The sequence below is a fragment of the Alnus glutinosa genome, chromosome 7, assembly GCF_958979055.1.
Source record: "Alnus glutinosa chromosome 7, dhAlnGlut1.1, whole genome shotgun sequence".
NCBI classification, from domain to species: Eukaryota; Viridiplantae; Streptophyta; class Magnoliopsida; order Fagales; family Betulaceae; genus Alnus; species Alnus glutinosa.
The window spans coordinates 29,853,630-29,967,679 of record NC_084892.1 but is presented as its reverse complement, the minus strand read 5'-3'; the positions used below and the strand labels follow the sequence as shown (position 1 = coordinate 29,967,679).

General features: G+C 35.6%; 14 protein-coding genes across 25 annotated transcripts; 5 read left to right on the top strand and 9 right to left on the bottom strand.

Moving 5' to 3' along the window:
• The first annotated feature begins 12,021 nt into the window (after window positions 1–12,021).
• LOC133873914 (leucine-rich repeat receptor-like protein kinase PXC2) lies at window positions 12,022–16,463 on the top strand. Its single transcript, XM_062311717.1, has 2 exons — window positions 12,022–14,184; window positions 14,759–16,463. The coding sequence occupies exons 1-2, from the start codon at window positions 12,731–12,733 to the stop codon at window positions 16,197–16,199; spliced, it is 2,895 nt and encodes a 964-aa protein (XP_062167701.1). The 5' UTR covers window positions 12,022–12,730; the 3' UTR covers window positions 16,200–16,463.
• Window positions 16,464–19,873: 3,410 nt separating this feature from the next.
• On the bottom strand, window positions 19,874–25,142 carry LOC133872203 (uncharacterized). 2 transcript variants are annotated; one of them, XM_062309648.1, is made up of 4 exons: window positions 24,686–25,142; window positions 24,322–24,577; window positions 21,283–21,407; window positions 19,874–20,636 (listed from the first exon to the last, which is right to left on the bottom strand). In XM_062309648.1, the coding sequence occupies exons 1-4, from the start codon at window positions 24,803–24,805 to the stop codon at window positions 20,190–20,192; spliced, it is 948 nt and encodes a 315-aa protein (XP_062165632.1). In that variant the 5' UTR covers window positions 24,806–25,142; the 3' UTR covers window positions 19,874–20,189. The 2 variants fall into 2 exon arrangements, with proteins under 2 accessions (XP_062165632.1, XP_062165633.1); XM_062309649.1 differs by having other exon boundaries at window positions 21,283–21,404; window positions 24,686–25,140.
• Window positions 25,143–31,650: 6,508 nt separating this feature from the next.
• Window positions 31,651–33,353, top strand: LOC133873629 (pentatricopeptide repeat-containing protein At1g62670, mitochondrial-like). Its single transcript, XM_062311357.1, has one exon. It carries the CDS (start codon window positions 31,753–31,755, stop codon window positions 33,301–33,303), a length of 1,551 nt encoding a protein of 516 aa, XP_062167341.1. The 5' UTR covers window positions 31,651–31,752; the 3' UTR covers window positions 33,304–33,353.
• Window positions 33,354–33,879: 526 nt separating this feature from the next.
• Window positions 33,880–38,102, bottom strand: LOC133873785 (uncharacterized). Its single transcript, XM_062311545.1, has 7 exons — window positions 37,801–38,102; window positions 37,592–37,669; window positions 36,794–36,900; window positions 35,582–35,659; window positions 35,178–35,279; window positions 34,756–34,837; window positions 33,880–34,219 (listed from the first exon to the last, which is right to left on the bottom strand). The coding sequence occupies exons 1-7, from the start codon at window positions 37,946–37,948 to the stop codon at window positions 34,101–34,103; spliced, it is 714 nt and encodes a 237-aa protein (XP_062167529.1). The 5' UTR covers window positions 37,949–38,102; the 3' UTR covers window positions 33,880–34,100.
• Window positions 38,103–43,346: 5,244 nt separating this feature from the next.
• Window positions 43,347–50,816, top strand: LOC133872612 (B3 domain-containing transcription repressor VAL2-like). 4 transcript variants are annotated; one of them, XM_062310182.1, is made up of 12 exons: window positions 43,347–44,047; window positions 44,381–44,462; window positions 44,577–44,678; window positions 45,433–46,073; window positions 46,215–46,311; window positions 46,410–46,584; window positions 47,242–47,318; window positions 47,501–47,818; window positions 48,269–48,318; window positions 48,598–48,723; window positions 48,813–48,880; window positions 49,655–50,816. In XM_062310182.1, exons 1-12 carry the CDS (start codon window positions 43,935–43,937, stop codon window positions 50,422–50,424), a joined length of 2,619 nt encoding a protein of 872 aa, XP_062166166.1. In that variant the 5' UTR covers window positions 43,347–43,934; the 3' UTR covers window positions 50,425–50,816. The 4 variants fall into 4 exon arrangements, with proteins under 4 accessions (XP_062166166.1, XP_062166167.1, XP_062166164.1 ...); XM_062310183.1 differs by having other exon boundaries at window positions 43,348–44,047; window positions 48,610–48,723; XM_062310180.1 differs by having other exon boundaries at window positions 43,349–44,047; window positions 47,393–47,818.
• Window positions 50,817–51,602: 786 nt separating this feature from the next.
• Window positions 51,603–53,270, bottom strand: LOC133872613 (uncharacterized). Of its 3 annotated transcripts, XM_062310185.1 has the most exons (4): window positions 52,991–53,270; window positions 52,781–52,858; window positions 52,305–52,398; window positions 51,603–52,116 (listed from the first exon to the last, which is right to left on the bottom strand). In XM_062310185.1, coding segments are annotated over exons 1-4 (321 nt in total). In that variant the 5' UTR covers window positions 53,139–53,270; the 3' UTR covers window positions 51,603–52,115. The 3 variants fall into 3 exon arrangements, with proteins under 3 accessions (XP_062166169.1, XP_062166170.1, XP_062166171.1); XM_062310186.1 differs by lacking the exon at window positions 52,305–52,398 and having other exon boundaries at window positions 51,603–52,142; XM_062310187.1 differs by lacking the exon at window positions 52,305–52,398.
• Window positions 53,271–56,138: 2,868 nt separating this feature from the next.
• On the top strand, window positions 56,139–63,478 carry LOC133872736 (B3 domain-containing transcription repressor VAL2-like). 5 transcript variants are annotated; one of them, XM_062310328.1, is made up of 12 exons: window positions 56,139–56,778; window positions 57,114–57,195; window positions 57,310–57,411; window positions 58,172–58,812; window positions 58,952–59,048; window positions 59,147–59,321; window positions 59,978–60,054; window positions 60,239–60,556; window positions 61,047–61,096; window positions 61,385–61,498; window positions 61,582–61,649; window positions 62,421–63,478. In XM_062310328.1, exons 1-12 carry the CDS (start codon window positions 56,666–56,668, stop codon window positions 63,188–63,190), a joined length of 2,607 nt encoding a protein of 868 aa, XP_062166312.1. In that variant the 5' UTR covers window positions 56,139–56,665; the 3' UTR covers window positions 63,191–63,478. The 5 variants fall into 5 exon arrangements, with proteins under 5 accessions (XP_062166312.1, XP_062166311.1, XP_062166309.1 ...); XM_062310327.1 differs by having other exon boundaries at window positions 61,373–61,498; XM_062310325.1 differs by having other exon boundaries at window positions 60,131–60,556; window positions 61,373–61,498.
• Window positions 63,479–64,968: 1,490 nt separating this feature from the next.
• LOC133873054 (probable serine/threonine-protein kinase PBL18) lies at window positions 64,969–69,551 on the bottom strand. Of its 2 annotated transcripts, none has more exons than XM_062310768.1 (5): window positions 69,342–69,551; window positions 67,610–68,284; window positions 66,627–66,881; window positions 66,144–66,263; window positions 64,969–65,940 (listed from the first exon to the last, which is right to left on the bottom strand). In XM_062310768.1, exons 1-5 carry the CDS (start codon window positions 69,357–69,359, stop codon window positions 65,308–65,310), a joined length of 1,701 nt encoding a protein of 566 aa, XP_062166752.1. In that variant the 5' UTR covers window positions 69,360–69,551; the 3' UTR covers window positions 64,969–65,307. The 2 variants fall into 2 exon arrangements, with proteins under 2 accessions (XP_062166752.1, XP_062166753.1); XM_062310769.1 differs by having other exon boundaries at window positions 67,610–68,243.
• Window positions 69,552–72,336: 2,785 nt separating this feature from the next.
• Window positions 72,337–73,943, bottom strand: LOC133872228 (uncharacterized). Its single transcript, XM_062309676.1, has 3 exons — window positions 73,495–73,943; window positions 73,030–73,309; window positions 72,337–72,942 (listed from the first exon to the last, which is right to left on the bottom strand). The coding sequence occupies exons 1-3, from the start codon at window positions 73,834–73,836 to the stop codon at window positions 72,893–72,895; spliced, it is 672 nt and encodes a 223-aa protein (XP_062165660.1). The 5' UTR covers window positions 73,837–73,943; the 3' UTR covers window positions 72,337–72,892.
• Window positions 73,944–77,933: 3,990 nt separating this feature from the next.
• Window positions 77,934–79,303, bottom strand: LOC133872229 (RING-H2 finger protein ATL74-like). The gene is made up of 2 exons (XM_062309677.1): window positions 79,128–79,303; window positions 77,934–79,017 (listed from the first exon to the last, which is right to left on the bottom strand). The coding sequence occupies exon 2, from the start codon at window positions 78,701–78,703 to the stop codon at window positions 78,128–78,130; it is 576 nt and encodes a 191-aa protein (XP_062165661.1). The 5' UTR covers window positions 78,704–79,017; window positions 79,128–79,303; the 3' UTR covers window positions 77,934–78,127.
• Window positions 79,304–83,930: 4,627 nt separating this feature from the next.
• Window positions 83,931–87,361, top strand: LOC133873457 (uncharacterized). Its single transcript, XM_062311156.1, has 6 exons — window positions 83,931–84,132; window positions 84,745–85,359; window positions 85,787–85,933; window positions 86,404–86,535; window positions 86,710–87,003; window positions 87,092–87,361. The coding sequence occupies exons 1-6, from the start codon at window positions 84,079–84,081 to the stop codon at window positions 87,359–87,361; spliced, it is 1,512 nt and encodes a 503-aa protein (XP_062167140.1). The 5' UTR covers window positions 83,931–84,078.
• A 7,427-nt stretch (window positions 87,362–94,788) lies between these two features.
• Window positions 94,789–95,612, bottom strand: LOC133874114 (non-specific lipid-transfer protein 1-like). Its single transcript, XM_062311950.1, has 2 exons — window positions 95,245–95,612; window positions 94,789–95,026 (listed from the first exon to the last, which is right to left on the bottom strand). Exons 1-2 carry the CDS (start codon window positions 95,601–95,603, stop codon window positions 95,017–95,019), a joined length of 369 nt encoding a protein of 122 aa, XP_062167934.1. The 5' UTR covers window positions 95,604–95,612; the 3' UTR covers window positions 94,789–95,016.
• Window positions 95,613–102,175: 6,563 nt separating this feature from the next.
• LOC133874115 (non-specific lipid-transfer protein 1-like) lies at window positions 102,176–102,954 on the bottom strand. The gene is made up of 2 exons (XM_062311951.1): window positions 102,587–102,954; window positions 102,176–102,410 (listed from the first exon to the last, which is right to left on the bottom strand). The coding sequence occupies exons 1-2, from the start codon at window positions 102,943–102,945 to the stop codon at window positions 102,401–102,403; spliced, it is 369 nt and encodes a 122-aa protein (XP_062167935.1). The 5' UTR covers window positions 102,946–102,954; the 3' UTR covers window positions 102,176–102,400.
• An 8,641-nt stretch (window positions 102,955–111,595) lies between these two features.
• LOC133873061 (non-specific lipid-transfer protein 1-like) lies at window positions 111,596–112,434 on the bottom strand. The gene is made up of 2 exons (XM_062310777.1): window positions 111,982–112,434; window positions 111,596–111,788 (listed from the first exon to the last, which is right to left on the bottom strand). Exons 1-2 carry the CDS (start codon window positions 112,338–112,340, stop codon window positions 111,779–111,781), a joined length of 369 nt encoding a protein of 122 aa, XP_062166761.1. The 5' UTR covers window positions 112,341–112,434; the 3' UTR covers window positions 111,596–111,778.
• Window positions 112,435–114,050: the final 1,616 nt, after the last annotated feature.

Here is a 114,050-nt window from a genome sequence, read left to right as displayed (position 1 = left end):
TAGTTTTAGCCTCGGGTATATGAATACAAAGCATCTCTGACCGTTTGATCTTGTCTAGTTGACCGTACCGACGGAGAAATCTCTTCAAGCTCTATGAAAATGAAAGTAGGTTGAACAATTACGAAAACAATAGTTAGTTGATCTGTGGAGTAATACAACTCTTCCTCTCTCTCTCTTTTTTTTTTTTCTTTTTTTTTTTTTTTTTTTTAATTTGGACATGTCCACACAAGCTAGAGGGCATGGGAGTTTCGAACTAGTGATCTCCGCTTCATGAGACGTAGTCCCTAAAGCCGATTGAGCTACCCCTTGGGGACTAATACAACTCTTTTTTCTTATTTTATTGTGTGTTTTAAATATTTATTTTTCATTTTTTAAATGACTAATAAAAAAAAAGTCAATTAAAACATGTTATATAAACCTGTGTATAAATGAGTGTAATAAAAAAAAATTGTAAAGCGTAACTCTTTTTATGCATATTTGTAAAGTGTTATTATTAGGGTATTACAATTTTTACTATAAACTTTTTATAAATTAACGTGACAATTTATATAATACTTACTACGTCAACTATTAAAGTAGGATTTAGCACGTAATACTTCGGATGACAGTTACAATATTTACAAATTGACATGAGTTAACACGGTACTTATTTTTATGAAATATGAATGATAAATTTATCAATAATTATAATAAAAGTTGGAAGTCCGTTAAACATTTTTCCTTATTTGTACCCTTACAAATGATTAAATAATTTTTTTTTTTTATAGTGATTAATGATTCATTGCCACCTAAAGATACAACTTTTCACCGCCTTGCCTATGTGGCAAGATGATCCCCCACTACTTTTTGAATTTTTTTATTTTTTAAAAATAAATTAAGGTAGGGGACCACCTTTTCACATAGACAAGATGGTGAAAAATTATATATTTAGGTGGTAGTGAATCGTTACTCTTAAAATAATTATTAATATTTCAACCTCCACACCTAACACAAGCCTTCCGTCTGCCCAACTTTCAACATCTTGGTAGGAATTGGCCTTTTTACTTCTAGTTCTTTACAACTTCAATACCCTCTAGCAATAAATTAGACTTTTTTGCATATGTTTGATTCCTTCTTAATCACTCAAAAATGTTTCCTAAATTGTCTTAAAATTTATTTGAATTTACAGTTTCAAAACGTGTTATTTCAAAAAAAAAAAAAAAAAAAAAATCAAAATCAAAATGTACGATTTTAAAATACAGTTAAGCGTTTGATAAAATCACGATTTAACATTTAAAATCACGTAAATTCATGCAAAAAAAAATTAATATGCTTCAATTTAAAGTATAAAAAAAATTCGATTCCACTCCATGGGATTACGAATAGGTTCATGAAGAAGCAAAGAAAGGGATAGATGCAACCATTAACTAAAAAGAAAGGCATCTAGGCAGCTTTTTTCTGTAGCAGAGGACAGGAAGCCAAGCCATTTGGGCAAATTTCATCACCAAATGCAAACTTGTCATATGGCAATGATCAAATTCAATTTGTCTACCAAATGGGATAGCTTCTGCTGTACATTCACCATCTACAAATAGAATTGAGTTATTATAGTATTCAACCTAATGAAAATATTTGGGATATTACAATTTTTGTTAGTACGGAAACTTAAAACCGAAAAATAAATATTCTTCAAATGCGATACAAAGTCGTTCTCCTTATAAATTTGTTTGCCTCGCCTTCACCAATCCTGATCGATTGGGTACATTTGGTTATAGCAAACACTTCTTCAATATACAATGACGCCTAAAAAATTTCTATGTTTGATTACATCTTGCATAAAATAAAATTAAACCAGAACACTCTCAAAGTTTATATTATAGCAAAGAGAGATACACAAATTCTAAAATGCAAAAGAATATTTTGATAGAGACATAAGAATAAAAAATTTCAGTGTTTAAAACTGGTTGGCTGTGAGATGTATAGTGTTACTTTAGCAGTTTCAATGTTAGTTCACTAAGAGACGTAATTTCGAAATTAATAGAAAATAATTGTTACTTCAGCGGTAATTAAAATTATAACTATTCGATACTAACATACACTTAATCTTGATATCTAGATTAAATGTATAATCAGCAGTTATTTAATATAACAATTAAATCATAATTGTTAGTAACGATTAATTAATTTTAACTATTAAAATTTAATTTAATTTAATTTTACAGTTGAGTTTACTAACGTTCAAGTAAATCCATTCATTGAATTCACTTTAAAAGCATCTTACAATTCATATCAAATCACCATATCATATGATCATGATCGTCAAAAAATTAATTGTTTGGAGCGGCATGAGCTTTTATTGTCTTTTTCCTCTCTTTTTTTGTCGTGATATGATCGGAAAATGCCGTAGGTGTAATGAGCATGTCTTATTACATTTAGGAAAATGTTTGGGTCTTACAATTTTAACTACGAAGTCATTTGTAATACTTTATAATAGTCTATAATTGGTCAAATAATTAAAAATATATAAATTTTAAGATTTTAGACTTAATTATATTATTAATTATAAATTGCCACGTCAGTTTGTAAATTATAAGCTAGTTTTCCATTTGCTTTGGTTGTGGCAGAGCATTTAACGCGCTCAACCAAATTCCACCAAACACATTAATTAAACCAAAACATGTGCATTACATAAACAAAAACAAAAACAAATTTGGGTCTTTGAACAAAATTAACAACAAAACACAAACAAAAAACAGTAAAACACCATGTGCATTATTACATAAACATCGGCGGTGTCGATCGTAGGAGCTCTGATCCATTATGATAGATCGTATTCTTCATGGCGACCTTTGATCTTGTCGGCCTTCTTAAGCTCATGACTTGCTTGGTGCTTGTGTGCATGGCGGTAATTTGTGTACCCAAGGCCAAGGCCAAAGCAGATTCCATAGATTGCCGATTAGTAGTCAATAGCCTGCTCCCATGTGGTGATTATGTAATTCATGGTGGGTCTGTGTCCAGTGAATGCTGCAGCGGGACCCAGAACCTCTACCGTCTCTCTACAACCACGGCGGATCGCCGCACCATTTGTGTCACACCCCCGTTTTGGGATATAAGGGGAAACGCGAACTTGAGTGCTAAAAACAAACATTTTAAATGGAAGCGTGCATTTACAACATATAAATTTTAACTTTAATGTTTAATAAATTCTGTCTATTAATAATTCTTTACAACACCTTGAACTTTGAAGAAACTTACTATACAAAATAAACATCTAGTCAGTCCACAATGATCTATTGCTCTTAGCGAGGTTTACGCCAATATCAAGAAATGACATCGTCTCATTGGGTCATCTGAAAGGGTTAGGGGAAAAAGGAGTGAGTTCGACAACTCAGTAAAGAAAATACAACACCAGGGAAAATAAAACATGCTATAAACCTTTATGCCATAATCTTTTGTCATGCATAATGACAGATTTATTTTACTCACTGATAAGAATTAATTTCACATATGATGAATTGCATAATGTATATTGTTTTACAACCTGAACCAATTGTATGTTGATTTTAATTTATTATGGATGATTTGAGTATTTTTGAGTATATTAAAAATTATGATGATGTTTAGAAGTATGAATATGATATGTGATTTTAGTATGAATATAAGTTAGAAATTAAAGTTTTGCATATTGTTTAAGAAATGATATGCTAGACTGTTTATGTTTTATAAGAAAGCATGTGTTAAAGCACGATTCGTGATATGAAATGTATTGTTTTAAGGCAGGAGGCAAAATCATATGAACAATTAACAGAATTTATGAACAAGTGAATGTGGAATATGAATAATGGCATATGATATTATTAATGATCCAATAAATTCTTTTTATATGTTTTCTCTTTAATCCTTTCTCTGTGGTTTATCCTTTTATAGACTCTACACCACCAGTTCCCGTGAGCGACGCACGTTGGCTTTGTCCAAAGGACCTATAGACTCAGCCTGTCGTCACATAGAAGAGTCGCTAGGTTGGGGATCTTCCATAGGTGAAGGCCAACCCCGGCCGGTAGTACACACCATATTTTGGTATGCTTGCCATGCTACCCTATATGGTACCGATCTTAACTGTAGTAGTGCATCAGGGTTAAACAATTACTGCACATAAACGTTTTTGTAATACTGTAGGCTCTGCTATAACCGTACACTTTATTTTAAAACTGTAAGAACCGCTTTAATAACGGTAGTCATGTGCAGATTTTTAAATTTTAGATTCTCTTTTCTTTCAAAACTATATTCATGAATAGAGTCATATACTTTGGAATGCTCTATAATCATAACTTTGAAATGCTCTTACTCATAACTGTAATTTATGCATAAAATTCTTGAATAATAACATATGAGTAATAAAAGTCTGGCATTAAAAATCACATAAGTAAATGCTTTGTAAAATTTCCCAACACTTTCTCAAAAGATTTGTAATAAAATCTTGTTGAGAGTTTTTCGGTGTTGTATCCCCTTACCTGGACTTGTCCTTAGCATCAGGGTCGAGTTTTTACCTAATAAATTGAAAGAATAAGCTTAGAAGAATATTCTAAAATTTGAAGCCTACAACTTAAGTAAAATAACACGTAACAAGAGGTCTCCAAATTGTATTACCCAAAACAACTCCCTTAAATTTACTAATCCTTAGTCCGAAACTTCATATCCAAACAAACCAATTTTTAAGTTGAACTCATTAAAGTTTATGGCATTAAAATAGACTTTATCCAAAACATAAATACCATCCAATCATTAAGAGAAAACTCAATTCTCATCAATTTGTCCAAAACATGATAAGTCCTCAAGCCTTTAAGCAAAAACTCAATGTACTAAAATTCATTCAATAATAAATCGTAATTTTACTAATTTCGGAAACAACCTCACTTTCATCCGAAGTCAGTAAATCCAAAATATTTTACATGGTCAAAACTCATCAAAATAATATTTAGTCCTTTAACCAAAAGCTCCTACTCAATTACATACTCAATCAGCTACTCCAAATAAAACATCTCAACCGGAAATTGCACCCCAAATTATCAATACTCCAAAATTACCCATAATTAACACACAGGAAATCACAAATCCTTTCTAACCAGAATCAGTACACACGTACAACCAACCCAACAACACTAAAATCCCTACCAAGCTTCAATCGGCCAGCAGCAAAAACTCACCAAAAGTCTCCACCACATCACTGACCGATATAAACCAAAACACAACTCAATTCAACACAATCGAATAAAACTCATAAACTCAAGATATCACAGCACCAAGACCAATCAGTCACTAAAATAATTCACAACAATTACATACTCACAACTCAATAATCAAACAACACAAGAATACTCAAGAAATTACCCCTTTGAGAGTTTCTGTTTAGGCTAAGGGAAACCACCGGAAATTCCCCCTAGGTTTCGTCGAAAATCAGCCTTCAAGCCACCGGGTCTTGGGTCAACGGGTCACTGAGTCACGGGTTCACCAAAAAAATCGCGCCTCCGATGACCCATGGAGGCACGGCCTCCTCTGGTTTCACGGCCCGCCGAACCTCTCCCTGCCTCGCCGGATTTTGGTTCTGGCCACCGGAATCGCACCACTTGGGTTGACAGGTCACGGCCTCTTCCCGCTTCGCCTCTCTTCCACTCAATCTCTCTTGGGTTCTCTCTCCCGTCTGCATCTCTCCCTCAACAAATCTCTCTCTATCTCCATTTCTCCTTCTCTCCCAATCTCTGACTCTCCCTCTCCCGATCTCTCGGTCTCATCTCTCTGTCTCCCTCGAGTCTCTCTCTCTCTCTCTCTCTCTTTCTCTGTTTCTCTCCTCTCTCAATCTCTCGGTGGGTCTGGCGAGAAGAATAACAGAAGAGGAAGGAAGAAAGAAGAAGAAAGAACTAAAAGAAGAAAGAAGATAACGAGAAAAGAAAGAGAAGAAGAAAATAAAGAGAGAAAACAACTTGCCATGCAAGTTGTTGTTTCCCATTTTTTTTTTTAATTTTTTTCCTACAACTTACTTATTAAGTTAACTTACTTAATAAGTTTTTTTTTTTTGTTTTTTTTTTTTTTAAAAAAAAAGGGTAATTACCTTTTCCACCCATGAACTACCAAAAAATGCGCGATGCCCCAATGAACTACCAACTCGACCAAAATAGAGCATCCAACTACCAACTTTACACATTTTGCCCCCTTCTATCAGTCAGACCTGTTTACATGGACGGAATATGCCGATTTTGGACGTTAATTTTGATTAAAAGACAAAAATGCCCTCAATTGATAAAAAAAAATAAAAATAAAATGCTGTTTTATTTTCATTTTTTTCCTATTTTTCCCCATGAACTACCACCATTTTCCATCATGCCCCCATGTAAAACGGCACGTGACGGTCACGTGACTCGTCGACTAACGGAAGAGGGGAAAATGGTTGTCTTTGGTAGTTGAATGCTCTATTTTGGTCGAGTTGGTAGTTCATAGGGGCATCGCGCATTTTTTGGTAATTCATAGGGGAAAAAGGTAATTACTCCTAAAAAAAAAAATATGGGATATTACAATTTGCAAGTGTATAATCATGACTACTGGATACATTAGAGTTAATGGATCCTCTCAAGTGAAATTCAAAGGATCCTTGTCCCAACAGAATAATAGATGCTCTACATATGTTCCAATCACTCTGGACCAAATTATTGGTGCAAATCAATTTTCTATGAAATGCTGCGTCCACATTTCTTTTTGGATGTACTCCGGTTATATAAACTGCGACGACATGCTTCCATCCAAACGTTAAAGCCTCTCTCTTCTCTTTTGTACGTGTGCAGGGGTGGAACCATAATTTTTGGTGCGGGGGACAAATTTTTTTTGATAAGTTAGGGGAGATGGATATACAAATACACAATAGCATAAACAACTAGCAAATAAACTATATACAATCTATAGGATCTACGAAAACCAATACTTTTGAGCGTAGATTAATCTTTTTCCAAATAAGATTTCCTGAAGCTTCAAATAATAACAATGCTGAGAGTCAAAGCCAAAACATTAATGATGCAACAATAGATAGGACAAAAAAATATTATTTTGGGGGGAGAAGTCACGTATGCTATACTCTATTCTCACTAATAAACTTCAAACCCATTAGGAGAAAGAAGATTAATTTTTGGGATATATACCTGCTAGTGAATTTCAGTGTTCATGTGATTATGGCCACATGAAGCTATATCCACTTCCAGAATCGTTCATGATCCTCCATATTAACAAGCTTAAAATTGGCTTAAGTAGCGGAGGGGGCAGCAACAAGCTCTTTGACAACTGCATAACTTGATTAGATATGATTTTGAAGGAGCGTCCATGGATTGAGTAGCCAAAGTCAACGACGCCAATGCCAGCCAAAAAATTCTATCCGTGTATTTGAATAACAACTCGCATTCAACCCGAAAAATAACCCATTTCTCATATGATTTCAAAAACAAACCGAACTCCAAGATAGGGACCCATGTATGTCTGATGCACGGAAAAAATGGGTTGCCTTTGCTCAACTTGGTACAAGTTATCAATTATATTACAGAAATTAATATTTAAATAATACATTTTCATATTTATTTATATTAAATAATTATTATTTCAATCATTATTCCACATTAATTTTCCTAATACTTATCATTTGTTAAAACAGATTCTGGTATGGTAGTTGATGAACCGGATGAGCCTATCTCCTCTGTCCTGTAAGAGAGAAAGCTACGTCGGGGGGAGTCCGACAATCCCACTCCGATGCTTTTGTCAATATAATCTCAAGTGTATGTTATTCTTAATCGCAGTTGAGCAATCTAAATTATACATGTCTAGTTGTGAGGTATTTATAAAGGGAGTGTCGAGAGCGGTCCAGCTTTTCCATTGGACCACGTGTCAAATCCAAAGTACTTGTCGACTAGTCGGATTGTGGGATTGAGGTGTACTCTCCACGATCACTGCCGAGTCGGTCTTTAACCGACTTGAGGTCGTGGCATCGTGGTTCGGACTCCGCAAAGATTGTAGAGTCAACTCTCAATCGGCTTTAGATCGTGGGGGCACCTCCATTTTGTGCGGATCATGGGATTGAGATATATTCTCCATGATCGTTGCCAAGTCGGTCTTTAACCGCCTTGAGATCGTGGAGTCGTGGGATTTCCTTCATGGTCGTTATAAGCTGCCAAGTCGGTCTTTAACCGACTTGAGATCGAAGAGTCGTGAGACTTCCTTCATGGTCGTCATAAGTTGCCAAGTCGGTTTTTATGTAGTCTCGGCATATTACTGAATCCGTTGGATATGATAGTCTTGGCAAGTCTTGATAGGCCACGGTCCTGTCCCATTTGGGCAGAATCGGATTTCTTCCCTAACATCATTATACACAACTTTTTATACCTCCAATCATTTATACATTGGTTATCTGTAAAAAAACAATCTCATACAACTTTTACCCAAACACAATTTTAAATATAATTTAAATTATACTCATCACTCAAACACCTTTTATTTGCCTCGAAATTCGCAAACCAAATAAGAATTTAATTCAGATTTCAAAAATCGAACACCAAAACGAACCATTAACAATCCCACCCCAAAAAGAACACAAGAAAAAAAACATGCAATTTGAAGAACCATTTGATTGTACGCCAAACCCTGGCTCAATGGAGAGCACAAGATAAGAAGGGTAAGCTAAAAGTATCCCGTTAGACTTAAGCGTCACTCTAATCCTTAAGTCAATATTTAATTCCGAGAAGAAAAGTAAATTGATGAAGAAGAAGTGTTTGGCTAGAATTTGACGTAACTCTCAATGACCTACTTTTCTTCTTCTTTTTTTATTTATTTTTTTAAGGATGTTTTTCCACACCTAGTTGGTCGAGGGAGAAGTTCGAGGGCTAACAAAATCCCGATTATATGGCATCCACTCCCTTGGACACTATTTCTTCATTCCTGGATAATAACATGATGTCAACAACGTAGTTGGCAAGGGCTAAGGTACAATATGCACAATCTCTCCTTATGCCATGCACACTCGTTTTTGTGAATCAAAATGGGTCTGACCGGCATAATTAAGATAGGTACGGCCGGCCTAGATCATGTTGGGTTAGGTTGATTTGAAATGGGTAATGTTCGACCGGCTTATAGGTTTCACTGTCAGTAGGCCAATTTTTTGGACTGTATTGGAAATGGGCCGGTTTAGGCTGTTTTAATAGCAGGAAGAGACCCGACTCCAAGAGGTTTATTCTGTGGTACACCACGAATGAATATGCTATGTTTCTTCTGCAGCATTCACATCCTGATCCAATAAAACTCTGTCTAGTCTAACATTTGGGCCTTTTTCTTTTTTTAATCTTTATTTCTTTTCATTATGAGTCAAGGTTGTGAGATCAGTACCAGACTTTTTGCTCCATAATGAAAGCACCAGAAATTGGTTTGGGCAAATGGGCCAAGTACTCAAGTTCTTCAACAGGCAAAGGTTGGTTCCATCAGCCCATTAGGTAGATATGCAATTTTTTTTTTTTTTTCCTTGAGCAAAAAGAGTAGATCGGGGCGACTAACTGTGACTATTTTACTTGAACGTGATACAGCATATTAGTTGAAAATTAAAGACAAGAGAGGCCTAAACGGTGAGAAACCGCATACGCTCCGTCTTTCAAAAACTATTTTTCTTCAAATTTTAAAAAACCAACACCTTAAAATTGTCTTACATCTGATTCTTTTTCATCTTTCATTTTATAGAAAACATTACGGTGATTATTCATATTTTAATGATAAAGAATGAAGTACAGGAAAAGAAAGAAAGAAAGAATGAGATGTAAAATGTCTTTCAAAAGTAAGAATTAAATAATTAAACTCAGTATCCTACCTCGTCCTCTCAACATTTCAATACGGACAAAGTATTCAATCCAATTTTTAAAAATGATATTTATATATAGAATACGTAATTTTTAAACATATTTTTAATATAATTAACATAATAAGAACATGTAAACGTAAAGAATCAAATTCTTTAAAGAATAAATAATATATGGAATAAATACTTTTAATAGGAGAAGCTCAAACAGATTTTCTTCGTTGTCTCCACATAAAAGCCCACGATGGCCTCACAAACAAACACATGTTTGACCATTTGAGGACCTCAAAAGTCAAAAGAGTCAGCTCCTAGATCACGTGGTTATTACAGACTTTGGTCAATACATTGAACGTTTAGGAAAAAACAAATGCAAAATTAATTATTGGGATTGTACTAATTTACAATTAGCTCGGTATAAAAATTGACTAAAAATTGTTTTTGACTAAAAATTCTTATTTTCGACTTCCGTCCAACATCTTGACAAACGGAATTTGTTAAAATATCTCATGTCAGACTCAATTATATTATGACTCTTATTACTTATAATATAAAAATATAAATATGAAGAAAAAAAAAAAGAGAAGGATGGTTAAATTACCCCTTAGCCAAACGATCTTGATAATTTCAGCCATCTTTTTAATATATTTAGGTGTTGACAGAACCAATTTCATTTGGTCAAAAGGTTAGAGTGTAAAGTCGGTCAGTTATAATTGATCGGTAATCGGTAATTAGGTAATAGGCCATTTAATTTGGTACTTGATTGGAAATAACCGATAATTATATATATATATATATATAAAACTAAAAAAAAAAAATTTAGAGTTTTACATTTTAATTTTCATTCAACTTAGATCAACATATTGGGTAAAAAAAGGTTGAAATGTTTTATTTTTTTTAAATGGCTAAAAAAGTCTAAATTAAGCCCAAAGAGTAGGCTCAATACCTAAATTAAGCACCCAATTTTTTAAAATGTTAGTTACCAGTCCGAATAATCGGATACTAACCGCTAACCGCCAGTTATTAAATAACCGGTTAATCGGCTACCTGGTTGGCGGTTTTGACGAATCGGCTACCCTAGTTACGGTTACCAATTTTAGTCAATAACCAATAATCATAATCAAGTTTTCACCCGAATCAAAAGTACTTCAATCAAACATTAAGATAAAGATTTTTATTTTTTATTTTTTTTTCTTGTTCCTTAACAAATGAGCCAATTTTTATATCCGAATACAAATAAATAAAACTACTCATATAAAATGATTTTGCATTATTATCTTTTTTTTTTTTTTTTTGTTGATGATAGAATTTGGAGGGAGGAAGTTATTGTAGTCAAGATAAATAATGAATGAAGCGCCATTTACGCCACTAATAGGCTGTCTTATGAGAGCCCCGAGAAACGTAATTAAGACGGAGACATAATTCTGTAAGTAACATCGATTAGAGAGCTGAGGTGTTGTGGAAGCTGTGTAAAATTAATTAATACGATTTTCTTTTTTTTATTCACTGCAAATTGTCAATTTTTTTATGCCAGCAACGTAAAAGCCAAAATAAGTACGTTGACCAGTACAACGTAACTGAATATTATAAGCTAGAATAGCTCAGGAAAAAAATTAACAACAGTTTTCTACTATCAAAAGTTTATAAATACTACATATTGTAATAAAAATAATTATTTCATAATTCTCTTAGATGAGTTCAAAAAGATGATTTAAATCCAATAAGAAATGGATATAAATTTAAGGATAATATGATTAAATAAATATTAACAATTTCATTTTTGTGACTAAAAGTATTATAATTTTTATTTTAAATTTTTTATAAATTAATGTGTAAATTTACGTGACACTTATTAGATGACATATAAATTAACAAGTGTGTTTATAAGAATATAATAATATAAAACTAATAAATAAATGTACAATGTGGCACCCGTATGTATTGTTAGATAGATTAAAATTTAATCTTTCATAATTTATCTAAAAACTTCACTTAAAAATGGAAAACATTTTATTGCTAATTTTAGTTATTTATTGCAGAAATTTATGGCTGAAGTGCCAGCGAGGATGACACATAGGACTCTTGTTTGACCGAATGCGGTCCCCACGGCAACCAAGAAAGGCAAAGTGAAAAGGCTGGCACTCCCTGCACTCTGCGTTATCGCTGTTAGAGAAGCTTTTAAATGCTTTACTCTCTCTGCAGCTCTCAGAAGAGACTTATTTTGTTCTTCGTTTCTTTTTATCTCTCAGACCAAACTCTGTCACCCCGTCTTTAATGGCCCTTTAGCTCTCTCTCTCTCTCTTTCTCTCCCATCCCTTTCGGCGCTTGCCCGGCGAACTTTTCGGGTCGAGTCCCACACCGAACTTCTCGGTTACGGCGACGCGTGTCAGGTTCCGCCACCGTTTCCGGCGCTACCTCAGTAGTCTAGTAACTCAAAAACACAACCTTGTACTCAAATCTTCGATTCTTCGCCAAGATTTATTTATTTATTTTTTTGGTGTGTGTGTGTGTGTTTTAAGGTCTTGCACAGTAATGGGTTACAGTGTTTATACAGTGAATTTTGCTGAAGACTAATAACTAGTCTTTTGGTTTTTGAGTACTTTTTTTCGTAGCTTTGTGAAAATTTGTACGGAGAGAACGAGGAAGGTGGGTTTTCTGTTGCTTGGGATTCCTTTACTTTTGAGTTTTGTATTTGTTCCTTCTGTTTTTGTCCGACGTAGCTAATGCAAGTGCATTCTCCGTTTTGTTCTTTCTAAGCTTTTCATATTCTGTAATCTATCACTCTGTTCGTTGTCCTTTTTGGCCTCTCTTCACCACACAGAGCTTCACTGTGGTCTCTGTTCGTATAGAAACTGTGTGTGAGAGTGAGGTCGAACTGAACTGAGAATGCTATACACGCTAGTCCTTTTTCTTCTATGTGCTCCTGCCCTTGTGTATGCTCCAGACCCAGTTTTCAATGATGATGTTTTAGGCTTGATTGTGTTCAAGGCCGGTCTGCAAGACCCAAAGGCCAAGCTCGCATCTTGGAACGAAGACGATGACAGTCCCTGCAACTGGGTCGGAGTCAAATGCGACCCGAGAACCAACAGGGTCTCTGAGCTCGTTCTCGACGGGTTCTCTCTCTCCGGTCACATCGACAGGGGCCTCCTGAGGCTGCAATTCCTTCAAACTCTGTCACTGTCCAAGAACAACTTCACGTGGACTATAAACCCTGATCTTGCTCGCCTTCGTAGCTTACAAGTTATTGACTTTAGTGAGAACAAGCTCTATGGGTCGATCCCAGATGGCCTTTTTCAACAATGTCGGTCCTTGAGAGCGGTTTCATTTGCCGGGAACAATCTCACTGGAAATATTCCCGACTCTTTGAGCTATTGCTCGACATTGGGGTCTGTAAACTTCTCGTCCAATCAGCTTTCTGGGAAATTGCCGGGTGGAATATGGTTTTTGAGAGGGCTTCAGGTGCTTGATTTGTCTGATAATTTGCTGGAGGGAGATGTTCCTGTAGGAAGTGAAGCTTTGTATGATTTGAGAGCGATAAATTTAAGCAAGAACCGGTTCTCCGGGAAGCTTCCGGTGGATATTGGAGATTGTTCTGTTCTAAAATTGGTTGATTTTAGTGAGAACTTCCTTTCAGGGAGCCTCCCAGAGTCGCTGCAGAGACTTGGTTCATGTAATTCTCTGAGTTTACGGGGAAATTCGTTCACAGGAGAAATTCCAGATTGGATTGGAGAGTTGAGAGGCCTTGAGACATTGGATCTTTCTTCGAATAGGTTTTCCGGTTGGATACCGATTTCGATAGGAAATCTTCAATTACTGAAGAATATAAACTTGTCCAGGAACCGGTTTACAGGGAGCTTGCCAGAGTCAATGACAAATTGCATTAACCTTTTGGCTATGGATGTTAGCCATAATCAGTTGGCAGGCAATCTTCCTTCCTGGATTTTTAAGCCGACTGTACGAAGTGTTTCACTTCCTGAAAACGGAATCAGTGGAAATGTGCAATATTCATCGCTCACATCAATAGCAATGTTTTATCAAGGTCTTCAGGTCTTGGATTTATCTTCGAATGCATTGTCTGGTGAAATTCCAGCTAACATTGGGGTACTTAGTTCCTTGCAGTTCTTGAATATTTCCCGGAACCAACTTTTTGGTACTATTCCGGCTGGCATAGGTGAATTGAAATCTATACACGTTCTTGATTTAAGCAACAATCGGCTAGATGGAAGCATTCCTTCTGAAATCGGAGGAGCAGTTTCACTTAAGGAGCTGAGGCTCCAGAAGAACTTTTTAACTGGGAAACTTCCTATCCAAGTTGAGAACTGCTCATCTCTAACATCTTTGTAAGCTCTCTCTTGCTCTCTTAATTTATGCTTTACTATTTTCTGTCAATTAAGCAGATTGAGAATCTTTGAAGCTATGTGAATAGTGCGAAATTTTAAGCTTACAGAGGTACTTTGTACTCCCTTAATATTCTTTATAAAAAGCCAATACACTACATTTATGGTCTAAAACAATTGAACCTGCCCACAATTTTCTCTTAAGCATTGCTCAGGTGGCACATATGATAGGAGAAAAGATTAAAAGTACTTAGATGATTTATTCGGCCTTCTGCTGATACACTGCTGGACAAATTCAGTTATTTTAGTAGTCGTAATTAGATCTTTCTGGTAGTACTAAGCATGGAGCTGATTGAGAAGGGCGTGCTAGTTTGATCATTAATTTTTTTAGTTATAAATGAAAGATCTGGTCTTTGTATTCGTGATCTTAATTTTCTTTGTTCTATAATTGTAACATTTACCTTTCTTTTTGTGGCGACATTAAGATCATTTTGTACGTTCAAATTGTAAGCTAAGGAACCTGTTTGTTCTAATAGATTCCCTTCTTTTTTTTGTTCTGTTTGGTTGAGTTGTACAGGATCCTATCTCAGAACAACCTCACTGGCCCAATTCCTGCAGCCATTTCAAACCTCACCAATCTTCAATATGTCGACTTATCTTTGAATAAACTCTCTGGAAGCTTACCCAAAGAGCTGACAAATCTTTCCCACCTAGTTTCTTTTAACGTCTCCCACAACCACCTTCAAGGTGAGCTGCCAGTGGGGGGCTTCTTCAACACTATCTCTCCCTCATCTGTCTCTGGTAATCCATCCCTATGTGGTTCTGTTGTTGGTCGCTCCTGCCCTGCTGTGCATCCTAAACCTCTTGTTCTTAATCCTAATTCTTCCAACTCCTCTCCTGCCAGTTCTTCCTCTCCGAATCATCACAGAATTGTACTCAGCATCTCCGCCCTCATTGCCATTGGTGCAGCTGTGTTCATTGCTCTCGGTGTAATATCTATTACAGTCCTGAATATCCATGCGCGGTCTTCAATGTCACGCACTGCTGATCCTCTTGCATTTCCTGGAGGGGAAGATTTCAGTTGTTCCCCCACTAATGATCCAAACTATGGCAAGCTTGTCATGTTTTCTGGTGATGCTGACTTTGTCATGGGGGCTCATGCACTGCTCAACAAGGACTGTGAACTTGGTCGAGGTGGATTTGGAGTTGTTTACCAAACAGTCCTTCGAGATGGGCGTTCAGTTGCAATCAAGAAGCTAACAATCTCGGGTTTGATCAAGTCCCAAGAAGATTTTGAGGGGGAAGTGAAGAAACTCGGAAAGATCAGGCACCATAATCTTGTGGCCCTTGAAGGGTATTACTGGACTCCATCTCTGCAACTCCTTATTTATGAATACGTCTCCTGTGGGAGTTTGTATAAGCATCTCCATGATGGACACAATGGAAACTGCCTCTCTTGGCGGCAGAGGTTCAACATTGTTCTGGGGATGGCAAAAGGTTTGGCCCATTTGCACCGATTGAACATTATTCACTACAACCTGAAATCAACAAATGTTCTAATAGACAGCTCTGGTGTGCCAAAAGTCGGAGATTCTGGCCTTGCGAGGCTGTTGCCAATGTTAGACCATTGTGTTTTGAGCAGCAAAATCCAAAGTGCTCTTGGGTACATGGCTCCTGAGTTCGCATGTCGAACTGTGAAAATCACCGAGAAATGCGATGTCTATGGGTTTGGGGTCTTGGTTTTGGAGGTGGTTACAGGAAAAAGACCTGTAGAATATATGGAGGATGATGTGGTGGTGCTCTGTGACATGGTGAGAGAGGCATTGGAGGAAGGGAAGGTGGAGGATTGTATTGATGGGAGGCTCCAGCATAATTTTCCAGCAGAGGAGGCAATTCCAGTTATAAAGCTTGGTTTAATATGTGCCTCTCAGGTTCCATCAAACAGACCAGACATGAGTGAGGTGATCAATATTTTAGAGCTCGTCCAGTGCCCTTCAGAAGGCCAGGAGGAATTTTAAGAGTAAATGTAAGTTGTAGGGATTGAGAAAAGGCAACATATAATTCAAATTCCGGTGAACATAAATCCGACTTGTTTGTTTTAGCCAATACATGAAAAAGAATAGATTGTTGAAGGTCCAGTTCTTCACAATCATTTGTTTCTTGTTTAATTTTGTTTCTTCTTTTTATTGATTTTGTTCAGTTGTATTACTGGATTGCTTTTCCCCGGTTTCATATGGAAATGGAACTGATCAAATATTTATGAAGACGATATTTCTTGAGTATGGATCACATTGATTGAATGCCTTGTTTTTGCTTCAATATTTAAGTGATAGTATTCCGTATCAAGAATAATGTTATTAGGACAAAATCTGTTAGATTTAAGTTTTTGGATTAAAATAGTATCGTAACATATTATATCTAATCCACGTATCCGAAATTGTTTGTTAATGTTTTTGTTTTGAGAAGAAAAACAAGAGATAGAAAACAACAATTTTAACAAACGGAGTTGAGCAGAATGATAACCAAGCCACAAGAATTGAATGTTTTTATGACTCGATCCGTCTTGAAAGGAGCGCCAGTCAGTCTCTCTTGGCGGTGTGCTCAACGGGTAAAGTGCTATTATGGTTAAGTTCAGAAAGAGAATTCCAACCATCTGAGTGTATGGAGTATTATGATAGAGCATGCTGTTGAAAGAAAAGTAGTCTTAAATTATCAGCAATTCAATCTTGAATTCTCATTTGGCTTGGTTTCTACGTATCCCCAACCAACTGGTGGTAATTATGTAGCCAATGCACTCTTTGAAAGTGAGCTCAGATGGTGCCTCTTTATTCTCTCATACTCATACTCTGATACTCATACTCAGTTTTTGCAGAGGTATGGTTAATAATTAAGGCTTAAATGTGAAGTTTAATTTAAATAAACCGTGTTGGGAAACCCAAAAGCGAGCCTAATGAAGTGGGCTTCGACATCATAAAAGCACATCACATGGGGGTCCTCAGCAGCACTTATGAGTTTTTTGAATGGTAATTATCTAGTGCTCGACAATCCTGCCATGTCCAACAGTGCCAACTTTTCATGTTCTTGATTGCTTATGTCTGGTTGAAACTAAAGAAAACAGTATACCAGATATAATGACTTTGTTTTTTTAATGCTTTTCTAGGAGACTTATTTTTTTTATTTTTTTATTTTTTATTAGTGTTTTCAGTTGTTTATTAATATTTTTATTTTGAAAATAAAATGAACAATAAAAAAACTTCAACAAATAAAGTAGTTACGTTGTCTGGTGCTTAGTTGTTGATTTATAATCATGTTTGTTTGCCTTTTTGTTTTTTGTTCTGGAGACAAATATATTAAGGAACTATTCAAAACACAAAAGCAATTTTTCACGTCAAAATAATTTTTCAAACTAAAAATAAAAAAACAGCATCCCAGAAACAAAATTAACAAACATTCCCTTATCAAGTTTCAAGAGAATGAAACAGGTGGAAAGTTCTAAAATGACTGAATGTCAAACGAAAAAATAAAATAAAAAAAAAAGACTTGAAAAGTGGGAAGACTTGAACCAAACCCTATGGCCTATCATAGCTTGGTTTCTTTAAAGCATCTTCAAAGCACTATTCATGATTAATGACTCCAAAATGCTTAAAATAACCAATATTGATGCCCTAAAATCAGTAGATACCAAGAGGAAAGTTGAAGGGAGAAGGAGAAAGCGGGAAAGAGGGAGAAGAAGTATGGAGAAGAGGAACCCTGGTCACACTTGCCTGACAACCCACTGAAGAAGTCTGGTAAATAACTAACATGGCAATAACAAAAAAAAATACAGAACAATAAAAGTGGTAATAATATAACAACTCTCATTTCCTTTTTTATCTTTTTCACTTTTTTCAAAATAATCAAATAAAAAATATTTTTTCTTTTTTTCACTTTTATATCACATCAATAATTTTTTATTATTATTCAAATAAAAAAAATTTATTACAAAACAAATTTTATTTTATTTTATTTTATTTTTTATAAAACAATTCTAAACTTTTTTATATTTTATATCACATCAATCACTTTTACTACTACTCAAACAAATATTTCACAATTACAACCATTTGTCAAACAGGCCCATAGGTCTTCTATTCTCAATCACCATAATAAAAGTGGCAACCACAAAGTCCTAGGTTGAACCGTCTTCCAACATGTAATCGGTTGTTACGATCCTAAGTGTTCAAAATAATTTAAGTGTAATTTTAACCACGATATAGGGGCGGAGCCCGCCTTCCAGCTTTGGGGGGCAGGATTGAAAAAAAAAATTAAGGGGGCAATTCTGAAAAAAAAAATAAATAAATAAAAAAATTGAAGGATACAATTTTAATTTTATTTTATTTTATTAGATTTATTTTATTTATTTTATTTTTTGAGAAAACCTTGGACCTTTGGGGATGGGGGGAGAGGGAGGCCCCAAGGCTCTACGTGGCTCCGCCACTGCACGTTTATATAAGTTATTTGACACCCTCCTTATAAGCCAATTTTCAAGAGTGAATTTTATTGATTTGTATCATTTGGTGAGTCAACCACTACATTAAATATGAGATCAGACACAGTAAATCAAGTACCGAATCAAATAGATTGTGACTTTGTAGTCAAGTCATGAAGTTATAGACTAAATTAAAATGTCTTAACATTATGTATGTCGTCAAAAAAGAAAAGGCTATTATCAAATCAGCGTTCAATAAAATGGCTTGTCGTAGACGTCGACTATAGAGTTCTGACAGAATGTTACTACCCACAATGCAATTTTTAACAAGTAATGATTAAAGTAACAATAATTTCATACTGGATTTTTTCTTCGGTCAAGATTTCATATTATTTTTTTTCTTCGGTCAAGATTTCATATTATTGTCATGTATGAAGGAACTAGACATCTTTAAATGCGGTTGTTGTGACAAAGTAAAACTATACCGTTTTGATCTATAAAAAAAAAAAAAAAACTACACCGTTTTTGTTTGGACGAAGAAAAAGCTTTGCAGGTGGTGTTGCATGTCTTCTAAGACGGTATTTAATTGTCGTTCTTCCTAGAAACAACGTCGTTTGCAACAGAAAGACAGCCGCTTAGAGAAGGGAAACGACATCTAAAAGATCGCTATTTTTGTCTACTAATTAAACGGACGATGCCAAAAAGGCCTTTACAGATTGCGACACCAACATACTAAAAAGTTAAGATGCACACTTGGTGTTTGTAGAAAAGTATCACCCACCTTGACGTGAGTTGTTTGCTGTGTATTTCATTTATAGTCAATGTTCAGATTACAAGATGGATACAAACATGAGCAACGATTGAGTTCCAATCAAAGACAAATACAATTGTTTCTAAGTTCCTTCGTTAATGAGTGAGTTCCTGTTGAGATAATGTTTTGTCTGTTGTGTTATCTTTATCCTTCTTCAATGACACTTGCTAGTTGCGGATGATGAGGTATTGTAAAGCAAAGCAGTAACATTGTAGTGAACTACCTTCCTAATATTGGCATAGAAAGTTATCTTTATCCTTCTTCAATGACACTTGCTGTTTAATTAAATGAGCCAAATTAAAGTTAACCTCCAAATCTTATATCCCCTCGGCATGACCCGAATGGCTAATCCTACTCCATTCCCCAACCCACTCCCCGCCTTCCAAGAAAATAAATGAAGATAAAGAGTACAATGAAATACAAAATACAAAATGCAGGAAAATATAGATGTTTACTCCTGTACTTCCAAAAAAAAAAAAACCCAACTTTTACAAACCTCATTTCTGGGCTCCAACTATTACTTGACAAGATCAACGAAGCAAGATTTTTCATCCAAAAAAAAAAAAAAAACTGTGAGACAGTTCTATATTCAATTTCTCAATGATCCTATTTGTTGACAATGTTGTACATTGAGTTTAATTTTTTTTTTTACTTCTTGTCCACCCTCTGCTACCTCACCTACCTTTTAGCAAAAATTCTCTTTTCGATCCCTTTTTGGCTGTCAAATACCTAGTCATTCCAGTCACTTTCCCATCCTTCTCTGTTTGAAGTTCTAGAAGTAAGGCCATTTGCAGAAATGCTTCCTACAAGACGTCCTGGTGACTTCACTGCATTATCTTCATCCCAGTCTTCATCCCAACCCTGATCCCAACCCTCTGCTGTTTCCACATTGGTAGCTATAACAGATTCTGGTAAACCCATTTCAAGTTCTTGATATGGGACTCCATCGGGGTGTCTCTTCTTCCGAAACTTGCAGCAAGCCCATGTCCCTCCAAAGACGAGCGCTGTAAGAATCAAGAAGTAGGCACCATTGACAGGAGTCACTAGCTTGTCATAAGGTGGGAGACCCACGTAAAAGTTTCGTTTTACAGGAGGGTCCCAATGAAGCACGCATTCACCAGTTCCAGCATATAATATGATTTTGGTGCTATTGTCATTAGATAGCGTGATACTGATCTGAAAAACAAACAAGCAACAGTGGGGCAAATCTGCTTAGTGCTTACAAGAAGCCCAGTGTAGTCTCCCATAAATTTGATTAAAAATAGAACCATGGAAAATTTTTGGGTCATCCATGGCTCCAGAATATGAATCTAATCCATTAGAAACAATTGAACATATGACAGCAAGATCTACGACCCAATAACAATCTTTTAAACCGAGGGTTTAATATTGTTTAACATTAACTCAGCTGGCCAAACAAGAGAGGGTCTTTCATTGCAGATCTCAGCCAAAAACTGCCAAAAAAGAACTATTCCCCTATTCATCCTAACTTCTCCATCCCCCTTCTCTGTATTTAGCCATAAACCAAGGAAAAAAGCTCAAAAGATAGGAATATATTACTCATAATCATGCTTTGAGAGCCATAAATACTCAGTTAAGTCTCTCATTAAGCAGAGCTTTATTTAAAATTGTTCAAGGAAAAGAAAGAGAAGAAGATATTCCTGATGGCTATAGCTTACAGCACAATCCAACCTTTCAATTGAAACATTATTTCCAAAGATACAAGTGCCATTACATTTCCAAGAAAATCGGATAAAATAACAACATAAATCAGAGAAATAATAGAGCAGAGAATAAGATATTGGCAGAGAAAGATCCATACCTTTTCAGTTTGGTTTTTGGGTACTTCCAGCTGCTCATTAGCACTTTGATTTTCCACAGTAAGATTCACTTTCAGAGTGCTCTCTCCACCATTATGGACAAGAACAACCAATTTTTTGGACCCTGCTACAAGTGAAGGAGAAAGTAAATTAAGAACTTTTCATCTCTTCAAAAAATATATGGAATAGAATTGTATGATCAACATAGAGCCCTCAATTAACTGCGTTGTAGGAAGGGAGAAGCATGAAAAAGTCTTTTTCATATCTTGACCTTTCACTTCTGAGTTGTAACTGAATATACAAACAAAAACAGAGCAGCAGAAGTTGTTTTTAACACTTGCTTTGCCTTTTTTGTTTTTAATCACATTTCCCTCTCTCTTTCTTTCTAAGGTTCGGTTGTTTCTGAGCACAAACAGTGGAAGTGAATGAATTTGTAAGAGCTCTCTTACAAAAGATAATGTAGCATGATAGCTTGTCCAATTTAAAACTGCATAGAATATATCTTTAAAATTATAGCTTTATAGAAGATATGTACAAGAAAAAAAAAATGCACACTTAAACAACCCTAACAAATCCATCAAAGGAAAAGCACTACAAATGATGTAGAGGTTATGATCTCTATTAGGTTTTAGTGTTGGCAAATTTAGTGTCAAAACACATGGTTTGGGATGTAATATTTTAGGTTCAGGTTTAGGGTTGCATAAGTATAAAATGAGATTCAAGAAAAGCTGGAATTGAAGATTTGAAGGCTTCGATCGCAAGTTTGATTGTATTTGGTTCGATCGAAGTGATGCAACAGTTTTAAACAACTACCAGAAAAGCACGATCGCAAGTTCGATCAAAGTGTGTCATACAAAAACCCGAGAGCCTCGATTGTAGTGTCATTTGAAGTTTGTTCGAAATTGAAACCCTAAAGTTCAATTGATCGAACTTAAACTTGAATCAATCGAACAAGCCGCACAAAATTAATTGTTATTCGACTTAGCTTTAAAACCTCTGTTTTCTCCCTACCTATATAAGCCTAGTGACCCACAATTTTCAGAAGATATAGAGGCTATTTTTCATTGTTATTGGAGAGAAACTTAAACAATCTTGAGCCTAAACAAATTTGATTCCTCTCCTCGTTTATCATCAATCAAACCACAAAAAAACTTTCAGCCACTAGAGTTCTAGGTTGCAACAAACAAAGATTGTTCGTAAAGGTGATTCTTGTAGAAGAAAGCCAGAGGCTCTAGGGTCATTGCGGTGGGAGATGAACGGGTCATTTGCCGAAGTTGCAAGTTGAGTCAAGGTTTAGAAAGGTTTTGTAAGTTGACTAAGTTGTAACACAAATTTTTTATAGTGGACACCTTTGCGGTTGGCTGGACCCCAGATTGGATTTACTTTTGATTAGTTCTTCAAAAGGTTTTCATTTCGTCACTAAATCCTTGTGTTACTCTATTTTATGCTTTGTTTGATTGTGGTGACTTTAACTGTGGTGGTTGGCTTGTGATGCAGGAGAAAATCAGACATAAGATTTGAAAATTATTTCTTGAATAAGATCAGTCCGAGAATGGAAGGAATCGTACAAAATATTTGAAGAATACAAATATCTACCGTCAACATCCATCAAGGGAATGAAGGAAAGAAGAGACTATCGACAAATCCCTTGATTCATCTTTTACAGAATTTCCATATGTATATTTACGTTGTCGTCAAGTAATATTATAGTTATTATATTTTCCCTAATATGGTAATTCTTTGGCACCAAGTATTTCCCATTAATTTGGAGATATTCTTTGGTACCAAGTATTTCCATAATATGCTTATTTGTATTTATTTCAAGTCTTAGGAGATTTTATTAAAGTTTTCGGGATTTTGCTATTTTTAGTAATTTTTCAGCTATATTAGCCCGGCTTGTGGGCGTTTTCCAGGAGTTGTTGTTTATTGATAATTTTATCGAATTCAGAGTCTCCCTCTGTTTTTGGGGTGAATTTCCTATTTTCTTACTTGCAAACTACTTGTTGATTAGCCTGCAGAGTAATCGCTATTCTGTCCGGCGTAAGCTTGATCATTGTTTTGTTTGGTAATCTAGTTTGTAACTTGGGGTCTAAAATGAATTTTCCAATCTCTACAGATGGGCACAAGGCTTTGGACATGACAACCCTAAAAAATAAAGGCATGCAGATAACCTTTTGTTTTTGATAACTAATTACACTGGGACATTGATATAAAAAAGAAATACAATTTGCAACCATTAAGTCTAGTGCCAGTTAAAAGAGCAAACATCTATGATACCAAAACAATGCAGTAGCACTAAAGGATTGACCATTTGCTGCCTGGATTTCATCATGCAATGAGCCAAAGCTTAGTAAGAGAGGGTAGTTTTGAGGTTTTCAAAGGATGGAAGGATAAATATAGGGTTTCTCAAATTAAAATAGGAAAATTCTCAACTTTAACCTCAAAGAAATGCTTCTTAACCATCATCATAGTATCCATGACTCTTCTGTGTGATATTCCTTTTCGTTCAGCTCTTGAAATCACATCTAGCAGTGGTTGGAACAGCTCATAAACTCCAACCACTGCACCTTCACTGCCCCCAATTGTTTCTCGTACCTCTATTGAAACAGAATGGTTTCATGTTCCTACAACCTATGCGTAGTCAGTGCTGTAGCCCCAATAATAGCTACTAATAAAATAAGACAAGCAACCAAAAACCAGACGGAATATTAGTCATAAAGTAAATTCCCCCATGTTTCCAAATTAGACCAACTTTGTACCTTTCCAGCATAACACCATATCTAAGAGAAGTCGTATTTCGTTGGGTTGGCAGAAATGGAATAAACATTCATAATCAAATTCTACACCAGTTTCTTGCGCAATGCCATTTAAATCACAAAAGCATTTGAATACACGACCAAAACATTTTTCACAATAGAGTTTGTTTCTTTGGAATTTCACCACTATCCTATTACTGCAAAAATATAACTCTTCTTTAATAAAAATCCACAACAAACACAAACGATTATCTGGGTATGGCCAAGAGCAGCATATGAATTTACCACTTTGAACGGCTTTGACGCAGGCGGTCATGGTCCCCTTGTCCTTGCAGTTCTTATCCAACGACTCATCACAATTCTCAGTGCTCGCCGCTATCAAACCACCGGTCTGATTACTATTATCACTGGGATGATCCTTGGGACCCAACTTGGTTGATTTGTTGGGCACCGGAGGCTCCGGTTCGTTGTTCTTTGACCCGTCGGTTGGCTTAGGATCCGATTTCTTGCCACCTGGAAAGGGACTCGGCGACGGAGAGCTCTAAAGAGAGAAACCATTTCTTAACCCTTGTAATAGCTTCCCAACCCAAACAAGTAATAAGGAAAAGCAATTAGAAAGAGCGAAAGAGAGAAGAGACTTTCTACTTACTGCATGGTCTTTAGGAGCCGCACCCAACAGCCTTTCGAGTATTCTATGCAACGAAGCATCGGAAACATCGGCAACAATCAGAAACACTAAAAGCACTGCGAGAAACGCATTTTTACCCATTTACAGCGCTGTTCCGGATCAGGACAATCACTTTGGCTGGAGAGCAAAGCCAAAAACCGAGGAAAGGGAATTTAATTTAGATCAAGTATCTAAAAGCTTAGAGAACACGCAGACGCAGTGCTAGTTTGAGGATAGTTTGGAAAAATGGGAAAACAATTTAGGGGATTCGAATTTCAGGGTTTGTTTCCCGATTGGGTAAAATTTGGAAAATAAGAAGCTCTAGGGATTTGGATTTGGTGTTTGCGAGACTTGTTGGATTGCAGGGATCTAATGCTATCGAAGTCCGCTTCAGCAAGACTCGGAGTCTCCGAGACTTTTCCTTCTTTTTCTTTTTTTATTTATTTATTTATTTTTTCTTGGGCTATGTCAGAGAACAAACGAAAACCCGTTTGTTGGTCAGACACAATTTCTTAATCAATCTTTTCTTCTTTAAAAAAAATAATAATAATGTTAATCTAAGTAAATATTTCATTCCGGACTGGCCTCACATATTTTTAGTGATTTTTTATGTCAATTATTTAAAAATAATAATAAAAATATTAAAACACACAACGTTAATCGCCTGAATGAACGTGATAAATGAATCTTAAGAGTAACATTGATAAAGTTTTTTCTGAGTTAAATTATTTAAATACAGTCTATTAAACATAAGTTCCAAATATATATGATTTTCGATAAGTTAAAAAATGTATATTAAAATCCTTTTTTTTTTTTATTTTTTATATAAGTAAAATCCTATGTATTTAAAGCACAAGTTAGTTTAATAAATTAAATTTAAGAAAAAAGATATGATACATTATCACTCTCAAGACATAACTTCTGACAACCTTGTGCATGTGGCAACTTTTATTTTTTTTTTAAAAAAAACCCTAAAGCTAACTGGGGAAAAAAGTTACCACGTAGACAAAGTGGTAAGGAGTTATGTCTTGAGGTGGTAAAAAATTATGAGAAATATTAGAGGTACTAAATCTGTTACTAAGATATGTATATTAAGATGATATATAGCTTATTCATTAGATATTATCAAAACAACTAATAAAAAGAAGAATAATGATTCAATGCTACCCAAATATATAATTTTTCACCACCTTGTCTATGTGGTAAGGTGGTCCCCTACTACTTTTTGAGTTTTTTTATTTTTTAAAAATAAATTAAGGTGAGGGACCACCTTGCCACATAGACAAGGTGGTAAAAAGTTGTATATTTAGGTGGTAGCAGGGGCGGTCCTACATTGGGGCTAAGGGGGGCCCTGGCCCCCCCAAGCCCCAAAATTTTCCTCTAAATTTTTTTTTTCACCAAAAAAAAATTAAAAATTAAAAATTTTACCCCCTAATTTTTTAATTTTTTCAATTTTGCCCCCTCAAATTATTATTTTTTTTTCGATTTGACCCCTCCATCTTTTAAAGCCTGGATCCGCTACTGGGTAGTAGTGAATCATTACTCTAAAAAGAAATGCGACGGGTACTAATGAATAAGCTCCACATTATCTTACTACTCATCTCTCAATAAAAGATTTAGTATCTCTAGCATTTCTCATTAATTAAAGATGATCAAAACAATTAATAAAAATAAATGATATAGGTACCAATGAATAAGCTCCATATCATCTTAGTACTCATATCTTAATAAAAGATTTAGTACCTCTAACATTTCTTTGAAATTAATGAATTAGATTGGTTGAAGAGGAAGTAATTTATACGTAGGAATTTCATTCCCCTTTTATTTTCAAAATGTAATGTAACTTTTAAAATTACCATTACATTTGATGATGATCACTCTTAAATTTTAATCCAATATTCATTTTAAAGGTCGCATGTCACATATAACATTACTCGGTTGAAGAGTAATGCTAATTATTACACTTTTATTTCATTGGACTAATGTGACAATATGCCCACGAGGCCATGAGCCTGTCATTGTACAGAATCTTGACCCTGTTGTGCATGGGCCAAGGCCCAAGTAATATTTGATATTGGGCCAGTATTTGGGCTAAGCCCACTTTTTAATGGATGAATATTTGAAAATTGTACAGAATCTTGACCCTGATGTGCATGGGCCAAGGCCTAAGTAATATTTGATATTGGGCCGGTATTTGAAAGGCAAGGCTCTGGAGATGGGCTTGAGCCTACACAATATTTTGACAAAACTGAGGCCCACAGAAGGTTCATAAGAGGCCCAAAATCTTGACCCACTATAATTGGGTTTGATTTTGGTGAACAAAAAGCTTATGGTAACACAATAAAGCGTAATTAAGTATTTTATTTTCTTTTGCAACTTTTGTCAGAAATAAGCCTCCTAAAAGAGAGCGAGAGAAAGAGTATGACATGATTCCTTTCGTGCAAGAAAGAATAAAGCGAAAAAAAAAAGAAAAAAGAAGCGTAATTAAGTTCTTACCTCTACCACTTCTTTCATGCCTTCGGCTTCCACGTTCATATGGAGAATGGGGTAAATTTTATTATTCGCAATTTTTTGTGATAAAATGATTTGAGTATCGTTAAGAAAAGTACAATTTTTACTTTGAATCGTTTATAAATTGATGTGACCTTTATGATATTTGTTATATCAATCATTAAAATATGAATTACCGTATGATAATATATATAACTAATAGCACTTATATATTTACAAATTGACGTATTATTTTATGTAGTAATTGATATTTTTATGCATATTTTATAAAATATAAACTATAACGTGAGTTTATACATAATTGTAATAAAAGATGTATTACCACAAAGAATTTTCAAATGATTTTGTCTATTTGCGAATGGGGTGCTTTAAAGAGCAAATCTAAGTAATATTTATGCATACTATATAATTAGTAGAAAGAATATAAATGAACCCAATATCCATCCTACCTCACTGGAAAATGTTGATTATCTTAAAAAAAATCATTTATTTCCCACTGGACAATTGACATGATGTGGCACAAAAGTTTAGGTAAAATAATGGGTATTAATTGAATGCAGAGAGTACTAAGTTTATAGTTCCAAAAAAAAAAAATAAAAAAAAATCTCTTAATATACATTTGAAATGACATAAATATAATTAAAGAATTACATTTATTATTTTTTAAATAGTATAAATATAATTTTTTAATAACGTTCTAAATTTATACTAAAAAAACACCAAATCCATGCCGTGAATCCTGTTTTCACTTTTCACTTTATGAGAAAGTGCAAAATTAATTGATCTTGTTACACGACTTATTATGTAATAAGTTTTGTGAGTTTTGTGAGGTATAAAAATTGATTGATAGTTTCACGTGGTAAAAAGAATAATAATAAAAAAAGTCACTACACCTACTTTTTCTCAATTTTTTCTTATTTATAAAAATCGTAAAATAATACGACAGCATTAATCATATTATAATACGTGTTACTTATATTAAAAAAAATACAAAACAATTTTTTTAAAAAAAAAAACCCACCCCCTCTAGTTTTTCTTTTAATTTATATTTATATTTATATTTTATTTTTTATTATTGTTTGTTACATATATATGTTGTAATGTGATTGGTACTAAAATAGCATTGGACCATTTTCATAAATTTGTTGAAAAAATTGGGTGCTAGAATCTATTTATTTTGAGATATGATATTTATCACTTCAAAACATAACTTTTGAACACCTTATTCATGTGGCAATGTGGTCCTCTAATTAGCTTTAAGAGTTTTTTTTTTTTTAAAAAAAAATAAAAAATAAAAAATAAAAGTAAAAGTCATTACGTGTGACAAAAGTAGCCAAAAAATTATATCTTAGTGTCTCATTTACTTTTTTATTTACCATAGAGAGGGGTCAGCCAGCCAATATCATACCTGAAAGGGCATTTTGCAAATAGATGTAGGCCTCGTTTGGTTTGCGGAATGTCTATTCCATTAGGAAAAGGAATAACTATTCCTAGGAATAGATGAAGGTGGAATGGAATAACTATTCCTATTCTTTTGTTTGGTTGTAACGGTGGAATAGAACATTGCATATGTATTCTTTTGTTTGGTACAGTGCAATATATTGGTGAATGGAATCATATTATAATCAAATTTTCTAAAACACCCTTATAATAAAAATATAATTTATATTCTTATGGACATTTTTTTTCTTTATTTTAGAAACATAAACAATCATATTATGACCTTTTTTTTGTTTTTTTTAATTTCATAGAGTTCATGGCTTTTTTTTTTTTTTTTTTTTCATATACAATTACGCTACAAAATGATTTGTAAGGAAAAAAAAAACACACACACACACACACACATATAATCATCATATCACCATCATAAAAAAATAAAAAGAAAAAAAATAGATCATCTGCAAAGTTCTTTTTATTTTATTCTTTTTTATTTGTTTTACAGCAACAAACATTCATTCTTTGCTTACAAAGTAAAATGATTTATAAGAAAAAAAAAAAAAAAAAAACATAATCATCATAAAAAATTAAATCATCTGCAAAGCCATTTTTATTTTATTATTTTTTATTTGTTTTTCAGCAACAAACATTTGTTCTTTGCTTACAAAGTTTTTCTCAAACCTCCGCCAGGCAATTGAAGTCCTCCCGATATTAAGAGGTACTCATTTTGCTACGTCTAAGTGCATTTTGTAGGCTAAATCATAGGAGGAAAAAAAGAAAAAAAAAAAGAAAAAAAAAAAAGACTAACCCACAACAAATTAAGTTGGGTTGAGAAATAGAGAGAGGGGGATGAGAATATAATTGCAGAGATGGAGAGAGATACTGATGGTGCATTTGAGTAATAAATTTTTGAAATCAGAATTAAATTCTTATTCTGTTTGCGAATTTTGAGTTTTGACTTTTTAGAAAAAAAAAATTGAATAAAATATGATTTGTTTATAAAAAGTTGAATAAAATATGATTTGTTTTTGAAAAAATTGAATAAAATATGATTTATTTTTGAAAAAAGTAGAATCAGAATTATATTTTATTTTCAACATTTCGTATCCAAATACACCATGAGTTGAGAAACAGAGAGAGAGAAGGATAAGAGACTTGGGTGTTGAGAGAGTTGGGGTTTTTGGGCAAAAGAAGAATTTTATTTATTTCCACAGGAAAGGAATAGGTATTCCACTCCTTTTTTAGTGGAATACCTATTCCTCTTCGTAAGGGAATAGCTATTCCGTGGGAATAACTATTCTCTTAAATAATATACAACCAAATAAAGGAATAGCTATTCAGTAGGAATAGTTATTCCTTTCCATGGGTCTAATCCGCAAACCAAACGAGGCCGTAATTATAAAGACTGATTTCATTTACTTTTATTACTGCCCTTTCGTTTGGGAATTGGGGGTAATTGGGTGAGTGCAACGACATTTTGACAGCCTTTTCAGTTCCCTTTTGTGTTGATACTTTGCTTGGATAAATTCTAAGCCTATCTCACTTCTAAATTCTAACAGATTATTGTATTTTGTGTATAAACAAGTGAGAGGCAATGAAATTTGCTCAGCATTTGGAGGCAATGGACGAAATAGAAGTGGTTCTGAAGAAGTTTGGAGATGAGCAGAGCACACTGTTGGATCGGTTCGAAAGGATCTCCTTCGAGGTGCAGCTGAGCCAAGCCATGCTGCGACGGAGCCTTTCAGAGCCAACAGTGGTTGGTCCCCAGGGACCAGTCCTGACGACTGCTCGGGCTACGGTTGCGCAGGTGCGTCGACGACGTGATGGGTCGGCTTTCCGCAAGGTCCTCAAGAAGTTGCTCAAGCCCATTCTTTGTAGAAAGCGTGGTGGCACTGGCGGCAGGAGGGAGAGGGAGGTCCCAGATCCAAAACATCCCTGCTCTTGGAAGGCTTTTAGTAGATCACTACGGGTTTGAAATGAATGCTTCAAGATTGCCGAGGGGACAATTTTCTTCTTTTTTTGGTGAGTATAAGCAAAGTTTCGAGATGCTATATATATATATATATATATATATATATTATATTATTTATATACACGAATCATCATGTAAAGAAGAACATGGAAAGGAATGAAAAGCCATTGTTTTCTTAAATTACGCTATGATTCAGATGGTTTTATAGGCTTATAGTCTTTCATGGGTTGTGTAAAATCACATTAATAAATAAAATTAAAATGCTAATTCGCGTAAAACACGCTACATCAATCGGTGTGATATAGGTATAATAAATTCTTGTTCCTTGTCGACGGATAGAGTTTTCTTTTCAAATTGGATTAGGGAAAGTTCTTTCAATTCAGCTTATAAAATTGTCACGTGTTTCTTAAGCATGTGAGAAGTGCATACTTTTTTAATAGAATTAAAAGAGTTGAGAGAAATTTTATTAAAAACAAAAAACGTGTTTCTTCTAATCCAATTTAAAGAAAAACTCCGTCATTATCGACTTTTGTGACAATTGTACTTAATCACTCTCCCGAGACAAATAAAATCGCAGTTTAGCCTTTAAAATCGTAAATTAACTTTTATAATTCAACGTTTTCAAAAAAGTACCATCTTAACTGCGATTTTAAAAAAGAGATTATCTGTGTTTTTAAATTACAATTTTTAAAAACGCAATTCCTAAACAATTTATGATCTGCTATTTAGTTTAAAATCACACTTATTGTCTACCAAATCACAATCTCAAACGCACTCATAAAATACATTTGGGTATATGATTTTGTAGCCAAATGCGCATTTTATAAGAAATTTGCAAAAATGTTAAGTTTGAAAAAAATAGCTATTTGAAAAAAGAAAAAGAAAAAAAAGGTGTGTGGTTTAAAAATCTAAATTTTTAAAAACATATGCACCTTTTAAAATCGCTAAACAAAATGGAAGCTCCAATTATTACATCGAAAGATACTCCTATGCCTATAAAACAAACGACGCCGCATCTTACTTTAGCCTCGGTGTTTGCTTCTATGGCAGCAATAGCATCACCCTCTAAAAATCCTTAAATCTGTAGGTTACCTTCCTCTCTCTCTCTCTCTCTCGGATCTGAATTCCGATGTCTTCTCATTATGCTGCGCCCTCCATACTCCTTGTTGCCTCTCTGGTTCAATCCGCTTCTCTCGACAGCCCTCTCTTCTTCGGCAACAGCTACAGAAGCAGCCACTATAAGAGAACACAACATGGTAAGCTAGTTGTCACTGCAACACTGTCGCTCTCTTCTACAATTCCTACAGAGCACGCGGGTGTACATAGTATCAACCTTGTAGACAGTAATGATAGATTTCAGGTAAAAGATATTATAGATTCAATTAGTGGATTACCCACAAAGGAAAGAACTGAATTCTTCAGTACCTACGTCAAAGACCGCGAGTTTCGTACCATATCTGACTTCAATGATCTGGTAATGGCGTTGTTCATTGCAGAAGAGCCTGACCTTGCTTTGAAACTTTTCTCTGATATGTCATCTTATGGGTTAGAGCCAGATTCTTGGACATTTTCCATCGTGAGCAGGTGCTACTGCAAGAAAAATCATCTGGATGAGGCCAAACGGGTCTTGGACCAGATGGTCGAAGAGAAGGGTTTTCACCCAGATGTTGCAACAGTCACCATTCTCATAAATGGGTTCTGCAAAAGAGGCAGATTGCAGAGAGCTTTTGAGATTTTTGATTTCATGGGCAGAATTGGCTGCAAACCCACTGTTCAGACTTACAATTGCTTGTTAAAGGGGCTGTGTTATGTGGGAAGGGTGGAGGAAGCATTTGAGATGCTGATTAAAATCAAGAAGGATTCCATGAAGCCAGACATTTATACATACACAGCCGTTATGGATGGTTTTTGTAAAGTGGGTCGGTCAGATGAGGCAGTGGAATTGCTTAATGAAGCTGTGGAGATGGGATTGACACCAAATGTGGTCACTTACAACACTCTGTTTAATGGGTATTGTAAGGAGGGGAGGCCATTGGAGGGTATTGGTGTTTTGAAGCAAATGAAGCAGAGAAGTTGCATGCCTGATTATATCAGTTATAGCACCTTGTTGCATGGGTTGCTGAAATGGGGTAAAATTCGTTCTGCGCTGCGAACTTATAAGGAGATGGTAGGGGATGGTTTTGAAGCGGACGAGAGAATGATGAATACTCTCCTGAGAGGGTTATGCAGGAGATCCTGGAAAGAAAAAGATCTGCTAGAAGATGCGTATCAACTGTTTGAGAAAATGAAGAATGGGTTTTACGTCATAGACCTTAGTACCTATGGCCTAATGATCAAAGCTCTATGTGTGGGAGAGAAGATTGGGGAGGCTTTGGATAACTTGCATGATTTGACACGAATGGGGCATTCTCCACATACAATCACCTTTAACAGTGTAATTCGAGCACTTTGTGCTGAAGGCAGATTAGATGAGGCCTTGTTAGTTCTGATCCTCATGGATGAAGGAAGAAGAATCCCCAACAGAATTTCTTATAACCTTTTAATTGAGGAGTGCAATAGACGGAAATGGCTGTTGGGCGCTTGCAATATATATGGCACGGCGTTGAAGCGAGGTGTGATTCCGGATAGGGAGCCCAGATCTAGTGAAGTAGATAGTTTTCCTCGTGAGTTCATGCTATAAAACATATTTTTATCTTATCTTAAGATGCAAACGTGTCAGTTCCCAACCTTACAAAATATGATTTCTAGCATCACTCTTTACTTATTACTCTTTACTTATTGAGAAATGGAACGTTTATAACTTCTATACGATTCTTGTACAATTCCAACTTTTTTTAAAAAAAAACTAAACCATTGAATCTATTTTTCTGCATGTGAATTCTACATATCTATTGATTGATTTTTAAAAAAAGCTGTTAGAGTTGTATAGAAATTGTAAACGTATTATACCCTCACTAATATATCTATGAAACTGTTCCATTACAACGTACAATGATACACATCACCAATACTCGTGATTCTAGAGATGCTACAGCTTTTACTACAGGTCCCTTATAAACTGACGTAGCAATCCAAGTAACACTTATCACGTTAGTCACTAAACAATTAAATTTTATTGTGGCTGACGTGATAAATGCCATGCATACTGTGACTCAAGTTTGTAAATTTGATTGTGATTCATATGATAAATACCACGTCGGTTTATAAGGAATTATAGTACCCCCAAGCATTTTCCTTTAGGAGAGATACTAATCCATTTGGATAACTAATAATTTTCTCTCCTAATACAAATCGAAATTACAGCCTATAAAAGTTTTCAAGTCAACGAACGAAAGCACAATTTAACATTAACAACCATTTGCTAAGCTAAGCTTGATGAACATTCCTAGCCCCAAATGAAGGTATAACTCTCGCATAATAAAATGAAAATGCAAAAATATAGCTGTTGCTGGTGACAGGAGAGCTCTGATGTAAAAATCATGCACGGCTCATGTATTGTCCTGTTCTTGTATCAACCAATATTTCATCACCTATATTTACAAACAATGGGACAGTAACAACCGCACCGGTGTCGAGAGTGGCTGGCTTCGACCCACCTGCCAACAAGATTTCATTTATCAAACAGTTAGCTAGAGAAAGGAGATGAAAAACAGAGAAAAAGGGGAGGGTAACCATGATTGGGGCACAGATGAGAACCGTCCAAATTGGTGTGCAGATATTACCTGATAGCTTTATGGTTGAAACCCCCACGCGCAAACCCAAAAAAAGGGTATAATTTTTTCTCGATTTTGTATTTCATCGATGAAAATGCAGTGAAGGAGACTCCAAATGTCTCATTGGCAAACATTAATTTATTTAGAGGAGAGTCACTTCTGAAACCTACAGAAGCCATTTAGATGCACATTCTTCCTGGTTTATATTTACAATCTTGGAGGATTATTCTGGTTATCTACGCTGACCCAACTTGTTAAGTACAATTTGATTTGTCCAGGGTAATTCTAACAAACAGTAACAGATGAACCTGCCTGCACACATCCCATTCTCTCCACAGGCCGTGAATTTGTTGGAACTTACATGTAATACATTGTAGATTTGGTCCTTGAAAATTGCAAGAGAAAGCAAATGACATTACCTTGAGTTGTGTCGCCTTTAAGTCCAGGATCTACATCAACCACAGTCAACTTGACTGTAATGGGCACTTCAAAATCAATAACCTGCAAGAATACAAATAGGAAGATTGCTAACTGATACTCATATCAACAATAATAATAAACATCTAGTTATGCCATCTATATGTATGCAAACATATGCTATGCATCTAACTTTTGAATCTAAGCGCCCTAAAACATAACGGATGGTGCTTAAATGCTGTGATTAATAGTGGAATGCTACTCCAAAACAGTATAATCCTCTATGCATAATCTTCCTTCCTAATGTTTACTAAGCACCCTCTTAAAACACTTTTCTGGGAAAATGTCATGCTCTTTGCACTCAAAACACTCATAAATGGAGTGACGAAGAGACAGCACAAAGGTTGATAGATTTCGAAGTTACTTTTCCATTCCAAAGTAGCACAATGCAGTCCATTCCCTCTTTTAGATACTTCATCCTATCCCCAACATCTGATGCATTAAGACGAACTTCTTCATATGTATTCTGTGAAAATAAAACATTGAAAAACTGAGATACGGAAATAACTAAAAAAACAGTCTTTCAATGCAGTGTGAGTTAACTTAAGACAAAATAAAAGTTTCCTTGGAAACAGGAACTCATCCCAAGTGTCCTCAAGTAAATGGCTAACTAGTCATCACACACAAAGAACATTTAATACTTAAAACGAGTTCTAAAAGAAAAAAGAAAAAGAAATCTTTATAGCATTTTCTTTCTCTTTCTCTCTTTTAAAAAGAAAAAAAAACTATGATAAAAACATACCAGAGGATTAGGATACTGAACAATACCAGGTCCATGAAGACAAACTGAGAGCCATCTTTGTATGTGAATTGTTTTGTTTCCTTGAATACATCTGCCTCATCAATCTGGGAAAACAACTATACATAAGGATGACAGAGAGAAAGAGAGAGACCTGTCTAGGCATCAAATAATGTAAACATAAGAGATTATTATGGGTACCAACCGTACCATATGTTCCAATAGAAGTTACATCAGGAAAAGAACAAAACAGTAGACCTATGTTTTGTATACTTGATACAATATACTAATATGTAAGATATTTTGTATCGCATATTACACAATGATGAGGGTCTTACCTCTGACCTCTCTTACATCCTAGAAATAGAAAAGAAGCCACTACACATCAGTTTGAAATTCAATGTAATCATACTTCATCACAAGCACAAAGTACTGGGGGTTAGGAATACTTTATAAGGGAACCTCTTTTTCCAAATGCCAAATGAAACCTTAAAAGATTTTCTGGTCTTATTGATGTTTCTCTAGCCTAAAGATGCTTTTGTCTAGAAACATGCAGACAGAGCCACCCAGAAAAATAAGGACCCTCAAGTAGAAACATACATATCTTGTGGCCCCTCCAGCGAAATGAATGTTTTAACCCTTTTATACTAGTGAATCCTTCAGTCAAGTAACAACACAATGGTTGTAAGCTGAGCTATAAAACTGAAGGATAAGGGGAAATTAAATAACTTAAGATTTGCAAAAAATGCTTTGAAACAATCCCTAGTTTAAAGCTTTCCGTAAAAATTGAAGGAATGCACCTTTATGAAGTTGCTGTAAGATATATGTGAAGGGAATTCATAACTACCATAAAATTAGCAGAAGAGCGCACATATTACAACGTAAGACAGCTAAAGCTTTGGCACATAATACGTAATACCATAAGTCAGCAACTGATCTTTCCATAGTCTATCTTATGTAAATGAAGCAGAAATGTAAGCTGCAACTGTAGAATCCCAATGGAAAATGACACTATTTTCACTCGGCCCAAGTTGAACAGATGATAGTATCAGTATTACTAAACAGAAAAAGAGTGATTCAATTGTGCCATAACAACATGCAAAACCCTGCTAAATCAATAAGAGACGCTGAAAACTTAGTTAAGATATTTAAATGTTAGCCATTGCAAACTATATTGAACTAACACATTAGTGGGACACAGAAATCAACGACAGATCTGTCTGCTGTATGAAAGGCATTACCGAAACTCCAGCTCGAAAAGTTTTCTCAACCGTGTTTCCTGTTACATAATTACGCATCTTGGTCCTCACAAATGCTGCTCCTTTTCCAGGTTTTACATGAAGAAACTCTGCAGAAGGCCAACAGGCAGTAAAGCTAAACAATTCAATCAAAACTGTAAAACAAATGCTTCCCCCTAAAGCATATAAAGATTCTGCCTATAAAAACAGAATGGTTAATAAATTTGACACCAGAGTTACAAATCTGACTATTGGAAATAAGCATATTTTAAGAATCTATATCTGACTATTGAACATTACCAAATGCGATTCTGTGGCACGTTTGGGAAAAATAACTATATACATTTCGCTTAAGGATATTCTCATTGAAAGAGCACAGACAAAGGTTGATGCCTGAAAATGATGACAAAGAACTCAGTGTTCTCAGCACTGTGTTTTGGCAACCGCACTACTAGTTTGCACAAAAGAATATTATCTATGTGCGTGTGGGTATGCGTATGTATGTATGCCCAAAAGATAAACGCGTTCATGATTATCTTGCTAAACTGTAACGCCTAAACCCAGAAAGAACACATAATACACACACACACACACACACACACACAAACAGAATGCAGCCACACCACATACCTACAAAAACACAATGTAATACTTCGAAATCGAACACCAATAAAAGCAAATGGTAGTTGTGGAGTGTCTTTGATGCTTTGGACAGTATGTTTACCACAACATAGTCAGATATAATTAACGTGTTGAATGAGAAATAGATAGTGAGGATTAAAGAACGTCAAGACTATATACCCAGAACTCTCCAAGGAGCGCCGTCTACTTCAATGTTGGAACCCACTTTGATATCGTTGCTAGACAGTGCATAAATCTCTGCACAAAAAAAAAAACACACACACACACACACACAGAGGAGCACTCACAATGCCCAAAACCCATATATCAAACACTGACCACAACCCGAAATAGCTGAAATTTAAGAACGGGAAGCGATAAGGCTTTACTCTGAAATCTGGGCTTTCCACGAAGACCCCGCATTGGAAGAACGGAAGGCTTGGATGAGAGCGAGAGTGAGGAAATCGTTGATGATGGTGATGGACGGCTGAAGATGGAAGAGGCCGAATAGAGATTGAAGGTAGCCATTCCCGCCATGGTTGGTTGGTTGTTACGTGTTTGGAGAGAAAGAAAAGAACAGAAAAACGAGGAATGTCTGGAAAGTGGAAAGCGTGGTTCTCGGAAAATTTCTCTCCCTCAGAATTTAGAGGGCCGAGGCTCAAAACGGAGTCCCCGCTTAGATAAGGAGGGGTTTCACGGACTGGGCCGAATTTACAATCTTGTTAGACCGCCTTTCCAGACGCCACAAACACAAATTATAACGGCGCACTGAGAATTCGTTACGATATGAACCTGTTAGCACGACAATGGAGATTATAATTAAAAAATAACTATTTGGCTTGAGTACAAAACTCCAAGCTATTTGATCTCGTATTCAACGAGCTGCATCCGATCTCTTACTCAACATGATAGTAGCTCTAATACAAAATGATTTCAACTTCAAGTATAAGCTATTATTGAAAAATTGGCTTGTAATGGCCCGTCAACATTAATGACGTTACCATTAACGTTAGTTTAAATTAAGTTGGCATGATGAAAAAGTGAGCATTAGATTGAATTTTTTAAAAAAAATAAAAAATACACTAGTCTAATTAATTTAAAAGAGTAAGGTCATAAACCATATTTTTACTTCACAATTTTAATGTAACAATCTCAACCAATTCTAAGATAATTCACCCGGCATTTTATTTTTTCTAGAGGACAGAAGTGCCCCTTGGTTTAAAGATTGTCGACACCCAAACACTATGCCCATTATGATTACGGAGATATCCAAGTTATCTCCAACTTCTCCCTAATGTGTCCAAACCATTCATCCGCACGCCAATAAAGAACAGTCGGTATATTCTTATCCTTCATTAGCAATGGACCTTGGATATATCTTTTCTTTTCTTTTATTTTTTTAATATGTATAAGATAAACTGGGTACAAATGTCTTATCGGTGAAGATTCAAAAGCCACACTAATTAATAATTATGAATATGAACTAGAGTGGCCGGATACAAACAACCGCTATAACAGTATTTATATGGAGAATTATGAGGTCATTAGATCACACAATCACCCTCACAAAAATAACTTAATCAAAATAGCTCTTAAAATTTTCTATTAAAAAATAATTATTGTTTCATGGTTGGACGTTTATTTGGTGTAAAGCACGGAAAGTTGAACACCAAAAGTGATTAGTTGATTCTTAGTACAGAATAATGATTACAACGCAAAGCAAGCCTATCTATTTATGCATGTGCAGGAAAGTGGAGATCTAGAAACGACTAATCGACGAGGATATGCTTCCAAGCACTACCATATCTTTTATTGGTCTGCTGACATCCACCGTACCAAATATCATTCGATATTTCCCAAAAACTAACGGCCACGATTTTCACCCAATTATCCACAAAATTTCCAACTGCCCACGAAACAGTGTTCAATACGAGAAATAATTTCTACACTCATTTTTTCATAATAGTCTCATAACAAGCTGACGTAGTTAGTAATATTTTATTATTTTTTTGTTTTATTTTCATTTCTTTTTGTAAAAAAATAATAAAATATTACCAGCTATGTCAACTTGTTGTGGGGTTGTTGTGAGAAATGAGAAATGAGTGTAGGGATTATTTCTCGTTCAATATTGAGTTGGAAGAAGTTTTGCTAACTTAATCTATTAAATTTATATTTATTTTTAACCCAATCACATAACGAGCTCGAGATCAACCCATATATTAACTCGAGAGTATTCCACATGCATAACAGGTAATTATTTCCCAAGTCATTATCACGCTACGCAGCTAGCCATCTAATTGCAATCGCCACGTTAGACACATTAATATTGTTGTGTAATTATTGTATTCAAGTTGTACAAATAACATATTTTTAATGCATAACCCAATGTAAAGTAGTTGCAAGTAAGCTAATATAAAAAGGGGATGTTACAAAAACAGTAACTACACTCTTTCTCTCACATGAGGTGAGACCCACTATCACATAGAATCTGTCTCATGTGAGAGGAAAAGTGTGTAGTAAGTGTATAACAAGTGTTTTTTTTTTTTTTTTTTTTTTTTTTTTTTTTTTTTTTATCAATACTAATAGAAGAAATAACACACAACCAGATAACAAGAACTTTTTAGTCATTTGCACGAAACTTTGTATCCAATCATTTTATTACCTACCTTATTCAAATACTTTAAGCGTCATAGATAATATCTTTTTATTAATATATAAAAGAATCATATAATAAGAATCACATGTTTTAAAAAAAATGTTTGTTTAATAGAATGAATCGAAAAATATCTCTTCAAAAAACTTTCATAACATGGTCGTTAATTCTTTAAGGTTAATAAGGTGGGTTAGCGTTTCTCTTTCCAACTCGGCAGTTAACCGTACTTTGTGGGCACCTAACATCGTCACCTACTTGTATATGACGTCATAAATAATTTAGAGCATTCCTAGTAGCTTCCCTTCCATTCCCTTTCATTTTTCCTAAATGTAGGGAATAAAACTATTTTTTACTTCCCTATCAAAAAATACCTCACAGCAGCTTCCCTTCATTTTTCCCTATATCATTAAAATATTATTTTGTTACTTTTACTTTAATTAAAAGTAAGAAAAGAAAGAGATAAAGTAAGAGAGAGGTTATATTTTTAGAATAAACAATTGAATGGGAGGTGAACAGTACTTCCCAATGCATTGGGAAGCACTGTTCACTTCATAGGGAACAGATAATTGTAGGGAAGCTGCTGTGGGATAGTTTTTTTGACTTTTTTAAAATTTTCCCTAAAATTTAAGGAACAGATCCCTTATAGGGAAGCTGCTAGTAATGCTCTGAGGAAAGCCCCATCATGGACCCGTTAGAGGAAAGCCCCCCAGAATCCGGACTCAAAATGGGCATCGTAGCAGATGTATCGTGTTTGAGAGCACTAGCAGCAGATTCCCAACCATTTTCCCTATATTTAAGGAACAAAACTACTTTTTGCTTCCCTATAAAAAAATACCACACAATAGATTCCCTTACTTTTCCCTATATCAATTAAATATTATTTTTTTACTCTTATTTTATTCTTTTTCTCTCTTCACTATATCAATTAATTATTATTCTTTTATATTAAAATAATACATAATGAATAAATAGTAGACATGTATACATTGAGAATCACTATTTATTCCCAACCCCCTCATCTAAATATAGGCATCTGCTGTGGAAGGTTTTTTGATATTTTTTATGAAATTTTTCCTAAAAATAGGGAAGGAAATCAATACAGGGTAACTGCTACTAGTGCTCTGACTCTGTCCTGCCCACTCCTATATAATCCTCCTCTTTGTCAGGCACAATCTGTCAATCTCCTCCTTGAAAGTGGGGAAGTTTGAATTCAGCGGTGGAGATGGTAGTTTCTGACAACTATCTGAGCAGTCCGTAACTCCCGTATCAACCGGAATGGTTCCCCTGTGGGAGGAAACTGCCGTCGGAGCCAGACAAAGAACCCCCACCAATCTAGCCGGCTTTCTAAAAAGTTCCACCTGGTGTGGATGCAGAGACTCCATCACATTTGGGGACGACCAAACTAGCACGACGCCTGGCCTGCGAGGTTGGGTCACCACCGGGAGGAGGACCTGGGCAACCACGTCATGTAATACCTGCAGATCCAAAAAACCCAAGCATAGCCGCCAGATCCCATGAATTCCTCGCTCATCTGGGTTCGGTGTGGGTGAAACCGTCATCTGGATTTGTTCTTCCTCTTCAGACATTTCGAGTTGCTCCGTCATTACGTTTCACTGAACATGAAGAAAAAAACCACCAACAAAACATAAAATCTACTTCTCTCTCCCATATCAGGATGAGAAAAAACCACGCACTTCCTCCTCGAAGGCGCCGACGACGTCCAAAGAGAGAAAAACCAATTTATTGAAAGCAAAAAACCTAAAACTAAAACACTACGGGAGGAGGGAAGCAAAGTCCTCAACAAACCAGGCTTTTTCCTCTTCTCTCTTTTCTCTGGAAAATAACAGCGAGAGAAAAAAAGCCGACTATCACTACAACACGGCGTGGACCGGGAAAGACGAAGACCTGCGCAACACTGTGTGGTATAAACCGTAGATAATTCTTACACGGGGAAGATTTTAGTAATTTCCAGCTCTCATTCTTTTTGCATGCCAAGGCCAATTATCCGATTGGGACTAAAAAAGCGTCTAGTGGCGCATCTTACGGTGCTGTCCTGCAGTCCAATTTCCACCCTTCCTCACTCCCGGTTGTACAAATAACAGAACTACTCGCCGTCTCTGAGCTCTTCGTGTTCATTCCAAGGCCAATTTGGCCATTTCAAAACAATAAAAAACGAAAAAGAAAAGAAAAAACGATCAAACCCCATGGATAAAGATTCGATCTCCCCAATTTGAGCAACCCTATAGGAGGAAAGTCGTGGAAACCACCTTGTTATAACTTTTTAAAGTTATTTATAAAGATCAATTTTATCTGGTAAGGAAGCGATATACCTAAGAAAAACTCTAATCATTTTTGTGTTATCATTCTAAAGAGATTAGTTAAGTTATAAATAGTGTTTCTTAAAACTACTTATAATGCATAATCTCACACAGTAAGAAATCAATGTAAAATTTAACACGCATAACACTTCCATAATCTACACACAATGTGAGAAATTTATATTTTCAACGTAGGACTAACTTTTTTTATGTCATTTTTTTTTGGGCAGGTAAGCCCCGCACCCCAAGTTACCCAAGACAACTTTTATAATCTATGTATTCAATATAGACAATTCATTTTTCTAATGTAAGACTAATTTTTTGGATGTCACACTTGCTATAGGCAAGTAGGCCTTGTAACCCCGATTTCTTAAGGCAGACAATAAAAGAAAGCAAGGACGAGGATTCCTTACAATTAGTTACCTGACTTTCATGCAATTCAGACAACCCTATAAAAAGGAAGTTGTGAAATCCACCTTGTAATTAAAGACCAGATAAAGTCATTTATCGATCCAAAACTCACATAATAAAAAAATTAAATAATGCATCTAGAAGAAGTGCTAGTCGCATCTTCAATATCACTAAAAAAGTTATTAAAGTTGCAATTGGAATTTTTTATGATCACTTTATAAAGTTTAATCTCTCATAGTAAAAAATAAAGTTTAATCTCTCATAGTAAAAAATCAACTTGAAATTTAGCATTCATATTCATAGCAGTTTTATAATCTATTTGCTCTAGAATCCTAGATGACAAATTCATCTTTCACTTGCATTGGGGAAATAGGCCCCGCACTGGAGGTTGCTCGACGTAGGTGACACCACAATTCTTACGCAAGACTAATCGAATTGCGAACAATTTTCGACAACCAAGTTAACGACGAAGCGAGTGTTGTAAATATATATACCTACAACAGCGAGTACATCATCCCGTATGTTTCGGTTATTTCCTTCTGTTCTTTTTGGTCTTTCGATTATGATTTGAATTTGACTTATTAATAGAGGAAAAAAAGAAGAAAAAGCTGAAGGGGTAAGTGTGGGAAAGCGAAGTGGGGGAGAGAGAGAGAGAGAGAGAGAGAGAGAGAGTTGGCCGTGCCTTGAAGTCTCATCATCGTGCATGCATTTTGTGCGCTTTGCTTTGCATGCACACACGCCTCCTCCTCCTCCTCCTCCGGCAAGACCTCGACTCCCCGGTTCAGCTCTCAGGTGGCCGAAATCTGAAACCTCGGATCCGGAAACCTCTCCGGATCGATTCTCTGAAATTTCATGATCGGAGCTCCACAGCTCGGGGACTCATCAGAAAAAGCAAACTCTTAGAAGAACGAAGACGCTCCGTCTCTTTGTCACAAATCATATGCGAGAGTGAAGTAGTTTTCCACGTTTACAGAGATACGCAGCAAATAAAGGCTAGCTCTATTTTAATGTGTTTCTCTTCCCGTAATCTACCAGATGTATTGGTGAAATCTTGGAAAACGAGTATTTAGGGATTTTAGTTTTGGTCTTTTTCTCCGATTGGATTGATATCGTGAAATTGACAGAATATTGTTTGGGGAAAATGGCGTCGAAGACTTGCATGAATGTACTGTGCGGGGCCTCCACGTCGGTTCAATGGGGAAAAGGGTGGGCTCTGCGATCCGCCGAATTCGCTCTTCTCTGTGATAAGTGCGGGTAATCTACATATCTATCTCCCGTAGAGTTTTACGGACCCGCTTAATTAGGAGGTGTTTGAGATTCGATATTTATTATGTACTCTCTATTTTCGGTTTTTTGTTTCCTTTCTATTTTTGGTGTTGTGTGGATTATGACTTTATTTCTATATTTTAGGACAATTTGATTGCACAACATTATGCATTTATATAATTTCATTGCGAGTGAATAAATATAAATATTATATATATATATATGTGTGTGTGTGTGCATTTCAAATTTTGAATTATTTTTTTTTTATAGTCGAACAAATTAGTATCGACTTCCTTTAATATAAAAATGATGGACTTTTAGATCTGCGTATGAGCAATCGGTTTTCTGTGACGTGTTTCACTCAAAGGAATCTGGTTGGAGAGAGTGCGCTCTATGTGGCAAGGTAAGATTTAGAACCAAAAAGTTTTTTAAGAACTTGAAATTTGGGTTTTTAAGCCCCCATATGATATATAATGCTATGGTCTACTAGCAAAGTAACAACTCTTGGTATCTGCAGCGTCTCCATTGTGGGTGCATCGCTTCCAGTTCTCTGCTCGAGCTGCTTGATTGTGGTGGTGTAAGCTGTATAAACTGTACTAAGAATTCAGGAATTGCCCCTGTAAGATTAACTTACATACGTGTTGATTTATCGGTGCTGTTGAAAACAATAGACACATGTACTTTTGGAATTGCATTGTTTGATATAGTGATTGGGTCTTTGTTGTTATACCTAATGGATTTGGCTTAGGTGGTTTAAAAAAAAAAAAAAAAAATACAGGAAATTTCTTGTAGTTGTTTTTTCAACCGTCCAAATTTAATTTAATTCCCTTTCTTTCTCATGGAAATTTAGGAATTAAATCTAGACCGTGGAAAAAACTACAGAAGATCTCTTGTAGTTGCTCCTAAGCCAAATCCACTGCTTATCATCATATCAGCGTGAAATTGCGTAGTTTAGTAAGAAATTTATAGAAATTCATACCAATGCTTTAGGGCTTATTTCCCAATTTCTGCATATGTATTACATTAGCATTTGTAGGTTGGATTTGACATACTCTATCCAAGAAATGTGGATTCAGATGGTCTTATCTTCCAAATGATCATTCCCGTAGGTGTAAATTGGTGCCTGCCCATCTGTATGCATCCTTCTGTAATAGTAATGACAAATGGATCATCAAATATAGCGTGAAGCAATTTTAAAAAATTCTTTCGAGTCAACATACTGCTGCTTTTACTGAATGAATCTGTGACACTTATGTCATAAAGTTGGTTGCTCCTTGTGTATGTTAGATTATTGAAGAGCAATGTTTGTATTTTCAAGTAAATGTTTGTAGTTTTGACTATTAATGATATGCTTATAAAACATATTCACACAGATTGCTAGCAATGAAAAGCCTAATGGATCTGATAATGTCAATGGACTGCTTTCCACTTCTGTGGACAACCAACTGGATGGAAGTAGTGTTGATAAAATGAAGCTTATGCAATTGAGCAATAATACAGAGCGTAATGGGCTTAGGCACTTGCTTCAATCTCAGAATGCTGACACAAATGGGACTTTTGGGAAATTGAAACAGGAGGAAGTTTTGCCTTCTGTTGGAGAAATTGGAAGCACATTCTCAAATTTTAGTCATGCATGCAATGGATCATCCAACACCACCAAACCAGACGTGTATAACACAAATATGGGAACAAAAGATATATATGAATCACTTCCACAAACAAATTTGAGTATGACTCTGGGTACTCCAGGACATTCAAATTCCCTTCCTACTGCTGTTGCTGATGAAAGGGAAAATTGCAAGATATCCTCTCCATTCCTACAGGGGCCCAGGTCTCGCCATCTTTTGCCAAAGCCCCCAAGGTCAGCCCTTGCTGGAGGTTTGGAAGCAAATGCTGGCGTGGTTTCTCAGATACGTGTTGCAAGGCCACCTGCTGAAGGACGGGGAAGGAATCAGTTGCTTCCTCGTTATTGGCCGAGGATTACAGACCAAGAGTTACAGCAAATATCTGGAGAGTATCCATCCTACATCATTTATATATTGAAAGTATACAATTATGTTTTCTCTGCATGACACACTGAATGTTCAATCTATTACAATATCGATAATTATTCACCAAGTCAGATAGTGATCTCCTTAATCATGATATCTTCAAGTTCGAATTCCACAATTGTGCCATTGTTTGAAAAGATGCTGAGTGCCAGTGATGCAGGTCGAATTGGTCGTTTGGTTCTCCCAAAAGCATGTGCGGAAGTAAGTTTTCTTGTTAAGTTGTCCTAGCCTTTCAGCTTTTAATGGTCCTCGTTGCTGTTATTATCATTGCTTACTTTTTACCTTTAACCATGATGCAGGCATATTTTCCGCCTATCTCTCAACCAGAGGGCCTTCCTCTAAGGATTCAAGATGTGAAGGGAAAAGAATGGGTATTTCAGTTCAGATTTTGGCCTAATAATAACAGCAGAATGTATGTTTTGGAGGGGGTAACGCCCTGCATACAGTCAATGCAGTTGCAAGCTGGAGATACAGGTATCCTTAATGCCTGCATGATTTAGATCTGGATTTATATTACTATTTAGTGGATAGATGTACCCTATAAAGTAATCTGGCAAAAACTATGTATTTCTTTACCGTTTATTGATTTTGTGCCCTTCTTTCTTGCAACCTGAATACATGTTTCCAATATCTACTACTTTAATTTAACTTTATCATGATATAGGCATTTCTTTAGTACTTTAACTTGTTCCTGTATGCTTCTTTTTGTTTTGTGGGGTCCACTTCGGAGGTCACTTAGGCCCTTGGCACTAATGGGATAGCCCTTCCCTACCCTTCCTGGTATTTGGTATCATGACCAAAGACTATGCCAGCCAAGTCAGCTGCCACCTTTCTGTAATGGTTTGCTTAATCACAAGTATAGCTAAATTCTGAAGCTTATTTCTTCTTCTCAATATTAATGCTCAAGTTGGAGTTGAGTGCAATGGAACAACCGCAGCAATATTAATTTCATTCCCAATGCTTGACAATACTTTCAATCATTTGCTCTTGCATGATAAGGACTGATTCATGCCTGCCTCCTTGCTCCCTTTTTTCTGTACCATGTAGGTTTCAATTTTTAATTTTTAGTACCTTTTTGGATTTCAAGGCATATTAGTATTTCTAATGTGGTTTTATTTCGTTTTGCTACAGTAACTTTTAGCCGTATGGATCCTGAAGGAAAACTTATTATGGGCTTTCGGAAAGCTTCAAGCTCTGTTGCAATTCAGGTAACAAACCTCTCATTTTTCAGTTAGCAACCTCAATCATATAAATATTGATACAAAAATTACTAAATAAACAGGACACCTATCCATCGGCCATTCCAAATGGCGCTCTTTCAAGTGAAACATTGTTTTCGGGTGTTTTTGAGAACCTACCTATAATAAGTGGTTACTCTGGCCTTCTTCAGTCAGTTAAGGGAAGCGCGGATCCCCACTTAAATGCACTGTCCAAACACTTGAGTTCAGCAGCTGGTGATGTTAGCTGGCACAAGTCTGAGAAGAATGAAGATAGGACAAGGGAGGGCTTTCTGCTACCCTCAGTATTAGCACCAGAGAGGAAAAGGGCACGAAATATTGGGTCCAAAAGTAAGAGGTTGCTCATTGATAGTCAAGATGCTCTGGAGCTGAAACTTACGTGGGAAGAGGCACAGGATTTGCTCTATCCACCTCCAACTCTTAAGCCAAGCACTGTGATGATTGAGGACCACGAATTTGAGGAGTATGATGTGAGTGATTTCAATGAAGTTTTTAATCAATGTATTGTTATTAATTTTGCTTCATTTTTTCATGCTAATGGCATATTCTCCTTTTCCAATTTATGCAAGTTTTAGTCCCTAGTTAATATTTAAAGAAAATTCACCTATAATCTTTGATCTTTGATCTTTGATCTTTGATGTGTGCTCATGAATATGGGTTGTCAGACAAGGGTACTGCTGTGTGTATGATGCTGTGAATTTCTATATTTAAACTTGTATACTTACAATGTTTCAACATCTCTTTGCAAGCAGGAGCATATAGCATAAAACAAATTCAAAAACGATAACAATGTATGTTGGGCAAATTAAAAAAATTTCATCTGCCTCCAACACATGGACAAAAAATAAAAAATAACAAATCCACAACATCTGTTTGTGAAACTTGAGTGGCATCTAATATATTACACGTATGTCAAACAGGAGCCTCCAGTTTTCGGAAAAAGAAGTATTTTCGTTGCCCGTTCCACTGGGTAAGGATTTAAATGATTATTCAAATGTTTTAGTACGTAAAGGTAGTGTAATAATGAATTTAGAAATCTCACTTCGACATGCTAAATGTTCTGGCACCAATTACACCAGTCTATGACGGTGCCACTTCCACTGAGGATTTAGAAGGGCACTTTTTTCCTTTTCCTTGCAACTTATCTTGTCCTGATGCAAATATGTGTCCACTGCTTGTGCTTGAAGGTATTTGAATTTCCTCCTCAGGGCTATGGTTGGATAAATCCATCTAATCTTAAATTAATAAGCTTGATGTTCAGGGGACAAGAGCAATGGGCTCAGTGTGATAGTTGCTCCAAATGGCGAAGGTTGCCCGTTGATATACTTCTTCCTTCTAAGTGGACATGTGCAGACAATGTTTGGGACCAAAGCAGGTAAATATGCCCTTTCTCTATTCTAGGCTTTATTTGATCATGACAACTAGTTAAATAAATCTTTAAGATTCTGCCTTTTTTGTCCTAAGGTGTTCATGTTCTGCACTGGATGAATTGAACCCCAGGGAGCTTGAACATCTTCTCAGACTGAACAAGGGTATGATGCCAGATTCTATGCCCCTTAATTTATTTGTAAAGATTAGAAAATCACTGCCGCCTTTTCCATTAAGAAAATGGTTTTTCCATCTATTTAATATTTTAATTTTTCTAAGGAAAAGAGGGTGATAAGGGGAGGATGAGGGGAGGATCTTTAGCATTTCCCCATCCCCTGTAGGTTCATAGTCTCACAGAATTCTAGCAATGTATCTCTTCACCCCAAAAATTAGAAAGAAAAGAAAACGAAAGTCTTTACATTGGTCCATCACTTCTATGGTCTTTAGAATAGAAAAGAGCATCAATGCTCACTGGCCTCATTTATCCCAAGATTGTACAACCTAGAAAGAATCTGAATCACACATTTTGTATAACATGCTTGTGCCGTTCCACAAAGGTCAAGCTTTAAGCTTCAATTGGTTGGGCTTCAATTAGGGAAACTTTAAGCCATGCTTTGGAAATACAGATACATGGCCACAATAGTGCGTGGAATTTGGAAGATACGAAAATCTACCATAGACAGGAATGGAATTTGGAAGATATGAAAATCTACCATAGATGGGTGTTTGCATGCATGGCACGTGCACTTACTTTTGCGTTGGTCTCATTTATTAATCAACTGATCTATGTACGGTAGTACATACATATAGAATACACAATTATTGGCTGCTCGAAAGTTGTTACATTTATATAGTCGGTCAAAGTGATTTTTAGTGCATATTCTACCTCGTTGAATTTTGAAAAACTGTTGATATGATTATACCTTACTGTTTCATAGAATTCAAGAAAAGAAGAATAGTAACAAACCAGGGGCATGAATCTTCTGGCCTGGATGCTTTGGCTAATGCTGCAATTCTAGGAGACAGTGTCGGTGAGCCAGGCACTCCATCAGTTGCTGCCACAACGAAACACCCCAGGCATCGTCCTGGCTGCACCTGCATTGTGTGCATCCAGCCCCCTAGTGGGAAGGGCAAGCACAAGCCTACATGCACTTGCAATGTGTGCATGACAGTTAAACGCCGTTTTAAAACCCTAATGATGCGGAAAAAAAAACGTCAATCAGAGCGGGAAGCAGAGATCGCCCAGAGAAATCAGCATACATTGGGTTCTAGGGATGAAGCAGAAGTAGACAGCAATTCCAGGCATGCATCATCGCACATTGATCCTTCAGAGAATGAAACTAGGTCAGGAAATGAGTTGGAATCCAAGAGCCCAAGCAAATTGGCTGAAACTGGCAAGGGACAATTAGACTTGAATTGCCATCCTCAACGAGAGGAAGAACTGCAAATGGGATCAAAACGTGTGAGCATGATGGGTCTTCTTGAAATAGCAAGCCTTCCATTGGAGACATATCTGAAGCAGAATGGCCTTACAAGCTTGATCACTGAGCAACAAGCAAGTTCAGCACCACATGTTCCGCCACAATCCACCAATGAGAATGCGGGACAATTTAATGATGATGGCTGTTTATCTGCTGTTCAAGAGCGAGAAGGTGGGGGCGAAGAGTACTGTGGACCAGATCAAAGCCAAACTGATGCTCAATCATGAAGTTTCGAGTAATGCTATGCACATCCCTTTTGTCACATTTTTATTGCACTTTATTGACGTGGCACTACCAATTAGCCATAGGATCAACCCTTGTTTATATATATATATATTAAAAAAAAATTCCAAAGGCTGATTGGCAGTGTGACATCAACAAAGTGAGACAAATGTGGTATATAACATTTTTCTGGAGTTCCTGTTTCTTTTTGAACTTGTTATTTTTTCTTGCTTGTTTATCAGATACTCTCTAATTTACAGCTCTTCCTCCTTCCATTTGCAATCTGTTTCTTTAGTTGAGAGGGTGCATGTGTATTTTCTTTTTCTTTCTTATATAATTTGTAATATATACACATAATTCTTTTTACAAAAATTTTGATGAGATGTATCTGAAAGCATATAGGCTCTCCCTCCCCCCTTCCTCCCATAATTTGAATGTTTCATGTTTTATCCAACTACTCTACTTTGGGGGCGGAGGACCAGCTCTTGGTCGCTGCCTTAACTGCCTCCAACAGATTTTTCTAAATCCAAAGCAATCATTTCTAATGTATTATGTAAATATAAACTATAGAGGATGTACTCATCAACCAATTGTTGGCAGTTGGCACTTTTAACAGTTGTTTTGTGGATTCTTTTACCCGCAAATTGGCGGCAACTTGACCCAAAATACACGTAAAGAATGATAAAGGTCTTACCTCTGGCCTCTCTTACATCCTAGAAATAGAAAAGAAGCCACTACACATCAGTTTGAAATTCAATGTAATCATACTTCATCACAAGCACAAAATACTGGGGGTTAAGAATACTTCTAAGGGAACCTCTTTTTCCAATTGCCAAATGAAACCTTGAAAGATTTTCTGGTCTTATTGATATTTTTTGGCCTAAACATACTTTTGTTTAGAAACATGCAGACAGAGCCACCCAGAAAAACAAGGACCCTCAAATAGCCATGTCATACATATCTTGTGTCACCTCCGGCGAAATAAATGTTTTAACCCTTTTATACTGGTGAATCCTCCAGTCAAGTAACAACACAATGGTTGTAAGCTGAGCTATAAGACTGAAGGATGAGAGGAAATTAAATAACTTAAGATTAGCAAAAAATGTTTGAAACAATCCCTAGTTTAAAACTATTCGTAAAAATTGAAAGAATGCACCAATAAAAAGTTGCTGTAAGATATATGTGCAGGGAATTCATAACAACCATAAAATTAGCTGAAGAGCGCACATATTACAATGTAAGACAGCTAAAGCTTTGGCACATAATAGCATAAGTCAGCAACTGATCTTTCCATAGTCTATCTTATGTAAATGAAGCAGAAATGTCAGCTGCAACGGTAGAATCCCAATGGAAAATGACACTATTTTCACTCAGCCCAAGTTGAACAGATGATAGTATCAGTATTACTAAACAGAAAAAGAGTGATTCAATTGTGCCATAACAACATGCAAAACCCTGCTAAATCAATAAGAGACGCTGAAAACACAGTTAAGATATTCAAATGTTAGCCATTGCAAACTATATTGAACTAACACATTATTGGGACACAGAAATCAACGACAGATCTGTCTGCTGTATGAAAGGCATTACCGAAACTCCAGCTCGAAAAGTTTTCTCAACCGTGTTTCCTGTTACATAATTACGCATCTTGGTCCTCACAAATGCTGTTCATTTTCCAGGTTTTACATGAAGAAACTCTGCAGAAGGCCAACAGGCAGTAAAGCTATACAATTCAATCAAAACTGTAAAACAAATGCTTCCTCCTAAAGCACAAAAAGATTCTGCCTATAAAAACAGAATGGTTAATAAATTTGACACCAGAGATACAAATCTGACTTGGAAATAAGCATATTTTAATAATCTAAATCTGACTATTGGACATTACCAAATGCGATTCTGTGGCACGTTTGGGAAAAATAAACTATGTGCATTTCGCTTAAGGATATTCTCATTGAAAGAGCACACACAAAAGCTGATGCCTGAAAATGATGACAAAGAACTCAGTGTTCTCAGCACTGCGTATTGGCAACTGCACTACTAGTTTGCACAAAAGAATATTATCTATGTGCGTATGTATGTATGCCCAAAAGATAAACGCGTTCATGATAATCTTGCTAAACTGCAACTCCTAAACCCAGAAAGAACACATAATACTCACACACACAAACAGAATGCAGCCACACCACACACCTACAAAAACACAACGTAGTACTTCGAAATCGAACACCAATAAAAGCAAATGGCAGTTGTGGAGTGTCTTTGATGCTTTGGACAGTATGTTTACCACAACATAGTCAGATATAATTAACGTATTGAATGAGAAATAGATAGTGAGGATTAAAGAACGTCAAGACTATATACCCAGAACTCTCCAAGGAGCGCCGTCTACTTCAATGTTGGAACCCACTTTGATGTCGTTGCTAGACAGTGCATAAATCTCTGCACAAAAAAAACACACACACACACACACACACACACAGGAGCACTCACAATGCCCAAAACCCATATATTAAACACTGACCACAACCCGAAATGGCTTAAATTTAAGAACGGGAAGCGATAAGGCGGTACTCTGAAATCTGGGTTTTCCACGAAGACCCCACATTGGGAGAACGGAAGGCTTGGATGAGAGCGAGAGTGAGGAAATCGTTGATGATGGTGATGGATGGCTGAAGACGGAAGAGGCCGAATAGAGATTGAAGGTAGCCATTCCCGCCATGGTTTGTTGGTTGTTTCGTGTTCGGAGAGAAAGAAAAGAACGGAAAACGAGGACTGTCTGGAAAGTGGAAAGCGTGGTTCTCGGAAAATTTCTCCCCCTCAGAATTTAGAGGGCCGAGGCTCAAAACGGAGTCCCCGCTTAGATAAGGAGGGTTTTCACGGACTGGGCCGAATTTACAATCTTGTAAGACCGCCTGTCCAGGCGCCGAAAACACAAACTATAACGGCGCACTCAGAATTCGTTACGATATGAACCTGTTAACACGACAATCGAGATTATAATTAAAAAATAGGAAATGCTAGTGATTGGTTTTTTTTTTATTTAATAAATTCATTTTCAGATTTTTGCACTTAGGGTTGGTGGGATGGGGTGAGATGCTGGTGGGAACACTAGCATTTCCCATATACATAATTAAGATAGCACTTAAGTCATGTAGGACACTTATATTTGTAACAATTTTTGAGAATGTCTCTATCGAGTTAGCTGGCACGTAATGGCCAGTCAACGTTAATGACATGTAGGACACTTATATTTGTAACAATTTTTGAGAATGTCTCTATCGAGTTAGCTGGCACGTAATGGCCAGTCAACGTTAATGACGTTACCATTAACGTTAGTTTAAATTGAGTTGGCGTGATGAAAAAGTGAGCGTTATATTGAATTTTTTTTTTCAAAAAAAAATACGGTAGTCTAATTAATTTAAAAGAGTAAGGTTATAAATCACATTTTTATTTCACAATTTTAATATGTCAATTTCAACCAACTCTAGAGGCAATTTACCCGACATTTTATTTTTTCTAGAGAGCAGAAGTGTCCTTTGGTTTAAAGATTATCTACACCCAAAACACTAAACCCGTTATGATTATGGAGATATCCAAGTTATCTCCAACTTCTCCCTAATGTGTCCAAACCAGTCATCCATACGCCAATAAAGAACGGTCGGTATGTTCTTTTCTTTTTTCAGTAAGTATAAAATTTTCTACACATCAAAACTGTTAAAAAATAAATAATTATGGTTTCATGGTTGGACGTTTGTTTGGTGTAAAGCACGGAAAGTTGATCACGAAAAGTGATTAGTTGATTCTTAGTACAGAATGATTACAACGCAAAGCAAGCCTATCTATTTATGCATGTGCAGGGAAAGTGGAGATCTAGAAACGACTAATCGACGAGGATATGCTTCCAAGCACTACCCATATCTTTTATTGGTCTGCTGACATCCACCGTACCAAATATCATTCGATATTTCCCAAAAACAATAACTTACATAAAAAATAACTCACAATTTTAGTCATTTGCACGAAACTTTGTGCATCCAATCATTTTATTACCTACCTTATTCAAATACTTTTAAGCGTCATAGATAATCTCTTCTTTATTAATATATAAAAGAATCATATGTTTAAAGAAAAAATGTTTGTTTAATAGAATAAATTATTGAAAAATATTTCTTCAAAAAACTTTCATAACATGGCCGATAATTGTTTAAGGTTAATAAGGTGGGTTAGCGTTTCTCTTTCCAACAAGGCAGTTAACCGTACTTTGTGGGCACCTAACATCGTCACCTACTTGTATATGACATCATAAATAGCTTAGATCAACGCTAACATAAGTAGTTGATTCTTGACAGAACACACTTAAATAGAATTCGGTTGGACGGTGGACAACACGGCGTGGACCGGGAAAGACGAAGACCTGCGCGCGCAACACCGTGTGGTATAAACCGTAGATAATTCTTATACTACAGGGGAGATTTTAGTAATTTCCAGCTCTCATTCTTTTTGCATGCGAACGCCAATTATCCGATTGGGACTAAAAAAGCGTCTAGTGGCACATCTTACGGTGCTGTCCTGCCGTCCAATTTCCACCCTTCCTCACTCCCGGTTGTACAAATAACAGAACTACTCGCCGTCTTTGAGCTCTTCGTGTTTATTCCAAGGCCAATTTGGCCATTTCAAAACAATAAAAAACGAAAAAAGAAAAAGAAAAAACGATCAAACCCCATGGATAAAGATTCGATCTCCCCAATTTGAGCAACCCTATAGGAGGAAAGTCGTGGAAACCACCTTGTTATAACTTTTTAAAAGGTATTTATAAAGACCAATTTTATCCTGTAAGAAAGCAATATACTTAAGAAAAACCCTAATTATTTTTGTGTTAGCTTTTCTAAAAATATTAGTTAAGTTATAAATAGTATTTTTTAAAATTACTTATAATGCATAGTCTCACACATTAAGGAACCAACGTAAAACTTAGCACGCATAACACCTTTATAATCCACTCGCAAGGTGAGAAATTTATATTTTTAATGTAAGACCAACTTTTTTGATGTCACATTTTTTTTTGGACAGGTAAGCCCCGCACTCCAAGTTAACCAAGACAACTTTTACAATCTACTTCTTCAATATAGACAATTCATTTTTCTAATGTAAGACTAATTTTTTGGATGTCACAACACTTGTTATTGGCAAATAGGCCTTGTAACCCCGATTTCTTAAGGCAAACAACAAAAGAAATCAAGGAAGAGGATTCCTAATAATTAGTTACCTAACCTTCATGCAATTCGGACAATCCCATCAAAGGGAAGTTGTGAAATCCTCCTTGTAATTAAAAACCTCATAAAGTCATTTATATATCCAAATCTCACATAGTAAAAAAATAATGTATTTAAAAAAAGTGATAGTCGCATATACAATATCACTAAAAAAAGTTATTAAAGTTGCAATTGAAATTTTTTATAATCACTTTATAAAGTTTAATCTCTCTTAGTAAGAAAATCAAAGTGAAATTTAGCATTCAATTTTTTACGCAAGACTAATCGAATTGCGAACAATTTTCGACAACGAAGTTAACGACGAAGCGAGTGTTGTAAATATATATACCTACAACAGCGAGTACATCATCCCGTATGTTTCGGTTATTTCCTTCTGTTCTTTTTGGTCTTTCGATTATGATTTGAATTTGACTTATTAATAGAGGAAAAAAAGAAGAAAAAGCTGAAGGGGTAAGTGTGGGAAAGCGAAGTGGGGGAGAGAGAGAGAGAGAGAGAGAGAGAGAGAGAGAGTTGGCCGTGCCTTGAAGTCTCATCATCGTGCATGCATTTTGTGCGCTTTGCTTTGCATGCACACACGCCTCCTCCTCCTCCGGCAAGACCTCGACTCCCCGGTTCAGCTCTCTGGTGGCCGAAATCTGAAACCTCGGATCCGGAAACCTCTCCGGATCGATTCTCTGAAATTTCACGATCGGAGCTCCACAGCTCGGGGACTCATCAAAAAAAGCAAACTCTTAGAAGAACGAAGACACTCCGTCTCTTTGTCACAAATCATATGCGAGAGTGAAGCAGTTTTGCCACGTTTACAGAGATACGCGCAAATAAAGGCTAGCTCTATTTTAATGTGTTTCCCTTCCGTAATCTACCAGCTGTATTGGTGAAATCTTGGAAAACGAGTATTTAGGGATTTTAGTTTTGGTCTTTTTCTCCGATTGGATTGATTATCGTGAAATTGACAGAATATTGTTTGGGGAAAATGGCGTCGAAGACTTGCATGAATGTACTGTGCGGGTCCTCCACGTCGGTTCAATGGGGAAAAGGGTGGGCTCTGCGATCCGGCGAATTCGCTTTTCTCTGTGATAAGTGCGGGTAATCTACATATCTATCTCCCGTAGAGTTTTACGTACCCGCTTAATTAGGAGGTGTTTGAGATTCGATATTTATTATGTACTCTCTATTTTCGGTTTTTTGTTTACTTTCTATTTTTGGTGTTGTGTGGATTATGACTTTATTTCTATATTTTAGGACAATTTGATTGCACAACATTATGCATTTATATAATTTCATTGCGAGTGAATAAATATAAATATTATATATATATATATGTGTATGTGTGTGTGCATTTCAAATTTTGATTTTTTTTTTTTTTATAGTCGAACAAATTAGTATCGACTTCCTTTAATATAAAAATGATGGACTTTTAGATCTGCGTATGAGCAATCGGTTTTCTGTGACGTGTTTCACTCAAAGGAATCTGGTTGGAGAGAGTGCGCTCTATGTGGCAAGGTAAGATTTAGAACCAAAAAGTTTTTTAAGAACTTGAAATTTGGGTTTTTAAGCCCCCATATGATATATAATGCTATGGTCTACTAGCAAAGTAACAACTCTTGGTATCCGCAGCGTCTCCATTGTGGGTGCATCGCTTCCAGTTCTCTGCTCGAGCTGCTTGATTGTGGTGGTGTAAGCTGTATAAACTGTACTAAGAATTCAGGAATTGCCCCTGTAAGATTAACTTACATACGTGTTGATTTATCGGTGCTGTTGGAAACAATAGACACATGTACTTTTGGAATTGCATTGTTTGATATAGTGATTGGGTCTTTGTTGTTATGCCTTATGGATTTGGCTTAGGTAGCGTAGAAAAAAAAAAAAAAAAAAAAAAATACAGGAAATTTCTTGTAGTGTTTTTTCAACCGTCCAAATTTAATTTAATTCCCTTTCTTTCTCATGGAAATTTAGGAATTAAATCTAGACCGTTGAAAAAACTACAGAAGATCTCTTGTAGTTGCCCCTAAGCCAAATCCACAGCTTATCATCATATCAGCGTGAAATTGCGTAGTTTAGTAAGAAATTTATAGAAATTCATACCAATGCTTTAGGTCTCATTTCCCAATTTCTGCATATGTATTAGATTAGCATTTGTAGTTTGGATTTGACATACTCTATCCAAGAAATGTGGATTCAAATGGTCTTATCTTCCAAATGATCATTCCCGTAGGTGTAAATTGGTGCCTGCCCATCTGTATGCATCCTTCTGTAATAGTAATGACAAATGGATCATTAAATATAGCATGAAGCAATTTTAAAAAATTCTTTCGAGTCAACATACTGCTTCTTTTACTGAATGAATCTGTGACACTTATGTCATAAAGTTGGTTGCTCCTTGCGTATGTTAGATTATTGAAGAGCAATGTGTGAATTTTCAAGTAAATGTTTGTAGTTTTGACTTTTAATGATATGCTTATAAAACATATTCACACAGATTTCTAGCAATGAAAAGCCTAATGGATCTGATAATGTCAATGGACTGCTTTCCACTTCTGTGGACAATCAACTGGATGGAAGTAGTGTTGATAAAATGAAGCTTACGCAATTGAGCAATAATGCAGAGCGTAATGGGCTTAGGCACTTGCTTCAATCTCAGAATGCTGACACAAATGGGTCTTTTGGGAGATTGAAACAGGAGGAAGTTTTGCCTTCTGTTGGAGAAATTGGAAGCACATTCTCAAATTTTAGTCACGCATGCAATGGATCATCCAACACCACCAAACCAGACATGTATAACACAAATATGGGAACAAAAGATATATATGAATCACTTCCACAGACAAATTTGAGTATGACTCTGGGTACTCCAGGACATTCAAATTCCCTTCCTAGTGCTGTTGTTGATGAAAGGGAAAATAGCAAGATATCCTCTCCATTCCTACAGGGGCCCAGGTCTCGCCATCTTTTGCCAAAGCCCCCAAGGTCAGCCCTTGCTGGAGGTTTGGAAGCAAATGCTGGCGTGGTTTCTCAGATACGTGTTGCAAGGCCACCTGCTGAAGGACGGGGAAGGAATCAGTTGCTTCCTCGTTATTGGCCGAGGATTACAGACCAAGAGTTACAGCAAATATCTGGAGAGTATCCATCCTACATCATTTATATATTGATAGTATACAATTATGTTTTCTCTGCATGACACTGAATGTTTAATCTATTACAATATCGATAATTATTCACCAAGTCTGATAGTGATCTCCTTAATCATGATATCTTCAAGTTCGAATTCCACAATTGTGCCATTGTTTGAAAAGATGCTGAGTGCCAGTGATGCAGGTCGAATTGGTCGATTGGTTCTCCCAAAAGCATGTGCAGAAGTAAGTTTTCTTGTTAAGTTGTCCTAGCCTTTCAGCTTTTAATGGTCCTCGTTGCTGTTATTATCATTGCTTACTTTTTACCTTCAACCATGATGCAGGCATATTTTCCTCCTATCTCTCAACCAGAGGGCCTTCCTCTAAGGATTCAAGATGTGAAGGGAAAAGAATGGGTGTTTCAGTTCAGATTTTGGCCTAATAATAACAGCAGAATGTATGTTTTGGAGGGGGTAACGCCCTGCATACAGTCAATGCAGTTACAAGCTGGAGATACAGGTATCCTTAATACCTGCATGATTTAGATCTGGATTTATATTACTATTTAGTGGATAGAAGTACCCTATAAAGTAATCTGGCAAAAACTATGTATTTCTTTACCGTTTATTGATTTTGTGCCCTTCTTTCTTGCAACCTGAATACATGCTTCCAATATCTACTACTTTAATTTAACTTTATCATGATATAGGCATTTCTTTAGTACTTTAACTTGTTCCTGTATGCTTCTTTTTGTTTTGTGGGGTCCATTTCGGAGGTCACTTAGGCCCTTGGCACAAATGGGATAGCCCTTCCCTATCCTTCCTGGTATTTGGTATCATGACCAAAGACTATGCCAGCCAAGTCAGCTGCCACCTTTCTGTAATGGTTTGCTTAATCACAAGTATAGCTGAATTCTGAAGCTTATTTCTTCTTCTCAATATTAATGCTGAAGTTGGAATTGAGTGCAATGGAACAACCCCTGTAATATTAATTTCATTCCCAATGCTTGACAATACTTTCAATCATTTGCTCTTGCATGATAAGGACTGATTCATGCCTGCCTCCTTGCTCCCTTTTTACTGTACCATGTAGGTTTCAATTTTTAATTTTTAGTATCTTTTGGGATTTGAAGGCATATTAGTATTTCTATGTGGTTTTATTTCGTTTTGCTGCAGTAACTTTTAGCCGTATGGATCCTGAAGGAAAACTTATTATGGGCTTTCGGAAAGCTTCAAGCTCTGTTGCAATTCAGGTAACGAACCACTCTCATTTTCCAGTTAGCAACCTCAATCATATAAATATTGATACAAAAATTACTAAATAAACAGGACACCTATCCATCTGCCATTCCAAATGGCACTCATTCAAGTGAGACATTGTTTTCGGGTGTTTTTGAGAACCTACCTATAATAAGTGGTTACTCTGGCCTTCTTCAGTCAGTTAAGGGAAGCGCGGATCCCCACTTAAATGCACTGTCCAAACACTTGAGTTCAGCAGCTGGTGATGTTAGCTGGCACAAGTCTGAGAAGCATGAAGATAGGACAAGGGAGGGCTTTCTGCTGCCCTCAGTATTAGCACCAGAGAGGAAAAGGGCACGAAATATTGGGTCCAAAAGTAAGAGGTTGCTCATTGATAGTCAAGATGCTCTAGAGCTGAAACTTACGTGGGAAGAGGCACAGGATTTGCTCTATCCACCTCCAACTCTTAAGCCAAGCATTGTGATGATTGAGGACCACGAATTTGAGGAGTATGATGTGAGTGATTTCAATGAAGTTTTTAATCAATGTATTGTTATTAATTTTGCTTCATTTTTTCATGCTATTGGCATATTCTCCTTTTCCAATTTATGCGAGTTTTAGTCCCTAGTTAATATTTAAAGAAAATTCACCTATAATCTTTGATCTTTGATGTGTGTTCATGAATATTGGTTGTCAGACAAGGGTACTTCTGTGTGTATGATGCTGTGAATTTCTATATTTAAACTTATATACTTATAATGTTTCAACATCTATTTGCAAGCAGGAGCATAGAGCATAAAACAAATTCAAAAACGATTGCAATGTATGTTGGACAAATTTAAAAAATTTCATCTGCCTCCAACACATGGACAAAAAATAAAAAATAACAAATCCACAACATCTGCCCCAGCCCTGTACAAACAATCTAAAACTTCAAGAAATTCTAATTATTACCTTGTTTGTGAAACTTGAGTGACATCTAATATATTACACGTTTGTCAAACAGGAACCTCCAGTTTTCGGAAAAAGAAGTATTTTCGTTGCCCGTTCAACTGGGTAAGGATTTAAATGATTATTCAAATGTTTTAGTAAGTAAAGGTAATAATGAATTTAGAAATCTCACTTTGACATGCCAAATGTTCTGGCACCAATTACACCAGTCTATGATGGTGCCACTTCCACTGAGGATTTAGAAGGGCACCTTTTTCCTTTTCCTTGCAACTTTTCTTGTCCTGATGCAATTATATGTGTCCACTGCTTGTGCTTGAAGGTATTTGTATTTCCTCCTCAGGGCTATGGTTGGATAAATCCATCTAATCTTAAATTAATAAGCTTGATGTTCAGGGGACAAGAGCAATGGGCTCAGTGTGATAGTTGCTCCAAATGGCGAAGGTTGCCAGTTGATATACTTCTTCCTCCTAAGTGGACATGTGCAGACAATGTTTGGGACCAAAGCAGGTAGATATGCCCTTTTTCTATTCTAGGCTTTATTTGATCATGACAACTAGTTGAATAAATCTTTATGCCTTTTTTGTCCTCAGGTGTTCATGTTCTGCACTGGATGAATTGAACCCCAGGGAGCTTGAACATCTTCTCAGACTGAACAAGGGTATGATGCCAGATTCTGTGCCCCTTAATTTATTTGTAAAGATTAGATAATCACTGCCGCATTTTCCATTAAGAAAATGGTTTTTCCATCTATTTAATATTTTAATTTGTCTAAGGGTATCATCCCCTGTAAGGTTCAGAGTCTCACAGAATTCTAGCACTGTTTCTCTTCACCCCACAAATTAGAAAGAAAAGAAAACGAAAGTCTTTATATTGGTCCATCACTTCTGTGGTCTTTAGAATATAGAAAAGAGCATAAATGCTCACTGGCCTCATTTATCCCGAGATTGTACAACCTAGAAAGAATCTGGCTCACACATTTTGTATAACATGCTTGTACCATTCCACAAAGGTCAAGCTTTAAGCTTCAATTGGTTGGGCTTCATTAAGGGAAACTTTAAGCCATGCTTTGGAAATACAGATACATGGCCACGATAGTGCGTGGAATTTAGAAGATACAAAAATCTACCATAGACAGGAATGGAGTTTGGAAGATATGAAAATCTACCATAGATGGGTGTTTGCATGCATGGCACATGCACTCACTTTTGCGTCGGTCTCATTTATTAATCAACTGATCTATGTACGGTAGTCGTTACAAATATTGTTTCTGTTACTTCTTGGAAAACAGTACATACATATAGAATACACAATGATTGGCTGCTCAAAAGTTCTTACATTTATATAGTCAATCAAAGTGATTTTTAGTACATATTCTACCTCATTGAATTTTGAAAGACTGTTGATATGATTATACCTTACTTTTTCATAGAATTCAAGAAAAGGAGAATTGTAACAAACCTGGGGCATGAATCTTCTGGCCTGGATGCTTTGGCTAATGCTGCAATTCTAGGCGACGGTGTCGGTGAGCCAGGCACTCCATCAGTTGCTACCACAACGAAACACCCCAGGCATCGTCCTGGCTGCACCTGCATTGTGTGCATCCAGCCCCCTAGTGGGAAGGGCAAGCACAAGCCTACATGCACATGCAATGTGTGCATGACAGTTAAACGCCGCTTTAAAACCCTAATGATGCGGAAAAAAAAACGTCAATCAGAGCGGGAAGCAGAGATCGCCCAGAGAAATCAGCATACATGGGGTTCTAGGGATGAAGCAGAAGTAGACAGCAATTCCAGGCATGCATCATCGCACATTGATCCTTCAGAGAATGAAAATAGGTCAGGAAATGAGTTGGAATCCAAGAGCCCAAGCAAATTGGCTGAAACTGGCAAGGGACAATTAGACTTGAACTGCCATCCTCAACGAGAGGAAGAACTGCAAATGGGATCAAAACGTGTGACCATGATGGGTCTTCTTGAAATAGCAAGCCTTCCATTGGAGACATATCTGAAGCAGAATGGCCTTACAAGCTTGATCACTGAGCAACAAGCAAGCTCAGCATCACATGTTCCGCCACAATCCACCAATGAGAATGAGGGACAATTTAATGATGATGGCTGTTTATCTGCTGTTCAAGAGCGAGAAGGTGGTGGCGAAGAGTACTGTGGACCAGATCAAAGCCAAACTGATGCTCAATCATGAAGTTTCGAGTAATGCTATGCACATCCCTTTTGTTACATTTTTATCACACTTTATTGACGTGGCACTTCCAATTAGCCATAGGATCAACCCTTGTTTATATATATATATATATATATTTAAAAAAAATCGACGGGCTGATTGGAAGTGCGACATCAACAAAGTAAAAAAAAAAAAAATGTGATATATAACATTTTTCTAGAGTTCCTGTTTCTTTTTGAACTGGTTATTTTTTCTTGCTTGTTTATCGGATACTCTCTAATTTATAGCTCTTCCTCCTTCTGTTTGCAATCTGTTTCTTTAGTTGAGAGGGTGCATGTGTATTTTTGTAATATATACACATAATTCTTTTTACAAAAATTTTGATGAGATGTATCTGAAAGCATATAGGCTCTCCCTCCCCCCTTCCTCTCATAATTTGAATGTTTCATGTTTTATCCAACTACTCTACTTTGGGGGCGGAGGACCAGCTCTTGGTCGCTGCCTTAACTGCCTCCAACAGATTTTTCTAAATCCAAAGCAATCATTTCTAATGTATTATGTAAATATAAACTATAGAGGATGTACTCATCAACCAATTGTTGGCACTTTTAACAGTTGTTTTGTGGATTCTTTTAACCGCAAATTGGCTGCAACTTGACCCAAAATACACGTAAATAAAATAAATAAAAATATAAGTTGAAATGGATGATTGGCAAAGGTTGTCTTGGAATCATCACCGAAGACCGTCATTTGGATGAGATTGACACGGTCGGAGACATTACAAGGAGGGCTTGCACTTATCAGGTATTCATAAATATTACAGAAATGACTTATGCGTAACTGTTATGCAGGGGTATGGGGTGGGATCCATGGATCAGTGTGCAGGTGTTGTGCAGGTGTTGTGCACGAGCGTAGATAAATGGGGTGAGACCCTCTCCATGGGTTCTACCACATAAATCTCACTCCATGTGTCTATGGTTGTGCATAACTGTAGTACAAAGATCAACCCTTTATCATTATTGAAAAGTGATTGGTGCACAACAATTGTTCAACTGTTGTGCACCTTTCTATAGACATGGGGTTGGACCCACCCCATATCTCTAGACTTCTGCAAAATTGTTGTGCAGAAGTCTTTTTCCATCATTATTTAGGAGCCTTTAATTTGGACATTGCTTCTCATGGTCCGCAAGGAATACCCACTTACTATCGGTGATGGGTGTTTAGTACGAATTTAATTATTTGACGAGTAATATTATATATTATACAAATACATTTTTATTTTATTATATTGACGTAACATTATTAAGTGACTTTTGGACCAGCTCTCATTGAAGAATGCTAGACATCCAAACACTTTTTTTCAAAATTTAGTTCAAACTTAATGTGTCACAATCTCATGAGATCTATCATTTTAAAAAATGTGCCACAATCTCATAAGATTGTAACACATCACGTTAAAACTAAATTCTTAAAAAAAAAAAAAAAAGAAAAAAAAAAAAGGTTGAGGTGTCTAGCATTTATCAACGAAAAGAAGTGCCAGTATGTCCTACCCTACTTTTCCAAGTTTCAATTATAAGTTTCCTGATTTGACTGCAGGCCTTCGGTAGAATTCAATTTTGGCAGGAAAGAATCACTAAAATTCACACGCGGCCGCAATTATATGACTTTTTCTCCCCAACTAGGACGACAAGGCCTCCCCATACATGCATTCAATGGAGGGCAATTTTCCCAAAGGCATCGCCTGCTACACTATACAAATTTGGCAGCCATGCAATACCATATAAACAATGACATGGTCATGGAACTAGGAAAGAGATTCTGCTGACATGGAGTAAGATTTCAAATACACATTCCCGTAATGCTCATCTCTAAGAATAACTGTACCACATACATAGGAGGGGAAGGAAAAGGAACATACAAATTCCCATATATAGATGGCATTCTGGATTAAACGAAACTAATTGAACCCGGCGAGACGGGGCTTGTACTATCTACAAAAGAACATCCTCTCTTTGATGATCTTGAGGGATGGGACGTGGAAGAACCACATGTTTATCTTTCTATATATTGTGTTGAATCACCAAAAAAAAAAAAGCACCAAAAAAAAAAAATTGTAAGAAAATGCACATTATGGACAATCAAAAACCTTCAACACTAGCTCTGCGCACAGTTGACGATGATGACTTCCGGCTTTCCTGCCGTTCAAGCTCCTCCAAAGAGAGGGTGGAGGAACAAGCACGCGGAGGAAGAGACAAGGGCAAGGCAGGTCGTCTAGTTGGAGAAACAGATGGTCGGGCTCTTGATGGTGGTGATGGTGAGAAACTTAGCCTTGGAGCTGGAGTAATGATTCCATTTAGACTCGGTGACTTTAACATTTTTTTTCCAGCAACGGTTGCTGGTTCTTGCAGAGGAAAACGGCAGGAATACTTCATGTCTTGTATGATTTTGAGAAGCTCAACAACAGTTCTCATGGTAGGTCTCTCTGAGGGGTCCTTCTGAAGACATCTTTGCGCAATATCAGCAACTGTACTGGCTGCTTTCGCTGGGAAGCGGCCTTTTAAACGAGGATCCATGATCAGTGAGATTCGACAGTCATCGGCCAGGAAAGGCCGGCTCCATTTAATCAAATTCCTCTCTTCCTTAGGATGACGACTGTCAAGATTCTTCCGGCCGGTAAGTAGTTCTAGAAGAATTATTCCAAAACTCCAAACGTTGCTTTTTGGAGTGAGCCGTCCTTTCTCCACTGTCTCCACTGAAAGGTTTGCCACTGCCTGTAAACATGAGTAAAATGAATGCTAATCAACCCATGGACACAAGCAGATCATGTAAAAGAGAGGATTTGTAGAGAACAAATGAGCTCATGTGACTAGAGCACATATTATTACGCACTGAGTTGGACTTCAAAGCTAGCAGAAATAAGATCCAACTTAGTGGGAAAAGGAAAATCATCACTAAGCAATGTAAAAGAACTTACCACTGAATTATTAGAGATCTCCATCTCAAGAATGTGGCCAACACAACCATATCCTGAGAGCTTCGCACTAAAATCTTTGTCAATCTGTATGTTGGCAGTTGAAAATTCATTGTACATTGCCTGTAAATACAAGGGGAGCTTTCAGTAAACACAGAAGAATTACTACACTTAAGGAACAAAAACTGGAATAGTAATTCTTGATCATTTCAAGCACATCTCCAATTTTCTTGTCCAAAAAAAAAAAAAATTTGTCCCAAACATGGACTTTGTTTCCGTATTAGCCCGTAACATCTAGATGATTGAACGGTTCATATTGGTATTCAATCGTATTAAAGGAAAGGGTAAGCATCAAGTAGACATTATCCTCTTCTCAATACAACAATTGCGCTACTCCATAACTCTGAGCATGTCTACATAAGGCAGCACAAATAGCAGCAACCAATTTCATTAAATAAAACTATAATGCAGACAAGTTCTGATTACCTGGAAAGGTCCTTCTTCATGCAAGAAAGTCAGACCTTGTGCAGCGCATAAAGCGATTTTCATTCTTGTATTCCAATCAATGGGGGGGCCGTCTGACCTCCCATACAATAGCCGGTCCAAGCTTCCATGAAAGAGCCTCTCATATATCAACAATTGTTCTCCACCTTCACGTGCATGGTAACCAAGCAATTTACAAAGATTTGGATGATGCAAAGATGCAATTGTGTTCACCTCACTTATAAACTCCTTCAACCCCTGGAGGAACACCAACGCAGTGACAATATTACAATGCGGTAAAGCATTTCTAATATTTAGAATGCAAAATGATCAAACTCATAAAGTTCTCCAACATAAGTGAAGCTATAAATTGTATCTCATTGCACCCTTGACACTTACAGAGGGTGAACTAGTATAATATACAATCAGCAATACTTCTAAAACATGACAAGGTTCCATGTCATAAAGTTTGGAATTTACATTTAAACATGCACAGGATGTAAGGATAGTGGAGAAAGGAAGAGTGTATGCTTAAAGAAAAGTATTTAAGCTGCCTTTCAACCCAACAGCAAGACTCACATATGGGTGAATCTCCACTTACAGCATCTGTACTACATCTAATGCTGAATTCAGTATACCAAGCTTGTCAACATCAACTTAGAGATATCCTAAACTCCAAAGAGTTGTATCAAAATTCAGATGTTTCTATTGTTCTTAGTTATGTTTGCCATAATAACATATACAGCATATTTACGATCACCTGGGGGGAATTAAAAAATGGGGTGCAAAAACACACAATTTTGTGGGCCAGTGAAACAACAAATTTTACTGCCAAAAATAACAAAACGATGACAGGCTGAAAGTCATCCAAATTATAAAAAGTTATTCATGTTTAATTGCCAGTGATTATCAGGGAGGGAGATACCAAGAACATGAAATAAGATTCAGTTCCGATCACCCTAAAAACCGATGTATGCATAAGTTACCTGAGTGGATAGGTGAAGGCGAGTAACAGTTGCTTCGAATTTCTTTGAACTAGAAGCATCATCCCCAAAAGAAGCTTTATATATAATGGAAGAAAGACCTTCTGAAACACATCTGTCTGAAGAGAAATTGTAGCAAGCAGCAGCAACTTCTTCATATGAGAAGTTTCGGAGTGCTGCTGTAGGAGGCAGTGGCAATGGTCCAGAGGCGTGCAGAGGCCCGCTACCAGTTCCTGACTTAAAGCTTCCTGTAGTCTTCAATGCAGCAGCAGACTGAGGCGATGGGAGAGGAAGAGGTTGTGGACTCGGGGACCGTTGCTCCTTTATTGATCCAGTTCGGTGCCTCAAGTCTTCCTGTTCATCAAATTCACCTGATGAAAGAGCATCTTGCTCCGCGGCATCAAGAGACGATGGAGCAGATAATGCACGTGTTCTATGGTTGGTGACTTTGTTAACTGGCTGAATGGGTTTCACTCTTGTCCTAAAACTCGGGGGTGCAGACTGTAGAGACCGGGCTCGGATTTGCGGTTCTGGCAAGACTGTAGGTGTTTGATCCTTAGGGTTAGCACGGTTGATGTAAAACGTCTGCTCAGACTTTTTCTTCTTACTCTTCAAAACCGTGAAACACCCCATCTTACTGAAAAAATATTTAAGGATGTTATAAGGTTGTCTATCTTTCTGCAAAGAAAAAAAAAGAGAGCATATCTATCAAATGAAGTCTTAAACTTCGCAAGGACTTAGAACTTCATTAATACCAAGGAAGTTCAAAGAAAAAGGCAACTTTTGACAATAATTTCATGTAGGCACACACCCCTAAGATTTCATAAGATTGGATTGCCAAACATCACCACAACATGAATAAAGCATTAAAAACGAAAAAGGAAAAAAAAATTGCCCAGTTGCCAACTAATAATACCATAATAGTTAAGTCCTCCACCTTCCTTTTATAGAAGATTTCAAACAGTTGCATCATACATGCTTCTACCCAAGTGTTATTGTCAAAAGATGTATCTCAGGAAACCCATGTAGACAGTGCCAATCTCAATTACCCTTATTACAACACCACCTAAAATTTGGGTGGGTCATGGTCCACCTTTTCATCGCTTGCTTGGGTGATATCCCACCTAGAATTTGATAATTCATTTCCATACAGTGAACCTTTCTGCAACTAAAGTGTTAATCAACGAGTGAAAGACCACCCTCCAAGTCCCTCCCACATCATCTAATCGCAAATCTATCCAAAAACGCCAACTCGGCAATAATTTCTTGGTAATGAACTATATCAGTATTAAATTGCAGCTACTGAAGGATCAAAAATGAAAACATCATATTCACTGATGCTCCTTTCGTCAAAATACAAGAACCCCATGAACATTCAACTTGACCAAAAAGCAACCCAGATCCCTAGAAACCCAAATCTTGCCAAAAGGGTAAAAAAAAAAAAAAAAAAAAAAAAAACCCATTATTTCACAACTCCAAAAATAAAAAATAAAAATAAAAATAAAAATCAGCCAATAAAACTAAATAAAATAGTAGGATAATTTTCTATCCCTGAAATCACTACGATTAGTATTACCCATTTACACCCAACAGGCAAACCAAGCAACAACCTTAACAACCCCAGTTAATCAGGGCCACCAATTCTCGACAAAATCTCTACCAAAAAGAAAATTCAAAAAGCTCGAAACTTTTCCAAGAACCCCGATCAGAGGAAAACGAAGGAGCAGAGCCAAACCTGGAAATAGCAGCACATGAAGAACTCCCTCCTGAAGCAGATCGAGAGATGCCAAAAAAAAATTATGGAACTCGAATCTGTGGTCTTGATTTGATGAAGGAAAAAGCTCCCAACAAGTCAAAGAAAGCAGATGGGGGAAGGCTGAGAAGTGAGGATTTTTGAGAGAGAGTCCCAAAAGGGGAATGGAGCCCAATGAGCAGTGGTCAAACCTACCCAAAACCCAGATTTAATTAACCATTAAAGTACCATTATAATTCATCTATACACAACAGAAATAGTTTTCTTTATTCCCCTTTTGACGTTTATGCCCTTTCCATTTTCCTTTTTTTTTTAAATGCTGTTGTCCTCAAAATGACTTGGAATGCCCTTGGGTATTTTCCTAATCATGGACAAGCTGGATTTTGAATGAGTACATCTTGACTAGTATGCCTAAATAGGTATATATGAACGGAACCTAGTTGTATTTCACATTTATTGGTGACCCATTTATTTGTTCACAAAATACCTCTTTGTCAAGAACAAAAAGTTGACCACCCCCATTTCATTCAAGCAACACGCGTTTACGTTCAACGATGAATTGACAGTATCACGTTAATGATGAAAAATAAAAGTTTAATTTCTTTTATATTTGTTTTGAAAAATATATAATATATGTGATTCATTTTATATTTCATTTTTGGATTTGATTACGAATAATTTGAATGAGATTTGATGTCTACATTTTCCCTTTCTTTGTCTTTTAGCACCCAAAAAAAAACTTATAATTCGAGTGTCGTTTGAAAACAAATGTATGAAATTTTCTAAATAATACATTATGGAAAAGATTCTCCTTATTAAAAGTCAAATATAGAATAATCAAACATACCTATTTAAAAATACCACCTATTAGATCGAACCACATAATCGAGACGGATGTATAGAAAACAGATAATCATCTTATTATAAAACACTAAAATTTTTTTATTAAAAAATTAAAAGAAAATTGTCAACAAAGAATTCGCATTATTTTTTTTAAGGAGGTCATAGGATACGCATAATTTTCCATTACTAATCTAGAAGTCATGGATGATTTGAACAGGAGAATCAAGTATGTTGTAATATATATATATATATGGTCGGTGGATGAGACTGAATACAATTGTAAGACCCGACTCAAAAAAAAAAAAAAAAAAAAAAAAATACAATTGGAAGACCAAAGAGGGACATTTTGGACATTTGAGGACTATCAATATGACGCCAAAATGAGAGAGGTAGATGTCTATAATGGTAAATTAGGAGCGCACCTCGATTTTCAACGAAGAGCGCCTTGATTGAAGTGACAACCCAGTCAAAGTTTGGAAACTTATTTAAAATCAAAATTAAATCATGTTTCCAGTGTGGTCAAAGAGACCTATCGAGACAGCTCTTTGACTCTGAATGTAACCCGTCAGATTAGCGCGTGGCGGAGAGGTCGACGGTCTCGATGTTGCCATTGAAAGCCTGTGCGGGACCCACTGACATCAACATTTTTGTCTTTATGGTAAGTGGTTGTTGTGTTCTTCACGCGCCATGTCAGCGTGGAGGATGTGAATTCCCATCATCAGCAGCAAAACTGGGTCCCCGTGGGCCCCATTGCTATCGCACTTTATACTGTTCAACTGTGAGTGCGCTTTGCCTGCGGTCATTAGTACGAGTTTATGGTGCGAGCGGGGCCAGGTGGCCCAGATCAAGCTCTCGGCTGGTCAGCCCAGACTTGAATACACATGGATATTCAAACTAAGACCCTAAAGATAGGGCCCAATAAAACCCTGAATTGGGTTCCTTCAAGCCCCCATTAGTTTTTTTTTCATGCACCAAAAGAGCTATGCTACAAATCCATTTTGTGCTAATTTATATCATTTTTTTTTCTCTTTTTTTTTTCAATAAATATAATGCTTCAAAATTGAAGCCCTAATATCTCAAAAGATACCAGTTTTTTGAATTTTATGTCTTTTCTCCTTTATATCTCGAGATATTTATTGATGTCATATCAAATGGCTTAGGCTATAGTGCATATCCAATATGCTAGAAAGATACAAGCCAAAATGCATATCTAATATGCTCAAAAGACTAATTAGAAAGAAAAAAATATATCTATATATATGCTCAAAACACTATGTCTAAATTCATATCCAATACGCTAATTCGAAAGGTTGAAAGCTAAAATTTTATAACTCTCGATTAGAGCATTTACAATGAACTACTTTGTAGCCAAATTTTAACTAGTCCTTTTAAAATACACATATCTCTTAAAAAAAATATGGATAGAAATAGACGGGAGATAGACAAAATAGCATTTTTCTTTTTATACAAAATAGCATTTTTCTTTTTATATTTCAATTAGGATTTTAATATGTGACATGTTATTCCTCAAACTCTTGACCAAGTCTTTTCTAAATCTACTATTGAATCCTACAAATTCAATGATAGAAGAAATATGTTATTTCTCTAACTCATGTCTAACTCTCATTCAATCTTTTTTCAAACGACGACTATTAGATCTGTTTTCCTACATGTGGGTCATACATATCGAATGGTTTATTATTTTCGTTTTTTTTTTAAATAAAAAAAAAATTGTTGGAGTTAGATTTGAATTGAACAGAAGTTTGAGAAATAACATCTCTTTGAAAAAAAAACATGAAGAAGTTAGATGAGAGGGAGAAATAGCATTTCTCTTTTAATATTCTGTCTCTCTGTTTCGTGCTCTTACTCTCTCTATTTTCTCATCAAATCTCTTAATTTAGGGCAATTCAATTTTTATTTATGATAAAAATTTCTATCCTTATCATATACTCTAACAAAATTAGATCTAGGTTTTGCTTTAACATAATTTTTCTCTATTTCTCATCTCATTCCTTTGTGTTTGATATTGGATTTCCCTATTAACCACATCCCTCATATTGGATTTCCTTTAGCATATTGTCCTACAAATCCCTCATAGTCGCTTAATGTCAAGAAGAAAACAGGATGTACACAAAGTCTTCTCCAAAGGCCACAAATAGGTGCATTAATTGCAACCATAAATGTAGTTGAAATTCAAAACAAATCTGCACCTTTGTTTGAATTCCATCGAGCCTGATAATATACAATCTCCTCAACATGTTTCCTCCAAAAACAAAGCTATAGGAGAGTAATTTTAGATGTCATATCCATATTCTTTTTGTATTCATCTAATAATGACAATATAACGTCTAGGATTACTCGCCGCACAAATTTTTCTCTTAACAAATAAAGGTTCCCAACCTTCTTGTCTTCCATCACTACTACTACCATGTCACCATTCGTAACGTGCAAGAAGACTCCACCTTCAAAAGAAATTCTGTACTCTGATACCCATAACCCCCCATGGAGTCAAAAGTGACAAATTGACAGTCATAACTATTGACTGATTGAAACTACCACGTCTGCGTTGTAAAATAATTATGCGATAAAAATGTATTTTGAAGCCTTTGAACAATACCCATAGATGTGATGGAATAAGAAGGTGAAAATAATTTTAATATTGTGTCCGCTATCCCATATCTTCGGTTTGGTTAATTAGTCACCCTGGACCCCAGAAGATTGATAAAAGCTTGAAAATTTCCTGAAAAATGACGATTTATTTTTAAAAAAATAAGTATATTGGGAAATATCCATATAACAAAAGAATGAAAAAACAAAATTTCTTTACCTGGAAATCCGGAGGAAACAAGATAGTCCCATGCCATCTGAAGATAATCATATCTTAAACAATTGTCCAATTCAAGAACTAGTGAACAAGCCACTGTCGCAACCATTAGAAGTACCAAGAAATTGCTGATTCTTCCTGTCGTATATTTCTTGAATAACAAAGCAAGGTATAACGAGATAACAGAGCCATGGATGACAATTCCCTTCTGATCTTTGTTGCTGATAGATTGAACTAAAAATGCAAGAATCCCAACAACCAATGAACCCAAACAGATTGGTTCCTGCAATAATATTCACAAAACTACGACCATCATCCATCACTTCAAAGAGTAAAACATTTTTTTCTTTCTTTCTGGGCAATACAGGGAAACAGGGTAAGATGAAACAGGGGGATCTTTCCCACTGCAAAAAGTAAAACATCAATAATTCCAAGCTGCAGAAAGAAATCCATATGTTGTATTTGTACCTTATAAGCAAACCATCCCATTCTATTTTCTTCTGGCTTTGAGAGATCTGACTTCTGCTTGAAACCAAAGGCTCGGTTCTTGGACCGTCGAATGCGGAACTTCTTGAGAAGTACTAGGAACTTGGATTTCAGGGTTTTGGGTTGTTTTTGACTGGGAATAAGTGCTGTTCCGTAGTTGGATTTCAATTTGAGGAGGTATTTTCCCAGCTTTAGCACAATGGAGCATTGATGGAACTCCCAAGTGGGTACGATATTTGTTGCTTTGACTCTGAGTTTGAAATGGAAGTTCTTGGCCTTGGCATGGATGTAGATTTTCCAAGATTGCTCCTTTTCTGCTTGCATTGTGAGCCAAAACCAAAGCAGAAGATTGAGGATAGAGTCAATACTGGTACGTGGGACAAAGATGAACTAGCCGTTGAGTGCCAAAAGAGATTGCCCTGAATTTTGAATTAAAGGAATTGTTTAGTGGGCACTGGGCAGTAGTCTCGCACACTCGAGTCTCTAATTGACGTAAAAGGTTTGAGTAATGGGAGTGATCCTTATACTCACATGGACCCACTCTATTGTACCTTGGTGTTGTGTTATTGTTGTGTAGTGTGAGTGTTTTAATCATTTCTCTTGAGTAATTATTCAATTTGACAAATTTTATATCAAAGTTCACCAAGATTTTAAATCTAGGACTTTTACATATTTTCTCTCATTTTTTTAAAAAAACAAATAACAAAAATATATGAAAATACTGTAAATTGAAAGACTTCACTTATCTCCCCGAATTGTCGCCGCCTTTTCAATTACTTCTCTAAACTTTAAAACATTTTAATTTAATATATCCATATTTCAATTTTATCATTTTGTTATGATTTTTCGTTAAATCTTACTAAAATTTTCAAAATATCCATTTTTTTTAAAAAAAAATAAAAATAAAAAGTACAAAGATTGAAGCATAGTTATTTTTGCAAATTCAATTAAATCATTACCAGCACCTAAATCCTTGCAATTTTTTATTTTTTATTTCATTTTTTTCCTAAACAAAAGGATTGATATTTTCGGAGCTTTGACACATTTCCGTTAAGATTTAATGAAAAATTCTAATGGAATTATGAAATTCAATAAAATTGAAAGATTGATACACTAAATTGAAATTTTTTAAAATTTAAGAGTAATTACAAATGTGATGAAAATGAATGAGAATTAAATGAAATTACGGCTAAATTTTTTGAATTGGGACGGTCTTCAGCCGCTCCCTCCTTTATTGGTGGTGCACCAAGACTAGTGGGGATAGCTCAGCCTACTAGATGTGTCCATGAGCCACCCCCTCTTCTAATCCAGTCTAGTGGGCTGCAGACCTGCGGTCCACCCCCCTCTTTTAGTGGGGATGTCTGCCAACAATATATTTTTTTTTTGTTTTTGTTTTTAATTTATAATGAAAATGGTATGTATATCATTTCTATATTATTTTATTATTTATTTGATGAAAAATGATTAAAGGTCTTAGAATTTTTTTTAAAAAAAAGAATTGAGCGAAACTTATTATAAAACCAACTTAAGTACAACGTTCAACACAAATAATGTCATAAATACAATGGGAAATTCTTCGAGAAGACCATGTTCCTCACTAATAAATAACGCTTTCTTCACAAGACCATGGGCCGTACTATTATGATTTTGCTTGACATGATGGACTTCTTATGTATGCAAACAATTCAATATCCCTCTAGTTTCTTCAATTAGATGTCCATATCGACTCCAATGTCTATCATTTATTTTTCAATGCCTAAAAACACTAGTAGCAGATGCTCTATAAGTAGTTCTATTCCCTAAAATAGGAAAAATTTGAAAATAAGTTCCAAAAATACAAGCCACAGTAGTTGCCCTATTTTAGGGCTCCATGCTTTGGTAGCACTACCAATAGATTATTTTAATAAATAAAAAAATCCTTCTCTCCTCTCTCCTCTCTTGTTGCCCACTCTCTGCTTCTTATTTCTTTTGCAGCTCAACGCCAGCAACACCCGATGCCTTCAATGAATCCGCCACTCATTCTAGTAAAATGAAGAAAGACAAGCAATAACCATACAATTTGAATCCAATTTTCTTTTCTCAACAACCAAACAATCACTATAAGAACAAAATAGACCTAAACAGATTAAAATTAAACACACAGATTTCATTCACAAAGCAAAGCGAACAGTCTCTCCTCCGAGTCCAATCCTCCGGTCGCCACAGAACGCCGTGAAACGTCATTGTCGTCGTCAATCTCCGAGTCGTCCTCGTCCGGGAACACCACCAAACTCCACAACTCAAAAACCCCCAAAATACCACTCGAAATCAACAAATAAAGAACAAGAAAGCAACAAAACCAAGAAATCAATGGAGACAAGAGAGAGATTCAGAGACAGAGATGAGAGAGAGAGAGAGAGAGAGAGAGAGAGAGAAGACTCAGATGAGAAAGAGAGAGATGGAGAAGACGTAGATGAGAGAGAAATGAAAGAGAAAGAAAGAATGCGGAGAAGAGAGATCAGGTTGAGAGAGAGAGAGAAGAGCTAGAAGATACAGAGTGGCAGAGACAAATGAAGAGAAAGAAGAAAGGAGAAAGACGGAGAAGAGAGAGAGGATAAACAGTTTTTTGGAATTAAAAAAAATATATTAAAAGTAAAATAAATATTATTTTAATGATACAGGAAAAATTAAGAGAATCTATTATGGGGTGTTTTTGTATAGAAAAAAAAAAAAAGTGGTTTGGTTCCCTAAATTTTTTCTAAATTATAAAAAATGGTCGGGTATTTGATGCTAGTGATGTTATAAAAGTCCACTCCACGACTAAAATTTATAACCTCCAAGGTGGTTGTGGCTTGTGCAATATCCATTCAGTGCAATGATGTACTTTTTTAGGGGTTGAAAAGGTTGCCAACACCATTAGATGTCTTAGATTTTAAATCTTTGTAAACTTGGATATTAAATTGACTAAATTAAAAATTAAAGTCTAAACGCAAAATTTGAATAAGTATTGGAAGAATATTTTTCCTTATCCTTTTGGGAATTAATGATTATATTTAATGACTTCCAACTATCGACTTTCTTCTTCAATTTACTTAAAAAATCCAGCAGAAAATTGGGCCTTTCACTAATGGCAGATCAAGTAGGTGAGTTTAATTCAAGTGACCGCTGCCACATAATTAGGAAGGATAATTAGTCTTTCCTCACCTCAATTATAATGATTAAAAAAAAATAGATAATTGTATCATTGGTCCCAAAAATTGACCTAAATTACAAATCACTTTTTATGGTACAAAAAGTTCATCGAGGTTCTTGTGGTAAACTATAATTACGAATCACTCATTGAACCCTACTAAATTAACAGATTCAGTTAGTTTGCAACGTCATACCGAATAAAAAATCAACACGTGTCCATTTCAATAAAAAATATAAATAAATAAAACTTAATTTTTTTTAAAAAAATAATAATAATAAGTTTTAGGTTGTTCGGCTATCTACCCAGACAAATAAATTTCATATGAGCTCTCTCACAATTATTGTCTAAATTACTAGCAATTTAAACAATAATTAACTATTATTGATCCCAGTCCGACGTTTAACTGTTGTAATTAAAGTGTGAATATATGAGGCCGGTGATTCACCCAACCCACGAGCAACTGGTGCATTAGAAGGATCACAAAAAGGACTCTTTTCCTCCCACAAGTCAACTTGTTAGCGAAATTCATAGCTATCTCTCCAATTGATGGTGGGTGGTCCAAAGCTCCATTGCTTAATGATGCTTTTGGAATGAGATCAAAGGCCATGATATGAGATCTACACATTCTCTTGCCTCGAAGTTGAAATGCAAAGGTAGTGATTGGAAGGAACAATATGGGGTTAATCTTAACCTCCTCAACTTTGATACTTCAAATCACCAATTTCCAATCATGGTTTGCCTAGTGAAAAATCGCACGTACAGGGTAGGAAGCGTTGAGCATGCACGTGTGAGTGTAAAAAGAAATAATCTCACGTTTGAAAGATTTTTTTAAGTATGAGTGGTTAATATAAAATAATTGAGCATAAATTCATTGATTTGAACTTTTAGGCCGAGTGACGTCCTAATTTGCTGTATTTCAATCTTTCTCACTTAAACCCACGGATTTTTATTTTTATTTTTATTTTTTTAAATTAGGATTACTGATCTATAAAAGTTGATTTAGGAATGTTAGATCAATTTAATAAAAAAAAGTAGTTTCTATGGTTACTCCAAAGAAAAAACAAAAGATGGATACCTTAACACTGTCCCCCATTTTCTCTGCAACCAAGCAGAATAATTGAAGTCCCCACAATCGACCCACTGCAGGGTCTGTACGGAAACCACTTCATCACGAGATTGAGGATATTTGCATAAAGATAGGAAGGAAGAAACCTTAGTCTAATGCACCACCTTATCATCATCATCATCATCATCATCAAGTATAAACCCATATAATTCGTGCACCAAGTATCTCAAGAGTCAATAAAATCCAAACAAAAAACCTAATAGTGTTTGCAATTTGGCCTCCAAAAAACACCTCATCAATATGCACCATGCTGCAACACAAATTCACAATGGACTACTACTGCTAACAGTAACAGATATATGGCTCAATTGACAGGCCTAACTTTCCTGGTTAACCACAATGACAACGCTGCCTTGCGTGCCGGACCCATTTCCTGATGACTGTTCTTGGGGAACTTGTTGATTTGCACATGAACTGCTTGTTGGGTGGTCAAGCAGCGAGTGCCGACAGTTTGGGCACGATGAATGTGACAGAAGCCATGTGTCTATGCACCTCACATGGAACCCGTGATTGCATTTTGGCAGCACCCGAACCTTCTCACCGTCTTCGAATTCCCCGAGACAAATTGGGCACTCGGTGGCCTTAATGTTCACGCCTGACCCATAAACGGCCACGGGAATCTGACGCAAATCGCGCTTCTTGAGGCCCGTGGCAGCTAGCCGTGCGGCCGTTTGCTCGGCGGTCTCCAACGCAAACCTTCGACTACAACGCAAGGCGCAGCGCACGATCGAGTTCAGCCCAAGTGCGCATATCAGCGCGCACAGCAAGGCTGCCAATATGATCACCATGTTGGTGTCAAAGTTGGTCTCGCTGATGTACGAACTGTCACGCGTCCTGTTCCCATTGTCCGGCGGCAAATTCACCTGATCTGTCTCGAGCAGGCGGCGATGCATATCCACTACTGCAAAAAAAATAGGTTTTTTTTTTTTTTTTTTTTGCCAAAGGGTTTTGTAGAGGAGAGACTAAAAGGAGGACAAAATGAAGGGGTTTCTATTTTTGTTTTCTTGGACTCGTAATCGGATTTTCTTTTTAGGCTAAAACAAAAAGGCGGTGGACCGGTGGTGGTTCTTTGGTTACAGTAATGTTGTCGAGATTCCAGCTAGAAAGGGACATAGAAGGGAGCATCTTCTTTCTCAGTGAGATAAGGAAAAGGGCTTGGTAAATTGTCTGTGTGGACGACTGTTATCCGAATTGGGGGACCGTCTCACTGCACCATTATTCCAACTTCTTAATCAGAAATGGTCCTCTTTACACTATTGTCATGCGAAAAAGATGATTGAGATTGGAACAGAAATTACTTTCAAGTTTCAACCTTACCTGAACCTTACTTCTGCTCTGAAATTCATCGTCGCCGGTGACCCAGATCGATCAGAACTCTCCTCTTGTGGCGCATGATGTGAGTGGAAGGCTTATATATACACGACTACACTTGTTGGAGTGGTCAAGGCTCAGGAGATAAATATCAGAGCAATATTAAAAATAAAAAATAAATAAATAAATAAATAAAGTAGGATCTAACTGCAGTATCTTCGCCTCCCTCGTTTAGGTTAAAAATAAAAATAAAAAAAAGTTCAATTTATAATATTGCTAATACTTGTTACCGAATCCAACCAAAATCCCTTTGGTCGTACAGTTGTAACATAGCCAAGGCTCAAGGAATACCTGGATGGTTTTTTTACCTATGATGGGGGTGTGTTTAGATGCAGATTGAAGCATAGTGGAAGCTTTGCTGCAACTATCTGATTTGGTCATATTTTACTTTTGACATCAGACTAGATAGATATATATCGTAGTTAAGATTCTTAAGAAAAGAGAACATATATCATCGTCGCCCACAAAAATATCTCCCTATTTACCCTTTTTGTTGGTATAGAAGGCATGGGTGGTCCTCTCATTCCATCAAGGCCACTCGAATTACCCATATCACCCCCTTGTTGTGTTCATAGACAAAAACGGCATTATCTGCCGAGGACCACGTGTCATGGACAGATAGGCTCTTGGTAAAGGTCATAATTCATATTCGTGGTGTCAAATTTGAGTTGTGTTAAAACATGCGTATAAAACTATATAGTTCAATTATAACTTAACTCACTTAATTAAATGAATTCCTTTAACCATTACCCTCTAATTTCGTGTTAGATTTGTAGGTCGTCCAAAAAATTGTAACTCTAAATATCGCGTGTTGGATTCGAATAGTGTCGAAGTATGGGTATAAGATTATATAGGTTAACCATATAATCTATTTAATTAAACGGGTCAAATTTATCAACTTTAAACCACTAATTTCATGTTGGGTCGGTATCAAATTCGTGAATAATGTCAAAAATTACATGTCCTAACCGTCGAGATTGGCTGCAATTTGTTGCTGCCCGTCAGAGCCCCTAATGAAAGAGAGTCCTAATTATAAGGTCAGCCTATCCGAACAACCCAAAACCTATTCAGGTGAGTGCCTAATTGCAGCCATTCCCGATCTCATTAACAAGTCTTTAAGAAATATTTGGCAGGCAATAAAAGAGGAGTGGCACCATATATTTTGTTGATGGAAACTGTTCTAAGCTTAGGCCCCCCTATGTGTACTAATAGTCTAATATCATGTCATGTGAAGAAGACTAATGGCAGGGATTGCTCCGTGACAATCGGCGACACGCTGATAACTCTAATCATGCCGGGATTTGGTGTTTAGCTTGTGAGTTGTCACTAGCAGTGGACCCTCAAACGATGCTACGTACGTGTTCCAATAAAGCCATGGAAGTGCATTTTGAACTGCTCCTCTAACCTCGTCAATGTCGTCATATACACAGTTGCGTCCGACAAAACAAACTGTTGGTGGTGCTTTTGAGTTTTTGTCTTATAAAATTATGTGAATTGCCTCAGCAGCCTCAACCAAATCACTAAACCAAGGTGCTTAGGTGATCCGATTTTTTCTTTTTAGGTAGTCTCTGGTGAACTGAATTAGATATTATGGTCGAATTCTATGCATCACTGTTGGCCGAGGTACGGCCCAAAGTAAATAATGATATAAAATTAACACATACATACAATTCAACAGACAATTAGTATCACACAACATGGCTCTGGCTCCCTTGAGCTAAAATATTGGTAATGGTAGGCAAGGAATTGGCTCTAATTCGGTGACCAAGTTGCGGTCTGTCAGTTAGAATTTAGAAATATACACAACATATGGGGCAGCAATTATACACGACATGATGCTTGATATTTGGTCCGCGCGGTTGATATTTGGACATCATTCTAGTTAAGTTAATGGGTTTTGATTTATTTAGGTATATTAAATATATATATATATATATATATATATATATATATATATATATATATATATATATATATATATATATATATATATATATATATATTTTAATGTAAGACATAACACAAAACAAATTTTCCCGTCATGTGTGGGTATCTTCCATATTGACCCAGTTCTTCCTCGTGTGTGAGTCTTTTACAAATCTAAGAGACTAAGAGTATTATACATCTAAGAGTTGTACCAATTGCGGGTCACAAAATCAAACTTTGCTCTAAGGGCCATTAACACCTTCTTCTTCTACTTCTTCTTTTTTTTTTTTTTCTTTTTTAACAAATAGCATGTGTTATCATTGATACTGGAAAACCCGAAGGCATACAACTTGAGAATTAAGGGACAGACCCCCAAAACTCTAAGCCATAAAGATCTGGCTTAAAAACAGTTGCCGAGGTAGAATCACAAATCTCACTAGAATTACATTTAAGCCCCCATTACAATAAAATGTGAGCCATACATAGGCAGACTGTACATAGAAATAAAGGAATACACAAACACATCTAACAGAAAAATCACCCAAGCCGGTAGTAGGGGCAGTGTCATCGCTGGAGACCGGCACGTGTAAGGCATGCACCTCCCCCGGAGCTACCTAGCAGCAGATTGGCCTCCCTATCTCCCGTCGCCACCTTTGCACGGCGAAAAAAGGCGGAGTGTGACCGTCACGCGCGGCGCAAGAAGGAAACCTCCTAGGTGCGTGACAGCCACACGCTGTCACCGATAACCCACACAACCAATGCAAACAACGGCAAGACCAGAAGTCGACGGTGGAACCATCTGAGGAGCGTGTGTCTCTTAGAAGCCAGTGGAGAAGCAAAGATCTGGCATCAAAAAATGCGTCAAAGGGCAAGACACTTGTTTTAATCGGAAGTTAACCATAACTCTAATACTAATTGTTGTGACAATAATTTTAGGATCTCCAAATAAACAAAAAAAGAGCATAATAAAAATAATTCATGGTCCGTTTAGGTTTATGATTTCAATAGCTGCGATTTAAAAATGACGATTTTAAAATATTCGATTATAAAACGTGATTTTTTTAAAATGCAATTAAGCGTTAAGCAAATCACAGTTTGGTCTTTAAAATTACAATTTGGCTTTTAAAATTATGCATTTTCAAAAGAATAGTACGTTACCTACGAAATCGCAATGCTAAACGCACTCTCCATCACACAGGACACCGAGATTTAACATGACTCATTTAAACCTTTCTCAGCAACTTATTTAAACCTTTTTTATGGATAAAGATCAATTTAGTTTAATCATAACATGTATGGATGTAAATAAACTAGTTCGTTCGACAACCAACTCGGTTTAGTACGATTCAAACTCGAGTTCAATACTATAGAAACTCGTTCATTATTGTAGAAACCCGCTCGATTAGTAAGTGATATATACTTGACTCGCTCAACAAAACTCGATAGGGGCTCGCGTGCTCAACTCTTTTAAAGCTCGATAGGATCACTCACCCAGCTCATTAGTCCGACTCGATAGCTCGTTCATATATCTTATATATTACTAAAAATGAGTTATATAAATTTAAGTATGTATATTAGTAATTAAGTAAAATATGTTATATATGTTACTTAATATTTATATGTGTGTGTATTAGTTAACATACTAACTAGTTAGTTCATAAACTAACATATTATCTAATTTATTAACATATACTAAGTAAATGTAATTAAATATATGTTACTCGATATGTTTTTCTATATATATATATATATAGTAGTTAACTATAGTCTATAGGTCATTTTTTGATAATTTGATAATACACACACACACACACACAAAATAAGCATATAGTATACTAGCTAAGTAAATATTTTATTACATATTAATTATGATATTTTGATAATAATATTTAGTAGGTTAAACTAACATATTAAGTTATTAATAGTTAGGATGGAGGTTGTTTATAAACTCAGGCTTCAACTCCGCTTTGATCACATATTGAAAAATTTAATAGCCTGCCTTGACCTCTAGTAGAGCCGGGCTTGTTGAGTAACCCGACTTTGCTCGGTTCGGATCGAATGTTATTCTCAACGAGTTCGAGCTTGATCTCGAGCTTGCCTGAGTTTTAAATGAGCCGAACTTGAACACACGTTTTATAACTCGGCTCAAATTCAAGCTCGACTCATAAACGAACCAGTCTTAAAATCTTAAAATTCGACTCGGCTCGACTCGACTCAATTACATCCATAATAACATGGTTATATATGTAAATCATAACATGACTCATTTAGTTAAACGGATAAGGTCCCTCAAATTTAATCGGCTAATTTCGTATCGGATTTGTGGGCCGTGTCAAAAATTATTAATTATTATGCCGCGTGTCAAGTTCAGGTCGTGTTGAAGCATGTATATAAGATTATACATATAAATTATAACTCAGTCTATTTAATTGAATGAGACACACAACTCAACTCTAATACGCTAATTTTATATTAAATTCATATCTTGCGGTTCATAGAAAAATCTGTCGGCCGTACTAGGGATGAAAATGTGGTTACGGTTAGCAGTTAGAGGCAACAGCTAACTGTAACTGCTTTTAAATTTGGACATATTTTTGGGTATTGGGCTTTCATTGAACCTCTTTTTTGGGCTTATTATAGATTTATTTATTATTATTATTATTATTTTCTAACTATGTAGTGTGTAGTGTCATTTAAAATCTTATATAAAACAACGTCGTTTTATATATAATATGGATAGGTAATTAGCAGTTTAAGGGAGTTAATAATGTGATTAGTAGTTACTAACGGTCCAACTTTTCATCCCTAGGCGATGTACGCTGGAGCTGATTCAGTACACACGTAAACTCTCTAAGCGATATGAACCCCTAGTGAGATGGTTTCGCGCCCTTTTTATACGTAAAGTACACTCCGTTCATTTTCGAAGTAGCTTCTCTAGGAAGTCTCGCACATCATCGCCGTTGGGCTCAGAATGAAGAAATCGACGAGAAGATCTTCCGCCGGAGCTCCGGAAGGTCGAGACTTGGTACGGTTTTTCTGTCCTTATATCACTCATTATCGTCTCTATGGTCTGGATCTGATTCAATCATTTGTTTGGTTGCCGAGAAAGCTCAGAGGAAACGAAAAGAAATTGAAGGTTTTTAACTTCGTGATCTATTTAGGTTTAAAAAGCTAAATTTGGATGTCAGTCTTTACTGTACTTTACTTAATTGGTGTATTTTCTTTGACATTGAAGATATTGACATCAATTTAATTATATTAGTTGGTTTTTAGCATATTCTTATGTGCTTGAAGCCTCAAATTGAGCTATGAAGCTATTGCGGCGAGAAAATTTGTTCTGCTCTGGTATTGTCACAAAAAATAGGCTAATCGTTTTTCGGATACGGCCAGTTGCTGGTTACACTCGATTGCTCTTCACCGGTCATGATATTGACTGTATATACGCTGCCAAATGTTCTTCATTTGCTTTTGATGTTATCGTTAAGCATAAGAAATTTTTTAAATCTTTTAGCCAAATTTTAAGTGTGGGCAACCAGGGAATTATCCTTAGATATAGTTTGAATTTTAGGATTTCTCTTTTTGAAGGGCTTATTTGTGCAAAATGCAATCGTCTAAATGTGTGTGTGTGTGTGTGCAGAATGGGAATTTCAGTACTAGATTTTCCTTGCCATCGTTTGTCAAGCGAGTGAAAAAACTCACGGATGATCAAAGAAGTGCAATTAGGAAGATGGGTTTTGGAAATCTGCTGGAAATGCCTAGTCATAGGCTTAGAAAAAACTTATTGGTGGAGCTGATGGAAAAGTGGAGTTGTGAGAAGCATGCTTTTGAACTTGTGCTTGGTGAAATTCCCATTACTCGGATGGATGTTGCGTTGATTTTGGGGCTGCGTGTAGTAGGTAAACCTGTAGTCTTGAGGGATGATGAGCCTTTTACTGATATAGAGAAGGAATATGGTGCTGTTTTTTGGAAGAGGAAGATGACAGTTGCATCACTTCAAAGTAGACTTGATGCTCTTGGTGGGGTAGTTAATGATGATTTTATTCGGACTTTTATACTATTTACATTTGGGACTTTTCTTTTCCCAAATGCCAATGGAAAAGTAAATTCCCGTTATCTTTCTTTTCTTAAAAATTTGGATGATTTCTGTCATTATGCCTGGGGTGCAGCTGTTGTTGATGATATAGTCAACTGGTTGAACAAAAGAAAAGAGACAAATATACAATATGTGGGAGGTTGTCTTATATTTCTCCAAGTAAGTTTCTCGGTTACACAAATTTATCATGTGTTGGCTGTACTTGAGGGGTTAATGACTTGATCACACCCCTTTAGTTTTTTCATAGGTATTTGAATGACTCATTGATTTTCTGGCATAACTTAGATAATCCCTTCGTTTTGCTTATCTAGTAAAATTTCTGACGTAACACGCATCTTTAAATAGTTTACTACTTTGTAAATTGAACCCCCTTCCCTCCCTCCCTTCCTTCCTTCCTTTTCAGGAGAAGGAGCTTAAGGCATATATTTAACATTATGCCAAAAGAAATTGAGATTATACAATAGAAAAGTTTAGTATCTGCAACATTATTGTTAAAAAAACCTTTCACCTTGATCAGAAGTTGTATTTTAATTAGCTATGGAATTTTCGGATGGTATTTTGATATTTGCTATATTATTGTGAACAGATATGGTCTTATGAGCATATCAACATAGCTCGGCCTGCTTTACGCAATAGCTGCTTGCCATTTCCCCGTATATGCCAATGGGACAATAGTGGGTCCTATGATAGACACTGGTTTACTACAAAGTTTAAAGACCTTCAGGATCATCAGGTATTACAACAACTTACTACCAATTTCAACTCAACTCAAGTGAACTTTAATTCAACTGATTGGAGTTGGCTACATGTCTACAGTTTTGTTTTTTTAGACTATTTTGAGACCATAATCTCTATTATTCTTTGACTAGTGTGTCGTTTGTTACCTATAGCAATCTATCATGTTTATAGACTTACAGTTATTTAATTGTAGTTTGTACTGTCCTTGAGCTAGTACTGGAATTATTCAACCTTCAGAGTCTAGCGTGTGTTTAGCTTTGACTGAAGCCAACCAAACAACGAAAAAGAAAAAGAAAAAGATTTCTTTTCTTCTATTCTGAAACTCGAAAGCTGCTATAGTGTTTATTGTGTTTGAACCCCTATTACTATATCTTGTGGTAGTTTCTGATGTATGAAAGTGCCATACTGCTGGTTTTATTTTATTGCAGTTGGATGCTAATAAACTATGTCTATTGTACATCTAAGGTAATTTGGAAGCTTCAACCAACTTCTGGGGAGTTAGAATTCGATTTAGTAAAAGAATTAATGGAGGAACAATATGTTGAGATGGAGCTTCTCAGAACACAACGCTGTTCTACCCTTTTTCCGATTGATAATGTGAGTCCTTTGTTGCTGATTAATTAGTTCCAATGATGCAATACTCTTGAAATTTTCACCTAGTGTCTGAGATGTTAATGAGTTCATTTCTTTCTTAAGTTTGACATAAGCCATTATTCTTGAACTTCAACCAAAAAAAAAAAAAATGTAAAACTGTGCTTTTCTATTTAATAGGGGGATAACTTGAGAATCAGATCTCAAGTGATGGAACAACAGGTTGTTGGAGTGAAAATTGAATCAGGTAAAAGCATTTGGAAGCATGAATCAGATACAAGCATTGTTAATGAAATATACAGGGTACAAGAGATCAGTTCAGAGCAGCCGAAAGTGTTAGAAAATGCTCCAGGGACAGTAACTACAACTATGGATTTTCCATCTACATCATGTTGCATGTCAAATACACACAAAGAGCAGATGGAGCTAGCATCAGAGCCCCTAAATTTTTCCTCGAATTTTACTGCTGTCGATGTGAGAACATATCTTTTTTCCTGTTTTCTGTATGTTTATTATCCTGTAATTTTTATGGTAGGAAAAAGAATGATTTTTCCTTATTCAGGGGGATGGCCCAAGAACAAGAATTCGGATATTGGAAGAGCAAAATATGGAATTGAAGACGGAGGTGGACAATCTGAGAAGAGAAAATATACTTTTGAAAGACCAGCTCTTGTTAAGTTCACAGTTAGAAGAGCAGAATGTAGAACTGAAGAAAGAATTGGACTATTTGAGAAGAGAAAATCAATCTTTATGCTTGTCATCAAATAATCTTGTGCTTAGACTAGAGAGACTTTTATTGGATGAGGATGTAAATGCTGCAGAACAAACATAGCCTATTTAATTGCATGCTTATTTTATTTTCTGTTCTGTTCTTCTTTTTTTTTTAAAAAAAAAAAGAAAAAAAAGAGAAAAAAAGAAAGAAAGAGAGAGATTTGAATTTATACATAAGCCATTTCTTTTCTTTTCAAAAAGAAAAATGGTAGCTGGGGTATTATTTGGAGTCCATCAACCATTGGAAAGTGAATTTATACAAAATTCATTTGTCTTATGATTTCAATTTAATGTCTTCGTTTCAAATTTTAGTAATTATTTTATTGGATAATTCGTATTTTTAAAGGAAAAAAATCTTCAGTGGCCTATGAGGTTTTGCCTTTGATCAAATGGCGCCCCTTAAGACTTAGAATTTATCAAATCACTCTCTAAGATTTTGCAACGTTATCAAATAGCTCTACTCGTTCAAGGTGATCAAGGGTCTAAAGAATTTAATTAATTTTCTTTTATAAACCTTCTCTTTTTTTCTTTTCTTTTTTTTCTTTTTCTTTTGTCTTTCTAAAGTCAGAGGGGCTGGGCTGAAGCCCAAACATCAGCCCATCCACTTGGGCCAGTTAATCCGTACAGCCTGAAGCTCCCACTAAAGCAGCCAGAGTCCGCAGCTTGTTGATGCATGCGCCACCCTCCAGCATTCCTTTTTGGTCAATATTTTTGATTGTCCTAACCGGCTTGGCTTATTTTCTGGTGGAGAGTGTTTTTTTTTTTTCAAATTGAGTTAAAAAAAAAATTCTTCTAACATAATTTATAAATTTATCATGCGTCTCCTTAACATATGAAAAACATATACTTCTTTTATGTTCCTTTTATTTTGACGTAAAATGTTCTTCGTCGTAAAATATTTTCAATGAAATTATTTTTCAAAAATAAAAAAAATGATTTTTTTTGAAAATATTTCTTGACGTTTGGCTTATACAAAAAAAATCACAAAAGACGTAAAATAGAATCTGGCAACCGCCGCCTGATTTCGGCTGTACTGGTCAGATTCCAGCCAGCTTAGCCGAAATCCGGACAATACGGCCAGATTCCGACGACCATTGTCGGAATTTGGCTAGTGCCATCAAATTTCGACAATCAGATACCAAAATTCGAGAATCTTCAGTGGTAGAATCAGGTTATCAACAAACTCCAATGCCCGACAGTGGCGGATTCCCATAAACGAGCGTGCAAAAATGAAGAGTTTAAATCTAGAAAACAACTACGATTTTGAAAACCATGAATTGTTTTTCAAAAAATTAAAAAGACTTTTTCAATAAAACTGCAAATGATTTCCGTTAACCATTATTTTTCCCCTACCACCAAAATTTGAAAAAATGTCAAAAATATTTTTCAAAAAATATTTTACATCAAAACAAACGAAGCATTAATAACATTTAAAAAGAAAAAAAAATCTAGGTTGAGGTTATTGTGAGCCACCCCAGTTTGTGAGGGTGGGTGCTCATGGCCGGATTGAGATTTATTATAATTAGCTCTCTGAAGGGAAATGATTGTTGGGGGACGAAAAACCGTCCCCCAACGGACCCTTTTTGTTAAAAAAATGAATTTTAATAAAAAAATGTCATTTGATGTGATATCAAAGGACATTTTTTTATAAATTTTTTTTTTAAAACTAAAAAAACCTGCAAGGGGACTGTTCCCGTCCCCAGCATATCAGCTCTCCTCTCTTAATTACACAGCTTCACATCAAGAGAAATTACAAAATTCACTACCCTAGGCAACCTAAACTTAGGGTGTGAGGCCCACTTGTGCAAGGCAACTAGATCCCACAACTCCCTCTATGTAGCGCCACTCAAATTACGTACAATTTATACACCTAAATGCAGGAAATAATCATATGTGGATTGTGGGCATGTGCCATGGGGTGCGGCTAGGGGTGTAAACGAGCCGATCCTGAGCGGGTATTGCCTGTTCGGGCTCGGCTCGTTTAACAAACAGTAAAACTCGAGCTCGAGTTCGAGCTCGACACGAGCTAAAAAATCTTGTGCGAGCTCGGCTCGCGTAACAAAAACTATTGTCCGAGCTCGAGCTCGGCCATTTTGGTCGATCCCAAGCTCGAGTACTCGGCTCGAGCTCGGCTCGTATCATAATTTAAATTATTGACTTTAGCAAAAAAAAATTAAAAATTAAAAATTAAACCACAAATTTTCAAAATAATGTGCAATTGCACGTATTAGAATTTTGCAATAAAAGCAAACAATAAGGCAATTGCCAATGAGTCTAGAATCTGAATTACAATTATCTATGAATCTATAATAAGTAATTAAATATGGTCAAATTGATCATTATGAATTTATGAGTCATAAATCATAATTTATAACTACCTACTACTAATATTAATATTATATGATCATACGATCTAAGTATTATCATATGATAACATATTTAATGTATTAACATGATTTAACAACTCGTATGATCTTAAATCTTAGATCTTAGATCACGTGATGTAATGATTATTAAGTATTTAATGATAAACTCATAACATATAAAAAAGTGATTGCATATTTTATATTTGCATGTCATATGGCACAATGTTATATTATTATATGATCATATAGCCATATAATCTTATTATATAACATGAATAATATGATTAAGTATACAAATTGTCATTATATCATATGACTAATAATTAATTATTGATATTATTCACTTTTATTATTTTATATACCTATAACCAATTAATATATACTAACTAATAACTATTGTTATTTATTACTTAATTTATGCTTACATATAGTATATTATTTATTAATATAATATATTATAAAACTAGTTTTATATATATATATATATATATATATATATATATATATATATATATATATATATATATATATATATATATATATATATATATACGAGTCGAGCCTTAATAAACGAATCGATCCTTATACGAGCGGGTTCACGAGCTTTAGTCGAGTCGAGTCGAGTTTATACGAGTTTGCATCGTTTAATAATCGAGTTTGATTTTCGTGTTCACGAGTGGCTCATTTAATAATCGATTCGAGCACGAGTCGAGTTTATTCGAGCCGATCTCGAGTAAGCTCATGAGTAGCTCAGCTCGTTTACACTCCTAGGTGCGGCCATCCCTTAACAAAGGGTTCGCAATGTCAATAAAAAATGGGACTGGCCCTATTTTCAGAAATTCTTCACTATCACCCTGAGGGACCGGCCCTTTCCAATGAAGGATCGATAAATTTTTATTACTTTTCAAATAAAAAAATTAACTACAAAACAATTTTTTTTTTTTCAATTTTTCGTACAAATACGGCAGCCTGAGCTAGTGGTGCACATGCCATCATGCAGATGAGTAGCACGCAAGTAAGCCCAAGGACGACGGCGGTCGAGCTAGCCATGATGGTTTAATCACCAAAGGAATACTTGAGTAAACTCAGAGCTCTGGTGTTTATATAGAAAGAATAAGTTAATTAGTTGGAGTAGTAATTCAATGCTTTGTTTGACTCCACTCATCTGCGTTCTTACTTCTCACGTACTTTTAGTTTGAATAATGGGGTCAGTTTGCCTACAAACAGCCTGTTCATTTCCTTTATTTTCGTTTTACTTTTTAAAAAAAAATATAACTTCAAAACATTTTAAACTTTTTCACTTTTTATATTACGTCAATAATTTTTTTATTACTATTCAAATAAAAAAAAATTATTACAATACAATTTTTTTTTTTTTTTTTCACTTTTACATACAAATTCTTTTTACTTTATATCACATCAATCACTTCTTAGTACTACTAAAAAAATAAATTAACTCAACAATCTTTGCCAAACATCACTAATCTTTTTGGGTGCCAAAAAAAATATTAAAAAAATTATTTTGTTTGCTTCAATTTAAGTAAAGAAAACTCAAATGTTTGTAGGTATCTCTAACAGAAATAACAAAATTAACTATTAAAAAAATAAATTTATATTTTAGCTACTCATTTTTCTATTCTACTATTTATTTTCTTTAAACATTATTTTGTTTGAAAAAGAGCGAAAGAAAGAGGCTAGGGAGAGAGAGAGAGTAAATGAAGGAAAGGGAGAGAGATAAAATAATAAAAAAAAAAAAAAAATTTTGGCGTTTGGCTTGTACAAAAAAATACCAAAGAGATAAAATGGAATCCGGCAACCGCCACCAGATTCCGGTTGTACTGGTCAGATTCCAACCAATTTAGTCGGAATCCGGACAATACGGCTGGATTCCGACGACCATTGTTGGAATTTGGCTAGTGCCACCGAATTTCGACAATCAGATACTAAAATTGGGAGATCTTCGGTGGTAGAATCAGGCTACCAACAAACTCCAATGCCCAACGGTGACAGAGTCTCATAAACATGCGTGCAAAAATGAAGAGTTTAAATTAAGAAAACAATTACGGTTTTAAAAACCGTGAATTGTTTTTCAAAAAAATAGAAAGGCTTTTACGGTAAATTGCAAATGATTTTCGTTGACCATTATTTTCGCCCTACCACTAAAATTTGAAAAAAGGCCAAAAATATTTTCTAAAAAACATTTTACACCAAAACAAACCAAGCGTTAATAACATTTAAAAAGAAAAGAAAAAAAATATAGGTTGAGGTTATTGTGGGCCACCCTAGTTTGTGAGGGTGCTCATGGATTGAGATTTCCTATAATTAGCTCTATGAATTACAAAATTCACTACCCTATGCAATCTAAACTTAGGGTGTGAGGCCCACTTGTACAAGGCAAATAAATCACACAACTCCCTCTATCTACCACCAACCACATTCATTACAAAAGATAAAACATTAAATGAATGGAATTTGAACAACAAATATGATATATTATTAAATGTGCAAGTAGTATAACAAGAGTGTGAGTGTCATCAATGGAAATGTTTCATCCTCAACTTTAGTTGAGGTTACTAGCCTTCCATGACTAAGAACACCACAAAAAAATGAAGAACAAACATGAAAATAGAAGAAAAGCTTTACAAAGACAAATGTCTAAAGAAAAGAGCTACTGAAATCAACTACAAAATGCACGAAATTAATCATAGCTACTGCTCTCTGAACTCTCTCAACAAGGAGGCATGGCTATGGCTTTTATAGAAGGAAATTAGGGCTAGAAACCCCATGTAAAATGACTCCTCTAACCACTTCTAGGGTTCCTCTCTTGCTAGAAACAATCAAGGTCACGAAACCAGCGTGTTCTGCTCCGAAAATCAGATGGAGAACTGTTTTTTGTCATGGAGAAGCTCCTAATTGGGTGTTCTGGCGCGCTTCTACAAAAGTAAGTTCTGAGAAATTTCGATCGATCGACTTCGGGCAAAATTTCGATCGATCGACTTTTCTGGACTTCCGAATTTCCAAGTATTTCCACATGAAATTTTTGTCATTCCTCTCTTATTGACCTATAAAACACAAGAACACAAAAACTAAAAAAATCAGAAAATAGCAAGGCTAAAGGTCTAATTAATGTAAATCAAGGGGTCCAAATATACAATATTTGGTACTCATCAATAAATATTTAACATGTTCTCAATAGTACATGTGCAACCATAACATAGGTTTAATTACTGTAATTAATGAGTCAAGCTCCAACCACACATGGCCAATTAAGGGAAAGTATGTGTAATATGTTCACGTATGCAACATAGACTAGTACACATTCATAATGGAAACATCAAACATGCTCTCACATAGTGGCCTTGTTTGGTAAGGGAAGGGAAATTGATAGCGAGAGTTAAAAGTGATAGATGTGATATAAAGTAAAAATAATTTGTATATAAAAATGAAAAAGTTTTGATTTGTAGTTAATTTTTTTTATTTAAATAATAAAAAAAAATTATTGATGTGATATAAAGTTAAAATGTTTCAAAGTTAATTGTTTTTGGGATAAGTAAATAGGGGAGAGGAAAATTTTATTACCCATGCCAAACAAGCCCGTATGTTATCATTCTCCAATCTAATCCGGTGAAAAGCACTTGTCAAAAGTCCTTTTTTTTTTTTTTTTTTTTTTTTTTTTTTTTTTTTTTTTATCTCCCTTTTGAGATAATTTCTCCCTATTTTCAAAAATTCTTCACTATCACCCTGAGGGACTGGCCCTTTCCAAAGAAGGGCCACATCAAAATTATGTCTAATTTTATTTTTATTTGGAAAATGAATTTTGTAATGCAACTTTTAATCACCATCACATATATGAAAAATACTTGAGAAATTGCTCTTCCAACTTTTACTACAAATCCTAACAAACTTACGTGCCAGTTTTTATAAAGTAACTAAAGTTTACAGGTAAATTTAATTATTTAATAGTTGATATGATAATTGACACATAAAAATTGCTTCATAAGTTAATTTGTGAGAAATTTATAATAAAAATTATAACACTCGTATCACCACTATACACACACACATACTACATATCCCCTCTCTCTCTCTCTCTCTCTCTCTCTCTCTCTCTCACAGTTTCTCTTTCCTTAATAATTTTCCCTTCTCCAAAAAAAAAAAGTCAATTTAAAACATTTTAACTTTTATTACTTTTTATACCATGTCAATAATTTTTTATTACTTTTCAAATAAAAAAATTATCTACAAAACAATTTTTTGTAGATAATTTTTTTTCAATTTTTTGTACAAATTCTTTTTATTTTACATCACATCAATCATTCTTTATTACTATTTAAAAACAAAATTCAGCTAAAAAAAAATTTAAGGGGTAATTACCTTTTCCCCCCATAATCTACCGGCCTATATCATTTTGCCCCCACGAACTACCACTTCGACCAAAAAAGAGCATCAAACTACCATCTTTACATACTTTGCCCCATTCCGTCAGGAAATCTCGTTAACTTGGATGGAATATGCTATTTTTTACCGTTAATTTTGATTTAAAGACCAAAATGCCCTCTACATTAATTAAAAAAAAAAAAAAAAAAACTGAAGGAAAAGGGGTGGTTGCAGCCACCCCTGAGGTGGCCGGAGTCACCTTTAGGCAGGGGCGGAGCCAGTTCCCCCAAGTTGGGGGGCCAAATTGAAAAAAAAGTTTTGGGGGGGGCAAAATTTTAATTTTTTTTAGGCCCCCCCAAGCCCCAAGGTGACTTCGCCCCTGCCTTTAGGGGTGGCTCGCTGGCCAACCACGGCCAGAAAAGACCTAGGGTGGCCGTGCGGCCACCCCTTAGGCCGAGGTGGGCCGCAAGCCACCCAGCCACCTCAGGGGGTGGTTGCGGCCACCCCCTTTTCCTTCAGTTTTTTTTTTTTTTTGTTTAAGATAAGAATATTTAGGTAATTTTTGAAATTGAGTTGGGGCATTTAAGTCTTTGCATGAATTAGACTGACAAAAGGGAGCAATGTATGTAAAGATGGTAGTTTGATACTCTTTTTTGGTCGAAGTGATAGTTCGTAGAGGTAAAATGACACATGCCGATAGTTCATGGAAGAAAAAGTAATTATCTCAAAATTTAACAAACACACCTGTAATAATTTTTAGGGTATTTATTGCATAAAAGTGGCCAGTACATGATGAAATACAAGTATGCAACAGCAAGGAGACATAAATGACTCCCACGTGTCTATTCAAAAAAAAAAAAAAAAAAACTCCCACGTGAGGAGTCACGTACGTGTGGGCCTAACACCCATTTTATTCTCATGCTAATTATAACTACTTCATCCCGTGGCTGACCATTGCTTCTCCGTTAATCGCTCATGTGATGCTGCAACATAGAAACAAACAAATTGAAAAATTAGTATTTAATTACACAAGCTCTGTTTGTTATAAAACATTCTTAAAAATACAAAAACACTTTTCCAAAACACATTTTAAAATGACAAAGGAGGTTAATTAGCGAGCTTTACGTAAGATTTTAAAATTACCGAAAACTACGTAAGATGTTAAAATGACAAAGGAGGTCAATTAGCGAGCTTTACGTACGTTTTGCAGTTGGTGGAGGTGCTGAACTTGTATGGAATTTTAACGTTGCACTTGCCGGTGATACCAGCTATAACTGCAGGGTTGATATCAGAGGCGAGAGAAGCAACTTTTTTCAAGCACTCACAGACGGCCTGGCGGTCGGGCGTGGTCTTGGCAGAATTGCTGACGGAAGCAATCCCTTTGCAACAGGCTGGAGGGACAGCCCCAGCACCGTTATTCGAAACGTAGGTTAAGCAAGGAACCAGACTGCCTTGAACGGTGCTACATGATACGGCGGCCTGAGCAAGTGGTGCACATGCCATCATGCAGATGAGTAGCACGCAAGTAAACCCAAGGACGACGGTGCTCGAGCTAGCCATGATGGTTTAATCACCAAAGGAATACTTGAGTAAACTCAGAGCTCTGGTGTTTATATAGAAAGAATAAGTTAATTAGTTGGAGTAGTAATTCAATGCTTTGTTTGACTCCACTCATCTGCGTTCTTACTTCTCACGTACTTTTAGTTTGAATAATGGGGTCAGTTTGCCTACAAACAGCCTGTTCATTTCCTTTATTTTCGTTTTACTATTTTAAAAAAATATAACTTCAAAACATTTTAAACTTTTTCACTTTTTATATTACATCAATAATTTTTTTATAACTATTCAAATAAAAAAAAATTATTACAATACAATTTTTTTTTTTTTTTTTTTTCACTTTTACGTACAAATTCTTTTTACTTTATATCACATCAATCATTTCTTAGTACTACTAAAAAAATAAATTAACTCAACAATCTTTACCAAACATCACCAACCTTTTTGGGTGCCAAAAAAAATATTAAAAAATTTATTTTGTTTGCTTCAATTTAAGTAAAGAAAACTCAAATGTTTGTAGGTATCTCTAACAGAAATAACAAAATTAACTATTAAAAAAATAAATTTATATTTTAGCTACTCATTTTTCTATTCTACTATTTATTTTCTTTAAACATTATTTTGTTTGAAAAAGAGCGAAAAAAAGAGCGAAAGAAAGAGGCTAGGGAGAGAGAGAGTAAATGAAGGAAAGGGAGAGAGATAAAATAATAAAAAAAAATATATTTTTTGGCGTTTGGCTTGTACGAAAAAATACCAAAGAGATAAAATGAAATCTGGCAACCGCCACCGGATTCCGGCTATACTGGTCAGATTCCAACCAATTTAGTCGGAATTCGAACAATACGGCTGGATTCCGACGACCATTGTTGGAATTTGGCTAGTGCCACCGAATTCCGACAATCAGATACTAAAATTGGGAGATCTTTGGCGGTAGAATCAGGCTACCAACAAACTCCAATGCCCGACCGTGGCGAATTCTCATAAACATGTGTGCAAAAATGAAGAGTTTAAATTCAGAAAACAATTACGGTTTTGAAAACCGTGAATTGTTTTTCAAAAAAATAGAAAGGCTTTTACGGTAAATTACAAATGATTTTCGTTGACCATTATTTTCGCCCTACCACTAAAATTTGAAAAAAGGCCAAAAATATTTTTCAAAAAACATTTTACACCAAAACAAACCAAGCGTTAATAACATTTAAAAAGAAAAGAAAAAATATATAGGTTGAGGTTATTGTGGGCCACCCTAGTTTGTGAGGGTGCTCATAGATTGAGATTTCTTATAATTAGCTCTCTGAATTACAAAATTCACTACCCTATGCAATCTAAACTTAGGGTGTGAGGCCCACTTGTACAAGGCAAATAAATCACGCAACTCCCTCTATGTAGTGCCACTCAAATTACGTACAATGTCTAAATTACGTACAATTTAGACATGTGGCTTGTGGGCATGTGCCATGGGTGTGGCCATCCCTTAATAAAGGGTTGGCAAAGGGGTCTGCGAGTCACCGTCAATAAAAAATGGGCTGGCAATTTTTTTGTTTTATTTTTTACAATTTTAATAAGAACGATATAATTATATTTTTATTTATTTGAGAAAAAAATAAATAGAAATCCTAAAATTAAAATAGTTTTAAACTTATATCTTACATTTGTAAAATTAAAAACCGAGATTGAAAAGTCAAAATCACATAAAACACATAAAAGTCTTAAATTTTTTTCTCATTTAAAAGAAAAAAGAGTGGCGATAAAATCATTGCTTATATGTGAATAAAGGAAGAATTGGGCATGTGAATGGAAATCAAAACGTGGGCATTAGAAAGATTTTATTGGGCTTTTAATTAAATGCTTCACATCTATTCTCTTGAGCATCTTAAATGCCCTCGGCCTCACACCTAAGGCCATATGTTTATTTCGGTATAAAATATTTTTTTAATATATATTTGTTATTTTTGAGCGTTCAGAGCTATATAAAATTTTGATCAATATAAATATATTTTTAGTTGACTAAAGAAAATAACCTTTACGAAACTCATTTTGCGTAAACCATTTAAATTATTTCCCTATGCCGTCGGGCAAGCAATTATGAGAGGCTCCTTATAAGGCTTACCAGCCGGAGCAGATCTCGAACTGCTCAAACACTTGACCAAAAATGTTGGTTCTTTTCATAATTGCCAATACAAATTGTAAGCAATATGGACCGACAATTATATTAGATCTCAATTCTACCTTCAAATGCTTTTTATTGTTATTCTTTTCATCTGCGACTCGTTTTTGTCGTCTCGCTCTTTTTCAAATCTCCTCAGTTTTATATGAAAAATGTAAGAATATTTGACGATTTTTCGTATAAGTCAAATACTACAAAATATTAAAACCACTTGAAGGATTGCATATCAACATTAAAGAAAAAATAGTATTTATTTTTCAATAAATATTTTAAACTAAAAATAAGATTTGTCGGTGAAACGAACGGATCCGATCTCAGGCGCATTAAATTGTGAATTGTGAGTAGGCGTAGGCCGGCCAATGGGTCCAATGGGAATCCACAGTGGAAGTTGTGTGCTTTAATTTCATCTCCCCATTGATGGTATGATTTGACACCCCTGGACCAAACATTTAATTTCCTTTTTCTTTACATTTTCTAGGTTTTTTTTTTATTATTATTTTTTATTTATATATGAAAGTAATTTGAAGTGTTTTGTAATTATTTTATATTTTAAATTACTCGTTAATATATATATTTTTTTTCTTAAAAAAAAAAATATTATCATACAAACATAGCTACCCATTCTAATTTAGCTGACTGAACTAACCATTTAATTCAAAATGCAGCCTCACAATAAGAAATTGTTTTATTCCTTGAATATACAAGAAAGTTCTGGCTGGAGAACTATTGTTAAACCCAATAAAGTAGACCCAAAATTTAGCAAAATACTTTAGGAACATCCGATACAAATGGAGAAAATAACTCTGATTTAATGGTTAATATTTTGTCACTTCATGAATGTATATTGTTATATCATTTAAAATTTAATATGACATCATATATACCGTTAAAATGCAACAAAATTTAGGCCACATTTAATACACATGAACGATAATTACTTATGAATATGAAGAAGTATTACCAGACATACAAAAAGTTTGAATGGAATGGCAACTTTTATTTATTCGTTCGGTGACAACACATAAGTGACAAAATTTCTATTCAGGATGGCAAATACAAATAGTTTTTATATTTTGTGTCACAAAGAAAATAATGTTATTTGGAAAACTAATTTTTAAAGCTATTTCATTTTCAGAAAAGTAGTTGTTACTTACCCTTTTTTTTTTTAGAGGAATAAATGTTGTGAGTTTTAATGAGTACTCGCAAGCTCACGAATCGTTTGCAACATAGTGTGTGCAAGTGCGAGGTCGAATACACAAGGAAATGGTCAAATATTGGTGTCTTGTTTAATCAACCTCATTTTAACCTAGTTCCAAAGATTTGATGATTGATTCAAGAACAAAAGACTAAATAAACGAGATGAAATGAAATATGCAAATTAAAAGGAACTAAGGCTAACTTACACTCTTGGTTTCCACTTGAACACCCAAAGAACATTAAGCTTTGGATGTCATTCAAATTTCTTAACCACAAACTCTAGAACCATTAAATGAATCCAACTCAAAGATAAATCACAAAGAGTACCCATTTGAAATCAAATTATCCAATGTATCCATTCAATGAATAAATCACAATGGATATCATCATTCAAACCAATAAAACAATGTATCCATCGGTTGAAACACATTAAATGTCATATATCTACCACCAACTACATTCATTACAAAAGATAAAAACATTAAATGAATGGAATTTGAATAACAAATATAATATATTATTAAATGTGCAAGTAGTATAACAAGAGTGTGAGTGTCATCAATGGAAATGTTTCATCCTCAACGGAAATGTTTCATCCTCAACTTTAGTTGAGGTTACTAGCCTTCTATGACTAAGAACACCACAAAAAAATGAAGAACAAACATGAAAATAGAAGAAAAGCTTTACAAAGACAAATGTCTAAAGAAAATAGCTACTGAAATCAACTACAAAATGCACGAAATTAATCATAGCTACTGCTCTCTGAACTCTCTCAACAAGGAGGCATGGCTATGGCTTTTATAGAAGGAAATTAGGGCTAGAAACCCCATGTAAAATGACTCCTCTAACCACTTCTAGGGTTCATCTCTTGCTAGAAACAATCAAGGTCACGAAACCAGCGTGTTCTGCTCCGAAAATCAGATGGAGAATTGTTTTTTGTCATGGAGAAGCTCCTGATTGGGTGTTCTGGCGCGCTTCTGCAAAAGTAAGTTCTGGGAAATTTCGACCGATCGATTTCGGGCAAAATTTTGATCGATCGACTTTTATGGACTTCCGAATTTCAAAGTATTTCCACATGAAATTTTTGTCATTCCTCTCTTATTGACCTATAAAACACAAGAACACAAAAACGAAAAAAAATCAGAAAATAGCGAGGCTAAAGGTCTAACTAATGTAAATCAATGGGTCCAAATATACAATATTTGGTACTCATCTATAAATATTTAATATGTTCTCAATAGTACATGTGCAACCATAACATTGGTTTAATTACTGTAATTAATGAGTCAAGCTCCAACCACACATGGCCAATTAAAGGAAAGTATGTGTAATATGTTCACATATGCAACATAGACTAGTACACATTCATAATGGAAACATCAAACATGCTCTCACATAGTGGCCTTGTTTGGTAAGGGAAGGGAAATTGGTAGCGAGAGTTAAAAGTGATAGATGTGATATAAAGTAAAAATAATTTGTATATAAAAATGAAAAAGTTTTGATTTGTAGTTAATTTTTTTTATTTAAATAATAAGAAAAAATTATTAATGTGATATAAAGTTAAAATGTTTTAAAGTTAATTGTTTTTGGGATAAATAAATAGGGGAAAGGAAAATTTTATTACCCTTGCCAAACAAGCCCGTATGTTATCATTCTCCAATCTAATCCGGTGAAAAGCACTTGTCAAAAGTCCTTTTATTTTATTTTTTTATCTCCCTTTTGAGATAATTTCTCCCTATTTTCAGAAATTCTTCACTATCACCATGAGGGACTGGCCCTTTCCAAAGAAGGGCCACATCAAAATTATGTCTAATTTTATTTTTATTTGGAAAATGAATTTTGTAATGCAACTTTTAATCACCATCACATATATGAAAAATACTTGAGAAATTGCTCTTCCAACTTTTACTACAAATCCTAACAAACTTACATGCCAGTTTTTATAAAGTAACTAAAGTTTACAGGTAAATTTAATTATTTAATAGTTGATATGATAATTGACACATAAAAATTGCTTCATAAGTTAATTTGTGAGAAATTTATAATAAAAATTATAATACTCGTAACACCACTACACACACACATACTACATATCCTCTCTCTCTCTCTCCCTCTCTCTCTCTCCCTCTCTCTCAGTTTCTCTTTCCTTAATAATTTTCCCTTCTCCAAAAAAAAAAAGTCAATTTAAAACATTTTAACTTTTATTACTTTTTATACCATGTAAATAATTTTTTATTACTTTTCAAATAAAAAAATTATCTACAAAACAATTTTTTGTAGATAATATTTTTTCAATTTTTTGTACAAATTCTTTTTATTTTACATCACATCAATCCTTCTTTATTACTATTTAAAAACAAAATTCAGCCAAAAAAAAAATTTAAGGGGTAATTACCTTTTCCCCCCATAATCTACCGGCCTGTATCATTTTGCCCTCACGAACTACCACTTCGACCAAAAAAGAGCATCAAACTACCATCTTTACATATTTTGCCCCATTCCGTCAGGGAATCCCGTTAACTTGGATGGAATATGCCATTTTTTACCGTTAATTTTGATTTAAAGACCAAAATGCCCTCTACATTAATTAAAACAATTTTTTTTTTTTTTTAAAAAAAAAGAAAACTTGAAGCCGGGTGGTCTGCGAGCTGCCCCAGAGGTGGCCGGAGTCACCTTTAGGCAGGGGCGGAGCCAGTTCCCCAAGTTGGGGGGGCCAAATTGAAAAAAAATTTGGGGGGGCCAAAATTAGAAAAAATAATAGAATTTGGGGCAAAATTTTAATTTTTTTTTAGGCCCCCCCAAGCCCCAAGGTGGCTCTGCCCCTGCCTTTAGGGGTGGCTCGCGGGCCACCCACGGCCTCTGGGGTGGCCGTGCGGCCACCCTAGAAAAGACCTAGGGTGGCCGTGCGGCCACCCCTTAGGCCGGGGTGGGCCGCAAGCCACCCAGCCACCTCAGGGAGTGGTTGCGGCCACCCCCTTTTCCTTTAGTTTTTTTTTTTTTTTTTTTGTTTAAGATAAGGATATTTAGGTAATTTTTGAAATTGAGTTAGGCATTTAAGTCTTTGCATGAATTAGACTGACAGAATGGGGCAATGTATGTAAAGATGGTAGTTTGATGCTCTTTTTTGGTCGAAGTGATCGTTCGTGAGGGCAAAATGACACGAGCCGGTAGTTCATGAAAGAAAAAGTAATTATCCCAAAATTTAACAAACACACCTGTAATAATTTTTAGGGTATTTATTGCATAAAAGTGGCCAGTACATGATGAAATACAAGTATGCAACAGCAAGGAGACATAAATGACTCCCACGTGTCTATTCAAAAAAAAAAAAAACTCCCACGTGAGGAGTCAGGTACGTGTGGGCCTAACACCCATTTTATTCTCATGCTAATTATAACTACATCCCGTGGCTGACCATTGCTTCTCCGTTAATCGCTCATGTGATGCTGCAACATAGAAACAAACAAATTGAAAAATTAGTATTTAATTACACAAGCTCTGTTTGTTATAAAACATTCTTAAAAATACAAAAACACTTTTCCAAAACACGTTAACAACCCGAACCGAAAACTACGTAAGATGTTAAAATGACAAAGGAGGTCAATTAGCGAGCTTTACGTACGTTTTGCAGTTGGTGGAGGTGCTGATCTTGTAAGGAATTTTAACGTTGCACTTGCCGGTGATACCAGCTATAACTGCAGGGTTGATATCAGAGGCGAGAGAAGCAACTTTTTTCAAGCACTCACAGACGGCCTGGCGGTCGGGCGTGGTCTTGGCAGAATTGCTGACGGAAGCAATCCCTTTGCAACAGGCTGGAGGGACAGCCCCAGCACCGTTATTCTTAACGTAGGTTAAGCAAGGAAGCAGACTGCCTTGAATGGTGCTACATGATACGGCGGCCTGAGCAAGTGGTGCACATGCCATCATGCAGATGAGTAGCACGCAAGTAAGCCCAAGGACGACGGTGGTGGAGCTAGCCATAATGGTTTAATCACCAAAGGAATACTTGAGTAAACTCAGAGCTCTGGTGTTTATATAGAAAGAATAAGTTAATTAGTTGGAGTAGTAATTCAATGCTTTGTTTGACTCCACTCATCTGCGTTCTTACTTCTCATGTACTTTTAGTTTGAATAATGGGGTCAGTTTGCCTACAAACAGCCTGTTCATTTCCTTTATTTTCGTTTTACTTTTTTTAAAAAATATAACTTCAAAACATTTTAAACTTTTTCACCTTTTATATTACATCAACAAATTTTTTATTACTATTGAAATAAAAAAATTTGTTACAATACAATTTTGTTCTTTTTCACTTTTGCATACAAATTCTTTTTACTTTATATCACATCAATCACTTCTTAGTACTACTAAAAAAACAAATTAACTTAACAATCTTTACCAAACATCACCGATCTTTTTGGGTGCCAAAAAAAATATTAAAAAATTTGTTTTGTTTGCTTCAATTTAAGTAAAGAAAACTCAAATGTTTGTAGGTATATATCTCTAACAGGAATAACAAAATTAACTACTAAAAAAATAAATTTATATTTTAACTACCCATTTTTTTTATTCTAATCTTTATTTTCGTTAAATATTATTTTGTTTGAAAAAGAGTGCAAAAGAAAGAGGCCAGGGAGAGAGAGAGAGTAAATGAAGGAAATGGAGAGTGATAAAATAATAAAAAAATTTATATAGTATAAATAGTAAATATGCAGAATAACCCATTCACATTAGAAGAAAAAATTGTAATCTGTCTATTCTGTTGGATACGAAAATTAGCTTATAATTGCTAAATTTAATTATTTTGAATCAATTACCTATTACCTTGTAAATAGTTTTTTTTGACTTTAAATGGACAAAAATACCCTAACTTAAATTTTATCAAGTGTGCTAAACCTCGTCGTACTCCTTAAGCCTTCTTAATCCTCGAACCTTGAAATTTTTTCTGTACCTAAACCACCAAAAGAACTGATATCTATTAAATCTATAGGAATTCATCTCACCGTCATTTGGTTCTTTGCGTGAGTACTTTTAAGTTTGGGAAAAAAAACAAAAAACAAAATTAAAAAAAAAAAAAAAAAAAATCCCTATTCTAATTTTTTTTTCGAATTTGTTGTTATGTACCAAACATAGCCTAAGTGTGAACAGAAAACTAAGTAGGTAATGCGGGTTTAATTACTATAATTAATGAGTCGAGCTCCAACCACGCAATGCCAAATAAGAGAAAGTATGCGTAATCAGTAAGTCCACTGCCATCTGTCCCCAAACCATTTTTCTTATATTTAAAAATAAAATTATTTTTTACTTCTATATAAAAAACACTCCATAATAAATTCTCTAATATTTCTCAATATCAATTAAATATTATTTTTTACTCTTATTTTATTTTTATTTTTTTCTCCTTCCTAGTTTTTTATTCTACCAACCAACTCTCTCTTTTGCACTCTCATCTTCTCTGTCTCACACTCACACCGAAAGCAAAAACCCAACCCCCCTTCCCCCTTTTTCCGAAGAACATCAATTGTAGAACCTTTCATCCGCAAGAGGTCTGATTACGAATCCACAGAACCAACAAAGAACCTGCAAAAACCGATGATTTTTCAGAAAATCGATCAATAACCAGAGCTCAAAGACCGAAAACCTCTCATTTCCTTCTCAATTCTCACCATCTATCCACATACCGCCATGCCCACATGCCTCCTCATTCCCACCCCGTACCCTCCGAAAGTCCATCACTCTCCACCCCTAAAATCACCTGCTCCTCCCTCACGGCGCAGTCTCAGTTCTCCAAGCGGCGACCCATGAAGTCAGGTGATCGAAAGTCAGGCTGATCGGAGAAATATTTGCCGATCGGCTCTCGAGGATGGACTCTGGGAGACGACGAGACCTCCGAGTGGTGAACCTTCGGCAACGAATCCGATGGCAACAACCCGGTCCGTGTGGGAGGGCCCACCAACCCCCTCTTGGCCGACGGTGGCCTCTCCACGGTCATAGCCAAGCCCAATGGCGCCACCGGTAGGGCTGAGCAAATCCCCACAGAACCCGCACCGCCCCGCCCCTCCCCGCAAAGCCTAAAACCCGCACCCATGGTGCGGGCCACGAGGCCTTATTTGGCCTCCCCGCGCGGTGCGTCGGGGGGGGGGTTGAAATTTCTCGGGTCTCCGTCCCGCCCCGCAGATAATAAAAAAATTAAAAAAAAAATAATTAAAAGGCAGAAAAATGTAAAAAACGCCGCAGCCTGCATTCTAACTTAACCCTAACTTCAACTTCTCTGTCTGGCCCTTCAGTGGGTTCTGGTTAGTTTATTTCCCTTGCTCTGTCATGCTTTAGTTTGATTAAGATGATGTTAATAGTTAGTGTACTTTTGTTAGACTCATATATGCCCTTTGATTGTTTTTTGGCTGAATATATCTAGGTTTTCTTTGTGTGGAGGAGTGCATTGACTATACAGAGTTTCTTTTCGTTTTATTTCTTCTCTTTGCTATTTATGGCAATTTCTACTTCCGGTGGTCGAACTGGTAGAAGGGTATTTGAGTTTGGAAGAACCTATGTGGTAAGACCTAAAGGTAGGCACCAAGCCACTGTAGTTTGGCTACATGGCCTTGGTGATAATGGTTCAAGGTAATACCTTATTTCCCATTGCTTTGTCTAGCTGATGTTTAACCTGTTGTTCCTTGTATCGGGATATAGGTGGTTTTCCACTTTTATTGGATTGTGTTGTATTTTTCTTTTTCTAGTTTCGTCCTGGTTGGTCAGAGAAAAAGAGAGGAATCACTAAGTTCTGAATATTTCTTTCCCATGGTTTGCATCTGCACTTAACTAGAGATTTATAATTCAGTTTTTAACCTTTTAGAATTAAAATTGTTAAAAACCGGCATAACCCGCAGGGATCCCCGCATACCCGCGGGAATCCCCGCCCCATCCCCACCCGACCGGTGCAGGTGCATGGGGTTTTTTGCGGGGTGCGGGGTCAAAAAAATCCCCATCCCCATGCTCAACCCTAGTCCCTAGCCACCGGTGATCAATTCCTCTCATCCTCGCTTGGCCGCTGGCAGAACCACACCGTTGGTCTTCAACCGTCGACGGATTTGTTGCAGAAGGTGAAGCTGTGCAGGTGAAAAGGAAGAGGATGCAGGAAGGAGAGAGGAGAGAGGAGAGAGGAGAGACTTTTTTATATTAAAATATTGGATTGAGAAGATACAGTAACATGTATACATAAGGAATTATTGTTGATTTTCCACCCTTCATCTAAATATAGGGCATCTGTTATCAGAGGTTTTTAGTTTTTTTCATGAAATTTTTCTTAAATATAGAGAAGAGAACCAATATAGGGAGTCTGATGGGAGTGCTCTAATATGTTCACATATGCAATATGAACTAGTGAGATTTAAATGAGAGGGAGAAAGATCCTCAGAGCATCCGTTTAGTGTATTTAGGAAGGGTAAAATGCTCCAAAAAATTAATTAGACCATTTTACCTTCCTAAATACACTAAATAAATGCTTTTTATTTCAAATAAAATGGAGATGATTCGTTTCGAATGAGAGGGATTAGTACAAATTAAGTTCAAAATAATAATGAAAACTTCAAACATGCTCTCACATGAGGATCTGAATTCTCTCCAGTTTACTCCAAGAGCCAGTTTATGGTCAGAATCTCTTTAAAGAGATCCAAGGCCACAAATAAGCCACCTGCTAAAGAAAAAAGGAAAAAGAAAAACCCCACATGCCAAAAAGAACACTCTCCGGCCCCCGTTCGATAAGACGTTGTCGCCAGTTCCTTCGACGACGGCATCCTCTGACTCCAACCGCGTTCCTCCGGCGGAACTCCATCCAGACGAGGCCCAAAGCCAAATTGTGCGGTGCATCACTACAAAAAAAAAAAATGCCTTTTCTTGGCGTTTTAATCTTGACATTTATATAAATGTCAGGATAATATTTTTTATTGTGGCACATTGTCAAAAAATGTCAAGAAAAAAGAAAAAAATTCTTGACATTTCACAATGTGCCAGGAATGTTAAACTTTCTTGACACATAATTTTATTGGTCAAGAAAATTGTAAAAAAATTTGTGGCTTTTAAATATGTGCCAGAATATTATAATTTAATGTCATATAATTTTAAATTCCTGACATTTAGACATATGCCATGAATATTTTTGGCAAAATTAAAAGCCCGCCTAATTCTAATTCTGTTTTCACGATTCAATCAGTTTTCATTTACTAACTGATGCACACGTACGCATTAATATAATTTTTTTTCCTATCTTTTTGCTCTTTTTCCCCTCATATCTCTCCTTTTCCCCTCATATCTCTCCCTCATCTCCCGTAAGTAGCATTATTTGTTTTTTTTTTCAATTTTTTCCCCTCATATCTCTCCCTCATCTCCGGTAAGTAGCATTATTTGTTTTTTTTTTTTTTTTTTCAATCTTTTTTCCCCTCATATCTCTCCATCTCAGTACTGATCTCTCTCTCTCTCTCTCTCTCTCTCTCCGGATGCAGCGCTGCCCTCATCGACTCGATCTCCTCCCTCGAACTCCATCGGTATGTTACCCCTTTCTCTCTCGATATCTTCCATACAAGTCATCTTTCAGAGAATGATAAACTACTGATGATTTTTATTTAGAGTTTTCTTATTATGTGAGGTCAGATTTAGATAGGGTTTTCATTTTAGGATTTTTAGAGTAAATTAAAATATGTTCTGTTTTGATGATTATTTTAAGAGGAAGAAGTGATAGACACAAAAGGTTTTATCAATGAGGATTTTTTTTTTTTTTTTCTTTTTCTTTGGTAAATAGCTGTAGTTTAGGTTATTCATGACTAGTTGATTGGAATTGTAGTAGTTTCTCATGTTAGACTGCGTGTTTGTGTTCTAAAGGGGTTAGACTGCTTCTTTATCTTCAGTAAAAGAATCCTATATGCAAAGTAATTTATGTAGTGCAAAGAAAAACAACTGAAATGTGGGTATAATGGTGGTTGTTCTCTTATCTCTTGTATAATTGTAGCTTTTTAAAAAGAATCTAGGTAGGTGGAAGTTTCCTTACTTTCCCACTGACCCACATTTCAATGTGTTTTGCTAGCAATTAATCATTGAATATTAATCAAATTTAATTATTATGCATCAAGATCTATGAATATTAATCATGCATTGCGGAATTAAGGAGCAATAGAAATCATCATTAGAATGAGAAGTGGGAACAGTAAAAAAAACTCCTGAAAGCGTTTTGATATTTGCTAACGGTAAATGATGTGCTGTGAATTAAGGAACTTTTTCCCTTTTATCATGTTTCTCCTTTGTGGATAAAATTTAATGGTTAAAGATTTGTTGGATTAAAATTTAATATATCAGAGGAAGATCCTTCAAACTATATATATTTTCTATCGCGTTATGCCAGACGTACGGAGGAATTTTCGTACAACTCAGCTTGTAAGAGATTTATGTCTTAACTATGCATAAATATATAGTTAAAATATTTATGTATTTATTGTTAAATATCTATATACAGCTAGTTTTTTTTTTTAATTTACATATATATATATGTATATATATAAAGTCTGATTCACACATGTTAGATTGATGGGTCATGGGTGTATAGGACAATTTGTTCAATATGTGTATGTTGAACTACTTTATAATTGACATTCATTTTATTTGCTACTTTCTACTGTCTTAGACTAATGTGCTTCATATGAAAATGCAGGAATGAGAATACATGTTGGGGAATATTTTGCAGACAAAATGCAAGGACTTGGGATATACACCTTCAGGAATGGGGAGACACAGTTCGGATTGATTAAAAATTTAACTAAATACTTTTGTAGCTTGTTGATGACTATGGGATTGATCATATTAATTTTTTGTAGCATCTAGTATAGTACTTGGATGTTTCTTAATTAATAGTTGGGATTGTTTGATGCTATTTTGTTATATTAATTAAATTTATAATATGTTTTCCCTTGGTTATTTGTCAATTTTGATTATATATTTTATAAGGTTTTAAAAAAATTGATTTTACTGAAATAATTCCAGTATAATCAAATTTTTTAAATTGAAAATCAACTTTCCTGGCACATGATATATGTGCCAGTAAACCAATGCAGAAAATTAAAATTGCTGACACATAAATCATGTGCCATGAGACATAGTAAACCAATGCAGGAAATTAAAATTACTGGCACATAAATCATGTGCCATGAGACATAGTATGCTAGCACCTATATATGTGCCATGAAACACAGTTTACTGACATATATTTATGTGCGAAAATTATGTTTCGTGTACATATATATGTGCCAGAAAATTGAGTTTTTTGGCACATGATTTATGTGCCAGCAAAATTAATTTCCTGCACATATATCATGTGTCAAAAAATCAATTTTACTGACACATAACTTATGTGTCAGGAAATTTTCCAGACACATAAGTTTTGTGCCAAGAAATAAACTTTCTTGACTACAAAGCTGCGACATTAGAGATATGTGAGGAATTAAAAGTCAAGAATTGTTTCTTAACATTTAATACCTACTTCTTGACACATAATAAATGCCAAGAAATGCCTTTTTTTTTTTTTTTTTTTTTGTAGTGGCAAGAGCTTATTGGCGAACGAGATCTTCCCACGTGGTGCGTCACCGTGGCCCAAAGCCAGATCTCATATCAAATCCTCGGGATTGCTCCGAAAACCCCATTTGTCGAGGTCAAAGGAAGGCTTCCCCCAGTCAGAGAGCAAATCTCGCGCTTGCCTAACCTTTTCCGGCGCGGGGAAACCGAAATCGAACAGAGCCAAAAGGTGAAGAACGAAATTGAGCAAGAGGCGACAAAGGCGCAAGCGTTCAATGAGGGACGAGATGGAATTGCAGAGATCCAAGAGCTTGAGAGCGCTGGCCAAATAGCCGGCAAGCGAGTCATTGGAATCGGTTGACAGGTGGAGATTGGAAACGTGTGTTCGTGCCTCGATGTGCGCAAAGGAGAGGAAGTCGTGGGCCAGGGACACTCTGTCAATCCGAGCGTGAATGGGGGTGCTCTGTGGCGGCGCCTCCGGACTCGTCTCCAGCGTTAGGTCCTTCGAGTTTGGCGACACCACCAACCTCCGGCTCAACCGGGTACTCAACAAGTCGGGCCACGCCTGCTGGGCCAGGGGAAAACGGATCGGCATCATCGGGCTTATCTACGCCGGCATGGAGAGCGGGATCATGGCCCTTAGAGATAGCCTCCATGTCGGCCAATGATAATCTTCCGTAAATGAATAGGACTTTTATTTTTTATTTTTTATTTTTTAAAAAAACCTTTGTATGCCACATGGCTTATTTGTGGCCTTAAGAGATCCTGACCATAAACCGGCTCCTCGTTCTAATGAACCGGAGAGGATCCGAATCCCTCACATGGTCGGTTATCATTCTCCTATCCCTATCTAATATGGTGAAAAACACTTGTCAAAAGTCTCTCTTTTCTTTTTCTCTCTTTTGAGATAAACGAGGAATTGCTTTTTCTCCTCATTTTCAAAAATTCTTCACCATCGGTCCACATCAAAATTATTATTATTATTTTAAATAACACTACTTACCTACTCCTGTAGTCCTGTTTAATTGGATTAGGTTTACGTCCATTTCAGCAAATTTTAGTTATATAATCAGTTTATATTTATTTATTTTAGTTATCACATTTTTTAAAGCATGCACTCACATCCTACTCTTTATTTTAACTATCCAGTATTTACATTCTATTTAATTTATTTTTTTTTAGATGGGGGCTAGGGGGCCCTGGCCCCCACAACCCCCAGAATTTTTCTCAAAAAAAAAAAAAAAATTCTAAAATAAATAAAATAAAATAAAATTTTGTCCTTAATTTTTTTTTACTTTTTTAGGTTTGCCCCTCCAAATTTTTTTTCTTTCAATTTGACCTCCGATATTTGTAAGGCTGGGTCCACCACTGGTTACAAATTTTATGCGTTCCTTAACAAATATCCATCTTTTTTAGTTAAAATATATATATAGTTGGATAGATATACTTTTCTAACTGGCTTGCCAACAATGAGAATGCTTAATAAAAGAATCCACTAGAAAACAATTTTTTCCAAACTATAAATAAAACTCCCACTTATTTATTTATTTACTTTTTAATTTGGAATATGAAGTACAAAATTTATTAACTGGCTCGCCTAATGATATTTATTTTGTAATTTTTTTTTTCCATCTCATGCTATGAGTACACGTTAAAAGCTATGATAAAATAAATAAAACAGAAAGTCATGGGTAAATCGGATCAACTTTTGACTTGATATTAGGTCCCTCAGATTTTTCTATTTTTCTATTTCAAATCCTTTATTTCATTCGTCACGTCTGATTAGATTTGGAGAAGACAAAATACTTTCACCGACAACGACTTAAAGCAATCATCGCCACCGCATTTATTGGAACACTACTCACGTACGACCCTTTATAACTCTGACACGTGCCAAAAGCTATTTGGAACTACATGTAACTTCTCCATTGAAAAAAAAGTAAAAAATTGTATATTACATTAAATTTTTTTTGATTTTTTTATTTTTATATCACGCTAATTATTTTTTATTACTATTTAAATAGAGAATTACCCTTTAAAAAAAAAAACAAAAGAAAGTACTTAACCAAACACACGGTAATAACTTTAAGGATATTTATTGCATTAAAGTGGCCAGTCCATGATGAAATACAAGTATGCAAAAGCGAGGAGACATAAATGACTCCCACGTGAGGAGTCACGTACGTGTGGGCCTAACACCCATTTTATTTCTCATGCCAACTACTACATCCCGTGGCTGACCATTTGCTTCTCCGTCAATTGCTCATTTGACGCTGAAACACATAAACAAACCAATTAAAAAATTAGTACTTAATTACATAAGCTCAGTTTGTTTGTTTGTTCTTTTTTTCAAAAACATTCTTAAAAATGCAAAAACACTTTTCCAAAAACACATTAACAACCTGAATCGAAAACTAAGCAAGAAGTTAAAAGGACAAAGGAGATTAATTAGTGAGCTTTACGTACGTTTTGCAGTTGGTGGAGGTGCTGATCTTGTAAGGAACGTTAACCTTGCACTTGCCGGGGAGGCCAGCTATAATTGCAGGGTTGGCACCGGAGACGAGAGAAGAAAGTTTTTTCAAGCACTCACAAACAGCCTGGCGGTCGGGTGTGGTCTTGGCACCATTGTTGACGGAAGCAATCCCTTGGCAGCAGGCTGGAGGGACAGCCCCAGCACCGTTATTCCTAACGTAGGGTAAGCAAGGAATCAGGCTGCTTTGAACGGTACCACATGATACGGCGGCCTGAGCAAGTGGTGCACATGCCATCATGCAGATGAGCAGCACGCAAGTAAGCTTACGGAAGACGGAGGTCGAGCTGGCCATGATGGTTTCTCACCAAAGGAATATTTGATTGATGAAATTAAAATGCTTGGGGATGGATTCCTTGATTTGAATGCTTGAGAAAACTCAGAGCTCTGGTGTTTATATAGAAAGAATAAGGGGTTGTATTTGGTCAGGAAAGTTATTAATTGGTTGGCAGTTGGAATGGTAATTCAATGCTTCATTGCTTTGTTTGACTACACTCATATGCGTTCTCACTTCTCACTCCTCACTTATTGGGCTCTAAAAAAGTAAAAAAAAAAAAAAAAATTACAAATAACTCTTCAAACTACTACCTTACTGTAAATGTCACTCTAAACTACTAAAAACTGTGGAAGTCCCCTAATAACAAAAATACCCTTCGTAAAATTATTAAAATAAAATAAAAACTAAAAAAAATATTTAAAAAAATATAAAATAACAAAAATTTATACAAATAAAAAATAAAAAACTGGTTTTTTTTTTTCCTTTTTTTTTGTTAAAACAAATTATTTTTGTAAGTTTCAGTCATTTTTTAGTTTGGTTTTTTTTTTTTTAAAAAAAAAAATCATTCTTTTTCGTTTTTTTAATTTAATAAAAAACTAGTTTTTCCTTTTTCTTCCTCTTTGTTTTTTTTTTTTTAAAAAAAACTTTCTTTTTCGTTTTTTATTTAATTTGTTTTTTAAAAAAATAATTTTTTAGTTTTATTTTTTTTTATTTTAATTTATAAGGACATTTTTGTCTTATTCAAAAAAATATTAGGGTTATTTTTGTCTTTTTGTTGGTATTAGGGAGGACATTGACATTTTTTAGTAGTTTGAAGGGGGCAATTAACACAATTGGTAGTTTTGGATGTACATTGACAATAGAGTGGTAGTTTGAGGGAGATATGTGTACTTTTCCCAATAAAAAAATTATTTCTTCTGCTTCAATTTAAGTAAAGAAAACCCATAGAAGTGTTTAATAAGTAAGTGTGAAATAGAATATTTATTTGAATAGTAGTAAAAAGTGATTAAAGTGATATAAAATTTGTGAATGTTTTATGAAAAAATGAAAAAGTTTTGTTTTGTAGTGAATTTTTTTATTTGAATAGTAATAAAAAATTATTTATGTGATGTAAAAAATGTAAAAAAGTTAAAATGTTTTTTATTTAATTTTTTTGGAAGAAGTGAAAAGAGAATTGAAAAAATCTGTCTACTATACAAAGGATTAGGGGAGGGGGAAAAAATCCTAGTTAATTAGTAAAATATTCGATTATACCATATAATATAAGTTCATATATTTGAAAAAAAAAAAAAAACAAACAAACAAACACTTTCCATTCCTCGTGATTATTAGTTCATATAATAATAAAATTTGCCATTGTCTAATGATTTTCGATAAATTTTAGTCGGTTTGAATATGGAGAATTTTGGTACAAATAAATATTAAATAATTTTTCATGAATTTTTCAAAACATTTTTACCACAGTCTATGTAAATGCTTATTGTCGAAACAAATGGAGCTTAAAACAATACAAATGATTCATAATAATTAAATTTGATTATTTTAAACGAATTCCCTATTCTCTCTGTCTCAGAAATAATTTTTTGACTTTAAATGAACAAAAATGCCCTTACTTTTCTTTTATTAGGTATGGTTAAGCTTTCTCCATCCTCAAACCTTAAAAAAAATTGAGTAATGTTTCTTACACAACTCTCACACAACTTTTGTACAACTCTAACTACTTTTTGT

Excerpts from the sequence above, each read along its gene's own strand:
- LOC133873914 (XM_062311717.1), top strand. The coding sequence starts at position 12,731 with ATGCTATACACGCTAGTCCTTTTTCTTCTATGTGCTCCTGCCCTTGTG. Across the intron at positions 14,185-14,758 it reads TGCTCATCTCTAACATCTTT|GATCCTATCTCAGAACAACC; the intron begins GTAAGCTCTCTC and ends TGAGTTGTACAG.
- LOC133872203 (XM_062309648.1), bottom strand. The coding sequence starts at position 24,805 with ATGGGTAAAAATGCGTTTCTCGCAGTGCTTTTAGTGTTTCTGATTGTT. Across the intron at positions 24,578-24,685 it reads CGGCTCCTAAAGACCATGCA|AGCTCTCCGTCGCCGAGTCC; the intron begins GTAAGTAGAAAG and ends TTCTCTCTTTAG. Across the intron at positions 20,637-21,282 it reads CCAAAAACCAAACTGAAAAG|ATCAGTATCACGCTATCTAA; the intron begins GTATGGATCTTT and ends TTTGTTTTTCAG.
- LOC133873629 (XM_062311357.1), top strand. The coding sequence starts at position 31,753 with ATGTCTTCTCATTATGCTGCGCCCTCCATACTCCTTGTTGCCTCTCTG.
- LOC133873785 (XM_062311545.1), bottom strand. The coding sequence starts at position 37,948 with ATGGCGGGAATGGCTACCTTCAATCTCTATTCGGCCTCTTCCATCTTC. Across the intron at positions 34,838-35,177 it reads TGCTACTTTGGAATGGAAAA|GTTATTGATTTTGAAGTGCC; the intron begins GTAACTTCGAAA and ends GTATTCTTGCAG. Across the intron at positions 34,220-34,755 it reads TAAAGGCGACACAACTCAAG|GTGGGTCGAAGCCAGCCACT; the intron begins GTAATGTCATTT and ends TCTTGTTGGCAG.
- LOC133872612 (XM_062310180.1), top strand. The coding sequence starts at position 43,935 with ATGGCGTCGAAGACTTGCATGAATGTACTGTGCGGGGCCTCCACGTCG. Across the intron at positions 44,048-44,380 it reads CTTCTCTGTGATAAGTGCGG|ATCTGCGTATGAGCAATCGG; the intron begins GTAATCTACATA and ends ATGGACTTTTAG. Across the intron at positions 48,724-48,812 it reads AATGTTTGGGACCAAAGCAG|GTGTTCATGTTCTGCACTGG; the intron begins GTAAATATGCCC and ends TTTTGTCCTAAG.
- LOC133872613 (XM_062310185.1), bottom strand. The coding sequence starts at position 53,138 with ATGGCGGGAATGGCTACCTTCAATCTCTATTCGGCCTCTTCCGTCTTC. Across the intron at positions 52,859-52,990 it reads TGGAAAACCCAGATTTCAGA|AGATTTATGCACTGTCTAGC; the intron begins GTACCGCCTTAT and ends TTTTTTGTGCAG. Across the intron at positions 52,399-52,780 it reads CGCTCCTTGGAGAGTTCTGG|GCATCAGCTTTTGTGTGTGC; the intron begins GTATATAGTCTT and ends CATCATTTTCAG.
- LOC133872736 (XM_062310325.1), top strand. The coding sequence starts at position 56,666 with ATGGCGTCGAAGACTTGCATGAATGTACTGTGCGGGTCCTCCACGTCG. Across the intron at positions 57,196-57,309 it reads AGTGCGCTCTATGTGGCAAG|CGTCTCCATTGTGGGTGCAT; the intron begins GTAAGATTTAGA and ends TGGTATCCGCAG. Across the intron at positions 61,499-61,581 it reads AATGTTTGGGACCAAAGCAG|GTGTTCATGTTCTGCACTGG; the intron begins GTAGATATGCCC and ends TTTTGTCCTCAG.
- LOC133873054 (XM_062310768.1), bottom strand. Across the intron at positions 66,882-67,609 it reads GCCTTCACCTATCCACTCAG|GGGTTGAAGGAGTTTATAAG; the intron begins GTAACTTATGCA and ends GTGTTCCTCCAG. Across the intron at positions 65,941-66,143 it reads AGATCTCTAATAATTCAGTG|GCAGTGGCAAACCTTTCAGT; the intron begins GTAAGTTCTTTT and ends TCATGTTTACAG.
- LOC133872228 (XM_062309676.1), bottom strand. The coding sequence starts at position 73,836 with ATGCAAGCAGAAAAGGAGCAATCTTGGAAAATCTACATCCATGCCAAG. Across the intron at positions 73,310-73,494 it reads TGGGATGGTTTGCTTATAAG|GAACCAATCTGTTTGGGTTC; the intron begins GTACAAATACAA and ends ATATTATTGCAG. Across the intron at positions 72,943-73,029 it reads TGTTTCCTCCGGATTTCCAG|GAAATTTTCAAGCTTTTATC; the intron begins GTAAAGAAATTT and ends GTCATTTTTCAG.
- LOC133872229 (XM_062309677.1), bottom strand. The coding sequence starts at position 78,703 with ATGCATCGCCGCCTGCTCGAGACAGATCAGGTGAATTTGCCGCCGGAC.
- LOC133873457 (XM_062311156.1), top strand. The coding sequence starts at position 84,079 with ATGAAGAAATCGACGAGAAGATCTTCCGCCGGAGCTCCGGAAGGTCGA. Across the intron at positions 85,360-85,786 it reads GTTGTCTTATATTTCTCCAA|ATATGGTCTTATGAGCATAT; the intron begins GTAAGTTTCTCG and ends TATTGTGAACAG. Across the intron at positions 87,004-87,091 it reads CGAATTTTACTGCTGTCGAT|GGGGATGGCCCAAGAACAAG; the intron begins GTGAGAACATAT and ends TTCCTTATTCAG.
- LOC133874114 (XM_062311950.1), bottom strand. The coding sequence starts at position 95,603 with ATGGCTAGCTCGAGCACCGTCGTCCTTGGGTTTACTTGCGTGCTACTC.
- LOC133874115 (XM_062311951.1), bottom strand. The coding sequence starts at position 102,945 with ATGGCTAGCTCCACCACCGTCGTCCTTGGGCTTACTTGCGTGCTACTC.
- LOC133873061 (XM_062310777.1), bottom strand. The coding sequence starts at position 112,340 with ATGGCCAGCTCGACCTCCGTCTTCCGTAAGCTTACTTGCGTGCTGCTC.